This window comes from Pteropus medius, unplaced genomic scaffold, assembly GCF_902729225.1.
Source record: "Pteropus medius unplaced genomic scaffold, Ma_sr-lr_union100, whole genome shotgun sequence".
Lineage (NCBI taxonomy): Eukaryota > Metazoa > Chordata > Mammalia > Chiroptera > Pteropodidae > Pteropus > Pteropus medius.
Window position 1 is genome coordinate 1,502,074 of NW_024340849.1, and position 142,614 is coordinate 1,644,687.

The 142,614-nt window shown below is 54.7% G+C and overlaps 2 protein-coding genes across 9 annotated transcripts in view; one reads left to right on the forward strand and one right to left on the reverse strand.

The window, feature by feature from the left end:
- MBP (myelin basic protein) overlaps window positions 1-2,264 on the forward strand; it is a 78,772-nt gene extending 76,508 nt beyond the window's left edge. For all 8 annotated transcript variants that reach the window (XM_039839400.1, XM_039839410.1, XM_039839417.1 and 5 more), the window contains one exon: window positions 864-2,264. In XM_039839400.1, coding sequence (XP_039695334.1) covers window positions 864-908 — 45 coding nt within the window. In that variant the 3' untranslated portion in view covers window positions 909-2,264. The remainder of the gene's footprint in view (window positions 1-863) is intronic.
- A 3,300-nt stretch (window positions 2,265-5,564) lies between these two features.
- On the reverse strand, window positions 5,565-85,931 carry ZNF236 (zinc finger protein 236). Its single transcript, XM_039839483.1, has 32 exons — window positions 85,775-85,931; window positions 74,297-74,439; window positions 72,890-73,054; window positions 60,992-61,170; window positions 58,636-58,760; window positions 58,262-58,434; window positions 57,315-57,458; window positions 54,492-54,695; window positions 53,402-53,639; window positions 43,674-43,943; window positions 42,077-42,280; window positions 35,909-36,050; window positions 34,999-35,259; window positions 32,704-32,957; window positions 31,782-31,883; window positions 31,171-31,322; window positions 30,119-30,222; window positions 27,617-27,768; window positions 25,681-25,896; window positions 22,812-23,094; window positions 20,466-20,569; window positions 18,494-18,859; window positions 17,988-18,133; window positions 17,666-17,906; window positions 17,128-17,304; window positions 16,466-16,621; window positions 14,469-14,653; window positions 12,438-12,569; window positions 11,899-12,096; window positions 10,141-10,270; window positions 8,328-8,504; window positions 5,565-7,875 (listed from the first exon to the last, which is right to left on the reverse strand). Exons 1-32 carry the CDS (start codon window positions 85,827-85,829, stop codon window positions 7,751-7,753), a joined length of 5,703 nt encoding a protein of 1,900 aa, XP_039695417.1. The 5' UTR covers window positions 85,830-85,931; the 3' UTR covers window positions 5,565-7,750.
- Between the last annotated feature and the right edge of the window lie 56,683 nt (window positions 85,932-142,614).

The following is a 142,614-nucleotide window of genomic DNA, read 5'->3' on the forward strand; positions in this document are numbered from 1 at the left end:
GGGACAGGACATCCTCAGTGAGCAGGCCCCGCCTGCAGGTGCGGGAGCCCGGGAGGGACTGACTCGGTGGGGGTCGCAGAACGAGGGCCGCCTCAGTGCCATGGGGAAAAGGCAGGAAGGCGGAAGAGTTAGGTGTGCCCCGTGTGTCCGAGTGGCGGTTCCCACTCCAGGGAGGGTGGCCAGAGAAGGTGTCCCTGAGCAGGTGGCATTTGCTAGTCACACGCTGGGGACAGTGCTCCAGGCTGAAAGACAACAGAAGAGGCCTCAGCAGGTTCCGGGAGGAGGGAGGTGGCGAGAGTGAGTGACACGGAGTGACCTGCAGGGTCTGAAAGGGGACAGAGGACCGAGCATCGAGCATCGGCGTGGTAGGGAAAGGCCCGCCCCTCAGAGGCCTGTGACCCTCCCAAAAGCTTCGACCTTGACTCTGAGCGGGGGAGTCCCCGGCGTTCCTGGGGAGCGTGACGGGGGGCCGCGTGTGCCTCGTGGCGACACCGGCCGTGTGCCCCCGGCAGGGATCAGCACGGGGGGCTGGATTTGAATGCCCGGGCTGGCCAGGACGGGGGAGACCCTCGGAGTCTGCGGCCCCCCATCTGGGGACTTGGTGACAAGGCCTGTGTTCCCACAACACGCAAGCTTGTCCGGGTCACCCCGGAACCTGCAGCCGAAGCCGTCCAGGGCTCCCTGGGAGTGCGGACCAGCAGAGACTGGGCTTCAGCCCCAGAAGCACAGGGCTGTGTCCTGCGGTCGCCCCCGGGGAGGCGACTTCACAGGCGCCGTGTCTGGGGACAGACCTGAGTGGACTGCGGCTGGGGCTCCAGGCAGGGGACACGTGGGCAGCAGCTAACGCTGTTCCCTCTCTGCAGGGGGGACGTGACGGCCGCTCCGGATCGCCGATGGCTAGACGCTGAGGCGGCTTCCTGCTGCACGACCCACCCTCAGCTCCTTAACCTTAACCCGAGGTTCTAACTGTCCCCGTCAGCCCCGTCCTAGCAACAACCTCTGGCCTAACGCCCCGCACGTGTGCGCACAGTAGGGCCAGGCGCACCGCATCCGACCCGCGACATCTGGCCAAAGCTACGCGGAGAAATCACAAACACAAACGGCAAAGGTTACACTGTCAATGCTCTGTGCTTGGAGACGAGGCGTCCGGGGTCTCAGCCCCCGGCGGCCCCTCCAGGGCACCCTCGTCCTTGCCCTTGCTTAGCCCGCCGACGGCCCTCGCGCGCGGTGGGGGGCCGTGGCGGCTGTACTCCCCCCGCTTCTAACCCAGCCTGACTCGCCCTGTGTCATCCCACGGCGCCCCGACCCCCCCAGGACCAGGCAGCAGGAATGGCTTCACCCCGCAGGGGCTTCGGTACGTGAGAGGCGGGCGGGCAGCTGAGACGGAGCGACGGTGGGCGCACGGGCTGCTGGGCTGTGCCCACACCCGACTGGCTGAGCTGGAGCGTGGCAGAGGGGACAGGAGGCAGAAGGGCCGGGTGGTGGCCTCGAGCAGGACACGGGATCTCGTCGGAAACCAGGTGACAGCGCAGCAGGAGCCGGAGCGAGCTCCGCACGCCACCTGTTTCCTCTCCCTGGAGCTGCCGAGCTCGGGGGGGCTGCACGGACAGCGGGACTGGAGGGGTCTTCTGGGTGGCCACGCAGTGTCACACTGGTCCCGGTGGGAGCCGAGGGTGACCGGCAGCACACTCATCACGGCAGTGCACATTGCCAACACTAACCTCCGTCTGCCCCCTCCCTAAGTAACCGCTGAGTGACTAGGCTTAGTTAGGGGCCTGCCGTGGCCCCTCCCTGTCCCCCTCCTGTCCTCGTCCCCGCCCCTGACCTAGAGCGTGGCTGGGCCTGGCCAGCCCGGAGGAGAGACTGCTGTCCTTAGCAAAGTCCCCCCTAACACGAACTGACACCCCCGTGCCCCTCCATAACGTACTGACCGCACCTTGAGTCCAGCGTCCTTCGGTCCTTATCACCGTCCAAAGAGCCCGCACGGGCAGGTGCTCCCGAGGACGAGGACGAGGACGAGGAGCAGCCCACGTAACCCCGCGCGCCCGCTAACCCCTCTAACTCCGAACGCCGAGCGTGGGCTTCACACGTTAATGCGCACGCAGCCTCGGCGATGAGGCTGTTAGGGACATTTCGGAAACGAAGCCCCCGAGCTGCTGCCGCGGATCCCGGGAGCTCTACGGGGGCTCTGCGACCACGGGGCTCGCGGACAGCACCCCCAGTTCTGGAACAGTGAATAAACAATAAACTTTTGGCGACACGTGCACGCGTCTCACTATTACTCCGGCCCGCGTTTTGGGGCTGGCGGGGGAGGCGGACGGGGTCGGCTCAGGGCCGATGCTACCTCGCGGGGAAAGGTGCTCCCGGTACCTTTCCGCGGTTTCAAAGGACACACGCCCTGCCGAGGGGGGCGGAAGGGTCTCTGAAGTTGCCTTCGGCCACGTTTCATCTGGCGGAGACAGTGACGAGTGATTTGGGAAAATTTTGTTCCCAAACAAAATGTTGGCTTTTAGCTGCTTTTGGTTATAAAAATTCTCTTTCAAAAAGATCAAAGGACATCATTTTGTTTCACGTTGTCTCCGTTCCAGCTGTGACAAACTGGCTGAGTCGGTGAAACGTCACAGGGGCAGGCCCGTCTGGGACAATGGTAGGATGACACCAGCCCGCTGCCGCAGGGCCCCAGACCCCAGGGTGCCGCGTGCCCGTCCGACAGCACAGGAGCTGGCCACGCTCGGCAGCAGGCGGCCGCACCAGTGGGCCAGTGGCCCCCGAGCCGATGCCAACCCCCGCTCCCTCTTCGCTTCTCCACCCAAAACCCTTCGGGCTGAGGAGTCAGGAAAACCATGCTGAGATGATGACACGTTACAAACGGTTGGGGCCAGGGCTAAGCTGACCCGACGCCCCCAGGCACCCCAAGTCTCAGCTTTGCAATGCACCAGACGCTAGGCAAACTGACAGCTTTGTGTTTAAACCCGAACACTCACATCGTAAGAGAGCTGGGCGTCCTGGGAAAATCCATCCTGGGAAGCATTTTTAATATTCGAGGCTATCATCTGAAAATTAAAAAACAAACAAAACAAACCAACCCTTCTTCAACCCACCACGTTTAAAAAGATTCAAGCAGTATGCCCGCTACGAACAAACCGGCCGCGAGACGGGGAACCGGCTGACCGCTCCCGGAAAAGCCAAATCGCTTTAGCTCTTTCAGCCCAAAAGTGCATGGAGCTCCGAGGCTGTGACAGAGACAAAAGTAGACTAAGAAAGAAGGTGTCCTTCGTCTGTTATTTCGACAGGATGACGACTCTCTAAACTACCAACTTGTGAAAGGTGGAAAATATAAACTCACTCCGTTGCATTTCTGGGAAAGCCAATGCCCCACAAATCTCGTGAACAGATAAATGGGTTTTGTGATTGGCCTTCATTTCAAGTCACTCTCGAATACCTTACAAACGAGAGCAAGTGTAAAATCTGCTCAAGGGTAGAAAATAAGAAATCCTCACACTATCCACACCCTGTGGATCTGAATTTATTGCAAACGCAGCACCACCGTGTGCTAACCCATGCTGAAACGTCACCTAGAAAAAATGTCTATCTTTGAGCGGTTGTAACACACCCAAAGCCCAAATAGACAAATATACGGGAGCTTTAAAAGAATACAGAAACTGTTTTTTATTATTCTTAAAGCCAGCAGTGGCTTTTAGCATAACTATCCGTTTCGAATACAAAACTGGATGAAATAAATATCATCCAATGTAGAAACAGAACATGAAACGGTTTTAAAGATTCAAAAAAAAGATCTTCTGTAAATAAAAAAATTAAAAATTTTCTTTAGTGGCAAATCAAGAATGAACGGCTGTCATTTTAGAATTTGTCAGATGTCAGATCTTGGTTTCACGTACACGTCTCCACGCTGCAGGCATCGCGGGGGAGATAACAGCGGAATCTGCTGTTCACCGCCCACCGCGGCATTCGTGCGGCCAGCCCTCACTTTTTAGTGCTTGAATATTTCAGCAGTCGCCGTGCAGGGAGTGACCGTGGCACCTCGGTGTGCAGGCTGTGAGTGTGTGAGGGGGTGAGTGGTGTGGCCCCGTCGGTGCCTGTGTGTGGCTGAGCAGGGGGCCGAGTTCCGAGCAGATGGAGTTGCCCTTACTGGGGACATGCGGGATTCTAACCCCACAAGCGTCTCGACTGCTCCCGCTTTTTAAACGACGGAGAGGCAACTAGACTTGTAAATGTTAAGTTTCACGGCAATACGGTAAAGACACAGAGCCCCCAAAGCTGTCCGTAGGCACTTCTGAAATTCTGAGAACCCCCGCGACACCTACAGCCCGCAGACAGAGACTGGGCGACGAGAGGGCACCCAGATTCAGGGGCGTCAACTGTGCGACTTCGTCTCCGCCTGACTTTGGACAACAGGGACTTAGAAAAAGCATCCGTTAATCAGCAACGACCAACCTTCGCATTGACTTATTGTTGGGGGTGGGGAGGGTGCACAGCATTGACTTGGAAATAAACTTCTGCGGGAAAAATATGCAAAGAGCACATAGCGGAGATGCCCACAGGAAAGCGGTTCTCCGTCTTAGCGCATTCTCTTAAAAGCGTGTCGCTCAGCTACATCTGACCGATCACCGTGTCGCACGCGTGCGCACGAGCTACAGACGCTGCCCCGCACAGCGGGGAGGCACGTGAAGGACGGAAATCTGCTTCCCCTGCGTGGGGCCTGCACGGGTGCCACCGTGAGCTCCGCCCGCGCGCGAGACGTGAGGGTGCGGAGGTCAGGGACGCTGGTCCAACTATGACACTCAAACCCAGGAAAAAGGTCTTTGCAGATCCTCGTCCTCTCAAGGAATGTTTTGCAAAGCGCAGTATTTTATAATTAAGAAGTAAATCAATGTAATTTTCTTAAAATGACACGTTTGGGGGGGGGCGGTGTACAGAGCACTGTCCTAGAGAAACCCGCCCTGGTTGAATGCCCAGCGGAGAAACTGAAATCTCTCCACAGGAACAAGGGAAGGTCCTCACGGGCACGGGTCGCCACGTCCCCTCGGGAACACGAGGTCGGAGCACAGGGGCCATCTGAGGAGCTGGACCGCCAGGCCGCCGGCAGGTCCCCCGCGTGAGGTCTGCTACCTACACCTGCAGCAGCACCCGTGTGCAGGGCGAGGCATGTGGGGTGCCATCTCTGGAGAGACACTGGCCTGGCCCACGCCGCCCCAGGACACGCCCGTGCCCACTCTGCCCAAGGGCTGGTGTCCCCGCCACCCAAGCCACCAGACCCGGCCCCGTGCACAGGGAGCTCCAGCCGCGGTGCTGCAGCCACCTCATCCCGGAAGGGGCCCAAAGGCGGAGCCTTTCGAAGGCACCAAACGGCCAGGGCGCTGTGTGACCCAGCCCCCAAGGGAGACAGCTGGCGGCCAACCGCGCTGTCACAGGGTCACGTCCTGAGTTTCGAGGTTCGAAGCTCTTCGAACAGACTCTGCGTTAACGTCCTCAACTCGAAGTTGTTCATGTGCCAAACTGTCTTATAGTAAATATTTTCAAAGAAAAAAAAAAAATCACACTTCCTAACTTCATTTTTTATTTATTGTTATTCCAAAACAGATAGGCTAAGATATTTCTAAAAATACAGTTATCTATCCTCAAAATCCTGGTTATGCAGAAGGCTAGAAATCTCTCGTCACGAGACTGTTGACCAGCCACTGAAATACAGAGCGCGGCCTGTCCTCCCCTTGAGGGCCAAGAGGGGCCACGTCCTCACGGGCCACGGCTTGTCACCAAACACCAGCAAAGCAGCAGTTTTTACAACTAGGAAGTAAATCCAAATAATACAGTGACATCTCCTGTTTGCCTGCTGATAAATTGAGAAAGCTCACAAAGCGGATTATCGGTAAGATTTCTTCTTCCATAACCAAAATAAAAGTGGGCTTTCGGGTCCCCTGCGAAGGCCTGGCCTTGCTCCAGCAGGAGCTCACCAACGTGGCTCAGTGACTACGCGTTCTGTACAACTAGGAATTAAACAAACCCCGTTTCGAGACTGTCCTGAGATGGCATTTAATGCTGACACCAAAATAAATAAACTAGCAAGAATAAAATTTTTAAAATTCCAATAATGGCAACTTTGGGGATATCTGTTCACCAAAATTAATCAACATTTCTAAAATATTTTAATACAAAATTATAAAAGAAAGTGCATTAAAAGCAGAACCTTTAAAACTCTGGCAAAATTACAATTAATCTGAGTACACTGACGACAGCCAGGTATACATGCTGACATTCAGGAAAACCTCAGGATATAGTAAGTCCAGCATCACAAGAATGAGTCAAATAAGGCTTTTTTTCCCTTAAAAAAATATACAATACACAAAGCAGTTTGAAAAAAAGTAATATTATTTAACAGTTTTCTGACTTAAATATTTTCACATAACAAAAGTTTTTATGTCACCATCAATATTACTTATATACATATCCAAAAGGGGACAGGAACAAAAAAGTCAAAAGATGCCCTTGCGAAATATAACAGTGAAATGTCTCTTTGTTCAGGAATCCGAAATGAGTCCCTCTTAATATACAAGTCCATACAATATTTATAATAAATCTGCTCCTGACGGAACCAGGGAGGCGATGAGAGAAAATAAAGGCAATTATTTTTCAAGAAACGAAAACAGAAACGAAAACCCAGCTTTATGTTACAATGAAAGAGATACCCATTTATTAGTAAAATGAACACAACACTGATCGGAAGCGCTGCCAGGGCGGTGAGGGCCCTGCCGCTCTCTCTGTGATCCGGACGGGCGCCCGTATTTACAAAATATACTGATCAGCCACACAGAGGCCCATAAATCTGTGTATGTACATACGCACTTATATATAGAACATATAAATAACTTCGAGGGGGGTTCGCATGGACAGAGAACTTTCCATCTTTGGAATGCTGCGGGACACACGTGCCCGCCGGCTCGGGGCGGGCCGGTTTGGGACGCTGAACGTGGCACCATTGATGATCCTAGAGAACTCCCTGAAATAAAGCTCACGCCCCCATGCACGAGGAGGGGGTCCCGGGGCCCGGAGGGGCTCCTGTCCCTCAGCCACAGCCACCGCTCTGACCGGCCGGCCGGGCCGCGGGGCCTCTGCAGCACGTGGCTTGTGCTCCCTGCCGTGAGCGTGTCGCCCCGTCCCCGTCCCCGTCAGTCCCCTCGGTCCCCGTGTCTGCGCCCCAGACGCGCGGCCTTCCAACGAATGATTAGGTCTTTGCGACGGGGAGAGAATCGGTCCAGCCATCTCTCAAGGTTTTCGTCCTCCTAACTTACTGCAGACTAAAGAGTCAATTTGTACTCGTTTCGAAACGCGCAGAGGGAAACGTGGCAAAGACTTCCCTGCGTGTTCTAACCCTCGTCTGAACCTCGTGCTGTCTCGTGTTCGTTTCGTGCGCTGCCCGTCTCATGACAGAGCTGAAGGAAGCCGACGTGACTCGCTGCATGTCACCTCTGCCTCCGCTAACACGAAGGACCCACTGTGAGGACAGGGAGAGCCAGCGGCCTGTCTACCCGAGGTGCTGCCCGCGGGCGACGGGCCGAGGCAGGTGCACTCCCCAGGTCGCTCCTGGAAGCCTCTGAAAGACAGTGATTCTTCAGATGGTTTTATAGCTAAGAACTACTGTGGTAACATTTCAACGCCTGAAACTTAAAAGCAGGAGTTCCCAGTGCTTTGTCCCGCGTGACAGTCAACTTCAGAGACACCCGCGGGTCGCGCGTCAGAACACGTTGGCCAGCGCCTGCCACTCGCTGGCGGTGTCCTGTACCACCTCCTCCAGGTGCAGCGTGTGGCTCAGCTCCTCCCCCACCTGCTCCTGCTGGCCAGCGGCCTCCTGCAGCGTCCCTGCGGTGCAGACATGAGAGCAGGGGCTCAGACACCCGCGGCGCGAAACCACGCACATGTAAACAGAGACGAGAGACTAAACCGACATGCTCTGCCCCAATGGGAAAGGGTGACTCGAGCGGCGGTTCACAGTTCTGTGGGGGAGGACTGTGCCCTCGCATCCTCACTCCTGCCACGGCTGGCACACCTGCCGGCGACGGGGGGCTGACACCAACCCTGAGAACAACCCGCCGGCTTCCTACAGAAGGGGCAGCAGGCAGCGCGGGAGCAGAGACGTTGCGACAGCCTTCCTCTTCCTCAGAAAGCCCATGACCCCGACCAGCACCCCTTCCTCCTGACGACCGTTCTTCCCAGTGTGCGCGAGGCAGCAGTGGGCCACTCGGGGAAGCAGGGTGCGGAGAGCCGGGGACCCCGGGCACCGACCACCCGGGCAGGCCGCGCGCCGCGCTCACCGGCGTAGCTGTGCGCCCGCTTCACGTGCAGCTTCATGTTGCTCTTCTGCGTGAAGCCCATGGCGCAGTGCTCACAGCGGTAGGGCCGCTCGCCCGTGTGCTTCTTCACGTGCACCTGCAGTGCGCTCTTCTGGTTGAAGGCCTTCTCGCACAGCGTGCAGGGGAACGGCCGCTCCCCTGGGGGCAGGCCGCACATACGGGCAAGGTAAGGGGGCGCCCAGCGTGGGAGCTGCCCGGGGCCCCTGCCGCCCACAGACCGCCGGCCCGCAGGCCCTGGGAGCGCCCACCGCACCCCGACTTCTGGACCTGGCTGCAGTGGCACCGTCCTCTGCAGTCCCCTCCCGGCCCTCGATCCCCTGTGCCTTGCTGCCACTCACGGCTGCCGAGCCCCAGGGCCCCGCCCTCCCCTGCCCCGGGCCTGGAAGGCTCCCCCGCGCTCCGCTCGGCCCCCGCCATGAGCCCCACTGGCCAGTGCCAGCCAGCACCAGGCCTCCATGCCACCTCCGAGGGCCCTGCTCCCCACTCCAACCCCGGTGTCAGCCAGCTCCATGCTAAGTCTGTCCCTCCACCCAGTCAGTGGCCACAAGCCCCAGGACTGTGGACACGAGGTCATCACGCCTGCGACCGCATTCCTTGCATGGAGAAAGGGCTGTCACCAACGTGATCAAAGTCACGACTGGAGGACCTGGACGAGCACAGAGGGCGCCTGTGCAGGTGGGCTGTGGGGACGAGCAGCCTTTTGCTGGTGGGGACAGGTGCCCACGGGAGCTGGGGTGGAGCATGGACAGCAGTGAGGTCACAGCAACGTGTGCTTAGTGGTGTCCCCAAACCCTTCGCGCACATCCATCTACTTATCATAAACGACCAACGGCATCACTACTCCTTAAAACTTTGTTCTGAGCGACCACGTCACGAAGTGACAGTGTGGCAGTTGGTTTTCTGCTCAAAAGCTCTTCCTGAACACCTAGCGTGCCGGGACCCACTGCCCAACAGCGACGGTGCTGAAAACACGGGAGCGCGCGGCGGGAAGGCCCGTGACCAGAAGAGCTTTGCTGGCCACACAGGCGCTTTGCGTTGGCCGCGGTCACCAGAAGGGACAGAGGCCTCTTGGTGGGGGTGTCCACGCTGACACCTGGCCAGTCAGCGATGGCCAGCCAAAGAGGCAGCAGGCCTGGGAGAGGATGACCAGCCACTGGGAACTGTGAGAAGGCCTGGGTGACAATGAGGTGAGCCTGAGAGCCTGGGACTTCCCGAGGGCCGAGGACGTGCATCCTGAGGGTCGGAGGGGTCACAGGGGGACACAGGCCTCCACCCGGACGTACTCAGGAGGGGACGGGCGGCCCCTCCTCTCTCGAGGTTCCAGCCTGGCTGCTGTAGGGACGCAGGGCTGGAGAAGCGGGGAAACTGGCCAGGAGGCAGGATGAGGGGCAGGGCCACGGGGCCAGAGCAGAGGGCGTGGGAGTGGGGAGTGGGCGCCTGAGTCGGCGGGGCCAGAGGGGCACGGGGTGGCCTCACTGCCAGAGCGCGGGAGATGGGGGCTGGCTTCTGGGTTTTGTTCGTTTTTCTGAGACACACTTGGACAGATTTAGGAGGCTGAGCAGGCGGTCAGGGCGCCGGGGCACCCCCGCAGGGCCCGTGCCCAGTGCTCGCCTGCACACGGCACCCCTCTCGCTTGGAAGGGGGGCGGTGAGGAGAGAGCTAGGACAAGGCGGCCTGAGCAGGGAGACGGCCACCGTGCCGGCCCTGCTCTCTCTCACCACCTGCGCTGGCCCCAGGCCCCGCCCCCGAGGGAAGCCAGCCCCGCCAGCGTTACCTGTGTGGATGCGGCTGTGTCGCTCCAGCTGGCTCGGTTTGGCAAACGCCTTCTCACACGTGTCGCATTTAAACACCCTCGGCTTCTGGGAGCTCAAGGAAGGGCCTGCTTGGTGCGTCTGCATGTGCTCCTGTCAGAGACACCCACCCGCACAGAGAACAGGTGCCTCAGGCCTGAAGAGCTGCAGGGGCCTGAGCGGCACGGAGGACAACGGGGCAGGGGCGGGGCTGGCCACGCTCCACGGGGCCTCGAGGTCAGCATCCAGGGCTCCACTCCCCCAGTGGCAGGGGCGGTGTCTCAGACCCCCTGCTATGGGTGACCTTGACGGCTGCCAGGCAGACGGCCGGCTGTGCTGCAGGCCGTCCCTCAATGAGACTCGTCTGCTGATTCTTCTGTCAGACCAGGGTCGTGGGCCTGGGGAGGCCGCGTGCCTTTTCCACCCCACAATGACAAGGACCTGCCCCACAGGCTTTGTGGCCACCGGCTGTGACCTGGCCACCCGGCTAAAGCCATGTGCAGCCAGTGTGCTCACCCCTTGCCCCGGGCAGGGGTGGGGGTACGGGTCCTCAAGGGCACAGCCTGCAGAAACCGGGACTCTGCCTCTTCCTCCTTATTCTTCCTCCTTATTCTTCATCGTTTTGATCAGTCATGTCTCTACCAGTGAGGGCCCACGAGTATTTACTTCGCCTTGTGGGTTATGACTCAATTCTACTTGGTTTTCTTGCTCCAATTGTTCTAGCTTTGGCCACCAGGAGCTTTCCAATCAGCTCCTGTGTCCCTCTAAGTCCCTGTCACTGTGTGTGTGTGTGTGTGTGTGTGCGCACGCGCGCGCATGCACACACTTCCTTATTTTCTGGCACAATGTAATTTGTTTTAAATCCCCCCTTTCTGAAGGTCATCAAGAGAAAGTAACTCATAGGTATTTAAATGCCAAATTGAGTCCTTCAGATTGAGTGTCACCACTTCAAAACGTTTACGGAAAAGCTATGTTTTCGGTATAGTAACTGTATTTAAAACAACGAATTTTCTGTAACTATTTTTAATCTCTTGCCTCTTCAAGAAGATCTTCTCTCTCAGACACCAGCACCGTGGCCGTAACTTCCGTGCTCCCTACTGCGAGCTGAGCGTGATGCTAACTTACAGTCCTTGAAAGAGCCGTGACGTGTAAGTCACCGTTCTCACTACAGTGCGGGAGCCGGCGTGCTGCCGTTACGTGGCCTGGCCATGGCGTGGGGTCCTCAGCAGCAGCACCAAAGTGGAGAAGAGGCCGGGTATGGGGGACGCTGCGGTCCCAGGTGCACCCCGGGCTTATGGCTGCAACTCTCTCGAGTTCATTCCACGTTTGGTGTTTCAGAAGCGAGGGTGGGGCCCTCTTTTGGAAACGTGTTGGTACTGGGTGGGGCTCCTCCACTCGGGAGCCGTGGCAGGAGAGGCGGGTGCTGGCCTCTGAGGGCTGGACAGCAGGTGGCCTGGCCCACTGCCCAGGGGGCTCCTTAAGGCTCCGAGGAACAGCGGCTCGGGACTCGTGTGCTAAGTGGCTACGGGGCCGTGATGCCCTCAGGAATGAAGAGGCAGGGGTGCGGGAGCCCGGCCTAGAGCCACGAGGCCTGGCCACGCACTCCCAGCGGGGATTTCAGCCGGCCGGGCCTGGGGAGCCGTCCCGGGGCTCGCGCCCGCTCCTCTCCTCTGGGTGGAAGCGGCTGGGTCGAGCCCCCTGCCGTGTGGGCCCGCGGGGAGGCCAGGGCGCAGGGCACGTACCTTGAGGTGGGTGGCGCGCTTGAAGGCCTTCCGGCACACGGGGCAGACGTGGATGCGCTCCCGGCCGTGGGCCTCCTTGCTGTGCTGCAGCAGCAAGGCCGAGGACGCGAACGTGCGGCCGCACTCCACGCACTGCTGCAGCCGGCCCTCCTTCTCGGGCTGGCCGCCCTGGGCCAGGCTCGCAGAGATGTCGGTCACCTGGAGCGGGTCAGAATCCCGGGACTTACTCGACTCGGGCAGTTTGCCACCGCCGCGTGACAAATGACAACAGAGACACACTGAGGCGGGCGTGGCGTGTCATCTCGAGGAAGGGCAGCGTGCGGCCCAGCACAGCACCTGCGCCCTGTGCTGCCTGAGGAACAGACTGGGCACGGGTCAGAGGACAGGATGCTGCCACCGTGGGGGACCGCTGCTGCCCGGGCCACTGCGGTTAGGACTCTCCCTGGCACCAGGCGAGGCGTCACCGCACAGGCCGCCCCCCGCCCCCGGGGTCTGTGTGCAAGGAACTGTGCGGCCGAGAAGGCACGCGCCTGCGGTACCTGGTAGGTGATCTCCTCGCAGGTCGCAGACGATGGCTGTGACGCGTGGCTCACCAAGATGACCTGCGGCGAGCCCACGCCTCCTTGGCCCGAGAGAGAGGGGTCCGTGAGCAAGGCTGGGAACTGCTGACCCTGCAAAGGTCGTCACGATTTCAGAGGCAGGCTAAGATCTTTTAAGGTGCGGTCACTCGGGAAACAGGTGGTGAGTCCTCAAAGTTAACCCCAAGACCCCATGACTCAGCAAGTCCACCCCAGGTACCTGCCCCCGAGATGAGAGCCTATGCCACCTGACGCCTTGTCCCCACTGCCCAGCGCAGCTGCAAGGGGGACCCAACCCCTTCGTCCGCCAGCTGGGAACGAAGCGCTGCTCGGGAGTAAGGAGAACCGGAGCGTGATGCACGCCGCACGGCGAGCCCGGAGGGTGTTATGCTGAGCGGAGCCGAGCACGAAACACCGGTTGTTTCGGTGTCACCCGATTATGTGACGTGTCCCGAGCAGGCAAATCCAGAGAGACGGGAAGTGGGGAGACGTGGAGGTGGCGTGGGCCGGGCCGAGAGACATGAGAGTGGCTGCTCTCTGCCAACAGTAAAAGTTTCTTTCTAGGGTCACAGAATGTTCTAGAATCAGACGTGGTGATGGTCCCTCAACTCTGCAGCTACATCAGAGACCAGTAAAGTGCACACTTTAAATAAACTTCACAGTCTGTAAACTGCACCTCAGTAAAGCGATCGCACGTCTACATAAAGCACGTCTGCTTATTTAAAGCCACACACAGTCTGCTACACGACACAAGACCACTGTGAGTCTAATGACCGCTGCGGCACACCCTCACCTACTGACCGTGACCCCGGGACAAAGAGAGAATGGACGTGCTCGGGCGGGACGCGGGGCGGGCGCAGAGGGGGCGCAGGACACGCGGGCCGAGTGCGTCTAAGCTGCGCAGCACGGCGCCGACCGGCGGAAGGGAAGCCGGGCCAGGACGGGCCCCGCACCGACGCCCAGCGCTGGGGTGGGGGCGGCAGAACATGGGGGCCCCGAGGAGGGCGTGGCCGCCTGGTGCCCTGCAGCCAGAGGAGGGGCCGACTCTCGATGTCTCGGAGGAAGACCAGGCCGAGTTCCCGCAGGGAAGACAAAGATGGAGCAGGGGAGAGGAGGCTAAAAACGGGGTGGAGATGGCTTTGAAAAATCATCAGGTCCACTTCCTGTGGCAGATGTGGCAGATGGCGGGTGGACACGGGCAGACGTGCATCACGGGTCACCCACCCAGACTTGGACGAGGACAGCTTCTCGTGTGGACTGGGACTCTTTATACCCACACGTACCTTCAAAAAGTGACGTATTTTAGGTGTCACTATATAACTCATTTTTTTGCCCAAACATAGGACAGACTGAAAAGTTTCCACATATCCTGATAAAACTTCATGGTCACAAGCCTGCTAACACGAGGAAGCAAGATGAATCTGCTCTTTCGAATGCCAGCCACCTCTGCACGTCTCACGCGTCTGGGGCTGGCCTCAGCCACTACTCATCATATCGCCCGATTTTGAAAAATGACCTCAATCGAAATGGATAAATTTGCATTTCCTCATTTTATTAATCAAAGACAAATACAACCGTGGGCCACGAGAACCTGTATTGGCTCATGAACGTGTCAATTCCAACCCAAAGCTAAGATATGTGAGAAAGAGTTGACCTCGGGCACCACGATCCCTCGTGGGGATCGTCACAGAAGGATGCGAGGGGGACGCTCACTGTGCATGACACACACGTGAGCGCCTCCCTGTAAAAGCTGGAGACAGCCCAGCGCGTGCGCACACAGGGTCTGGGAGGGCGCACACGCCCGGGCCTGCTGACCTCGGTTCCGTCTGTTCCACCTGAGATTTTCCTGTTTTCCCCCTTCCGCATTTAACATGCGACACTTTCGAATCAGAAAAAACCTCCAATTTTGAAAGAAAATGTTCAGAATTCCCTTTTGGGGGGGCATCACTAGTTTCCAGATCACTGCAGGACAGAGTGTGTGACTGCACCTACCTGAGAAGCGATGTTGAGTGTGACCGTGTCCAGCGCTCCCGAGAGCAAGCCCTGGGTGTCCGCCAGAGTCAGGGTGACGCTGGCCTCGCCCCCCACACCTGACGAGGACATGAGCAGGTTCTGAGCGGAGACTGCAGACGGAGACATCGGCGTGGTGGAGAGGCCCCCGGCGGCCACGTTAAGCTCTGCAAACAGGCGAAATGAGAGGCGGGCGGGGAGGCTGGCTGAGTCCAACCCGGAGCCACACCCGGAACACGGCTGCAGGAAGGAGGCGCCTGCCGCAGCTGGCGTTTCCGCTGCCCGCGCCTCTGAGCTGCGTCGAGGACATCACAGAACCTCTGATCCCACGCTCGTGGCTTTCAGATTCTAAATATCTTTGTACTTAAACATACGCCGCTTCCCGAGTATAATTAGAGAAAAAGCAGTGACAGGAAATGAAACCTGTGACCCTACGGCCACTGCCACTGCTGCAGATGCCGAGGGAAGCTCAGACAAGAGCTCCCGGGACACACACGGTGGAGAGAGCGCTCGGCAGGAGTCGGGGGTCGCAGCTGGACACACCATCTCGTCCTTGGCAGAAAGACACAGGGGATGACCTCTCACAAGAAGTTTGTAGAAAGAGTCTGCTCTGTGACTTTAATCGTACATGACACATTTCTGATGTCTTAGTCACCGCAGACTAAATTAAAACCAAAGCCAAAGCCCATGAAAATGTAAAACAAAATTCCCCTTAACTGAAAAACAAAAAAAGTCTCTCGCTTCAAATTAATAAGGAAAAGAACCAAGGTGTGCGATACCTTTTCCGAGGCCAGAGCTCGACATGCGGGAACGGACGAGGGAGGAAGAGGAAGACCGAGCGCTCGGCCAGGGGGCAGAAGTCCGGGGTGGGGCCTGCCGACCTGCCACTCAGACTCGGCTCCCAACCACACGAGCCTTTGTCCACCCCTCCACAGGTGAAGGAGGGGACGACGTTCCTCTAAGGTCCTGAGAGGCCCGTGCCTCCCTCGTGTTTCCAGCCCGCCCTGCCGCCTGGCCTCAGCCCAGGCCCCCGGCCCCGCAGCACCATGCCCCTCGCTGGGCAAGCGCTCCCCACAGGCCTGGGCGTCACCCGCACGTCCCGCTGGGTCAAATCTCATGACCCAGGCACCACTGTCCCCCTCTGTGCCACCCCGAGACTTCACGCTTCAGTGCACATCGGTGCTGGCAGTTTCTGGGCCCCACATGCGAGGGGCCCGGGCCTGCTCCGCACACCACGACAGCTCAGACCTGGCACGGTTCTGACCACGTAGCACATGCAACAGTCTCTTATGCATGAATGAACGACTAGGTGAGAACGTATTTCAGCTGAGCACGAACAAACCCAGCTGTGGGTGCAACTCTGCCTATGTTTTTCTCAAAAAAAAATAATACACAGAGGTGGAAAATAAGAGGACTAAGAAATTCCTGACATCCCTACGAAGTAAGGAAGACAGGGCTGGCCGGCACCCAGACTGTCCCAGTCGCCCACAAAGCCGCTCGGACTCACAGGCTTGTTCGCTTTTACTTTGTGTTCATTTATTTCTATTTTTCATAAAAGTCTGTAATTTCAAAACCTCAAAAAGATGCTTTCTAGTTTGTCATCCTACTGTCGGCTGGTGCCAGAAAATCCACAGTGCAGGGCACAGAAGCTTCCGGTTGGCAAGAAGAGCCAGCTTTGTCGTGGAGTCACCAAAATGCTAGCTTGCATAAATACACAGAGCCTTCTACATTTACATGGGATTACTCACCTTTACTCTCAAAAAGGTAGGACTACCAATTGACTGATAACTTTAGAAAGAATTCTGTACCCTAGAGTCCTATGTAAGCCACTACCAACTGCTATGGGATCACAGCCCCTGGGACAGATCAGGCAGTGGCATCTGTCAGTGGACAGAGGGCTTCCTTCACCCCACCGGCCGGGCGCACAGACCTTTCGGTGTCTCATGATGTCTCCCCCGGCGGGCTGGTCGGCGGCTTACCTGAAGCGTTCAGCGCTGCGCTCTGCGAGAGAAGCTGACCGCTGCTTATCGCTAAGGCGGCATCTGCAGACTGGCTGCCGATCGCAGGTGCCGACAGCCTTATGCTCCCGTTCAGCTCGCTGCTTCCATTAGAGCTGTGTTGGATGAGGTCTTGACCTAAATGAAAATTAATACTGTGATGTCTGAAAGCAACGTGTTCACTTACGTACTGGCACGTGTGTTAAACAGATCACGCTATTCCATGTTTAAAGGTCGTTTTAGAAAAAAAAAGAAAATGACGACATCCACTTCCCTAACTGAAAGCATGCACCTGCTCACACTTCCCAAGCTATAACGTATTTTTACGTGCTTCTTCAGAGTTCCGCTCTGACTCACTATTCAGGCACTTGACGCAGCACGAGAAAGAGCTGTGAAGCTATGGTTTTCCGCTCTTTGCCGAACGAAAATCCGTGTGAAAAACTGCTGACTCAAAGGGGAAGTGACGTGAGGGACTGCCACTTTTAACGTTAGTACGGGGTTTGCTCAGCCACGTTATTTTCACCACCCCCAAGCTGTCGCCTGAATGACAGGGCACCAGCTTCACGCAGCGCTCAGCGTGCACAAAGGACGAGTGAGACACACGCAAGTGCAGGTGCGAGGCCGCGAGACCACGAGCGACTCACCGGAGATGGTCAGGGTGATCTCCTGCGGGGACCCCGAGGGTGACGCGGTGGGCCCGGCGGCCTGCGCCAAGACCTGGCTCAGGCTGGAATTGTTGATGGTCACAGTGATCTCGTGGGGGCCAGTGGAGGTGGACACCAAGCCTTGCGACGTCATCACCTGAGAAAGGTCTTGAGTCCCTGATCATCACGACAAAACAACAAAAGCTGGGCTTAAAAAAACAACCATTTTCTCCTTTCTACGTTAAAAGTATTTTGGTGAAACTATTATTTCAAAAAGAGAAACACCGAAAATAGAGTATCGGTCATCTCTAACTCCTCCGCCTAGATAAGGAGGCCTGCCGGTGAACGAGGAGGCCAGCGGGACAAAGTTCCACGAATGCTGCCATCTCCGTGACTCAACGTCACTTCATCCTTAGGACGTCTGTGTGGTGAGCTTTATAGAGAGAAAACGGCATCGCGTTTCCTAAACTCAAACACACAACTACAAGCACGACTCTGAGCCCCAGCTGTCGGAACCGCCCAAGGACGTGGCCCTCACCGCTGCCGCCAGCGGCCAGAACGGAGTCCTGCTCAGACAGCGGGCCGATGGTCAGGTTGGCAGGCGTCGCCGTGGGCTGCAGGGACAGGCCTGCGATGGGCTGGATGACGACACTGGCCGGGACCGCGGTGTCTGGTGTGTGCAGGGGGCTGCTCTGCGGGGCCAGGCCCGGCTCCCCGGACAGCGGCTGAGCGACCAGGCTGGTCTGCTGGAGCGTCTGCTGCAGCACGCCTGGGTCGATCTGGAAGTGACAGGGACACGCGTGAGGGGACTGCCACAGGAACGCGTGACCCGACCACGGCAAGCACGGCCAGCGTCCCACCTGCAGGGTGATGTTGTTGATGCTGGACGCATCGATGCCAGAAATCTGCACGTTAGGCCCAACCAGGTTGGCGGCCAGCTGTAACTGGATGCCTTCCAGGGCGGCCAGGCTCCCCTCCGTCAGAGACACTGTCCAGTCGCCACCAGCTGCACGGGACGCAAACAGGAATGAGCGGACGCCAGGAAAACTTCCAAAAAAAAACTCACTTATGCGGGGATTCTTAAACACACGAGTTCTGTACACGTCTATTGATCTGATCTGATTGATAAACGTTAATATATCACACACCCCCCTCGTCTAATTTAATCCTCACTAAACAAACCCTGTTATACGAATATTACCCACTTTAAACGTAACAGAACACTAGGCTCAAAGAGATTACACTAATTGGGCCGAGGTTTAAAACAACTACCACGCCCCGGGCCGGAAGCAGCCAGAGCAGTGGCCACAGGGACGACGTGGACTGTCCAGCAGGCCTGCCCCTCCCCTCGGGACACTCGGCTCACCTGACACGGAGGCGGGGAGCACGGTCTGGCTCACCAGCCCCTGAGGGAGCAAACCCTGATCGAACTGGCCGGTCAGCACCGAGTTGTTCACGATGAACACGTTCGAGTCGCTGGGCGTCGGGCTGAGGAGGCCGGCCGGCTGCACGGCCTCGGGCGGGCTGCGGCTCACGGGCTTCCTGGCTTTCTTGGGGTCCGGTTTGTAGTGAAACTGCATGTGGGTCTTCCTCCGCCCCGACGTCCGGAAACGCAACTCACAGTGGGGACACTTGAACGGCTTGGCCCCCGTGTGCAGGCGCATGTGGACCTTCAGGCTCCCCTTCGTGGAGAAGGCGTTGCTGCAGACGTGGCAGCTGAAGAGCTTCTGACCTGTGGGTGCCAAGAGTCAGTGGCACGTCCAGAGGTGGGCGTGCAGCCAGTGGGCATGGGCACGTGCTGACCCAGCGCCCACATGCCCCCGTGGGCCACAGCGGCCAGCACAGGGAGCTGCCCCAGGACCCGAAGGGGCCAGTGTAGTCCACAGGTGGCGTCCGGCAGCTCCCCAGCACCTCCCGTCCACAGCGACTCCGGCCCAGGGTGCCACATGGAGGCCCAGCGGGGGCAGTGGCAGTGTGGCGGGAGCGGGGACAATGTAGTGACAACGTGGCTCTCGCCACTACCCTCTGATCTCACACAGGCTGCGTGCATTCAAGTCTCGTCTCCTCGTTCTTTGGGCCCGCGGCCCCACAAGTCCGGCGGCAGCTGCCCAGCTCCGGGAGCACAATCTGCCCCACGTGCACAGGGCACCACGGAGCCCTCGCGAGCACAGAGCTGCCCAGGACGGTCCCGGGAGCAGAGGACGTCCTGGTCCTCTGTGCCCCCCGCCGCCGCAGACACCAACTCAGACTTCTGCACAGACGGGCCGGCTGCGACAAGAGGGCCGGCCAGAGGGGCCCGAGCCCCAGCACTGACGGCCTCCGCGACTACCTGCTGCTGGCAGACTGCAAAGGGCCCCGCAGAGCTGTCCTGCAGAGACTCCGCCTTCCGTCCTGTTTCTACCCTGTTCTATCCCGGTCCTCGTGGGCCCAGGGGGCGGTCACCAGGCACCCTGTGGAGCCAGCACGCTCGACCTGGGGTCGCGGGGGCGCTGGGCTGGCCCCTCCGGACCCTCAGCAGTTCATGGCGCCACCCAAGGAGGACAAACACCCAGAACCTAACGGGAAAGGAGAGGCTCGCGGGGTAAGTTCACATATCTGCTGCCTCAGTTCCGAGCACCAACCCATCAGGAAAGGATCACAGGGCCTCCGACATGAAGAGTCACCACCCTGTGACCCACAATACCGCCTCCGACGTCTACTGCAGGTTCCCTGGCCACGTGTCTAAGTGACGCGGCTCCCAGGGAGGTCCTGCCATCGGCCCACTTCCCACGCGAGGAGCCGTGGGTCCAGGAAAGCAACTCGAGTGGCATCCAGGGTCCAGGCCAGCGGAGGCACAGAGCCAGCCCCGGACCATGGGGACACAATGCAGAGCCAAGAAACGAAAGCTGCCTTTATTAGAACAGTGAACCTTCTCCAGTCTCTCAAACGAGATGAGAAGAAAATGGCCTTGGAAATGGTGCATCACATTTCCCTTTACGAGACGCCCTCCCCATGAAGAGAACTAACACCTCACTGCAGTCAGATCTATTAAGTCCCAGTTTTTACAAAACCTCAACGAACCAACCCTCTTTGGCCTAGGTGAGACTAAGAGGTGACGTTCTCCACAGCATTTGTCCTGAGTGAGAACGCAGCTCTCAGCCCCGACCTGGGGCCCAGCCCCTTCTCCGCAGCACTTGTGGACCGCTTTGCCCTGGCAGGAAGCAAAAATCTCTCGTGTCCGTTTCTCATGGTTCCTAACTTTTACAATTTCTATAACTTCAAAAGTATTTACGTGCGAAATACAAAGGAACTAACACAGGATGCTGCCGTGAGGCTCCCGTGCAGGTGTGGGGCCTCACCTGTGTGCGTCTTCACGTGGCAGTCGAGGGTGGACTTGACCGTGAAGCTCTTCCCACACTCGTCACATTTATACGGCTTCTCTCCGGTGTGGATCCGAACGTGCCTAACCGGAAAGCGTGTGCAAGTAAGTGTGCTGCATTTCAAACTCGGTACACGTTTACAAACAGCTTCATGGTTTTCAACTTATAAGTATCTACATAAATGAAAATCATGTGTTACTATGTGCTGAATAAGTTGGGCCAAACAAAACGTTTAAGCCTCACTTTATACAAAAAAAAACCATAAATAAATCCGAATGACAACAAAAAACCTCTGCAAGACCAAAGAAAGTAGGGCTGGCCTCCTTAACAATCAAAGAGCTCTCACAAATCAGCAGTAAGACAAAAACCCCCCCGTCAGGAAAGTGGGCCGCGCAGGGGCAGCGTAGAGAAGAAACGCACAGAGCCACAGCGGGGGAAAAGCCACAGAACGTACACCGAGCAAACCGAAGTGACAAGGCATCTGTCCTGCCTATCAGTCTGACCAGACCGTGCGGCCGGTGGTCTGGGAGCCGGCGTTCAGAGAGCGAGGACACTGATGGCTCGGCCCGCCTGGAGGCCGACACTCGCACAGGTGCCCACACGAGCCTGGCAACTACGCCGGAAATCCCACGGTCACTCGGAACCTGGCGACACATGTTTCGGGGTGCCCACGCAGAACACTCCGTATCCACAGCACCACGGAGACGAGACGGCGGGGAGGGGGGAGGCACTGCTGAAGACAGACGCCTCGGGCTCAGTGACACGCACGACTCAGAGACAAACGTCAGAGCTGAGTGTGACATGTGGACGCTTCTGAAGGGCGCTGGCCGTGGCTCCCTCTGGGGAGCAGTGGACCCCCCTGCAGCCTGCGGCCGGAGCTTTGCTCTGTTTCCCTGCACCGCGATGGTGGCCCGAGGCACGACGAGGAGGCTGGGCCTCTGAGGGTTATCAGACGCAAGACAGAACGAGACGAGTCACCGCGAGGCTGCCCCGCTCCCTGTCCTCGTCCCCCGTGACACCGACAGCATCGCACAGACCGAGGACCTTGCGGAGACTTGACACCTCCATCGCGTCACTCCGGCTACCCTCCCGCCCCCACAGGCCCACAGCCTCCCAGGCTGTCCCCGGCACCTCACCTCCACACGCACCCTGGCCCGGCGTGCCTCTCGTCCAGGATCCCACCTCGCCTCCCGCCGCTGACCTGACCCTGCCTGCCAGCTGTCCTGCGTTCCCCGTGGCCACACCGCCTGCTGGCCGGGCTGGACTCCTGCGTCCAGGGCAGCCGCTCCCGCCTCATGGCTCACCCACCACCCGCATCCTACACTCCATTGCTGCAGTCCTCAGACCTGGGGTCGCTCTGCGACCTCTTAAGTCTCCTCCTCCTGACTGGCCGAGGGATGCTGCCTGGCCCAGCTCTCTGGGCTCTGATTCCCGCTCCCGCCTCACTGTCACGGTCCCCCCCCCCACACACTACTCGTCCCCCTGGGGAGAAGTGTGCAGCCAGCAGTCACCTCCTGCACTCACCAGACAGGCACGTCCAACCCAGCAGCGAGCCGCCAGCCCGCCCGTGCTCACCTGCACTGCGCCCGCCTCCCGTGGAGCACCATAGACTGAGAGGAACAGGGACAGCTGCTCCGCCAGGGCCACCGTAAAAGCCTGACCTCCCCCTTGTAGGAAGTCGCCCCGCAACTGTCACCATTAGTTCTACCCCCAAAAAGCAAAGCTCGCGTGTCCCCTACTGTGGGCAGCGCCCTTGGACGCTCTGAGACAGGCGGCGCTTTGGCTCTTCCGGTCAGCGTGGTCCGGGCCCTTCCTCCCCCGCCACATGTCCTGGTTTCTACTTTGTCACCTTCTGCAAGACTCCACCTCACGTCAATCACTGACGTTTGGCCGGTCTGCCTCGTGCCACCTGCTGTCACTCGACTGGTCCCATGCGTGTGCCCTTGCCTCCCGCACAGACTCACAGCCCGGTGGGGCAGGAAGGGACCCACTGCCGCTCTGCGGCTTGCGAAGCCTGGCGCCTGTCTTCCTCAACGAGTCACCCCGCCCAGGTGCTTTACTAACACCACGCAGGTGAGGACGGGAGAGCTGGCCACGGCCTAGTGACCAAGCACGCTCAGCTGGTGGGCACAGAAGCAAGCACACGCAGCCTGCAGACCGGACGCAGCCCCCAGACCAGACGCAGCCCGATCGGCTATCCGAATGGGCGGAAAGGAAGCCTCGAAACTGGCACCAGCTTGAAGCTGCAACTCCAGGACACCGCCGCCACCTGGCCCAGCCTCCCCGATGACACGCCACCAGCAGGGGGGCCGGCGGCCAGCCTACCTGACCAGGTCGCTGGGCTTCTTGAAGCTCTTGGGGCAGTAGGAGCAGCAGTTGGCATACTTGGGCTCGGCCTCCAGCTCCGCCTGCCGGTCCTTCAGCTCGCTGACGCGGTCCTTCTCCGCGGCCGACTGCACCAGCACCTGCTCGGACACGGTGGCGCTGTCCCGCGGCTGCGTCCGCGCCAGCCGCGCCGTCTCCTCCTCGCTAAACGTGATGACCTCGGTGCGGGCCCGTCGAGAGGCGTCTCGCTCGGGGTTCTCCTCCTCCCCCTCCAGACACACGTCTAAGGGAAATGTGGGCAGGGGGTCGGATCCTAATAAAAAACCAGGTTCAACAAAACAGGGAAGTTAAAACAGACAGGTCTGCGAGGTAAGGACGAGCTCGCGGAGCTGTGTCTGAGACGGTCAGGGCCTTTTCCTGCCGCTGCTCTTTCTACGAGACGCTGGGCAGCCCCCGGCAGGGATGCAGCCCAGGGAAGGCTGGTGAGCCTCGGAGTCGTCACCGACGGCGGACGCCGGGACCGCTACGCACGGCTCTCAGCCGGCAGTGAGGTCTGAGGTGTCAGTGTCCACACCGGCCACCAGTGTTCATAAACACAGGCCTCTGTTTACGGACATGGGCAAGAACTGAATTACCGAACAAGAACGTCGGCGGCCCAGAAGAACGGACCAAGTCAATACATTAGCAAACAGCCCCCAGCTAAAAAGATGTAAAGGAAAAACATTTTTTACACGTCTGTGTTTACGTGTTCGGTCGGTAGAGTGCATGGATGTGTTTACATTGACCGAAAACAAGAGAGCGTTGCTATGAAACGTAGCGGAAAGTAAGCGTGGCTGGACGGAGTGGCCATCACGGCACAGATGGCTAAAGTGAAACACTAAACAGCGGAACGGACAGCGGCTAAAACCAAATGAGCGAATTAAAAAGTATCTGGATGATTTCTCTGATAAAAAGGGAAAAGGCAGAGACGGGAGGGTGGGAGCAGGCGGCCGGGAGGATGGCGGTGTGCGTGCAATTCCAGAACGGAATGAACTAAAATCCCACACTGCGTCCATAAGACTTTTAGAAAGATTGAGGGGCAGCAGATGACAGATGGCCTTGCAACACTGATAAATACGGAGATAACTGTATTAACAATCTGAAAGCAACCAAAACCACAATACAGCAAGTCAGTGAGGACAACGGGCAGCAAAACGAAGCATAGTGAGCAGAAGACAAAACGAGAGAGCAGTGTGAGGTCGAACGGGCCGCCACTGTCACGGCGAACGAGAAGGAACTACACCTCTGCTACGAGACTCCAGCTCTGGGTCAAAGTCACAGTTTTTACAAGAGGCTTTTCTTCATGGACCAGAGAGAGCACGTGTGGACTTTTTCTCAACGATCAAAGCAGGAACCCACGAGCTGTGCAGGTGTGTGGGGCACCGTGGGGAAGCCGCAGCAGAGGCCCCCACACCCACCTGGCAGCTCCGCTCACGGCAGCAGACGCCTCGATCACTGACGGGAAGGAGCACACGCACTAGGCTTACTGGTTACTTTCCCTGGCTGGTTACACCCTCCAAACTGTAGGATTTTAGAAATAATATGTGGATGGCCTGTATTTTTTTAATTTGTTGTAAGAAAAAGAATTATTTTCTTTTTCTAAAATAACACTAAGTCACATGACAATAAGAACATGGAAATAAACAAGAGGTTCGACTTTGAGAAGTGAACACACTGCAGTACACAGATGACACATTACAGAACTATACACGTAAAACCCGTATGACTTTATTAACCAACGTCATCCCAGTAAACTTAATAAACCTAAATTTTTTAACGGAAATCCAGATCCCGTCAGACTGAAAACTCGGCGCTGTCCGTCTGCCGGTGACAGGTCGGACACGTCAGGATCCGGAACCGCCTGCTGAGGGAAGGAGAGCAGCAGGGGCCCTGCCATGGAGAAGCTGGCTCTGCCACCTTGAGGCCGGTCAGGCATTTTTAAACACGTATTCCCCAAAATGCAAGAGGAGGTTACGCGGCATCGATGCAGCACAGCGCGTGGGGACAGCCGGGCCGTGAGGCCAGGTGGACACCTGTGGGGGGAGTGGCGCCGGCACGCCGACCGACCCCTCGGCACCGTGAGCGCTGCGTGCAGGCCCCAGGCCCACGCTGTCCGGCCGCAGACACGGTGTGAGACGCAGGCGCTGCCACGGCCCTGAGCGGGTGTGGGCCCGCGACGCGCGTCCAAAGCAGCACCCAGGGCTGTGCGCGGACGCCACGTGTGAGCACACACAACGAGCACACCCTCGGCCTCTGACGCCCCTCGTGGAACGCGCTCAACAGACATCAGAAGGGAGGTAAAAGGGGAGCACCAGGCAAGGCTCCCGGGCCGGCTGCACGCGCTGGGGCTGGGCACGCGGCGAGACCACACCGCGTTCCACGCCAACGAAACGAGACGCTGTGCGTGGGAGCACGCGACAGTCACGGCACCCCAGGGACGTGGCCGCTCCCATGAGGAGAACGGGAAGGGCCCACGTCCCTCGGGAGGGAACTGCGCAGGAAAGAGAACAGGACGCGTGCACTCCGCCCGTGTCTACTGACCAGAAACGCGCCTGCGGCAAACGGCAGGGAGGGACAGCTCGGGGCCTGCAGCGCCGTGTGAGCGACCGGGCCGATCTGCCCGTGGACAACCGAGACCTCTGGCGGCTCACGGGGACAGGAGCGGGGGCGGCCACCGGGATGGGGCTGACTTCCGGGCGCAGCGTCAGTGCGGGGATGGGATCGGGTTTTCACAGCAGAGGGGAAAACGGATTAAAGGGGATTTCTGTACTAATTTACACTAGTTCTCGTCCGGTCAACGAGCCTCGACGCGACAGACGGGGAGTAATACCTCCTCCTCCCTCTGCCTCTCCCGGCGATGGTGCGACCGAGGGGACCGCCTGGTGCCGCTTCATGTGCTTCTTGCAGTGCACCGTCGTCCGGAAGCCCTGCTCACAGAACGGGCACTTGTAGGGCTTCATGCTCGTATGCGTTGCCATGTGCCTGGTGAGGCTGCCGTTGGTCGTGAACGAAGCGTTGCAAACACTGCAGCTGAACGCCTTCACTCCTACGGCAAGAATCAAGACAAAACCATTCTGTTACCTTAACATCCTGAGAGGTCAAAGGAAACAGATGTTCGACAAGCCACAAAATTAAAACCTGCTTATTTGCTGCGGTCCCCTATTTTTACAAACCGGACACTGTAAGATCATGAAAACTGACACAGCATGCCTCACCACATGTGTGTGTGAGATGACAGGTTCCAGCAGACCCCTGAACAAATGCCGAGGCCCCTCCGACTGTCATGCTGAACCTGGCAACATGTCTGTGGAGTCTACACTGCAAGTGTGCTCTCAAATCCACCTATACACCTTCTCCTAGCAAGTGACAGGTCAGTTCCTAAGCAACAACCTGTAATGCCGCTAAACGAGCGGTCCCCAGGGCCCAGTGCTCCTGTGAGAATCTAAGGCCTGATGGTCTGAGGTGGAGCTGAGGCGGTGATGCTGATGCTCGCCCACTGCTCACCTCCTGCTGTGCGGCCTGGTTCCTGACAGGCCTTGGAACAGTACCAGTCCGTGGCCTGCGGGCTGGGCACCCCTGCTATAAATAGCTTTATTTTCAAGTGAAGTCTGCTACAAAACACCTTCTCTCCGCTGGCCCGATGACACAGCAGCCAGCTGAGAAGGGTATTTTCCTCCAACCTCTACCTTTTCTTCACACAGTGGCCACCCTGACTTTCTGAATGAAATGCCGATCAAACTGCTGATCCCTGTAGAAGTCGCACACAGCCCTCTGCCAAGGCCAACGCTGCCTCTCGGGCCGGGCCTTCGAAGCACCACAAGACCTGCTCTCACCTGTTAGACCCGTCCCCAAACACCAGCTTATGGACTAGTCCATACAGCCCTTCCTCGTCTCGTTTGTATGCTTTTAAGCAGGACACCTTTATTTTCAAATAAAGCCTTATATAAAATATATATCAATATCAGATAATATTAACATGTTTATAATATATATGTATGTTAAATAAACGTATTTAACAGATAAAAGTGACATTTAAAATTAACTGCAAGTTACATATCTGATAAATATGTTAAAGAACTCTTACAAATAAATATAATCTGATTCTAAAATGCCATTGGGTTAGAATAGACTCTTCTCCATAAGCCCAGGAAAAGACAGTCGGCATCACTGCTCATTAGAGAAACACCAATCAAATCAACGACTAGATACCACTAGACACTCATAAGGACGGTCCCGATAGACGAGGGTAACCACTGACAAGACTCTGAAATCGGAACCTTCATACACTGCTGGACAAGTAAAAATGATGCGGCCACTCTGGAAAATAGTTTAGTAAACTCCAAAGTTCCAACAGCGTTATTGTAGGACCAAGCAAGCCCACCCAAAACAGAAATGAAGGCACACATCAGCACGCAAACACGTGCACATGTTCGTAGCGGGTTATCCTAAGAGCCCACTAATGGAAGGGACGCAAGTGTCCAACGACTGAATGGCCGAGGAAGTGTGGCCTGTGCACGTGGCAGGCACCACCGGGCTGTAAAATCGGCGGCGTGCTGGCCCGCGCTACAGCGTGGAGGAATCCTGAACAGCCAGCGACAAAGGCCACAAGTGTGAGAGTCCAGAACAGGCCCACCCTCAGAGACAGAGGGCAGGTCAGGGGCGCCTGGGGCTGGGGCACCAGGGGAAATGGGGGAGGGGCGCTGACAGGCTCGGAGCTCCTCCGGGATGACGGCCGCAGGACCCCGTGCGAGTGGACGAGGAATGACCTGTGTGTGTCTTCTCGTGGGACTTGAGGACGCCGGAGGAGACGAAGCCGCGCCCGCAGAGCCTGCACTTGTAGGGCTTCTCCCCGGTGTGCGACCGCACGTGCTGCTTCAGGTGGCTGGACTTCTTAAAGCCCTTATTGCAATAGTCACACCTGTCAACACAGCAGGAAGGGCACAGACCACGTGAATGCACAGCACGACTGCAGCAGCGACATCTGAGGACGGAAGGAAAGCAGCCTTCACCCACAATCATTCGACAATCGGGCAGGGCTGTTCCAGAAACAAGAACAGTCATGTGCTGTACGACATTCAAAAGATGAGAACGTTAGCGATAATAATCAGTTACATCAATTCTGCTCAGAGCACTTGTAGTGTTAAAGACACTCCATTATTTCAAAACTAGTTAATCTTATAATAATTTCCCAGCAGGCATAACATTTGATTAGCTAGAAACTTTCTTTAAACACAAGAACCACGATTTTTAAGTGCTACTTTCTCTGCTAAGTCGGTAAGATACCGTGAAACCTTTCTTTAGGGTCAGAATCCCTCCTGAGTCTAGACTCTTGGAAATGCCAACCCATATTCTCTTTTGGTTTATAAAATATTTCACAAAACAGATTTTACTGGCGCTATTTTAAATCTATGAGTAAGCGGTATTGTTTTTCCCTCAATTGTTACAAAATATATTAAAATTATTTTAAAGATAAAAATAATTACAAATTTCAAAATTCCTATTCACATATTAAAACTTGTTTAAAGGTTAAGAAAGCTTATTCCATCACATTTCCCCATTTTTCCCATTCCGTATCTGACCTGCGGCAGGAAGTGGGTGAGGCCCAAGCTAGAACCCCGGTCCAAGCCCACACGGCCCGGACGGAGTGGGCGCTCCTCGGTGTCCGAAACGTGGACACACTTTGGGGTCTCACTCTAACGTGCAGGTGGGCTTTGCGGGGATCGCTACTCGTACAGAGAAGCAAGCGAAAGCCCCACCAGTGGGCTGTCGAGAGACAGCTCTGCAAATGAAATCGGGCTTGATTCTGGCCCACACGTCAGTGAAGAAAACCTATTTGCAGAACTGAGTTCCACTACGACATTCGATATTTGCTGAGAAAGGTTCTCCAATTAGGAGAACAAACGTTTCGAAATGGTCACAGGTGTTAACTGGCCAGCCCGAGCAGAGCGGCGCTGGCAGTGCCGGGAGCAACCGCCACCATCGGCGACGGGCCTGAAGGCTGAGCTCCCCTCACCTCCGGCCACCTGCCCACGAGGACCACACTCCGTCCACACAGCAACGGGACCTGTCTGCCCATAGAACGTGGCTTCCTCGCTCCCCAGGGACCACCCTGCTTACTCTGCTGACCACGAAGTTACTCTCCCACACAGTCCCGTGGCAGCCCTGACCAGGCGCTCAGGCGGCAAGCGCAGGGCGGACGACTTCCCGCCAGGAGGCGTGGTTGCCAAAGGGGACCGAGCTCCTGGACAGGGCGCTGCTGAAGCCAGTTTGCCGGGGCCCACTTTTACCATATTCATGGGACAAAAAGTAACTGTGCTCTAATGAGCCCTATTGTTTTGTTAAATGGCTCTGGAAAAAATTACTAAAGTTTAACAAAGTATTTTAAATAAATAATAAAATTTTAAAAATATTATAAATCCAAGACTCTCTCTGTAAAGATAACATTCTTTAATTTTTTTACTACATACTTAACTGTATAAAAATACACGTTTTATTTAGTGTAAACGGCTGTGTCAAGCACAGCCTGGGGCAGGAGCCTCATCTGTTCTTCTCACCAGGGGACTCCAAACCTCCAGAGCAGCGTGGTCCACGGAAGGTGCTAGTGCACACTGCCCAGGGTGGGGGGTGAGGGGGTTGGGGAGGAGGGAAGGGGAGATGGAGGATGGAGGAAGGAGGGAAGGAGATAGAGAGATGAAAAGGATGGGAGGGGAGGGAGGGAGAGAAGGAGGGAGGGGAGGAAGAGGGAGGATTGGAAGGATGAATGGGGGGATAAAGGGAGGATGAAGGGAGGAAGGGAGGGGATGGAGAGAGGGATGGGTGGTGGACGGGATAAATGGATGGACAGTGAATGAGTGGATGAATGAGTTTAAAAACTGTTGCTGCAATCATGTTGTACCCTGGCACACGAGTTGATTTATATCAAGCATAGACGAGCCTTGGACAAAAAGGCACGACATAAACTTAAGTCATTTCTGAAAACGTAACCATGGCTCATCGTGGCGATGGGAAGTGACAACAGAGCAGTCCCGTGTACAGGCCGAGGGCTGCTGTGAGGATCTCGGCGGTCACCCCGCCCATTAGCTGCGGAAATGTCAGCAAGTTAATCTTTTTTGTCTCCGACCCTTTATTCATAAAAAGGGGGATGCTAACGGAACCGATTTCCCGTTTCTTGAGAAAGTTACGCAGCGAAGTCCCTGGCCAGGGAAGGCGCACCAGGCTGGCAGCAGCCGTGAGCCAGTGCTCGTCAAGCGGCCTGCGCCGGTGTCTACCTGTAAGAACGCCTGCTCTGGTCTTGGCTGTCCTCCAGGAACTGGGGACGTTGCGTCTGCAGGTCCAGTTCCTCTTGGGATGACTCCTGAATCAGAGGAGCTGTCTGAAATATAACAGAAGCATAAAGCCGACCACCTGAGTACCTGTAAATAAATATGGAACAACTAACAACCGGGAACGCTTACAAATGTGGACTTAAGAGGGAGAGCCCAGGTAGCTCACTGCAGTCACTTGGGCCCAGTAAACAACGTTTACAGTGGTTTTATTAAATAAGTGCTTATTTTATTTCCTACTGACTGACTTTAACACAAGGCTTAACCGGACACGAAACAGATCTTTCCATATTCTTTTACACATCTTAAGAAGAGGTAACTCTGCCATCTGTTCTGCTCCTACTGGGGGTGAATAAGTCCTACTTCCTGAAAACATGGAGTCGCCCTGCTTGTCACAGAAGCACGCGGGGAGGACGCGTGTTCTTGTGCTGGGAGCAGCAGCGTGCCCAGGAGAGCGTCTCACAGCCCCGGGCCCGCCAGGGACAAAGCCACCAACAGTGCCTGTTAAAGCGCAAGATCTGATAGGACAATCATTGTCATAACTACTGAAAATTTCCAAAAATCAAAAAACCAAACCTTAAATGTCTTTGAGTTGACTAAGAAGAAACTTTGTTGCGCATTTAAATATTTATTTATAATATGTCAGCATTCATTATATTTTCACGTTAATGCACTTTTAATAAGATTCCACACGTAAAATGTTTGGTTTTGTGACTAAAGCAACATGACATCGTTCAGATGTTTTCACACGACACTGCTGACCGACCTGATGTTTAAACCTCAAAGGTACGCCACGTCGTGGCAACGACGTCCTTAAGTAAAATTAAAACGTTTTTAGGGGAAACGAAAACCCCGTGTGCCGAACACTGAAGTTTTCACAGGTGACGCAATAACCGTAAAGTTATGAGAAGTCAGCAAGGCCCCTCCCGTGGGCAAGTCCTGAGCAATGACAGTCAGGCATGGGCGTCTAAGGGCTAGTGCCACCCGTAAACACCCACCACGTCCACCGGCTCGGAGCTGGCAACCGGCAGCAGGCTCTGCTGGTGGAAGCTGGTGGACAGGGCTTGCGACTCCAGGCTGCTAGAATCTTGTAGCTGCTGGACAGGTGGAAACTGAGTCTGCTGGTTGTAAGTATCTGTCACTGAAAAACCTGAACCGAATTGGAGAATATGAGTGTGACCAAAAATATTACAGTTACACACACACACACACACACACACACACACACACACACACAGAGTTGTAAAGAAAGAAGTTTAAAGAGAGCTCCGTTTTCTGACTTAGAATCGGGGTCCATCCGCGTCGGCAGGCTCTGCACAAGTCTGCTCACAGCAGGAGGCCGCGCTCGGCGCACGTCCTCGTAGTGTGGCCTGCGGGCCAGCACACACGCCGGTCCCGAGTCCCTGTTTCCACTCGGCCGGAAAGCATGCATAGAACGGCCGTTAAAGTTGCCTTCCAGAAAATGTGAGCACAGCAAAAAACAGCGCACGTGCACGCGCACACACACGACGCATGCAAAACGTCACTCGGATGGGACCCGTAACCCAGGGGACCTGCTAGCAGCACCTGAGGTGCAGCCAGGACGACCCACCCGGGAGCCGACACTGACCCTGTGACAAGCCGGCCGGGCCGAAGGGCTGCTGCGCGGGCGCCTGCTCGTCAAACTGGCCCATGTGCTCCTGCAGCGCGTGCCTTGGGGCCCCGAACCTGTCTGGAGACAAGAGCGCAGAGAGGGGATCCCCGAGTCGAGAGGCTTCTTCCCACTGCCTGTCGGCCCAGCAGGACACCTCGAGGAGTGTGACAGTCGGTCTCCTCGTCTCGAAAGGACAGCAGGAAGGCGATTTTCACAGACGCGAACCTGGTTAAGGCATTATCTCTGTACTTCCAGAATAACTCCGTTTACCCTCAAACTCGGACAACATTCTTCTACAAAGCGATGTCTGAACACAGTGGCACCCAACCCACTGAGCCTTTTGGAGGTGGTGCTCCAGGCAACAGGCCACCGTTTGTCGTGCGAAGGCCTGTCCACAGACTAACAACACACTGGGGCATCCGCGAACGACACAGTAAACGGCCGGCGATCGGCATGCTGCCCGTACTGACGAGAGACGCTGTGCCAGATGCAAATTAACTAGGTCGCCAAGCTCCCCGCCTGCAGCTGAGCTGACATTTTTGTAGCAAGATGCCGCTGACGAAGGAAGCGAGGCCTTGGGGCGGGAGCCTGGGCTCGGCGCACACCGGTAACCGTTTGCAGGCCTGCAGCAGCCTGTACGCCTGGCTCCGAGTGCGCTGTGACAGACAGCAGTGGTCGCACCAAGAACGAGAGACGTTCTCAGCGCACTAAGTGATAACAGCAGGTTCCAGAAACCATGTATGTGGACAGTCCTATCTCTATGTATACTACCACACACCGAAGTCTCCCTCTCGCACGTGAACCAGCCACTGTGACTGACGGTCAGAGGCGGAGGCACAGTGCGAGCCGGAGCGAGTGTGAAGGGCCTTGTGCAAGTTGAAGCTCCTGAAGTACGCACCTTCGTCTGCTTCCAGAGGCGGGTCTGCCAGCTGCTGACCAAGCCCCGTGTCCTCGGGGCCCACGACGTGCTGCGGCTCCAGCTCCAGCATAGCTTCGGGGTTTGCGGCGACGGCCTCCGCGGTCTGCGGCAGCCCGTGGCCCTCGATGTCCACCTGCACCTGGGCCGACACCTGCACGCTCTGCTGGTCCACGGCGCCGTCATCTATGGGGGCCGCCGGCCGGTGCTGCTGGAGCTGCTGAGCAAGCTCGTATCTTCAAAACAATCAGTGACAATTCATAAAGTGAGACGCCATCGCCCTTACTCGCACAGACTGCCACTGTGCACGATGTAATTCTTTAATTAAATCATAACATTATTACTATAGAATGACAATAAATTAAGTGACGGACTTAAGTTTTTTTTTCATTTTGATTTCGCGATGAAAATCTAGTTGAAAACTAAACACTATTAATGATTCTGAAGGAAACGAGCTGCCTCAGTGCTTTCACGGGTCACGGGGACACACAGGCAGCACAGGAAGATGAAGCGCGACGTACGTCAGAGTCCTTAAGTTAAAAAAAATAAATGCGCGCAGTATGTTCTCACCGAGATCAACAATTCCTCGTTCAAAAAAAAAAAAAAGAACCATGAATTCAGCGACCCATTGAAGGACTTAAACAAACAGCTCAGGCCAACAGGCCGCACAGCATCTGAGGCGTGGACGACCGGTCCCCACGCGCCACAGCGTCCATGCACCTCCCCGCCACCCCGCGGGTGGACCGCGAGGCCCGTGTCCGGTCAGTTTGCATGGTGGTCCTCTCCCCCGACTTGAACCGCCGCGACCCTTTGCATCTGTTTTTAACCAAGTGCATGTTAAGGGCTCCAAACACCGGACGAGCGGGGGGACCCCAGAGCTGCCCCGCCTGGCACATAGGGTCAGTCTGAGAAGCCCCAGCTCTGCGATACACAGACCTCCTGGTCGTTAGACTGTCACCTCAGAGTCACAAGTCACCTCCTAAAGTAACCGGGCGCCCGTCCCTGACCGCGACAAGTGGTGGCCAATGCAACACTGCACCACACAGAGGGGACCCAGCCAAAAGCAGCGAACTGCCTCCCAGAGTCAGACCACCTGCCACTCGCTGCACAAACAGGGCCTGACCCCGCCACGACCACGAAGCCTGCACTGTCAAGGCCTGGCATCATGACGGAGAAGGATGGCACGGACCGTGGCGCCAAGCGAGACGGTGCCGAGTCCCACGCCCAGCACGGGACTGCTCTCGGGTACCTCCCCCAGCGAGCAGGGACACAGCACCCCGAGCATCTGTGCGCCCAAGACGTCCCTAGCTCCCGAATGCACACGAGGTGCGTAACCCTCCACGAAACACAGTGAAGGGACACTGGACACAGAGCGGGGACACCGCCAGCACCCTTCCCGAGACGGCTCCACAGCGGTACACTTCTGGGCCAGGGAGTCGCCTGTGCCCAAGCCCAGGAGTCGGCTCTACCAAGTGTGCCCAGGCACCAGGAGGGTGCCACCAAGACAGCTGTTCCTCACGGTGACCTCACTCTAACAGCTGGGGCTTCGTCTGGGAGGTGGATCCGGGCAGACACCTGGGTTAAAGTGCCGTCCGAAGACAAATGTTCCCGGGCAGAGGTGTCACACTCTTTAGGGTAGACCCAGGGACTCTAATTTTCAACGTCTCTGAGGACGGGTCACCCTACTGTCCCGCAGGCTTGCCTCACAACACACAGCTCTGCGGCTTCAGAGAGCTCCCCGCTGCATGAGCTCCAGATGGCATCAGAAATGCGTGTCTGCCAGGCTGTGTAGGGACGAGGGCCCTCTAGTCAAGGAAAAGTGTCCGTCGGTCTTAACAGTGGATTTCTGTGACAGCTCAAATGTACGCTCTTTTCACGTGGGCTACAGAGAATAACCACCGTCCGGACACACTAGTGACATGTCTAGAAACCACAGGGTCGACTTTCTTTCTTGAAATCTTCACCACCCGATGATACTGCACACCGTCCAGCACTTCACCTGTTGTTGACTATCGGTTTCAAAAGAGAGCCCACAAAACATCCGGCCCCCAGAGACCACTGCAGTGTCACATCCAAAATAAAAACAAAAACAAAGAGTCAGCGGTTCTCGGCAGGTCCTTGGACACGGCACCCAGGTTTCTTCAGCCCGCACACCTCGAGCCAGAAGGAATCAAACAGGAAGCAGAGACGGCCGTCTCCTGAGAACGCCACCCCCCACCCGCCACGTGGGCGTCATAGGCCTACCTACTGCCCAGTGGCCGTCAGGACGGCTCCTACCTGTGGGTTTTCATGTGCTTTCTGCAGCTCAGCGAGGTCTTAAATGTCTTCTGGCAGTAGGGACACATGTAGGGACGGAGGTCATTGTGGGTGCCCATGTGCCGCCGCAGGCTCCCGCCAGTGGTGAAAGCCCCATTACAGACCAGACACTTGAACGACTTGAGGCCGGTGTGCGTTCGGACGTGTGCCTTGAGCACTCCTGCGGATACGAAGCCTCGTCCACACTGAGAACATTTGAAAGGCTTCTCGCCTGTGTGCGACCTGAAAAGAACAAACGCTTTAATGCAGGAGCAGCTTCGGGCTCTGTCACCATCTTCCAATTCAGAATGCACGCTCGTGCGTCGCTGCCACGGCCACTAAGCTAGAAAGCAGAGACGCGGCTCTCCACACGGTACCGACGAGACCACTGAGACGCACGGTGCCCGAGTGACCCGCCTGGAGTCACAGAGCCGCGAGGCAGCCGAGGCGGGGCCGAGCCCCTGGCTTCTCCACGTCCTACCCTGTCTCATGGCATGGCGCCGTCCCTCACGGTCAAGCGTCTACTTCCTCTTTCCACTGTCGCCAGCACCAAGAATTAACCTAAACCCTGATAAACAGACCTGAAAAACTGTTAGAGGACATAACTCCAACGAAACAAACCAAATACTTCTTTGCTACGTCCTAGAAATTGCAAATACTGAATTATAACAGATAGGAGTGCAAATAAAATTCGGTGCCAATTTCTGGGTAAAATATTTGAGTCAAGATACTAAAGAATAAAAATAAAAGTTAACAATAAATACTTTGGGAGTCAGAGATGACACTTTAAATACCGAAGGCTAACTCTACCACCCGCTAGAGCTCCACAGCCATCAGATGAGCGATCACTGTACCTGCACTAGACCCCACACCTGCGTGCCTGCAGCCTTACCTGATGTGCTGTTTCAGGTGGCAAGACTTTTTGTACGCGCGGTGACAGTAAAAGCACTTGTAGGGTCTGTCTGCTTCGTTCACAAGATTGCTATTAAAGTAGCTCTGAAGAAACTGGTTCCTTGGAATGGGCTGGATGAGGCCTACAAACCGGAATAAAAGCAGGAATAATTCACCGTCAGTGCCGCTGAGAAGGTGAGTGTCAAAAGGCACTGTCGCACGCGGAGAATGAAAATTCTGAGGAGCTGAAGTACAGATTCCAATGTGGCAACTAGATGCTGTTTCAAGTGCGCTGAGAACGGGCTCTTAGAGAACACCTGTTTCCCACACTTATAAAGTTGATACGGTTTTCTCAACATGAGGAATACCTACATAGTCAGTTACTTCCCTTGGTTCTAGAACCAATTTTTAACGGATTTGTACATTTACTTTTTCTATGAGGATTTGTTGGCATGGAATTTACTTTATCCAAAATTTAGGTTAACTGGGATTTCGAGTCTCGTACTGAGTCCGTATGGAGACTGTATACCAGGCCCCATAATAAACTAAAAACAGAAACAACTCCAGTGTGACCTTTCTATCCAAGAAAGTGTTTCCACAGAAACTGTATTAAAGGGATATCTGCAAATAGCAAAGTTATTAACTTAAACAACTTAAATAACTTGAATGATTCAGGTTTTACGTGTAAGTTTCAATAAATAAAGAATTGTTAGGCTGGCCATGGAGCAAACACGTCTTGACCAAGCGACCGAGCTGCCCATGCGATCCGGACAGCTGTGCAGGCGGAGCGTCCGGATGACTTGGCATTTGCCTGGAACGTCACGGAGACCGTGTCCATCCACCCTGGCGGATCCCCCCACCCCGGGACAATGCAGTCACCTGTCAAGAGTCGGGACCCGCCTACATTCTGCCACTGGAGCTGTGCCGCTTGCACTTCCGTGCAGAAGACTACTAGCGGGCACCATTTCCCTGACTTCTCTGACAGTCCAGGCTGGAGCCAAGTCTCTGCCTAAAGCGACGTTGTCCTCCGCAGAAGCACCATTCTCCCGGGCCGGGCCAGGGGCGGGCGTTTCGGAACCTCTGAGAAGCCGCTTCCCCACCCCTCGACCCTCCCATGTGCCAGTCCTGGGGACCGCGGCTCTCCAACGTCTCCTACACTTGCTCCCTAAATCCTATTTCCACGGCCACCGACCTCCAACGAGGGAGGGAAAACTGCCGAGGTGGCGAGAACGCGACAGCTCTGCGAAGTCGCGCTCCTGCGGGGGGCTGAAGGCAGCCGGCCAACCGGCCCTTCCTGCTGCTCGCTTCGGAAGCGCGCTCATCTTCCAAAGAGAACCACAGCGCTCCCTGTGACGCGTGTGTGAGCCACGCAGCACACACCCCGAGTCCGCCCGCCGCCTGCCTGACACCGTACTGAATCTGATGGAGACAGTGACGTGGCGGAGCTCAGAGCGCACGGCGTGGAAGGGGCGGTCCGGAACCCGCGCTCTCTCCCGCGTGGCTCTGTGACAGGCACCTGGGCGCCGCCAGCCCCCAGTGACTGTCCCGCTCTGCCTCCTCGTATCACCCACAGAAAAGCGCTGGGCTAAAGCAGGCTGTGGCCCTGACAGCAACCGGCTCAAAGGCCCACAGCGGCCCGTCCCAGGAACCCAGGCACGGCCGCCCAGCCGGCTCGCGGGCACTGCATCTGCGTCTCCCCCGCCCGCCCGTGCGAGCAGCGTCCCCACGTCCCTCCGCGTCCTCGCACGCTCACTGTTCCTGAACAACGCGCCCTCACATCGCCGCTCGGCGACTCACTTCTGTTTCAGACCTGTCACTGCTTGATCTCTCGTCTCCTCCGCCCACCCCGCTGGTACAGCTTCTTGAGACTGGGAACTGTCCCCCGGTCACAGACAGGCCTGAGCCAGCACAGCACCTGCCAAGCAGGACACGCAAGTATGACGGAATAAATGAATGACCTGCTCTCAGTGTCTGGAACACCAGGGATGAAGGTGTCTGGAACCCGGGCTCACGGACACCCTGCAGTGGACATCGCTGAGCCTGGGGAGTCACACGACATTCTCTGACGAGAACAGACACTGAACGTGAAGACTCTCCAAAATGGCAACTAAAAGAGTGATGATTCTGAGCTTCTGAAACCAAAACGGGAAGGCTCACTGCAGAGGCCCCGGTGACGCACCACGGCAACGTTGGCAGTTCAGTTACTTGACTGCTTGACATTTTATGCAAATAGGTTCAACAATGGTTAACATAAAAGTGCCACTTAATTAAAATTGTGAAATCCAAACAACCCCTGATAAGCCACGTGGCTGCTCCCTACTGAACTAAATGGAAAAATGATTTCTAAGGAAAAACTAATTTAAAAAATTTAAAAACTCTCCTTTCACAACTAAAATGAAATGTATAAATAAACTGATGCGAGAAATTTATCTGCTTTATCAGACAAGCGACGCATGAAAAAGCAACAGAAGGAGAAACATAGGAAACTGAAATGATGTTCAGCAATAAGTTATATGAATTCCAGAAATTCACGGACGGACGTAAAACAAAATTCACAAGACAACTTTGAGAAAGCGAAAGCCTTCGCATGGCTGTCTTCTGTTTCACGGGGAAACAAGGCACTTCGCAAGTCAGAAAAGACGGTACTGCTCTTGCCACGTCCCACACCACAAAGGAATGCTTGTCGTAAGGGGCCCGGGCTGCGGGGGTGCTCAAAGCTCACCAACCGCCAGACCGGAAGCCGCCCGATCCCACGAGGGCGCCAGGCGCAACTGCCCAAGTCCTGCGACCAGATGCCGACTTCAGGGATGGCTCCGCGGGTGGCTGTGCACTCCCCCAGGCCGCACTAGACCTCACACGGCAGGGAGGCCAGTCCCGCCAGCCCCGCCAGCCCCACACCTCGCCTCGGCCAAGGCGGCCCGACCGCAGTGTACGTAGAGACTGCGGCCTGGCCGTCTGCACCAGGCCCCGCAGCGCTGGACCCCGTAAGGCCCAGGGACGTCACCCCCACCCGGGTGCCGGTTCCCCTCTCACCACCTGCCTCTGCAATACCCCCAGCCCCCACTGTCCTCCTCCCAGCTCCTCCTCCTGGGGCTTCCGGAACCTGCGTTCCGTGGTACACAGATGCTCCGTTACAAACATCAGGAAACGCCGAGGCCGCTTCTCTTCCCTGTCAGAACGTCTCCAGCCGCGCTGTTCCTGGAGCTCTCGCTCTCTGTCCCGAGGGCCCACTCTTCCGGGCAGACGAGCCCGAGCCTCGCACACTGGCCCGACCCCGTCTCCAGCCTGTCCTCACCTCCTTCCCGCCCTGCCTGCACCCCGTGAGCACACCCCGTTCATCCGATCCCCTGCCAAGCCATGCTTGGCCTGCACGTCCCTTGGTCCCTTCTGAAACGATGCGGATCACGTAAACAGAGGACCTGCACGGCGATGCTGCTCAGAGAAAACCGGAAGGAATAGTCTGTGCACGGACATGAGCGGGTCAGCCCCACACACTTCTCACCCGTCTGTCACTCGTCTGGACACTCAACACCTTTCCACGTCAGCGCCCCTGACGCTCTCCCGCCCTCCCGGGACATCCCCGCACCCAGGCCACTTCGGACACTGTGGCGGGCAGTTCCACTGCTCCTGACTACAACGGCCACCACGCTGCCGTGAACAACCTAGCACACGCACACCGTTCCCTGCGTGTCCCGACACGGAACCAAAGTCCCGGGCCGCCGTCCAGGCACATGGCTTTGGAACATGGCCCAGAGGCTTCTGAGCCCTGTGCAACGGGGTGTCCCAGCTTTTCCTTATTGAAGGAAGTGAAAATAACAGGCCTCATTTCTTAGGCGCTTCATTTTTTACCTCTAATAATTTTACAAACGTAAAGTTCTGTTAAAAAATTAGGCTAATTATAAGCTCTCAATCTTTGAAGAGAAAAATCAAGGATAAATCAAACACATGTAAAAGTCCTAAGGTCTTAGCTTTATTATGTCACTTCTACTAGACTATCGATGCTTTAGTGTTTTTTTTAAGGAAATTACTAATCTCAAAAAAAAGCATGAGTGGTTTCAGTTAATTAATGTGCTTCAAAAACAAACCAAAAATGTCCTTAAAACGTCCTAAAATTCCTTCTATAATAACAGGAAAGCTTTATTCCGTTATGGTGCTTGGGGGGGAAACAACCCGGTCTTGTAAGAGTTGTCGTATATTGTAAGTAGCAAGAGAATGCAAATATTGCAAAACGACAAACATAATGTGTATATGACAGATAACATACATAAAATAAAATCGACGTCCTAGGTCAGACAAATGCGTTAAAGAAAAGCAAGAGAAAGCCTTGATCGTGATTAAAGCATAAACGCGAACCTGGAGGATCAATCATTACTGCCCTGACGTTTAAGAGTAGATAACCAAAGCCTGGCTCGCTTCAAAGAAAAGACATTTCAAACATGGACGTTACCCAGAATGATATTATACTTACACACACAAGTAATCGTATATAAAGACAGTGATTTGTAAAGAACGGACATATCATATACATGCGCGTTTGAAATCTCAGAAGCAGCTACAGACAAGAATGTTACGATCCCCCCGACGCTACCATTTCCCAGTCTGCATGTCATTCTATTTAAAATTTAGTTCTTAAATTAGAAAAAAAGCATTTAGAGAAAAACAGGCGGCACATCTAGTGAAATACGGACCCCCAAGTGCACGCAGCCGCACAGCCATCACGGTGAGCACAGTCCTGGCGCAGGCACCGCCACACAGCGACGGAAAACCGAGGCGTGGGGGGCGACGGGCTCTGCGGAGCACAGCCTGGCCTAGAGCGCAGAAGACACCGCCTCCGGCCCGTCCACCCACGGGCACGCCCCGGCTGTGTGGTGATAAGTCCCCCTGGCGCCCAGTTTTCACGTCTGCAGACGAAGGGAAGTTCTGGAAAGATGCCTTCGCAGCTCCTGTGCAGCTCTAAAAGCTTCTGAAACTGCATGACCGTCCAACACTGCTTCCTTAATATGCAGCCATCAAATTTCTTGGTATAGTATGTCTGAGGCGTTCTAATACTTTCCAAAGCAACGATCTTAGTATAAAACATTGTGTTTTAAGTAATCTCCCAATTAAGTCAAACGACTTTAAAAAAACAACGCGAAAACCCTCTCTGTCATTTACCAAGCTGTCCTCAAGGTTACAGTCACACCTTTTCTCACAGGACTCACGGAGCTCAGAGTCCGAGAGCAGAGACACACGAGCACACACGACAATGAAGCACGAGAATATGTATGGCATTTTACATTGTGAAGCCACCTCTAAGAGTCACCTCCCTCCTGCGTCTGGCTGGGCCCAGAGCAAAGGAGACGCCCGCTCCACTAATTCAGTCTAAGATGCGGGCGTCCAAGGCCAGCGAGCAAAACAGGTCCCGTCCTAACCTTGGCAAAGCAGCCTGGAGAATCCGAACCCCACTTCCACACAATTAAGCATCTATACACTTCAAGGCCAGAAGCCCACAGGGGTCTAACTTGACTCATGGCAACTCTCAATATCTGGCAAAGTGAGGGTACGTTTCAAGCGTGAAGGATAACTCTAGGGCCACTAAAAAAATGTTGAGTCTGTCCTGACTTTCACAGATCATCCTGCATGTCAGGAACAACACGAGCCGCTGGGAACCCACGGGCTGCGGTGAAGTGTAATCATGCTAAGTGAAACTGGCCCTTCGCTCTGTGAACTGCCCAAGCCAGGCAAGGGTGCCCAGGGCTCTAACCCACCACATGCCGATCTGGCTGCGCCCTGAACGATGAGAGCCCCTGAGGGTCGCGGCTCCAGGACTGAAGCAGCCCCCAAGCAGCACTGGACAGCAGACGCGGGTTTTCAGATCAACAGCAGCGTCACCTTGCGGTCCATGGGGCGGACACCGCCGTTCCCTGAGCTCCATCCAGGCAGCTTCCCCTGGGAGAACTCGTGCACTAGGACCGTCCCCCACGCGCCGTCTCTCTTTTAGCTCAGCGTGTAGGGAGCGGGAGCTCAGTCGGAACCAGGACTCACACTCGAACTCTGACGGTGGAGCAAGCTCGCGGCCCGCTGCAGCACAGCACGCCTGGAGGGAACTTCGTCACCGTCACACCGCAGGCTGCCTGGGCAGGCCACTCGATGCCCCCACGAGGGACAGACGGACGGAAGAGCGTCTCACCTACGTCCGTGATGAGGATGGGCTCTTGCAGCGGGATGTCAGGAACTGGGGTGCTGGCCTTGCCGACGCGCACCTTGGCAGGTTTGCGCTGGTGCCTCATCTTTCTCAGCTCCGTGTGTTTGAAGTGGGAAGCGATGTGCGTCTTCCTGTGGCCTGAGGTTCGGAATTTTTTGTCACAGTGAGGACAAGCGAAAGGTCTGACTCCTAATGCAAATGAAAGCACATCGGAGAGTTACTTCAAGGAAATACAGCTCCACGATTAATGCCAACATAAAATTCCAATACTGATCTGAACATTCGAGTTGTCATTTCATGCTTATTATTTCAGGGCTATGATAAATTTGTCATTTTCCCTTGTTTGCATACAGTTCACATTATAGATGTTAAGACATGGGATGAGAGCATTTGAAGTAAAAAGATTTCCTCTTCAGAAGAGACACACGGATTTCCTAGCAGCAGCAGTCTTGAAGATTATCAAAGCGTGTGAGACTGCTCTCTGTCTCAGGTCGTCACCTGTAACCTGGAGTCACACACCTGCCAGCTGCTGGGGTCCTGAGCGGTAAAGTGTAAACAGCACCTTAAACAGCACCGAGTGGTACTGGGCACTCAGGACTCAAGCAGGAAATGGCGGCTGCTACTGGTTGTAAATAACAACGCCTCTGCTGATGGGGCAGCAACAGCCTCTGAACAGCCCTGCGCTATCACCTTCCTCCTCTGGAGGGAATCTCCCTCAGCTACCACTTTATGGGTGATTGAAAATGCAGATTCCAGGACATACAAAATTGACTAATTTCAGCTTTCTAAAAGTCCCCCACGGGTCAGCGGTCAGCTCGGCCCAGGAACCCCGCGGGGGTCGCCGCTAACCTGGAGGGAGGGCTCCTCTCCGGTGAGAAGCGCGAAGCGAGACCGCCGTGCGCGCTGCGCACCGCTCACGCGCAGTTTACAACAGCGAGCTCAGCGCGCTGCGCGCTCTCCCGCCGAGCGGCGGGTCTCAACGACCCTGGCGCCGCAGCCCCGACGCGCTGGGGCCGCGACTACGACGGCACAGCTGAAGGGCAGGGCAGGCGAGAGGTCCCCTGTCCCTCAAGCCGCAGGGCCACGGTCCCGAGGCCAATGGCGGCCAGGGCCACGGGGCTTCCCACGTGGGCGACCTGCCCTCGCACTGGCCTAAAGCGACGCCAGGCGGCCGCAGGTCGCCTCCGGGCCCCTCTAACTCGCCCCTACGAGGCGCTGTCCGCCGTGGCGCGCGCCAAGTCCCCGCGCCCCTGGCCAGCAGGGCGGCCTGCAGGAGACCCCGCGCGGTGGTGTGGAAGGGGCGCGGGGAGTGTGGGGCGCGGGTCGGGGACAAGGGGGGCGGCGGAGGAGGGGCTGAGGGGCAGAGCTGAGGGGGGTGCGCGAGAGGGTGCAGAGCGAGGGGCGGGACGCTGCAGTGGAGTACGCCGAGGATGCAGAGCGAGGGGGGCTGCCGAGGGGGCAGAGCCGCCAGGGGGCCGAGGGGGCCGGGCAGATGCGTGAGGGGGCGGGGACGCCGTGGGCGCGGGCTGCCGAGGGGGACGCCGGAGGTGGGTGGTGGGGCTGGGCTTGAGGGGCTGGGCACCCGCGCAGTCAAAGACGTACTTTGAGTGGCCACCGATGGAGAAGCCCTTCATGCAGTGCGGGCACTTGAAGGCCTTGATGCCCGTGTGCGTCTTGATGTGCGCGGTCAGCGTGCTCTTGACCGCGAAGGCGCGGAAGCACTGCGGGCACTTGAAGGGCTTCTCGTGCGTGTGGATGCGGATGTGGCGCACCAGGTCGCTGGGCTTCCGGAACTCCTTGGTGCAGTAGGGACACACGTGCCACCGGACGCCGTTCTCCTCGCGGATGGAGCCTGGGCAAACGAAAACACGAGCTGTCCCGCGGGGCCGGCCTGCCCGCGCCCCCCGCGCCCCCCGGCGCCCACGTCCTCCCGGGCCGCTGCGTCGTCGCTGCGGCGCCCGCCGGCCCGGAAGAGCGAGCGCGCCAGGCGCCGGAGTCGCGGAGGCCTGCCGCTTAGCCCAGCACGAGGCGCCAACAGCCCCCTGAGGGAATAAATCGCAGCCTGTGAGAGATCAGCGGTCTGAGGGGACGGGATGTGACACAGGGCCACGTGAGCGGAACAGACTCCGCCCACTGCGCACGCGAATGGAAAACCGGGCATCGAAGGACGACACCCAAAGGAACGCACGGACGTGAGAAGGAGCGACGCTGCAGGACAGCGTGAGTCTGACCACCAGCGAAAAATACTGCAAACGTAAATACTGACGAAATGGTAGCTTCTCATGCTACAAAAGGGAATTTATAAAGAGTTAAGACCAAAAAAAGCTAGTATGTATGACACGAACAAATTCAGGATCAAACATTAAAGATTCTTGTATAACTCTAATTATTATTATTCAACTCTGAATCATTCGTATCAAAAAAAATCACAAGCAAAATTTATGAAAATACAATAAGTAAAATGATTTTTAAAATATCAAAATTTTTAAAAACAAAACTCAGATAACTCTTTATTAAACTGTGTCTGTCCAGGAAGTCCTCCCTCAGTGTGACAGGTTCTCAGAAACAGAAACTGCGACTCCACCGAAGCCACGTGTACGGAAACCAGCGACCAGAGGCTGAGGGGACAGGCGGGCTGGGTGTCCACGGCACGTTCTGGGCACAGAACCACCACCGCACTCTGAGTGACCCTCGAAACACTTCCAGTACCAAACGGTGAAGGAAGCGTGAGCTGTCCGTGCATTTAAGAGAAACGAACAGCAACGAGCAGCAGGATTTTCCAGCCCACGCCTTCCAGCCGCAGCTCGTGCGTGGTGGAGCCCCTGGCAGCACAGGGCAGCGGGCGGGACCCACGGTGGACAGGACACCCTCACGCACTCCCTGGGACAACGCGGACGCACCGGGTCACTGACTGCACCTCACTGGGACGGGGAAGGACCCCAGAGAAAAGCAGCAGACCTGGCGGAGGGTGCGGGCCCCCCACACAGACACCGGCCCGGCCGGAAGCGATTCCTTTTTTTCTCATCAACAGCGTAATGAAATGACGTTACTGGAGGATCTGCTGTACAGAGGTGGTTTTAGCACAAAAACAGAAAATCTCCCTTCTCTTTGTTACCAGTAAATACAAGGGATCCTGCATATGTGCAAGTGACTCTGAAAGGGCAGCGCTGTGTTTTCCTGAATAGGATGCTCTTTGCAAGACTAATTAATAATTAACACAGGGAAGGAGGTTAGGAAAAAGGAGGAAAACACATTAAAAAAAAAAAAAAGTGAAATAGTGGAAACAAGAACAGAGAGGAACATAAACCATGAGGGAAAAATAGTAGGAAACAAGGAGAATGGCTTTCAAAGTGAGAGAAAGACATTTAGTCTACAGTCATAAAGCTTATGTCAAGGAAGTCTACAACTTAAGACTGCTTAAAGTTAACAAGGAAAAATTAATTCAGGCAAGTGCCATAATTTTGTCATGATGGATCAAAAAAAGCAAAGTATAAAAATATCTATTAGCTAAAATTAGGAAATCATCCTCAAAATGAAAACGAAAATTTATCTTAAATTACGTATGACATAATACACAACTGTCACCAGGTTCTACTTATTTCTGGAAACAGATGAAGCGGAGATTGCACACTGGTAGCCTGAGGCCGCCTCCAAGTCTGGCCTGCATGTGTTTTGTTTGGCCCACACAGTATGACAAACGGCCCTTTAAAAAATGGAAAGATCTGGAAAACTAGACCTGCATTCCCCATGGCAACCATCTCTGGTGCTGGCCGCTTTCCTCTTCAAACATATTAATAAATTTAAAAACAAAAAACATAAATCACCTGTAAGATAGAAAGGCTTTTACTAAAATTCAACATCTAGTCTTAATCGGAAAACTAAAACCAGAAGGAGGTGAATAAAACATATCTCATCACACCTGACTTAACAAAAAAGTACTAAAATCAACCCTCTTAAAGTAAGGGAAAAGTCCACTGTCATTGCATTAATTTATCGTGTTTAGAGATACTAGCCAATGAAATCAGGTAAGATAGAGAAACATACAATATAAACTATAAAGGAAAAAGTAAAATCATTCATTACAAATGACTATATACCTAAAAAAATTAAAATTCAGAGGCCCACATTTTAATACATGAGAATCAATATCCTTCATATCTACGAACTTCAGAAGAAAAACTTAAACTACTACTAAAATATAGGGGGAAAAAAAATCTGAATAAATGGAAACGCAGAACCTATTTTTTGGTACAAAGACTAAAAATTATAAAGACGTCAATTCTCCAGTTACATCACGTACGTGCAAATGCCAGTAGGAGTTTTGCAGAACTAGAGTTGGGGAAGTTTTACAGACGATTCTAAAATACGTATGAAAAAATAAATATGTGAAAGTGGTCAAAAATACACTTTCTGAAAAGTGTAACAAGAGAGGACTAGGCCCCTTACTTACAAAAGCATACTCTAAAGCTAAAACTGTTTGGTACCAGAACACAAAATAAAAGGACAGATTGATGGAGTGGAATAGGGTCCAAAAAAGACCTCCACTGGTCTGTGAGTGCAGTGTATAGGGCCCTGCGTGTCAGAGGTAGGGCACTATTCAGTCAGCGGCATTTGGACAGCCAGGTGTCCATCTGGAAACGGAATGAAATTGAGTCAAAAAAGGTTGTTTTTCAAAACTATCGATCTTGAAATCTAAGCACTATACAAGTCCAAAAGTCGTAAAACAAACTTACGACAGAGAAACAAAGCATCTCTCCCTGTTAACTCGAAAAGGCAAATGCACCAGAAGAGGACATGTGCCGCAAATGCAGCTCACCCGGTGCCACGCCTTTGATGTATCACAGCAAATAAAAACCAGGTCCCTCTCGTGGGAAACAGGCAGGTGCTCAGCGTGAGAAGCCGCTCGACCGTACTTCTCCTGAGAGAAGAGATGAGAGCTGTAGCAAGAAGCCACTCCGATCCTACCAGATGAGGGAAAAGGACCTGACACTCCAGTGACAACTATCCCAAAGGCCACGAGGTGACAGACACTCCAACTCAAGTTGCAGCATGGCAATCCATAAGACTCCACAGGAAAAAATCAGCAACATTCACCGAAATTTTTAAAGTATGAATGAATTTTTTTTTTTGCCTTCAAGCACATTAATGACATAAATAATGAAGGAGATCTGCAGGCTGGGTCGATTTCAGCACCCTGACATTGGTGACTGTCATACAGTTGTGTGGGGTGGTGTCCTTGGCCGCAGGAGACATCTGCTGGAGTATTTAGTAACAGGGCATTACATCTGCAAGTCAGTCTCAGAAAACCCAGGGAACACGCAGTTAAGGAGAAAGCAACAGTAAGAAAATGCTAACACTTGGGGAACCTATACGAAAGAAAGGTGAGAATTCTTTGTATTGTTTTTGCAACATTTCTGTTAAGCCTGAAATTATTTTAAAATTAAAACTTTAAAACAATCTTCACAGAGCTTAACCTTTGAAACCTGACACTTCCAGAGACGTACGCTACAGATAAATTTACAAGTGTGAAATGACATAACTCTAAACGTACCCACTGGAGCACTGTACGTATTAGCGAAAACTACGAATGACCTTAACATTTACGCAAACACGGGGCGCTACCGGCACTGTGTAAAATAAGTGTCAGGTGGGCAACAGTGAACTGCAGAACGTGCACAGTGTGCCACTGTCCTGCTCAAAGTGGTGACATGTGTAACACGTGATGTGCCGTCTGTTTAAAAGACACAGGAACAGACCCTGACATGGCGGCTGCCCTGGGCAGGGGCGCGGAGGGCGACGGCTGGGGGGCCTCGCACCTCTCCCTGTCTGCCATTTTGTATCTTCTGAACAGTGTGACACGAGCAAATTTTACCCACTCAATAAGTATTTTTAATGGACTCATTAAGCACTTGCACGTGTCAGGCACTGGTCTACACACTGTATGGGGACTTCCTCATCAGTTCTCTGCTCAGTCCACAGATGAGGAAGCTGACACTTCAAGGGCAACTGACTCGGCCGAGGCCAGATGTCACCCCATGGGAAAGCTACGGTGCATGTGCGGCCCGTGTGCCTGACTCAGCTCTGTCCTCCCAGCTTTGCTTCGAGGATGGCACCGAGGACGCGCCTGCCACGTGCCAAGGACCCCTGCAGGCACGTGCCCCCCCGAAGGAACCAGGGAGTGGCACAGGGCGAGAGGCGGGCTGCGGCAGTGCCTGCACTCGAGCACGTGGCGTGCAAAGGCAGCGTGAGCCATCCCAGGGGAGGACACTCGGAATCGTCTGCGTGAAGGTGACCCTCCTGGGAAGCGCCGAAAGGCAGCGCTGGACCGCGAGAAGGCCCTGCTCTGAGGCGCGTCTGAAAGGCAAAGCCAGGTGTGGATTCCAGAGCCTTAGCGTTCAAGTGGCCGGACAGCGCGGCGTCCGCTGGGAGTTGGCACGTCGGAGCCTGCGGGGCAGCCGGGCGAGGTGACGGGGAGCCTCCAGGCCGCAGACGGTGCTCGGAGAGCAAGAAAGCTTGACGTGTCCCCCTCACTCCACAGTCAGGCTCCACGTGCGAGAGAGCGCCAGAGACACAGCCAGCTCCGTCCATGGTGTCAGGAGACGAGGGGGACGAGGTGACAAGGACCTGGGCAGTGCAGGGGGTGGGACGGAGTGAGGGGGGGCTGCTGTGGGCCAGGGGACCTGCCTCGTGCAGCCAGAACACTCCCAGGACAGCGGGAAAGACAGACTGGACCCTCGGGGGCCAAAATGCTGATTCAGACTTCAGACCGCGGGGCCCGGCCAGCCTCGAGCAGGTCAGGACCTCCCCAGACGCCTGGCAGGTGCGCGTGGAAGGCCGAGCCCAGAGGACACACGGCGAGGCACACGAAGCTGTCCGCCTTCACGCGCGGCTCCACCCAGCGAAACACCCTCAGAACCACCTCCGCTCAGCGGTTCGTCAGGGAGACGCGCATGCCCAGGCCCGGGGCAGCTGCCCGCCGCCCTCCAGGGACGACATGCACAGGACGCAGAGCAGCCGGGCCTTCGCCTGGCTCCGTTACCGAGCAGCTCCCCCAAGGCCGAGCTGCTGCCATTCCCTCACCAGTGGCTAAACCCAGGGCAGGGTGGAGACCGAGCGTGCTCGGGGCTCCCGAGGCGGGGGTGGACGGCGAGGTGGCCATCAGAGGCCGTGGGAGTCACTCTGGTCGGACACCACGTGGGAACCGTGTGCCACAGCCACGGGAGCCGTGGCATTGAGCCGAACTAAATCCTGACGTCGCTCTTGAAGGTGACGTGTCAGCTGAGGAAGGCGGGCCCCCGTTTCCGGTGTGGGCGTCTGACAGCCATGATAGGCTCGCACGCCTGCTGTCAGGTCCCACGCGGCCAGCTGTGCTGTGCGGGAGAAGCACGTGACCCTCTACCTGACAATGTACGTGGAGGAATAAACTCTGCTGATGAAATGAAACCAGCAGGGTCTTTGTGCCAAGTGTCCCTGTCCACCCGGCTGTTGGCATTCACCGGGAGGTGAGGCCGACTTCCTGGCCCCGTTGTCTAAGCTGAAATGGAACGGGACGGTCACTGGGAGTTAGCTGGACTAAATTAACTCAGGATGGGACATCAAGGATGCTCGAGAGGCACTGCCGAGTACTGAAGCAAAAGCAGGCTGTGCCGTAGCCACTAACTCGCAAGGACAATGGCATCCCGTCAGGCCGCCGGGCTCTGTCATGCCCACAGCGCTCTCAGACAGCACGAGCCACTGTCATGCCGGCCGCCACGAGGACCTGACTTACAAAGGACGTAACTCGAAACGGGGTGAAGATGAGGCCGTGCTCGCAGAAAACACAAAAGAACTGAAGGCGCTGGAGGCCGTGCCCGCCCGGCCCCATCGGTCGCTGCGGGTCATGCCCGCCCGGCCCCATCGGTCGCTGCGGGCGTCTGCCAGCAGAGTTTTCAGTCGTCCAGGCATTGCTGGCACCACGCAGTTTAAAGCAGCTGGCGTGGCAACGAAATCGCAGTTCGCGCTGGGCGCTCTCCCGGGTCTCGTGGGGCTCGTGACTCGGGCGCCGTGTCAGAAGCAGGGGCTCTGCAGACTCGAGCACTGCAAGCAGCAGGACCCGGCGCCCACCGTGTGCCGGCGTCACCGGAGTCTGCGAGGCCGCCCCTAGGTGCAGCGTGCTCTCACGTGAGGCCCTGCTCAGGCCTGCCAGCCAACAGCCACCCTGGATCCCGGGTCTGCGGCACTTCGGTGCACAGGCTTGGAGCAGAACCGCTCACCTGTTCTCTGGACTTGTCGCATCTCTGAAAAACCACAGCTACCCTTCCACGGAGGACATCCTGGAGAGAAGCCGATTCATTAGCATCTTCCCCGGGCCTGTGAAGCAGCCAGGACCCACCGCTCAGCCAGGAGACAGCCGCAGCGCTGGCCGCCAACAGGGGCCCGGGCAGGACAGAAGCCGGCGCCCACGGAGCCTCGGAGCCCCCGCCAGGGAAGGCGACACACGGAGCACGCGGGCCCAGCGAACTTGGGGCAGCAAGCGGACTGCGAAGCAAGCGGCAGTGCCCACCATCTGCGCGTGCACGGACCTCGTCACCGGCCCCGCCGCCCCTCACCAGTGTGTCCACACCGCTGCTCGCCGCGTGACCTTCATCCGCCCGTCTAGGGACTGTACTCAGACCGCGGCCCCACGACCTGCTGGAGCCAGTGCCCTCAGCAGCCAGAAGGCTGGACTGGAGGTGCAAGGCCGGCGCCCAGGCCTCTGCCCCACGCAGCGTGGGGAGCGGTGTGCCAGGAGCAGGAGACAGGAGGGGACAGGGAGCGGCAGGCCTGCTGCCACGGAGAGGAGCCGCGCTTCCTGCAAACTGTCACAGGCGGTGGAGGGAGCGAAGCCGAGTAGCACGAGGTCCAGAGAACGTCGCTGTCACCGAGGGACAATCACAGACCGAGCCGGGAGAGCTCTGGGGAGGCGGGGCGGACGGTGGGAACTGCTGACTTGCGGTCAGGCTCGGAGCCCCTGCACCTCCTCTAGCCCCCTCGGGACATGCCTGTGACCGGCAGGCCTGCACACAGCACCCTTCACCCAGGGCGTGCTCAGTGTCTCCCACGGGAACACCGCCCTGGTGCAGGCAGCTCAGAGGTAAGTCGGGTTCGGGCGGCCGGCCAGGAGCCGGATGCTGAAGTCCTTAAAAACGACTCCAAGGTGCTCTCCCGGCCACCGGCCCAAGGCACCAGCTCTCTCCACGCCCACGTCGCCACTGGGACTCCAGGTGACATTTCCTGGGCCACTCACACTGCCCTGCTACACACTGCTTGGAGCGGGGTTTTCTGTAAACGGGGCGTCGTTTTCCCTAAGTGCAGGGACAGCAACGGGAGAAGCTGCCTGCCGCCGGCCAAAGTCACACGGCGTAAAACGCCACGGACACAGCGGAGACGCTCTGCGCCTTGATCTGTTTTAGTCGAAACCTGAAGTCCAGACCTTCGAGACCACAGGTATGGAAAACGGTGGTTCTAATTGCTGAATATAAAGTGTTAAAAATGTTTGATTTTCTTTTATGTGCGCAGACACAGAGCATGAAGGAAATACAGTAATCAAACTAACTTACTGTCACTAGCAATTACATTTCTTTAAATTGTTTCAACACCAATGTGTAACCTACAAAATTAACTTACTTAAAAGTAAGCGCCTATATATTTTTCTTAAAAAATGTATTTTTCATACTGAAATAATAAAAACATTAGCCAAGTAAGTTCAAAAATACGCCATAAAGAAAAAATAAAGGGGGAAAAGAGTGAAAGAAAAAAGTAATTTAATCGAAAATTCACTAGAACTGCCAAAACTTGCTCAGTGTTCTGTATATGTATTTAACTTACTCAAATATTTCAGAAATTAATGTGCATGCTTTTTACAAACTCTGTGAGCCCAACACTCCACGTTACAATACCGCACGATAAGGCTAATGAGCACTTCATTCTGACACCTCTGCTCACTGCACGGAGAAGCTCCTGAGTCCTCGGGAGGTTGGCCCTCCTGCTACCTGGCAGAGGGCGTGAGGCTGGCAGCCATGCCAGAGCCCCTGCACCTGAGTGGCTTCGGTGCCAGGCGGCAGCCACAGGCCGCAGTACCCGTGGGAGGGCCTCGCAGAGCCGGTGGGTTTCCTGCTGCTGGACAGGCACGCGGGTCGGCGCTCCAAGGCGCCAGGCTGCCCTGTGCCTGCTCAACGGCCCCTTTTCTCCGTCTTGCCTCCCCAGAGACCACAACAACCCTGGTGATAAAGTGCTTCCTTTCCATCGTCCTATTTTCACTCGGAGGGGGGCAGGCCCGGGGCAGAGGAGAGCAAGACCAGGGACTGAGAAACGGTGTCACAACCGCACGCTAACGATGAGGAAACACTCAGAAAGCAGCGCTGACGGAGGCAAGAGGTCGTCCGGTCTGTGCAGCGAGAAAGCCCTCGCTCCCCAGACACCTGGGCGAGGCTGGATAGCTGCATTTGTGAGAAAGTATTTTTGTAGGTCATTTTTGCCCACAAGAGGAGAATCTACTTCATTTGAGAAAGATGCAAGGATGCCTGCCCTGTGCAAAGAGCCACGCCGAGCACGTGGGCACCCAGAAGCACCAGAATACGTTCCCGCTGTCCAGCCAGTGACGCAGAGACTGCAGGCTGATGGGGGTGGGGGGCAGCCGTCTTCAGGGGACATGCCCCAGGGGCCGCTCTGGGCTGGCCCACCGAGAGGAGGGGGAGAAAGAGCGCCCCCTGGATGTAGCACAGCTTGTGGGGAAGCCAGGCGGCCAGAGGTGGCGAGAAGGTTAGGAACGGCAGACACCCCACGTTTTGGTCGTGAGTTTGCACCAGAAAAGCAGGGGCAGGGGCTGGAAGTGCCTGCGGGCAGGTGCCAGGCTCACAGGCCAAGGACCAGACGGGGTCGTAGGGAACATGAGGGTTTCAAGCAGAGGGGCTGCACTGTACAGGCCATCAAGGGCAGAGGGGAGGGGACCGGCCCGGGGGGGCGACAGCAATGCAGCCAAGATGGAGGCAAGGGGGCCTGCAGCAGGGGAGAGGGACACAGCTGGTGCGGGACGACTGTCAAACCGCCCGGTGTCAAGGCCCCGGGACACATCTGGAGGAGCAGGAGTCACGGGGAAGAAGGCCGCCAAGCAAAGGAGCTAGTTAGGCAAACCGTCTTGTGGATTTTCACTTTAAATATCAAACAAATGCTGCTAGGTGGACGCCATCGGAACGCTGAGCAAACGCCCCCTCGGAATCAAACAGGGCACGTTTCTCCGCAGCGCGCAACGCGCCCTCCAAAACGACCCGACGCCAGGCACGTGGGACCTACCTGGCAGGAACGGCGACTTCTTCTTTACGATTTTCTTCTCCTTTCTGTCCAGCTTCTCCGTGCCGTCCTGCTCCTGCTCCTGCTCCGTGCCGGGAGGCGCCGGCCGCTCGCGGGGCACGTCGGGGCGGTCGGGGCGGTCGGGAGCCCGCCCGTGCGTGGCGCAGGCCTGGGGGAGGCTGGCGTCGCTCGGGTGTGCTGCAACTGGAATTGAAGACAGCCCACTGTTGTCTAAGGCTTGCTGAGACAGAACAAAACTAGGAGGTTAGGAGGGCTGGCGGCCCGGCCCCGCCTGCCAGACCGCCGCCAGAGCCCGAGCGCCACCCCGGAAGCACAGTCTGCGCGGCCCGGCCGCCATCCGCACCGACACTTCCAACTCTGAGGCTCACATCTCGCCTCCACCCGCCACGGCACGAGCACTGACGTTTCTAAGCAAAGGGAAGTGCACTGGCGGATTCTGATTCCGAGGCATCCTCCTGCAGACAACTCTGGGTGTCTCGGGGCGGACTGGGGGTCACGGTTTACATGACACTGGATTTACCCGTAAGCCAAAGGCTGCCGTGACGCCCACCAACGGGGCATCACATGGGCGGAGGAGAGAGGCCAGTTTTTAAATCATAAACAGAGAGAGGCCGCCGAGGCCGGCTGTCTGCACGTGGAGACTGCGTGCAGACTGGGCAGAGACGGGAGCGCACCCCGCCCGCCCACCCCGGGCGCGGGGAGCGCGCGTGGCCACGAGGGGGCGGTGCTCCCAGGGGGCAGTGCCCGTCTCCCAGCAGCTGTGCCAGGAGCTCGAGGGAGAGGAGGCGCGTCCTGTGCCTCTGTCGGCAGGGGCAGATACGAGCCCGTGCTTTTCAAGTAAATTCGCTTACAGAGAAAAGGGTTCTGAACGATTTTAAAACGTGTGTGTGAATAAACCATTTAGCACTCTGCACTGCCCACAAGTAACTCAATAAGCATGTTACATTTTGCTGTAACCTCTTCAGTGGGGACATGTTTGTGAACAGTCCTCATTCTCACAGGCCCCGCACAGTTCTTTCGGTCACGACACCGGGCTCTGACCGACACAGACAAGAGCAGGGACGCGCCTCACCTGTAAAATGTCCTGGCTGACCCCCACGGTGATGCTCAGCTGCCGGCCAGGCTGAGTGGCCTGGTTGGCTTCCACCGGCCCCGGGTCCGAGAGCTCCAGGAGCTGCTGGATGACATCGGTCACTGCCTGTGAAGTCTGCTGACCCGATGCTGACGTCACTTGGACGTCTGTCTGCTGAAGAGGTAAAGTCTGGAACAGCGTGGCCTGAAACAGCAACATTTTCATTAAAAATATAAACGATTACATTAATTGGTACTTCAATTTTTTTTTTTTTTTAACAAAAGGAAAGAAACGGGTATATCTCCAGTACGAGCGTTAAAATCTAGCAATATCCCAAATTTTAAATGTGATGCCTCACTGATTTTTATGTTTGGCACAATACTGGCTCTTAAAACAACATATTCAATGAATTTTGCTACCACGATTTTTTTTAAGTTTTTTAAGTGGTAGTAGATGCTATCAATTCAAGATGGGGAGCTGAGCACAGAAACCTGTTAGCCCATTACAATGAAGTTAGGAAATAAATAAAGAAAATAAAAAGAAATCTGTGGTGAAAACATTCCAAGGTTTTCTGGAAAACGGGCGCTGGGGGTAGACTCCGTGAAGTTGCAGCTGACGTGTGTGTGGGGGAGGGGGGCGGATCTGATTTCTCAGAAACGTAGGAATCTGGACATCCTGTCAGGGACGGGGGAGAGCAGAGCCATGACTCTGCATGACATTACGCTGGGGGCGCAGGACACCACGCGCCTAACAAACCCACAGAGTGCACGGCGCGGAGACGCACCCTAACAAACTGCGCTTCAGTCAATGGCAGACTGCTGGCGTCCGCTCATCGGCCGGAACGGACACACCATTGAGCAAGGCGTTCCCACGGGAACCATAGAGTCGGGGGCCACGCGTGGGGTTCTGTGTGCTTTCCGCTCATTTCCTATAAACCTAAAACTGCTCTAAAAGATAAAGTCATTAATTAAAGAAAATAAAGACTCTCTGTGGAAAAATACGTAGGACTGACAATTAGCCCCTTGTCTTCCTCCGTAGGACAGATGGCAGTTAGACGCTTACCTTCAGACCAAAAAAAAAATGAGGGTTACCTTAAAAAGAGATAAAAATAAACTTTCTGAGGAGAACTCAGGCACCTTTTGTGGCACTTAACTCTCCAGACTAAATAAAAAGCCTTCTGTGTTCTGCCACCAGGGACCCCAAGTTTAAGGGCTGGTCCCTGGCCAATCACAAGTAAAGTGACCCTGGAGGTGATCCAGCTCCACCCTGCACGAAAAGCTCACACACAGGTGTGCTGCTGCCTCACTCTGAAACACCAAGAGGCACCAAGAGCTATAAGCTCTCTGATGAGACCCGTGGGGGGCGATGCGGGGGACTCGGAGAAGAAAGCCTTTAACCGGAAGAGGCTGACCAGGTTTCAGCAGGAAGTGCACCCAACCAGAAGAGAATGCCTTGAAAAAGAAAGAATCAGACCACAGAAGAGAGCCCCCAGAAATTAAAGACCCAGCTAGCTAAAAATAATTCAATGAAAGAATCACAATGAAAAATAATTCAATGAAAGCGCCCAGAAATTAAAAATCAATGAAAGAATCATGAGACCGAGCTGAAGAAACCTTTAAAAGTAGAGCAAAAAGGCCAAGAGTTAGAAAAAGTACAAGGAAAAGTAAGAGACACAGAACCACTCGGGAGGCAAACAGGGCCTCCCGCCAGCCCTGGGGACAGTGCACACGGCGGCGTGGACAGGCCCCCCGCAGCAGTCCGGGGGGGGGGGGGGCAGGTCTCCAGACACCTCGACTGCATTTCCAGATTTTTATCCAGAATGTAAGTTTTAAAAATTATCTGGACTGTCGCTCCAGGTTATTCACTATATCCATGTATTTGATTTGCATACTGCCAAAGGAAAGAGTGAAAACTCTTAACGTTTGGCTGATTACACCGAAAGTTATACTAAAAGTATACTCAGCCCAAAACAGAATTTTTAAGATTTCATTACTGGGCTCTAATTACTCTTCGGTCTTGGAACTTATTCACAACATCTCCCTGAGGAGTGTAAGCTAAGGGACCACCCCCAGATGCAAACATCATGAGAAAAGAAAAGAAAGACAGACACTAACCGTGACCCTGAAGCTCAGGGACAAATGCTAGTGGGCCCGTTTGTCTACCGGCAGGGAGCAGGCGGTTGCTGGCGCAACGCGAACCGCCAGCCTCCTGCCTTCCCAGCGGCACTAACTCCTGAGACCGTCCCAGCTCTGCCGCTGCGAAGACACCTGCTCTACGCTTACAGTTTGCCTCTCACTATCAACGGAAAGGGTGGAAGTAACCGGCCCAGGCTGAGCTACAAAAAAAGAAGAAACGTGTGTGTGTGTGTGTGTGTGTGTGTGTTTTTGAGCCATTCGATTTTAAACACGTGTACTGGAAAATACAATTTAGTTTCCTGGAAGTCCAACGTCTCAGGAAAAATTATCACATTAGACGTGAAAACATATCTTGAAAGGGTAATTGATTTCCAAATTATAACAATGATACAGAATATTCAATAATAATTGTCAATAACGCTGTAGGAATTATAGTTACATTTGTCTTATTTTTACCGGTTCAGGTGACAGTTCATGAAGCAGGATCATGTAACATTATCCTGAAATTTAAAACATTGATTTTTCCCTACTCATTGGAAAAAAGGAGCACGTTACCGTACACATAAACCTTTCACGGCACCTTTACAACCCTCGGTGTTCTAAATAACATGCAATCTCACGGGTCACCATTAAGATGGCAGATTTTGGTAAAAGGAGATCCTTCTCTGAGCCTGCTCACTCCACTCACCGTCAGGATGTGAGCCGTCTCTGCAGAGCCTGCGGGGTTCTGCGGGCCCCCCATATGCATCTTGCTGATGTGAGTGTTCAGGCTGCCTAGACTCTTAAACATGCAGCTACACTCTGCACAATTATAGGTAGGGCCGCTCTTGACCTTGAAGAACAAATGAGAAAAAACAACATTTTATGACTAATTACTTAAACTATGACAAACACTTAAACTATGACAAATCGTGATGGATCATTGCACGAGAAATGACAGCAAAACCTAGCCCTCCAACATCACTTTGAGTTGTAAGGGAGACGGCTCTCGACTGAGCGGCCCGGGTCTCTGTGCCAGTACAGCGCAAGAGCAACTGAAAGCCACGGTGCTTTCTGGGCCTGAACTGGCTCCCGGGAGAAACCAGCTTTCAGATCCCTGACTTGGTAGGAAGCAGCCGTCTGACGGGGCTGAGCGCGCCGTCAGCAACGGAGGCCGGAGTTAGACAGCGGCTCGGCTGTGGCTCGGCCTCCTCCCAGCCGGCGGCAGTGACGGGCGGTGAGGGGCAGTGACGGGCACGGAGGGGCGGTTGTGAGAGGAGGTGACAGGCGGTGAGGGGCGGTGACAGGCACGGAGGAGCAGTGAGGGGCGGTGATAGGCACTGAGGGGCGGTGAGGGGAGGTGACAGGCAGTGAGGAGTGGTGACAGGGTGCACGTTCTCCGTGGAGCCAGTGCTCCCTACGGGCGGCTCCTTGCGAACGCACGCCCAGCCCCAGCACCAGGCTGTCCTCGTGTCACCAGGCCACCTGCACTCGTGACTGCAGCTAGGGCGGCGGGCCTCCAAGGGACCGGCCACGCTACACCTGGACAAGACGTGCAGAACCGCAGGCCGGGCGTCATCACTGGGCCGGATCGTGTCCAGCAGCCGCCCCCACAGGGCCCTCGGTACCCAAGCGCCTGGGCCGGGCCGGGCTCACCTCTGAGTGGACCCTCTGCACGTGGGACTGCAGGTTCCCCTTCTGCGAGAAGGCGGCGGGGCAGAAGGCGCAGGCGTGGGGCTTCTCGCCCGTGTGCTTGACCATGTGCGTCTGCAGCGCCCCCTTCTGGTTGAAGGCCTTGCCGCACTCACTGCACTTGAAGGGCCTCTCACCTGCAGGTGAGAGAGGGCATGAGGACAGTGACAGTCACCAAGGCACATGCAGGCCGCCCGCGCAGATCCCACCGCCCCCGGCCGCCTCCCCCAAGTGCCCGATGCCCACAGAGCCGGGGTGCGCATGGGCCAGCCGGCCCGAGGCAGCGCCTTGCTCCGTGTGCGTGAGCTCGGCACGGTCCCACGGGCAGGCACACGCACCTGTGTGTATCCGGACGTGCCGCGTCAGCTGGCTTGGCTTCTGGAAGGTCTTCCCACAGTGCGGGCAGGAATACGAGAACCCACTCCGGTCCACGTTGCGGTTGTAGGGCCTCGTGCCGGACACCCTAGTGCGACATGGTGCCCACTGAGTTCCTGGTGCCACCCCTCCAGAGGGCCCCTCCACACAAGCAGCTGGCTTGCCGTGAGGGCCGGCTCCAGTGAGAACCCGCCCCCCCAGGTTGTGAGTGTGCGTCTGTGTCCCCTACACACGCACACACATACTAGTTTTACGTACACAGTATCACAAAAATCCACTTTTTCCCTATCTAATGAAAAGACAGACGTAGTCTGTTTTAGTTTGTGTTTTGGGGGCGGTTGGCACGTCCCTCCCTGCGGCGCCAAACACCAAGGCCTCTGCCGCTCCGATGCCACACTGCCGTGAGCCGTGCCGCACCCCGCCCCTGCTCACAACCACCGCGACGCCACTGGTCGCTGCGGTCTGACCCCCGCGCACCAGCCCAGGCCCGACTCCACTCCTGCTCTGCTGGCCAGTGCAGTGGCGGCTGTAACCAAGCGTGTGGCACGAGCGGAACCCTGCCTTTTCCCCGCCCGCGACAGGAGACAGTGACGCCAGCGTGCACGCCTCAAGCCAAGGCTCCAGCGGGCTCTCCCCTCCCCGCCCTGACCTCAAGTCCACCTGCAAGAGTGGCCGGGTCACTCCGAACACCTCCGAAGACGCCTGTCTCGCCTCTCCCACCTCCTCGTCCCGCCACGCTGACTCAGGCCTGTCGGCTGCCACCCCGGCCCACGGCAGCATGGCCACCCCTGACGTCTGGGCAGCCCGCTCCAGGCGTAAAACCCTCCGACGGCTCCCACTGCACCTGGAATGAATCCTCATTCCCACAGTGGCTCCTGAGGCCCGACAGCCCGGCCGGCCTCCTGCCCTCAGCCGCAGCACCCACTCCCGCAGGCCAGCGTGATTTTACTTCCGTTTCCACAGGACCGCCAGGTGACACAGGCGCACTGCCTGACCCGTTCTGGGACACTGTCTGTCATCCTTACTAAATGATATCCATGGCAACGAGGCTGTCGGTGAGGACCCAGAGCCTGTGCGGTCTAGGGCATGATGGCCACATAAACATCTAGGCACCTCTGCTCCCTAGAACCTTTAGGGACACGTCAAACGTGCCTGTATTAAAACGTCATTAAAATAAAATTCTACTGTGTACTGCACACGCATCACATCCTGGGGCTGAAAATTCACTGAAGTAGCCGAGTATGCGGTGGACACCGCACCAGTCCACCACAGGCACACGAAGGAGCTGGGGAGACAAGAGAGCGTGACCAAAAGGGATGCTCGTCCGCATTTCTGAGACGCGGTGCCTGGCAGGACGGCTAGATGGCTCACAGTCTGCGGACACACCATCAACTGTACCAGCTGCTGTGGCCCCTGCTGTTCTGGTCGTTGCTGCTGAAAGGTTCTGACACATCCTGGACACTGGGACTTGGAGAGACGGCACGCTAAGATGGGCAGCAGGCGCGAGACCGTTGACACTGGCTCTCACGGGTTGGTGGAGAAACTAGCTCGGTACATGACAACCGACCACCCCACGAGCCACCCTGAGCACAAAGTGCTAGAAGGAACTTGTATTTAATTTTATTAAGAAAATGGAATATCAGTAAAAATATATAATTGGGAATAGGTCAGATATGAAAATGTGAAAGACATGTTACGTTTTACTAGGAATAAATGTATAAATGTTTGTAAACACAGGCACGGTTGATAACATCACAAGCTCTAAAATGAGACCATTAGGATTCAAACCCCTAACACTGTCAAACCTTGGGAAAGTTGCTTGGTCTCTCTTTTATACTCAGATTTTCTCATCCACAAAGGGGGGACATAAAAGCATCCTGGCCTGATGAGGTCGTCGTAAGTATCTCGTAAGTATCTATGTGCCCGCTCAGCAGTGCCCGGCACGCATGGCTGCTAATCAGTTAGGCAGCACAAATAAACCAGTTCATTGACAGGGGGCTAATTTGGTCCTCGTGAATCCACTGCACGCACGGTTACCTGCCCGTGAATATGTGTCCCCAGCAGTGCCTTGCTCTACAGTGTTTAGCATTAAAAGGCGAGCTAGAACAGCCCGCCTGTGCCACCTGACGCAGGTCGACCTGTGGAGCTCATCCTCCCTGCGGCACGCGTGAAGCACAGGTTAGAACGTCCTGACACCACCCTGGGCTGGCGGCCCCGCTCGTGGCTAAAGCAGCCAGCACTTCTAACCAGTCACGGCGAAGCTCGCCGGTCTTTATGATGTCGCGCAGGTTTCCTTCATGCCCGAGTAAAGGCTCGTACCTGATTTTGTAATGAGTCTTCATGTGCTCCTTCAGCTGGGACGACGTCTCCAGCTCTTTCCCGCAGGCCTTGCAGGTGTGGACCCGGTTGGCGGCCAGCTCCTGGCGGTGCTCCTCCATGTGGACGGCCAGCTGGCTCTGCAGAGTGAACTCATCCCCGCACTCGGAGCAGATGAGGTTCTGCGGAGGGCCAGGAGCAGAGCGCACGCATCAGCACACACCTCGAGTCTCAGAGAGCGAGCACTGCACACGGTCACACGCAGAGTCACACTTCCCCCGGGACACTTCCTCACTCCCCAAAACACACATCCAAATACGACCACGTAAAACCATTTCATTGCGGATAGAACAAGGGATGAGGGAACAAGGCGATTCCTGAGCAAGGTGAACTGTTACAAACTGGCTGTCAGGTGACTGCATTTTGTCCATCTGTGCTGTAAAAATTTTAGAGAAGCACAATGACTTCACTACCACAAAAGGGTCGGCAAAGTTAAGATTACAGTTTGGTAAACTACCTCAAAGGAAAATGACAGCCGATAAATTTTCAAATAAATGCCTAAGTGTACCACACACAAAGGATTTCAAAGTCTTACTGCAAAAAGAAAGAACGTAAAAGAGCTCAAAAACTTTTAACATTTGAACTATAATATTTTGGACATATTTTCATAAATAAATAAAATATATTAAAATAAAATTTATTTCATCTGCTTTTTAAAAACTTGTTTAATACGGCGACTATAACATTTAAATTACTCCTGTTTCATGCAGCGGGACTGGTCCAGGTGTTCCGGACGGCGGAGAATCAAGAGATTCTCCGGGCAGCTGTCCACTACGAGCCGCGTGCGTCTGAGCAGGTTGCCCACGTACAAGTGACGAAGGGGCGTCAGTAACACCTGCCCTCACCCATGCCAGGCGATGCGTCACGAAGCTGAGCAGCGCGTGGCACGGAGGGAGCTCAGCAACAGCTCCGAGCAGGGGAAGCGCCGACTCGGCACAGCCCAGCACGCGCGCTTCCTCGGAACCCCAGGACCCGACCTTTACCTAGACGGCCCCCCAAACAACTGTCCAAACACTAAAAAAGGCCAGTGCAGCCCGCCAGTGAGCACAGCCCCGGAGCTCCAAACGGCGAGATACACTGCTATTTCTGTCCACTAGAATCTCTTCCAGTTACTGCATGAAACAGTCCTGGGAATGTATTAAATGAGAATGAGGTTGTTCATGGACACTGCTCGGCATCCTTTGCAGAAAAAGATGAGGGTGAATGGAATATTTTGATTAATCCAATAATGACTTCAACTTAAGTAATTTTCAGTTAGTATTATTATATCATAATTTAAGGAAATAACAAACGACTAGATTGTCAGTATCTCGTTGATAATACAGAAAATTCTTCCCAGGGAAGCGTTAAAAAGAAGAAAATACCTAATATAATTTGCTGCATGTCTTTAAAAAAAATGACCTCCACACTCCTGAATTTTTATGGCGAAAGGTGTTTTCACTAACACCCCATCAAGTCTCCCATTTTATAGCTATGAAGCGAAACTTGACTTGTCACCCTCCCGTCCTCACCCTTATTCTCCGCTGCTCTGGCTCAGACTTACTGCTCAACCCCATGCACGTTTTACTCATTTTTTTACCAATAATCAGATTAGTGTATTTCAGGAAATATCTGCATAAATGCCACTTAGAAATTTGTCAGAATTCTCTGAGTGAAGACCCTGGTGGACGCACACCTGACTCTCACGGTGAAGGCGCAGTGAAGTATGCCCTGGGCCAGAAGGTCTTGACACGGTCACTCTGTCCACGTCCAGCGGCCGAGAAGCTAGGGGTGCCCCCCACCCTCCACGGCCTGGCAGTGTCTGGGGAGGTCCTGGGTGAGAGGCGCGATACCCCACGGCAGCCAACGAACTTCCCACGTGAGGGAGGCATCCTCCGTGCTCAGGGCTAATGTCGGGTCCTCTCGCTGGAGTGCCAGCTAGCCTGCCCCAAGGACTGTCAGTGACCGTAAGTAGGAGGCAGACATCATCCAGGGAGACGCGGAGCTCTCACCAGATGCCATCGTGCTGAAGGTGCGACGCCCTCGACAAGTCAGGGTACGCGACACGAGAGGACTGGCACCCTGAGGCCCTCCCGCAGCGCCTGCCCTATCACCGCCCGCCCCAGGGCCCAGGCTGACCCCTCCCTCGGCCCCACTGAGTCCCACTTGCCCACCCCGCCCCAGCTCCAGTGACTATACTGCCCTGCCCTCTGCCCCAGGCTTGTGGGGAGCCGTGCCTCCTTTCCCACCGGACTTTGCCTCCGCTGACCTCAAAACAGCGCTCAAGGCGCAAGGCCGACCTGAAGCCCGCAGACGGTGGCACCCACGGCCCCCGGCCCCGGGCACCAGGCCCGGTACACGGACAGCCGCCTTCTGTGGGCAGCGCGTCGGCGTGGGGGTGCCTGCGCCGTTTCCCCGGACGTCCTGTGTCACCCCTCCTCAGTCAGTGACCTACTCAATGAAAGATGGGAACTTCCATAGTCACGTGCATTCTAAGAAAATATCCCTAAATGATTTAAAAACTACAGTAACTTTTTGGGCTTACTTCTCTGGTTTTGAGATTTAATTTTATAAAGTAGTGACCACTACGGATTTTAGATTATTAATCTCAAATCAGTTTAGTGTTCTAGAAATAAAAATTCAAAAATGGGACACCTTAAACTACAACAGTAATTCCGGTTTATGAGTACATATAAGAAAATATGCTCATAAATAATTTTTAAATCAATGTTATTGAAGCATACGCCACACGTGACAAAATGGGGCCCTCTAACTGTGACTTTTCACCTCTCTGACCCGTCGTGTCACCTCAGAGTTTAACCCCCAGAAGGCAACCTTACTCCTGCTTCTGCAGTTCCAGGGGACACTGCACTGGTGGCCCCAACCCACTGCCAGGAGCCTCAGCTGCTCATGTCTTGAGTGGCCCTCGACCTCCATGGGCCTACGGCACCTCATCAGACGCCAAAGCTTTGCACGTCCCACCAGCTGGAGCCCAGGGTCTTCCGGCCAGACCGGAAACGGTGAACACGTTCGGCGGCTGCCACACACCTGCCTTTGCGTTAGTGCACTTGGAGCTGCAGGTGGTCACTGGACACTGGGTTAGTGCACTCGGAGTGTCACATGGTCACCGGACACTGGGTTAGTGCACTCGGAGTGTCACGCGGGTCGGACACTGGGTTAGTGCACTCAGAGCGCACGGGTCACCGGACATCAGGTTAGTGCACTCGGAGTGTCACGCGGTCACTGGACACTGGGTTAGTGCACCCGGAGTGCCACGTGGTCACCAGACACTGGTGCGCATCGGAGCCTCACGTGGTCACTGGACACTGAGTTAGTGCACTCGGAGCCTCACGTGGTCACCAAGGACACTCTTGAGCTTCAGCTCTGCTGGCCGCTCGCTGCTTCTTGTTCCCCTGCTTCTCTTTTCTTGCTTCCCAGGGTTTGCTCTTAGGCTCCTCCAGAATTTCCCTCGGACTTACTCGTACCATTTTTGAGTACGCTGCTCTGTTGGTTTCCTTGGCAGCTGCTCTGCGTGCCACACCTGTGTAACCATCTGCTGGCATCGCTTCTCACTTTCCGGCGATGCGGAGATCCTGCCTCCACGCCGGTCCTGGGTCCCGCCCCTTTTAATACGACTGTCCTCAGCATTTCCTCCAGGGACACTGAGCACACCGGAGGATCATTTTTGCTTCAATCATCAAGAGGGACTTGGGAATCCAAGGGGAAGACGATGTATTATATTCACCCCAGTTTTTATTTTATCCGTCTCAAAAGTCCGTTATCAGGCAGGGTTCTCCAGGGAGACAGAGCCAACGGGATGTGTGTGTGCAGACAGCAAGTGTCATCTTGGGGACCAGCTCACACAAGTGTCCCACTGTCTGTGGTGTGGGCTGGCGGGCGGGGGACCCCAGAAGGCAGTCAGCTGGAGAAGCACATCTTGCTTTGGGAAATCAGTCGTTCTGTTCTATCAAGGCCTCCAACTGATTGGGTTAAGGGCCACCCACATCCCAGAGAGAAGTGTTTGCTTCACATTCACTGGTCTAAACGTTAACCTCACCCCAAACCACCTCCCAAGCTGACCAGAGAACTGACCACCACGCTGCCGTCTGCTTCCGGGGTCCCGGGCCTCCTTGGGTCAGCAAGGACGGGCCCCTCCAGCCATCGCTGAGGGCAGGCCTGCTCGCAGCAGGTTCTGAGCGCACCCCTTCAGCGGAGTCTTCACCGACCCCCCTCCCCTCCCCCCTGGGCGTCTCCACCACATACAGAACCCATGCCTGATGGTGCCTTCCCCTCAACGACTGAAGTGTGCCGCTTGCTTCTGGAGCCCACAGATCCAGATGTCACCGAATCGGTGAGGCGCCGAGATGACAGATGCTCTCCCTGTGCCCTCTTCAGGGTCACTTCCTGTCCTTGCTTTTCGGAAGTTCGATCACGATGTATCTTGGTGCATGTCCCTTGCGCTTACCCTGCTATGGTGGGTTCGCTCAGCTTCTCGAACGTGTGCGTTACACCTGCCACCAAATCTGGGTCTCCTTCTGCAAGCACAGTCTCGGCCGCTCTCCCTCCCCATCCTTCTGCAAGTCCTCTGACACACATGCGGGGTCTTCGATCACTGTCCCAACGTTCCCTGAGGCTCTGGGAACTGCTTTAATCGACTTTTTCCTGTTGTTCAGCTCAAGTAATTTCTACTGATCTGTCTTCAAGGTCACTGATTCTTTCTTCTGTCTTTTCTGGTCTACTGTTGAGACCTTCGACTGAGTCCTTTATTTCAATCACCGGCTTTCTCAGTTCGATAAATTCCCTTTGGTTCTTCCAGTCTCCATTTATGCCATGTCTTCATCTCCATTTCATCCATGTTTCAAGACAATTCATGAGGCATTTGGAGGATGGTTGCTTGAAAAATGCTTGCCAGGTGATTCCAACATCTAGGTCTTCTGCCGTCTCTCCCCACTGGACTGGGACTGCCCTGCTTCTTAGCACCACGAGTGGTTTTCGATTGCACCCTGGACATCTGGGGTATTACGCTGTCAGTCTGGATCTTAGCTTGCCTTGTAGCAGCAGCCGCCTGCTTAGATGTGGCACCGGACCAGGCAGGGGTGGAGGGCCCACTGGAAGCAGGGGGTGGGCGGGACATCGCGCACCGCCTGGTTAAGTCTCTTCGCTGCTGGCGGGTGAGATGCCCTGACAGGACTCTGGCCGGGCATCAGCACACAGCCCGCTTCTGCCGGGCGCAGGATGGAAGCTCGGCGTCTGGCACAGCTCTGCTATCACCACCAGGTGGGGGAATCTGGTGTTTGGCTAGGGGTAGGGGAACAGCATCAAAAAGGTTTCCTATCGTCAGACTGTGTTTCTGCCCCTTGGGACTGAGGGAACCCAACTGTCCTTGGAGCGCTTTCCCCTATGCCTGTTGGCAGAAGGCCACAGGATTCTCCGGCCCGCTGTCCAGGTGTCCAGGGGAAGCACAGAAGCCCGGGGACTCCCCAGCATGGTGGCCCTCCGTCCTGAAACCCTCGGCTGCAGCCCCCTTCCCGCCTCTCGGAGTCTGTCTGGGCAGCTGGCTGCTCTCCCTAAGTGTTCTTATTTGTGTGTGCAGGGGGGGGGCTGGCAGGGGCGGAGATGGGACCTGGGATAAAGGGGACACTCTATCTTATCTGGAGTCTTACAGGCTATTTTCAAATGCAACTAAAGGCCAGTAACTACTCCTATGGTTATTACTAATATGCCATATTCAAATCATCTGAGAAACGAAAGCACAAGAAACACACGGACTGTAGAACTTGCTCTGCTAATTCACGTGGGAGAGACAGACAACCGCGTGTCAACACCAACCTCCTCTACACGGTGGTGGATTTCTCAGCGAGCACGTGGCTACCCGACTAAAAGCCCCACTGCCCAGCCTTTCTGACGGCAAGCTCGCCCCATGTGACACCTGTGTTCTGCCCAGTGGGACGTTCGCAGACGGGACATTCAACTTCTGCATCAAGCCTCTGAAGAGCAGAAGTGTGTCCTCTTGGCCCTGTCATCGTGAACCAGACACAGCGGGGCGGTGGGCGTCCCAGGCGACCCCGTGGGCAGCGCCGCCCTGCCAGCTCCGCACCGCACAGCGCCAGACTGCGGGGGCGGGAAGCCCGCACAGAGAGCACCCCGCCTCCACGCCGCCTGCACATCTGCACAGCCGCAGCAGGCACCGCACGGACTTCTGGGTTCTGCTCGTGTGGAGCCCCTAGTCCTGAGCCCCTGTTCCGCATAGGGTCACAAAGGTCAGACTGCCGAACACCGCTTCTCAGCCTCCGGAACCTGCTCCCCGTGACGGCAGGAGGATGAAGCGTCCGCACAGCCCCCGGCAGCGTCTGCGCACTGCGGCTGTGCCGAGCCTCTCCCGACCGCCCTGGCCTCCCCTTCTCGTGGTCACACGCGGACCTGAGAAGCTGCTCTGGCCCAAGGGAGGAAATGCAGGAGGGCTGAGTCGCGGCAGAAAAGTAAAGGCGCCTGGCTTCGGGAAACACGCATCTCGCCACGGCCTCCGGGGAGAGGATCGGTCCCAACTCGAGGGCTGATTCCACTCTGGGATCCACAACGGTGAGGGGCCGAGGCGGCTGGAGGCCGAGGGCGGGCTGCGCAGGCTCCCCCTCGCCTGTGGGGCGACCCCCCGTCTCAGGAGACCACGTCACAGCAGCGCTAAGCACCAGCAACACCTGAGCAGACAGAGTGAATGCAGTGACGAGCAGGGGGCATCGCAGGCAGAAGGACCATGAGCTCCCCGTGGGGAACCAACTGGGAAACAACTTGGACAAAGCATATGGAAAAGAAAATACAACGCAGGGAAACTCTGAAAATAACGTACAAAAACCTCAGAACTTCTGGAGGGGATACGTTACTGTTCTCTCTCTTTTCAGCTACGGAAGAAGTCGGAGTGGAGTTTGCAAGGCCTGCGTGAAGAAGCATTGACAGTGGAAGCCATGACTCTCAGTGTCCTGGTGGCCTGTGCGGAGGGCCCGCGGGGACGATCGTGTGCCGGCCTGGCCTGGGAGCCACACCGGGCCCCCACCACGCCGAGGGCCGGGCCCACCCAGACGGGCAGCGCACGCACACACACACGCACACACACGTGCGCACGCTGCCCGCCCGGCCTGGACCATGCGCTACAGCGTTTCAACACTCCCGCCGACGTCCCTCCGTCCTGCCTCCTTTGCTGTTCCACGGCACGCTCCCCACGCGTCCTGACCCCGACACAGGCGGACGGACAAAGTAAGGCCACCAAGCACCACCCCCCACCAACACGGGTCAGTTCTCAGCAGCGAACTGTATGTGTCACACACTCGCTGTGGGAACAAGCAGGGGCCGGGTGAACATCAGCGTGGAACAGAAGCTCCAGGACTCAGAGGCTACGCGGTGACCACATCGTGCACAGCAGCCTCTCCCGACACCAGGCCGCCTGGCCTCCGCCTGACACGCGGCGCGGCCGGGCCAGGCCTCGGTGCGAAACCCCTGGCACCCGGGACCCGCGGAGCTGTGCAGCGAGACGCCCAGAACGGTCCAGGGGAGCAGGAGGCGCCTGCCGCAGGAACCCCTTCTCCCAGGGTCAAAGGGACAGCTGGCCCTAGTGCTCAAAGCTCACTTCTCCACCACACACTGTCGGTCACTGTCACTCCTGCCCTCCAGACGGGGACCTCTGAAGATGGGTCACTCCAGGCTGTGGGGACCGCTCTGTGATGACGACGGAAGAGTCTCCGTCCCTCGGGAAAGTGCGCGACGGCACTGGAGGGGACGAGTAAGACGATGTGCACGCCTCACTTCAACACTGTTCAGAAAAGGTGTGTGGGGTGAGAGCTGGGAGATTGTAAAGGCGGCGGATCCGGGCACAGGAGCCATCGCCTGCCAGGGGCGCTGCTCTCTCAAGCATGACGCTTTCAGAATAAGGAGGTTGGGGGTGGGGGGCTGCTGCAGCATATTATGGGGACGACAATCACAAGGTGGCTTTAAACCACTCGTGGTCGTTGAAACTAGAGCAAAACAAAAAACCAAATCTTATTGCCCAATTACGATGTATAGATGAAGCTGTACACCTGAAAACACAAAGAAAATCTCGTGCGATGCAGGGCTGCGGAGCTCAGCCCTGCACTCCCACAGACAAATAAACACTCCCCCCAGAACGGCGTTAAGAAAAACCTGAAAACGTTCAAGAGTAAGTGTAAATAACGTACTGAATTATGAACAAAACATTACTGAGCGATGTTTGACGATAAAGATTCAATTTTGTAATGTTCGATTCTCAGGAACAATCTAAAAATCTAATGCAATGAAAATGGAAACACCAACCGACTTTGAAGTAAGCCAAATTCTGACGTTCATATTAATAATAAACCAGAAAGGGAAAGTAAGAAGCATACAAATATTCGCGTATCATTCCAAAGAAAAACACAGCAAAGACAAACCAAAGAAACAAGACAGCGGCGCCCTGGCCAGGCGCAGAGGAGCGGGCTGGGGCACCCTCCTAGTGCTCCCCATTCTCATTGCTTTGCCTTCTAAGAGTCAACAAACATGCAAACATGCGTAGCCCTCGACCCCCCAACCCAATCCCAGCTGAGGGCAGTCAGCTGAGGGCTGCAGCTCAGAAGAGTGTGGCGGGCAGCGTGGGACAAAACAGAGACTGAATCCAGTGACCCTGGGCTCGCTCCAAACCCCGACCGCCCCTGGCACGTGTCCTGCAGTCGTGTGGGCCTCGCAGCCACCAAACTATGTCAGCGAAACGCAGGCCTGAGCAAGCGCGTGGAGAGCTAGGGTCCTCAGTGTGCAGGGGGGACACGCAAATACAAGCTGGGGGTCCACAGGGGGGCTGGGCAGGGGCTGAGCTGGGGTATCTACGGGAGGTCATGATTTCCAAAATTGTGTGTGCTGCACTGCACATGTGCCTGCCCTGGGAGTCACGTCACCATCGTGTGTCCTGCCTGGGGTCACTGTCACCATCTGTGTGCCTGTCCTGGGAGTCACCATCACCATGCATGTGCCTGCCCTGGGGGGCACTGTCACCATGTGTGTCATGCCCTGGGAGTCACCGTCACCATACGTGTGCCTGCCCTGGGAGACACAGTGGTATTTAAAAAAAAAAAAAGTCACTGTAGATTTGGAAAATATTTCTAAGCAAGTCACAAGAGCTAGAATCTGTAAATGAAAAAATACACTGAAAATTTGAATACCTGACAATTAAAAAATGTATGCCAGTGGTGGTGGCAGGAGCGGGGAGCGGGGGGTGAGTCAGAAACTGAGAAAGAATCATCACGTGGGGCCAAAAAAGTTAACTTCCTATGTATGTAAACAGCTGTCACGAATCCGTAAGAACAGACCAATAATCTCCACCCACATCCCAAGATAAGGTAAGAAAATTAGAAGACAGAAAAAATACTACTAATAAACATTGAAAGATGCTAAACTTCACTTATAATGAAGAAAATACAAATTAAAACAACAAAAACATACCATCTTACAATTACTGGATAGGAAGAGACAAGTTTTAAAGCACAGATAGCGGAAATGGCACGAAGAAATGGCCCTTTCACACACTATGGTGGGCTGGGGCCGACACCGGTTAAACCTCCATGGACAGCAAGTTGACAATCTCCGTCAGAATTCTAAATCCACGTATGTGACTCCGTAAATTCACACAGCGACTCCATTCCGAGGCGCCAGCTCACTGTGCGTCTGGAGGGGCGCTGGGCGCTGGGCGCTGCCCGGGTTCCAGAGCATCCCTGGCCTCCAGTCACCAGGTGCCTGCAGCACCTCAACTCCTTTCCCGCACTAGTGACAGCCAACATGTCCTCTGCGGCAGAGGCCCCGACCCCCGCACCGCGGACGGGAACCGGTCCGTGGCCTGTCAGGAACCGGGCACAGCAGGAGGTGAGCGGCGGGAGGGCAGCGAAGCTTCATCTGTATCTGTATCTACAGTCACTCCCCAGCGCCGGCGTCACTGCCTCAGCACCCCCTCACATCACCAGGCGCTAGGTTCTCAGGAGCGCTGGTCCCTGGTGCCGGGAAGGTTGGGGACCGCTGCTCTGCAGTACCAAATCGTCTCCGTGAGAAGCACTGTACAGCAATGCGCCCACACACGTAAGAACATCTGCTCATTGTGGCTTTACACGACAGCGGAAGACAACCTACGCGTCTAACTACAGTGACCTGCCGACCCTGACACGACACCATGTGGCAGCTGAGAAGAACCGGAGTCCTCTCTGACGCACAGCTGTGTAACAACACCCGAGGCACAGCTAGCTGAGGCACGGAGGCACGGGGTGACAAGGGGGCCCCGACATGGCACCAAAGGGATGGCTACTAGAAGTTGCTCTGGGAGTCCTGGACTTGGGGGCTGACGGAGACGCGACTTTCCACCCTCTGCAGGCTTGTCTGCTGGGTGTCTGATGGTGTGCAGACAGTACTTATTCCAAAACATTTTAACGTGCCATTGTTTAATACAAACATTTCTGTTTTAAAAACAAAACCACGGCCATTGCTGGAGAGTGCCATAGTCCAGGGAGCAGGGGCAGCGTTTTGGGACACGATCGGCGTCTACAGAGAACTCGAAAAAGTCTTGGAGTCCAGAAATCCAACTGTAGCTGGGAGAGATCTACCCTGATGAAGTCATTTAGGATATACACAAAGATGTAGTATTTATAACGCTGAAAAAGTATAAACAACTTAAACGTTAAATAATAAAGGAAACGATTACATATCATCATGCTACTTCTTTAATAAAGTAATTTAAAATACTGACAAGTGGGAAGACTCAGGATACAGTACACGAAAAGGAAAAGAAAATATTCACAGTATATTAAGGGACAAGGGCAGGTCACCAAACAGTCTGTCTAGTGGCATAACTATTTATGCATTAAAAAAAAAACAAACTATTTTTTAAACACAAACTATTATGGAAAGCACGTATAGCAAAAAGAAGTTTGAAACACTACATGCATTTTCTACAACTGATGTGATTATTCTTTTACTATTACTTCTGTTTACTTTCTAACTTTTCCCAAAAGAAACATACATTACTTACATAATGACATTAAAAGATAAATGATTTTATATTAAAAATTAAAGCCATATGTAAAAATACGCAAACCCATATAGAAAGTACAAACACAATCTTTAGGATGCGAGTTTTACACGTGCAACTTGAACACTGTCTTTGTTTTTCTGTCTCAGCAGGAAAACGTGCCAAACAGTTACCTGCAATGAGCCCTGGAAGGGACAGCTGCAAGTGACTTTCATGCTCTCCTTCCTACTTTTTGTATCTTCCTAATTTCCTACAGTATTTTTAAGGTAACAGTCATTTCCACTATAAAGTAGGCCCTCGAAGCCCAGCACCAGGGAGCTGTCTTTCCCCAGTCACCCGTAAAGCTGTCCCCGGACTATGCCTGTGGCCCCCAGGGATGTTCACCTGGTGTATAAACTGCTTCGTGTCGTCGTGAGTCTCTCTCCTCCCAAACCCCCACACGTCAGGGGGTCCAGGAGCCGAGCAAGGAGACTCTCCCATCTTCAGAGGCAGAAAATTTACTTTTGGCCACTACAGATTCCTATAAAAGTTATTTTCAGCTTTAAATATATGTGTGTGGGGGACCCCTTCTAGCCAACGTAGACATATGTTGACCCTCCAAATATACTACACGTTAAAACGTCTCCAACCAAATTAACAGGTACAGAAAATAAATGTATCATCTGTGAAATGGAGGTCAGCTAAGGCACACTTAATGAAGGTTAAGTCCTGGAAATCCACACGAAAGGCTTTTTAAACTAGTTTATACCTAAAATCCTCCTAAGGGTTAGATGCATTTAAAAACCAGTTAACAAAGTATAGGCCGAAATAATTACCTCTTCCTTTTCATGCAGCATGATATGCGCTTTGAGACTAGCCACTCTGGAGAATTTCTTGTTACACACAGGACAGGTGGGGTCCTCCCCATTGTGGGTACACTTATGAAGTGTCAGGTTGAATTCAACATTAAACGTTTGGGGGCACTGGTCACATCGGTGTGGCTATTTGGAGAGAAAAGGCAAGAAGCCACTGAAACACAGTCTTTCCACAACAAAGCCATGCGAACATCGACAGGTACCACGGTCCAGACGGCCTTTCCAGCCTCTCTGACGCCTCGACCGGTCCAAACTGACACATAAAGCTGCTCCCAGAGTGTCTCAAAGGACTGCAGGACAGCCACACACCTACGCAGACTAGACTCCTACCAGCAAAGGCTGCCTGTCCGCGTGTCAGGATGCAGGATGCAGTCTCCATGGCAACGAATGTGAGCCCTGCACTGCTGCCATTCATCCCTTCCTTTCTGGCCAGCTCCCCGGCTGTAAACTACACCGCTTTAAGCAAAACAGGTAATCAAAAATTTTCCCAGGTTTTAACAGAGCTGCTTATGTCGGTCTAAAATTTTCCCCAAAGGGAAGGTATTCTGCCACTTACTTGCAGAAAGATAGTGTAACCACTGGACCACTTCTGTCTGGGATGCCCAGACCGGTGGCGGGGAGCCAGCGCTTTCGGGCTGTGGCTTTTGGGGGGACGCCAGAGGGCGCCGTGTTAGCAGCACGCAAACCCCGCTGCAGGCCGTCACTCACGCTGGAAGCTGAGCGGGGCTGGTCACATCCTGGTCCCAGAGAAGAGACCCTGGTATTGTCGGCCCTCCCATGGCTCACTAGCTCACGCTCTCCCACCGGGAGAAAAGCCGGGGCCACTTTTTCAGTTGTCGTTTAACTGCCACTTCCCGTGTATCGGGCAAGCCATTCCATCGGGACACTAAGGGTCCTGACTCAGGCCGCAGGGCGCACTGCAGAGGGGGTGCGGATCTCTAAGATGGGGCTGCGCCTGCGGGAAGGCCAGCCACTGCCGGAAGCGCCTGTCAAGTGCGAGGCCCCTTAAGGGGCAGCACGCCCTGCGGGGGAAACACACACCACACGCACCACGGTGCGCCAGCTCCCTGCTGACTCAGGCAGGAAATCAAACTCCCCGAGAAAAGTCACGTTTTAAGAATATTTCTTTCTCCACTCGTACGTAATTTTGACACACACTCATCAGACGAGCCCTCGCTCTCTCCTGTCACCTAATAATAGCTAGGAATGCAACTACGACAGAAAACAACATGTCAGAACACGTCTCACATGCTGTGAAATGCTCCACAGTCGAGGACTCTAAATTATCGGACAAGTTCTATCTCGCGTGTGGATTTCTGCACCTCCAGTTCCAACGCTCACGTCTCGACGCCCCTTGTAAATACATACCTTGTCGTTTCGCTCGTGATCCCTCATGTGGCGTTGAAACTGGGACTCTTTTGGAAAAGATAGCAGACAGATTTCACATTTATGGAAGTTTGGGACTTGACAGGCATAATTAGTGCTCTCCGCATTCAATGTTAAAACTCCATCTATAAAATCGCATAAGTATAGTCAATAAACACCAGGTGTTATTCTCATCACAGAAATAAAACTAAATCGTTTGGTTACTGTTCAGAAACCAAATTATGTCACAGATTTATGAGAGGTTTTAGATGAAATTAATGGTATCTTAACTTTTCAATGGGCATGCCTTTTAAGTTGGAAATGAGAAGCGTTGAGATGATGGACACGCAGGAAGCGATTCTAAATTCCTCTTCACGGGACTTTTAAAAATCTGAAACTCAGCTCCTGGGGCTTCACGGCCACACTCGCCAGCTCACACGAAAGCCATAATGTGCTTAGCCTGGCCTGCCCGCTGCGTGTGGTTTCAAAGTCACTACGAATCCTGGAGGCACGTCACCTCTAAGTCGCTCTCAGGGGTCACCAGTAATCCACACCGTTCCTAACTCACTCAGTCAACAGAACTCTGGTCAAGAGATAGAAGCTGCTTCACTCATTCAATCGACCTCAGAAAACTGCTGCCAAGAGAGATTAAGTCAGGTGGCACGGTCTGGGGAGGGGAGGGCTGCGAACTGCACGGCCCTTGGGTTTCACGGTGGGCCTCTGCAAGCCCCCTTAGGTAAACGGCCGCACGCCGCAAAGCATTCTCAAACCAGAATGACTACGTGATAACCACAAACATGTGTCAAGGATGCCATAAAGATGTTCTTAATCTCTGCAATTCCTTAAAATAAGTGAATATACTCCAGGTCTTAGAATCTGGGCATAAATATACAATACATATTAACTGCACGAAGACTAGAAACGTGTCACATACGAATCTCTATATCAAATCTGACCCCAAAATATTAGAATCTAAAATTTCGAAGGCAGGGTAGGGGGCTGGTTTTAAGACTTGAGAAATCTATTTCCCGAGCACGCATGCACTAAGTGGGCCTGCCCTCTTTCTCAGAGCTGAGTCCGTCTGAGAAAGCAGCCTGCACTTCCAACTCCATCCAGCAGTAGAACCTGCCTTAAAGCAGGAACCGTGACAGCCCACGGGCCGGAGGTGGGGTGCACAGCTGCGGTGCACAGGGACAGGGTCTGGAGAAAGCAGGAAACAGCTTCAAAAATCCTTCTGACAGATTCGCGAGTAAAGCAAACTCCAGTTTCAAGAAATAGTAATGTAATTCAAAAGACTTCAACTTCATTTGTAAGTAAGATGGCTCTACTAACGAAAAGACATAACCCGTTTTTATTCTATTTATTTTTAACTATAACCACATTCTAGTCGAAGAGCACACTTTTTAAATTTCTGCACTACACTAATAATGAAACATTTATGACTCCCTAGGCTCAAAAGAAATGACTGTTGGGACCACAACAACCCATCCATTATTATTCCCTTTGAAAAAGTTTTTACCGTGGGAAGCAGTTTGTAAGTTAGGAAGGTACAAGTAAAATATCTGTTGAAAACTGTGTTTTAAGAAGTAAATAGCAAGTGTTTTAAGCTAAAGGTTGAACACAGAAATAAAAGACCACCTCAGATGAACCTCTAACATGCAAAATTAGAAACATTTCAGCATGCAGAATGAAACAAGTCTATATGTCGAAACTACTTAATATGTTACTCAAAAATGAGGAAGGGTTTAATTAACTGCAAATGATAGGCAAAACGCTAAAAGAAACTATAAAATTTATAACTGAAAAATGACATTGTTTTGCTTATGAATTAAGATTTTTCCAAAAAAGTTTTCTATTTTAAGCAAGATTTCTCTCCTTAACAAAGCTCAAACATAATAAATAAAATCAAATCATTTTTCAGTAATAGTATGACATGCTGTTAAAGCAAACTTAAAACAACAATAATTCAAATTAGCTAGCGGGGGAAAACAGCATTTTACTTTTCGCATGGAGCATGAGTTTAAAATCCACGCAGCTCTGGGCTGTCACTCTGCTTGGCAGATGTGGCTCTTGCTCTTCACAGGAGGAAGCAGGAAGCCTTTCCCCCAGGGCCAGGCGGGCCTCTGTCATCCAACTTTCTTTCTGTTCAGGGCTGGCCCTTGCTGGGCAGCCTCCTAGGCCTCAAAATAATCCCTTGTGTCTATCCTGGAGCATCTGTTGCTCAGAAAGAGGCCTATGAAAGAGCGTACCCGGAGGCCACAGGTGGGACCCGCACCCACGAGTCCCACGAGGCTCACGCCAACGCCCCACGTCTGTGCGTGTCCACTGTTTGGGGCCATAGGGTTCTCAAGGAGGTGGGTGTGCTCAAATGCACGTGGCCTGCTAACGGCCAGCCCGGCTGAGGCGGCTGCCAGTGCCCGAGATCCGGGGCAGCACACATCTAACGTCCCGCAGACCGGAGCGAGTGTCCTGCACGTGGCTCCCGCCTTCACGCGCGCGGGCAACAAAGCGACTGCACTTGGCAGAGTTCACGCCCACGGCATCCGGCCCATGCCTCCCACTACCCGTTTCTGCTCCCAGAGGACGGGGTGGTGGGGTCAGGGGGTGGCGGTGTCTTCGCATGAGTCCGCTGCTGTAAGCGAGACTCTGTCTACAGGGTCCCAGGCAGTCGCCTTACCCAGAGACAGGACATTCTCTGTGATCCTTCCTGCCACCAAGAACTCAAATTGTCAAAATTAAACAAACACTGAGTGCGTGAAGGTCAGAAGGTGATGGAGCAGCTTTGCTTGCCTTGAGAAAAATCTAGAGACTTGTTTCAAAGTCGGTTTAACTCTATGTAACTAGAGATCCTAAGTAACACCAAGAGCCGTCTGTCTGCCACACCGCAGAATGATAAAGCCGGTCCCAGAGCCAGGCAGAAGAGTCAGAAGACGCCTCCTGCCCCCGCGGGGCCCCGGGCCTCCAGGACGGAGGGGACCTGCCGGCCCCACGGTCTGCAATGGCCGGGGCCAGACGCACTGTCTGCTGGCACCAGGTCGGTCGGCTGGACCTTACAGGCAAAGGTCTGTCCTTACCCCCAGCCCGAAAACCTAAGTTGACCTTTTGCGCGAAATACCCCTTCTGACGTGACACCCGGCTCCAACAAAACCTTCCGCACCGGCAGCATTCCGTGGATCTCTCGCGTGCGCCTCTCCGGCCTTAAACGCTCCGTGTCGTGTGAGCTCGCGGCTCTCCCTAAGTCCTGGCGAGGCTTTTTAACGTTAAAGCGAGGCGCATCGGTTTCACTGTCGAAAGCGACTGAGCTAACTCCGAACTGCTCTGATTTTATTTTAGGGCTTGAATAAAAATCATTTCCGAGTACAGCTGGCCCCACCACGTGCTGCTCTCCCCGGCGCCACCCCCAGCTGCCTCCTCCAGCACCCCTAAGCTCCTCCGAGAGCCCAGCTCTCAACCACGTAACCGTTCTGCTCCCACTTTTCATCCTCGGACTCCATACCGCTCCCGGAAGTCCCCTTTGGGACGCCTGACGCCACCGCCCGACTTCGACTCGGCAGCGCTTTGGCTCACCGCCACGATTCCGTCTCCTTCCCACTTGGTCCCCTCCTTCCTGCCTTCTCCCGCTTTCCCCTGCTCTGCCACACGCGTCGGCACTCAGGGTCCGGCACAACTGGACCTTCTCGGGAAAGCTCTGAGGTGTCTGGGCCCAAGAACCCTGTCCGCCTCATCTCTGTACCCCTAAAGCCTTGCACAAAGTCTGACACGTAATGTGTGCCTGAAAAATATCTGCTAACTGTCTGGAGAGCAGATAAAAGCTAACGATTTTGGGGGTCTCTTCCCAGTCGTCTGAAGCTCTCACGACCAACACAGCTAATTCCCACTTAATTGTGGCATTGACTCACACCCTCCACCTCAAAGCTACATACGTTAAAGAGTTGCCCAGCTCGTCACATCTGCACTAACTAGTCTCCTTTTGTACATATCGCTGTAGCCGTCTGGTGGCTCCTAACAGCTAGCTGACGTGCACATCATTTTCTTGGTACAATCTCCGTCAGAATTCTAAATGCCCTGCGCGCACAGCGCCGGCCACGGCACCTGCTCTCGAGGAAGCAACCAACGTGTCAACTCACAGTGCCGGCGCCGGGGGCGCTGGACCCGGGGGACGCGCTTACGCGTTTGGCCCGTTATCAGACAGAACGTATTCTCTACAGAAGGACTCGTGTGGCGATAAAACATCCTCATACAGAAAAGGCATCCTCAAAATGGAGCCAGTGGAAGGAGCAGGACGTTCTAGATGCTGTCGTTTCCTTAGGAGCGTGGAAGGGCGGGGACACACCGCGCACTCGCGTGTGCGTGTGCTGGCGGCCGGCGTGACAGGCAGCTGGCTGACTGGGGAGCAGGGCTCGGGAAGGGCCCGTCCACACTTCAAAACTCCTAACTACGATAAGGCATCAGCTAGTCGAACAGATTTAAATGAAAAGGTAAGAAATAAAGTTTGCGTGGGGAAGTGGTGGGTCCTACGCGCCACGGCCTGCAGAACGGCCGAGAAACCCAACATCCCAGAGGAACTGAGCCACTCAGTCAAAACCACACCGCTCGCCGCGGCAGAACCAGGAGTTCCTCAACTCCCGTCGATCGGCGCCCCAATCTCCAGGTCATGGCTTCTGAGACGAGAGCCCAGTTTCCGCCTTGGCCTCGTGTGAGAACAGCACCTGAGCCGGGCCCCCGCCAGCAGCGTCCACCCCAGCTGCAAGCCTAAGATTGTCACGGTCTCAGCATAAGATGCCTTCGGCGGAGGGCCAAGCCGAGCGCCCTGGCTAGCAAAAGCGTGAGCCGTTTCAACGAGAAAATGACAGTCCAGAGCGACGTGACCCGGGGACCTGCTGGACCACGACGTGAGAATGGACGGCCTACTGCTACACAGTGACACAATGAACCTCTCACGCTGACCAAAAGATGTCCACCATCAGGGAACATCCATACGATCTCATCGTACAACGTTCAATGAGTGGGCAGAGCTCACCGAGGCTGTCACACATCGGGACAGCGGTTGGTCCCATGGGAGTCCTGACTGGACAGAGCACGGTGGGGACTCCTGGGGTGCTGTTCATGGCCTATTTCTTAATACAAGAAGTTATGTATATGTTTACATGGACCGTTATTATAACCGTGTCCTCTGGATGCTGATTCTATGAGAAAAAGTCTCGTGGAAATTCACAAACATTGGTATAGGTAGCACAATGAACGACATGGAACAAACCCATGACAGAGTTAAGATACATACCCCGTCAGAAACTCATTAAACGGTCCCTAACCGGGTCAGGCCGCTCATAGCTACATTCGCCTTCTCCCAGGGGTGTGTCGAAGCCCGTCTTGTCAGGTTTGACTCTGTGTGTCCGTCCCCGTCAGGCCCGCACTGCTCTGACGTAAGCGTCACGTATACACAGCCATCACAACTGTAAGTTGTCCTTGTACTGGCGAAGCCACCGCACGGACTGCCGGTGGCACACCGTCACGCTTAGAGAGCACGGCCACACGTCCGCAGGAAGCACGTCCCTGGTCGTCACTGGGCAGCAACCCTAGGGCTCAGCGTGGCTGTCACCAACTTGACAGTGCTTGGCAGAGGGCGTCAGCGGCCGGGGCAAAAAGCTGCACAGTGAGTGCGAAGGCACCGGGCAGAGAGGCGGAAGGCCGACAGCTGCCTGACTGCACCCATTTTCTGGGGATCACTGTTTAGGGGGGTGCCCAGGCTTTCCACCCCGTGACTAAGACAAAGGCCCTCACCAGCCTTAAAGAGATTAGGCTTAGGCAAACAGTAAGGCTGCTTACTGCAGAACACGGCGTGTGGAGCGGATACGCCCTGCATGCCCGCGTCGCCCGGGGGCCTGCCCTGGGGGGCCTGAGGCACAGGAGGTAACAGGAGCTCCAAGATGGCAGCGTGGTGGCGCCTGGCACGGGGTCACGGTGTACTGCGAGGGCGGGACTTGGCAAACGGCTTCCGTGAGTGGCCAGGCGGTAAATGTTTAGACTTTGTGGGTCGGGAGGTCTCTGTCCTAGCGACTCGACTCGGATCTGCTGCTGTAGCCTGACGGCTGCCACAGGCAACGGGCAAACGGCTGTGTTCCGGTGACGCTGTCTGCCAGAAAGGCTAGGCCGCAGGGGACCGACCTCAGCCTAGAAGACAAGACAGGAACACGACTGAAAGGTGTACGTTACAGCACTCGACGTCTAGGTAAACTCTATCCCGATACGGGACATACGGAGAAGGGATCGACAAAAAATTATTCTCCTCTATGTAGAGAAGATCGCTTTTTTGCTTTGTCAAAGGAAGAATGTGCTCGCAACACCCACGAGGCCTGTAACTTCCAGCCTTGAGCCTAGGACTCTGTTTCAGCTGGAAGGCGAGGCTCTGGATACGGAAGGTTGTATTCTGTCATAATTTTAACATACCGTAGTTCTGTTAAATTTGAGTGTGTGCGTAGTGTCTGAATATACAAGTACCTGAGTTTAAAGTCTTTCTTTAGAAACGAAAAAGTATGGGTGATAAAAGTAAATATTTGAAAAAAAATTCCACCCAGTAAAAAAAATGGGAGGACATTTAAACAAGAGCTTCACACAAAGAAATGGCTAATGGGCATAAAAACCTTATTAGCACAAACCGGAAATTAAAAGTCGGGGATGACAGTACTCAGACCAGAACGGCTAGCGTGCGACAAGGACAGATGACACTAAGCATTGTTGGGACTACAGCGCCTCAGTGCGGGAGGGAGAGGCCGCCGGCAGCGTCCACTGGACCCGGACGCGCAGGGGCGTGGGCGGCAGCGCCTGGCCGCAGTGGCCCCAGCCTGGACGCTCCCCAGACGTCTGTATTAGAAGGGAAAACTGAGGGCGAAGGAAACGACACGCTGCGAATGGGACGCGCCGCTGCCACGCGGCACCGGCGACGAGCCCATCAAGCACACGCCGGGGGACTCAGCCCCAGCGAAGGCGCGGCGCGCGGAGGGGCAACGCTGGGCAGGGACAGCGTCCGGGGCGGCCGCAGCGAGGGCTCGGGCAGCTCCTCAGCACGGCCCGGGCTTTCCCACCGACACGCGGACACCGGACACCGGACACCGGCCTGGCCGCCCTGACGACCCCTACGCCACGGCCACGCTGAGGCGGGCGGGAGGGGCGCCCGCGCCAGCTGCGACCTGTCACTCGCGCCCGGGAGCGCCGCCCACAGCCGCCGCGCCACTCATGGGTGACACAAGCTCCTCCCCTGCACCCACTGCGGGGACCCCTCCAACTCCAGAGGGCGCTGTCGGGGCGGCCCCGCGCATCGGGCTCCCCGGGAACCCCCGCCCCCGTCACCCACAGGGAGACAGCCCCGCTGCTTGTGTCCTCCGCACAGGATGGGCATCCGGGAGCCTCAGGGGCACTCACAGCCAGATCCCCCTCAGTGCCCGGATGTCAGCCGACCCAGAGCGGCCTGGTCACGGGGCCCTGTAAGGGCCCCCAGGGGAGTCCCTGCCGAGCTGCGGTAACACTCGCTGAAGGTCTCAGCACCACAGACTGGTTTGCAGGCACCGCTGGCTCCTGACACGCAGGGACAGCGTCCTTGTCACAGAGACAGTGGGAAGACCCTGGGACATAATGCGCTTACAAAAAACTGCTCAGTTCACGTAAGGAAGACCCATGGCTTAGTGTGGTTTTCCAAGCCTAGTTTTGTGTCGAAGATCAAGACTTTGAACCGATGTTCGCTCACTACTGCTCCCAGGATCAGAAAAGTTTCAGAACTTAAGTGTTACCCAATCACACCTCCCTCGAGGTAACCAGTATGCTGACTTCCTGCCTGCCTGCCAAAGTTCAACCGTGGAGAAGGAAGGTCGTGCCTTTATGAAGCTTTTTCATGCGGGACCCCTGACTGCCTGCCCTGAATCGCCGCCCACCAACAGCACCTGGGTTAACCAGAGGCCACCACACGCTGCTGCTTTGTGAAAAGTGACATTCCACCACACAGCCTGTCCCAGTCGTCACCTCTCCTGAGGGTACAGTGTAGCGTTCCTGAATTCATCCACAAACTCTACAAGGCCCAAACTGGTCATCTGCACAAGAAAGAACCTGCTTGTTCCTCGGCTCCAGGTCTGCCTGTGTCAGCTCTCTGGAAATGCAGCATGACAAACCTCTCCAACAAAACAGACTCCGCAGGCAGCCAGCTAAAGGTGCGGCTGGGAGGAAAAGTCCTGCATCCGTCTGCTGAGAGAACAGATGGAAGCCACGAGATCCTAAAACACAGTGGCCCTCGAGGTCACGTTACTGCTTCTTAAGAGTAAACTGAGAAAACTGTGATAAAGAACAAAATCCTGCCGCACTCACCTTCACATCCCAGGATGGTGCCAGGCACGAAGCAGGCGCTCTGGCCCACCCCGCAGACTTACAGACAACGCAGGCTACCACCTCTCGACCCCCGCCCCGCGCCAGTCACCACTGCGAGAAATGCTCCTGGGGTCTGTTTGGACAGTCTTCTCTGGAAAGCCTAGAATCTGAGCACCTGTTATCTGAGGCCACAAGCTGCTCCTGCCACCATGGGACAGACACACTGTCGTGAAGCGCCAAGGCAGAGGCCACGGCTCTGACCTGGAACTTTGAGCCCCTAGCGGAGAGCCCACCTATGCCAAGAACTGCTTTAACGTATGTGTCGAATACATGAATTAACCCATCCGTAGAGCTTTCCATTCATCAAGGCTGAGCAATAAAATGCACACTTTGGACTCAAATGTAGATTCGAATCTCAACTCTGCCACTTACTAGCTGAGTGGACCTGCCAAATCACTTACGCTGTTTCTCATTTCCTCTATCTGTAAAAATCCCCACCTACCTCCCAGGTTTTTCTTAAAAATAAAATTGATAATGGGCAACACAAAAAATAATAGTAATTGCAGATTATGAGAAACATCACTGAGAGTAAACTAATAGCACAAGGGTCCTCAAACGTTTTCGTTTCAGGACCACTCTACATTCTTAAATATTACTGAAGACCCCAAAGACAGGTCTACATGGCTTATATCTATTAATATTTGCCCTATTATAAATTAAAACTAGGACTTTACAAATACTCATTTAAAAATAAATCTATCATTTAACATTTTTTTATGAAAAATATCTTCTCAAAAGAATACTAAGTTTTCACTTTCTAAATCTTTTTAACATCTGGCTTAAGAGGCAACAGGTAGACCCTCGCATCTGCTCTGCATTCTCTGCTGCATTTGCAGTATGGGGTTTCTGAGTGGGACACATGGCGATAACGCAGCCACCACCACCTTGATCTGCGCTGAGGCCTCGGGAGTTTTACCCCTAACTGCTTTTGTATGATCAGTGCAAATGTTAACCAAGTGAAAAGGCCACATGTGCCTTGCGGACCCCTAGAAGAGTGTGGGATCCCCAGGGCCCCACGACCCACACTGTGGGAACCTCGGCGGTAGAGAAAGACAGGCGTAGAGCGGGAAGTTCGTCTTAGACAGGTTTAGGAAGCTGAAGCGCTGGGACCTAGAGAATGAGCAGCGCGGGGAGCAGCAAAGGCCCCGACACATGGACACACGCGGCATCGAGGAGCAGAGGACTCGATGCTAGAGCGACGGGAGAAACGGGAGTAGGACTAAGGAGTAAGACCCACAGGAACCCGCAGGCCTGCGGATTCCACAGGGACGCGGAATCCACTCACGTTTTAATCAGGGCCAGCACCACCTGATTTACATTTAAGAGGCCCTTCCGGCTGACAGGTGACACATTCATAGGACAAGACTAGCAGGAGACCAGTCAGAAGGCTCCTACAGAAGTCCACCTGAGAGATGCAACGACGGCAGGGCCAGGGGGGTGACATTTCAGTTGGACAGATCAGGGCCTGATGGAAATCCACTTCTGAGGCAGAAGCCACAAGACTTAATTATGAAATGCTCGGGGAACAAGAGAAAAAGTATTATTTCTAAGTTCGGGATTTGAAAGATCAGGTGACAGGGAAGCCATTTGGTAAGATAAGTTAAGACTGGCAGAATAGGTTCCCAGCGTCATGTCAACGCAAATTTCCTATTTTTTCTCTATCCTAAGCCATCTTCCAAGTTATGAGACACTGCCCCATACGTTATTTTTGACAGAGGCAAAAGCAGTGAGACAGGCCTTGAAGACCTTCCAGAAACTGTCGCCACTCATCAAAATTCTGTGCAGTTGTTATCCAACTGTGATTCTGCACACCTGGATCACTGGTCAGCCAACACTTCTCCGGCTCCCTAAAGGCCACTCGAAGACTAAGTTCTTGCTGAAATTCACACGCAGTTGCAGCTACGTCATAACGTCTCCCTAATTTACATGTCTAACTTCATCCATTCCAACCAGAAAAATGCTGCCTCGTTCGGTGTGTCCATTTAACGAGTTTATACTAATTCCTAGTCTTTACCTCTTTCTTCCTAAATGCTTTAGATGACAAAGTTTAAAGGTCCAGAACTGACCATCCTGCTCTGAAAATCAGTGCATTGGCCCGCACCAGCCTGCATCTTTGTTCTTTAATCGCCAGCTCTTTAATGTCAGTTTACTCATCGTGGAGGAAAGGGTGACACTGAGTCACCGAGGTGGGCGACCAGCTAGACACACAACTCAATGGAGGCAGGGCAGAGCGCCCTGCACCCCTGCGCATGCGGTTCCCAGCTCCAGGGGCCTGCGGCCCGGGCCGGCGTCCCGGTGGCCACCAAGGGCCGGGGCGCTGGGGCTGGGCGAGACGGGGACCCCGCCCGGTCCAGGGGTGCGCTCGCCGTCCCCCGTGCGGCCCGCAGGCCGGGGACGAACGCCTGGAGTCCCGGCCTGCGGGCCGGCGGCGTGGGCTGCAGTTGTCACCGGGGCGCCGCGGTCACTCGGGCCACACCCCGCCCCGCCCGGCGCCCCGCACGCCTCTCAGGCCGCGGCCCCGGGCCCAAGGCCGCCACCCCGCGGCGGGCGGCCCGCCACGCACGACCCGTCAGCGGCTCGGCCGGGCGGGCACCTGCGCCGCCGGCCGCGCTTCCTGCCTCCCGCGGGGCCTCCCCTGGCCGGCAGCGCGGGCGGGGGACGCGGGGGACGCGGGCGGCGGGCGGAGGGAGGCGGGCGGAGGGCGGAGGGAGCAGGCTGGCGGCGCGCACCTCGCCCCCGGCCCGCCGCGCCGCCCGGCCCAGGAAAGTAGGCCCAGCCGGCGGAGGGCCGCGCCGTATCATTCCGCCCGCGCCCTGCGGCCCGGCAGTCGGGCGGCGGCAGCGGCGGCGGCAGCGGCGGCGGCAGCGGCTGTGGCGACGCGCCGGGCCTGGGGGCCTCCCCGGCCCGGCCCGCTCCGCCCCGGCCCGCTCGGCCGCCCCGGCGCGGCCCGCCGCCTCGGCCCGCTCGCCGCCCCCGCCCGCCGGCCGCTCCCGGCGCCCTCCGCGCCGCATCCGGGGACTATATCGCGCGGAGCGGCACAGCGCGGCGGGCCGGGCCGGGGCCGCTTACCGGTGTCGCCGCGCGCCTGGCTCTCCCTGGGCTTCGGGGGGCGGCCCCGCGGCATCGTCGGCGGCGGCGGCCCACCCCTCGGCCGCACACACACTCACACACATACGCCCGGCGGGGCGCGCACGCGCAGGGACCGGCCGTGGGGGCGCGGCGCGCGCCCGGACGAGCGGGGAGGCGGGCGGAGCGGCCCGGGCGGGCGCCCGAGGGCCTCACGGGGGGAAGGCGCCCGAGCGGCCGAGCGGGCGTGCTGGGGCCGCGCCGGCCGCGGTGGGGTCCATGGCCCGGCGGCCGCGGTGGGGGCGTTGGGCGCGGGCGCGCGGTGGGGGCGGGGAGCGGCGCCCTGCGCATGCGCGCCCCGCTGCTCGGGCCCGGGGCGGGCGCCGCGCGGGCCGGCCGCGCTCACCTGGCGGCGGGCTTGGGGACGGGCGGCCGGCCGGCGTCGCCTGACGGTCCCTGTGTGCTGACGTGTGGCCGTGACGGCCGTCCGGGAAATGAGGAAGAAAGGTGCCCTTACAATGGGCGGGTGGTGATGGTTTTCCAGGTGGGGCGACGGTAACGACGGGACAGCTCAACCGAGGGTCCTTTGCGCGCCGGGTGTGGAGGGCGCGCTGACCTGTGTTCCTTCGGTTCCGGGCAGCGTTCCCGGGCACGTCGTCTTCCCGCACTGTTTGAGGACGGCCTTTGAGAGCGTCGCCGCGCGCTGTCGTTACAGTGGCGACGAGCCCGGGAACCTACGTGTGCCCAGCACACCGGTCTCCGGCTGAGGAACACAATCCAGAAGTATCTAGTGTCCCTGTCGTCCGATGTAGTACATTAAAATTTCACTTTCAAATGTGTTGGTGGTTTTGTTTTGCTGCCCATACTAACTGCGCAGATTTCTCGCAACAGGACGGCAGAGTGTCCGGTGAGGTTGAGAGAGGCCAAGTTATCAGAAAAGGAATGATCACTTGCTCAAGTAAGCCTAAAGAAAGAAGTCTAACGGTATCCTCAGAAAAATTAACTCAAAGCGATTAGTAGCGATTACTGAACAATTGCAAGGTATTGTGAGGGAATACAAAGATAAAAGAATCTGTTGCTCCCCCTCCCCCCGCCAAAAAAAACTTGGAACGATGGGGCAGGAACGACACAACACTAGTCAAAATATTATAATGGAGGGTTAGAAAATCCAGAGAAACCTTGAGCCGGACAAGATTAATGCAGTTAGAAAAATAAACAGGAAGTCCCTCTCCTTGCAGTCCAATATGACAAAACGCCTTCAAGATGGAGGCAACAGGTAAAGAAAGGAAAAAGCTAAAATTAGGAATCATCTGGTAGGTGCTTTATATACGTTCACTTATATTTACGTATATTCATCTAATGCCGGAAAATATTAGGCAGATAATGATTTTAAAAGCAAGTTCAGAGAGCTTTTCTAACCGAAGTCAGCCTGCTAGTGAATGGCCAATGGGATTAAAAAATTAAATCTTAAACTGCTTATGTTTTAGTGCTTTACATGAAACATCTTTACAGTTCTGTAAGGTACCATTTTACAGATGATACTGAGGTTCAAAGGGGTTAAGTAATTTGGTTCAGGCTACATAGGCTGTAGGCAAAGCCAGGACTCAAACCAAATCTGCTTACTTATTAATCCTGAGTACCTAGTTGCATCACTGCAGAAATCCACATAGTACGTTTAGAGAAAATATGACTTTCCATACGTGTTTTAGGACTGAAGTAGGACATAAGGCTACAAAAGATTGGAGGCAGATCACAAGAATCCTTGGCCATTTACAAATCAATTTGTATCATGATGATGATGTATGTATAAAGTATATTGTTCCAAAAAGAATTTGAAGCAATTTATATCAGTGAAATGAGGTATAAGGATGAAACGAGTAAAAAATCAAAAAGAGTACCTAAAGCTTATCAAAGTCCTATGTAGTTATAAAAGGCACATAGAAAATCAAGTCCAGGTTTCTTAATCTATGTAAAGAAGTAGACGTGATCAGTTACAAGATTCTCACCCATAAAACAGCAGTATCCTCATCACTGCATCCCTATGCAGTTTCATAGGGTTCTTTTTTTAACCATACATACATACAGAATACGTAGTATCTGTGAACAATTTTACTTCCCTTCTGATACAGATACCTTTTCTCTCTTTTTCTTGCCTGATTGCTCTGGTTAGGGCTCCGGTTCGAGCTGACTAGGAGTGGGCATCCTGTCTCTTGTTCCTGATCTTAGCAGGAAAGCTTTGAACATTTCACCATTGAGTACATTAGCCATGAGTTTGTCATATGAGGCTTTTATTATGTCGAGGTGCATTTTTACTATACCCGATTGGCTGACAGTTTTTCTTTTGAAAGGATGTTGAATTTTGTAAATGCATTTTCTGAATCTATTGAGATAAAAATATAACTTCTATCAATCATTCTCTGAATGTAGCATATCACATTTATTGATTTGCATTGCTTTCCAGGGATGATCCATTTGATCATAGTGGCTTGCTAGGTTTTTTTTGGTTTTGGTTTTGGGGTTTTTTTGGGGGGGGGTGGTTTTTTGAGATTTTTTTGCATATATATTCATCAGGCCTATAGTTTCAATGTCCTTATCTGACTTTGGTATCTGGGTAATGCTGGCCTTAAGTGAGTTTGGGAGTGTTCTCTCTCTTCGATTTTTTGGAAGAGTTTGAGAAGGATTAGTGTTGATTCTTTTAATATTTGGTAGAATTCACTGGTGAAACCACGTGGTTCTTGGGCTTTCCTTTGGGAGGAGGTGTGTGATGATAGTTGCAATCTCCTTTCTCATTATCGGTCTGTTCAAGTTTTCTATTTATGATTCAGTCTTGGGAGGTTGTAAGTAGGCTGGTTTTCGGGATTTACTCTCCGAGATGTCTCAGAGTTCCCTGGGGGGCTTGTCTCCTTTTTTGATTTGATCGATAACTATATCAGACATAAAAAAAGAGGCATAAAACATATGTCACCCAGAACCACCACACAGGATACAGCTAGAGAACAGGGCCTACAGCCTGGAAGCCTGTAAGTGCTCCTCCAGGAGCACGTCTTCCTCCCTGAATGACCCACTGATGGACGTACAAATGCTCCTCCTGCTATGCTCCTCCCTGAGCACCTCCTACTGCCAGAAGGACCTACTCTGACAAGTTCTTCTACCGTAACCATCCCATAGGTTGTACTACAGTGAGAGCTTTTTAAACAAAGCATGGGCCAATCGGTCCAACTTCTGAACCTTTTCTTAAAGATCTTTGAAATTCTTGTTTTACGTATTTGCTCAATATCGTGCTTGTGAGATTCATTGATGCTGATGCATATAATACAGTCAGAGTTCATTTACTTCATTGTTGTATTTTATTGTAAGACTATGCTAGAGTTTATTCATTCAAGCCATTGTTGATGGACTTTGGGTTATGCGAGGTTTGTTTTAATGAACATACTATGCATATTCTCATACTTCTGGTGTTGATTTAATATAAATGAAAACCAAATCTATTATCTCATTTTTTGTTTTTGATTTGTCCCAAATCATCTAAGTTTACTTTTCTCTACTTTCTTGCCTTTTGGATTTTTTTCTCATTCTACTTTTCCCCTTTACTAGTTTGAAAATTATGTACTCCATTAAGGGCACCATAGGAACTTCAAGATGACACATATGAAAATAGGGAATTAATCAGTATCTGGACCTTTCTCCGAATTCACATACTTTGTTCTGTGTTTTAATTCTACCTTTAAACTGGAAAAGACATTATACTATTTTATTTAATCTAACTTGTCTAGATATACCTACTTATGGTTTTTGTTTGTTTGTTTTTGACCTCTGCATTCCTTCTGGCATCTTGGACCTTCCGTTTATATGCCATGGAGCAGAACATTTCCATTAGCATTTTGAGTGTGGAGTGTGGTGGCACCAAGCACATTCCAGTGGGAAACTTTCTTGCTCGTGATTCATGGAAAATAAAGTGGGGCTGTTCTCCAGAGACCCTCGGACCTGCAGCCCATAAATGTCCCCATGTGGTGTCTGCGCAGAGCAGCTCCACCCCACCGGCTGTGTTTACACGCAGATCCCGCACCAGCACCTTCCAGCCCTCCGGCGTTTTTGACTATGTAGATACATTTGTCTGCGTTCCCTGCACCGAGGACTGAGGCGGAAGCACCTGAGCATTACAGCAACGCCTCCATGTCCCACTCACAACGCAGTGGAAAGAACAGGCCCGCCCGTCACAGGAGGCCGCGTGGCCAGGGACCAGCGAGTCCACGGGGCGCTCCATTTCCTGCCTAGGGCTTCTCGCTGGCGGGAAGGCGATAGGCCACGAAAGGAACCGCCGGTGTGCGCACTCCGTGGCCCAGACTCACGAGCAGTGCATTCCGGGACAAGGTGACATAACTAGGAAGGGACAGCTAACTACATCCCTCCTGACTCGGCTGCAGGGACTCCTGTCCACGCTCTGCCGCCATCACCCGTCTAGTGGAGGTTTATGTTCTCAGCAAATCTTTTCCATTCCCATTTCCAGAAACCGTCGCAGCCCAGTCTGCCATGTGAATCTTGGACAAACGACACCGCAGCACGTGTGCGGGGACTCCGTGGGAAGGCCACCACGGCAGTGTTCCCGGCCTGGGGGCCTCGAGGATGAGCAGCTTCGGTTCATCCTCCCGGGAAACTGGAGGCACTGTTTGCAGTCTGGGGGACAGCGATCACGTGCCTCCTGCGTGGGCAAAACATAGAAACGCTCTTCGCTCTTCGCCGTGGCTCATGGTGGAGGCAGCAGCACTCACCTGCTCAACTGCTCCCTGAAACGGGGTGGGGGGGGGCTTGACTTACGCTGAGCCTTTGCGCCACCCCGTTCACCGCGCTGACCCCTCCGGGCCCTCCTGCCCCTCCCCCCGGGGGGCCATAAACCACACGCCGTAGGCGCAGCCCACGCAGCTGGCCAGCATGTTTCGGGTCCACGCTTGCGCTTTTGCTTTTGGAGGGGCGACAGTTGCCACGTGAAGCTTATCAACACGCTTTCTCCTATAGGTTCCTCACGGCTGCAAACAGAAAGCGTCCCCTGTCCCAGAAACACGGGCGTCAGGCTGCGCCACCCCAGGAAGTCACCGGACGGCTCTAGGTGCCAAGCGCTCACGTGAACGGTCGCACGGGCAGCTGTCTGCGCGCCCCGCGCTCTCCGCGGGGACCACGCGGCAGCACACGCGCGCTCGTCGCCTGCAGGAAGGGTCTCGGCCACCGCCGGCCGTCGGCCCCCACGCGCACTTCCGGGGCGGGGCGTCCCCGCGGCCACAGGTGGGCGCTGCGCCGGGGCGCACGGGGCGGGAACGCCACCCTCCCCCCGGTCCCCTCTGCGGCGCGCTGGCGCCTGTGGCCCTCCCGCCACCCGCAGCCACGCACGAGGGGACGGCGGGGCCCCGCCTGCCCCTCCATCCGGGGCGGCCCCGCCCGCGTCGCCGCGCGGTCACCATTTTCCCTGCTGGTGCCACGGCGCCAAAAGGCCGGGAAGCGCTGCTCTGGGCCAGTGCCAGAGCCAGCGCGCCTGAGCTGCTGCGACCAGCCCCCGGCGGCTGGGGACACTCGTCTGAAGAAGCGAGCTGGCTCCCTCTTTCGGCTACTGGATCCAGGGGCGGATCCGGGCGGCGGCGGCGGAGGGACGGGGAGCGATGTGGCAGCGCCACCTGGTGGCACGTCACGCTACCAGCACTCTCTCCCGAGCAAAGCAGACCGTGCCCTTTATGACACGGGCCTGACCTCCAGTGCTGAAATAGTGCCTGGCGCGTCCCGGCGGCTCATGACAGGCAACGTCTACTTATTGGGCAAAGACTCTGAGGTCTTTTATAATTAATAGACTTTTTTAGATGAACAGAAAAATTGGGGAGCTGGTACAGAGTTCCCATGAACCCTCCCAGTAATACACGCCCTGTTCGTCCTGTTAATAACGTCTTCCGTTTGTGGGGTAACTTTGTTACATTTAATGAACCAGTATTGTTACGTGAGGACTAACCAAGTTCCACTCGTACTAAGCTTCACTCTTGGCCTGCATCCTATGGGATTTGCCAGACGCATGTCGTGTATCCACCATAGTGCCACCACGTTCAGATTTCCCTGCCTCTAGGGGTTCACTCTTCCCGGACTCGAAGCCCTGGCAACCTCTGGTTTCCTGGCGGTCTCCATAGTGCTGCCTTTTCGAATGCCACGTCACTGGAATCGCATAGTCGGCAGACTTTTCAGATCGTCTTCTTTCACTTAGTGATATGCATTTAAAATTCCTCCCTGTCTTTTTTGTGGCACGATAGCTCATTTCTTCTTAGCACCGAATGAGGTTCCATGGGCCTGGCGCACCACAGGTTACGCACCCGTCCACCTGCCGAAGGGCGTCCCGGCTGCTTCCGGTCGTTGGCAGTTACGGCTATAAACGCCCGTGTGCAGGTTTTGTGTGGACACAAGTTGTCACCTCCTTTGGGCGAATACCAAGAAGCGCAGCCGCTGGGTCACAGGGCGAATGTGTCTGGCTCTGCAGGAACTGGCCGCACTGTCCCGAGCAGCTGCACCATTTCGCTGGCACAGTCCCTGTGGCTTCACACCCTCGCCGGCGGGTGGCAACCTCGGGGTTCCAGGTTCTAGCCATTCTGGTGGGTACGTAGCGGCAACTCATAGTTGCTTTAATTTGCATTTCCCTGACGACATATGATTCGGAGCATCTTTTCATGTGCTTATTTGCCATCTGTGTATCTCCTTTGGTGGGAAGGCTATGCAGATCTTTGCCCATTTTTTTTTTCAATTGGGTTGTTTACTTGTTGTTGAATTTTAACTTTGTATATTTGTATATCAAATGTGTGTTTTGTAATATATTTTAATATTTATGAAATATACAGATATTTAAATAACACATATTTGTTGAGATGTCACCTAAAATAATTTTCTATACCATCTGTGGCATGTGTACGACATTTGGGGAAGTATTATTTAAATCTTCCAATTAAAAAGAAAATAGCAATAGCACAGACTCGTTTCTGTGGACATACAGTTAAAGCGAAATCACCATATAACACCCATGGAAACTCACTTTCCGTAGGCTGCAGCCTTGACAGACAGCTCTTTTTAAAATGAATGAACTAGTCCGACCCACGGGGCAGGAGGCTTCGCACAGCCAACATCCATGCACCACTGTTTTCCTCGGGAACTCATCTGCATGTAGATTTAAATTATATTTCTTCATAATTTTCTTAGTCCATTGGGGCTGCCATAACAACGTACTATAGACTGTGTGACTTATGAACAACAGAAATTTATTACTCACAGTCCTGGAGGCTGGACATCCGAGGTCAGCTGCCAGCACGGCCAGGTTCTGGTGAGAACTCTCTGAGATGCAAAGGGCCATCTGCTCGTCTTCGTGCTGTGTCCTCATGTGGCGAAAGGCGAGGGAGCTCTCTGGGGTCTTTTGTAAGGACACTAATCACATTCACGAGGGCTCTGCCCGCATCAGCTCATCAGCCCCCTCCCGGAGACCCCACGTCCCAAAACCATCACATTGGGGGGAGGTGTCAGCACATGAATTTGGAGGACAGACATTCAATCTGTAACGACTTAAAGTAACCGCTGCTCCTCCCAGAGGTAATCTTGGTAATAGCCTAGTTTTAGACATGCTGCCCACATCAAGTGAGTTTTAATTTCAAATGATATCTAGCAAAGGTTCCCAACCCGCCGAGCTGCAGATCTGTAACAGCCTGGCCGGGCTGCACGACAGGAAGTGAGTGGTGGGCGAGCGAAGCTTCATCTGCGTTTGCAGCCCCTCCCCAGAGCTAGCATCAGGGCCTCAGCTCCACCTCAGATTATCAGGTGTTAGATTCTCATAGGAGCACGGGTCCCTGATGCCAAAAAGGTTGGGGATCGCTGATATATAGCAAAGACTACGTAACTTTCTATTGCACGCCAGATCTTTCCCAGAAATACTCTGTATAGTGACACCACAGAAAAAGAACTGGATAAGACACAGGAGTTAGTGTGGTGATTTGTTACTTACTGGTGTGTTAAGTCACTTACCTTCTCTGAGGCTCCGTTCATTAGTCTAAAGTAAGCGCTCGCTAATGTTCTTTCTAGTTCTGACACTTTTATGATTCAATGATTTTTTTAAGCTTAAAGACACAGGAAATCGCTACATAAAAATCTCTGCAAAAGTGGCAGGATATGTCTGACGTTTAGCCATTGAAGCTTTTACATTATTCTCAGCTGAGGTCTGAACCAAACAACAAAGTTGTAAGTGGAAAAGCACAAGTCCATCTGAGATCATTGTGACAACCACGGCCGAACACAGTGCGTGCTGATATGCTGGGCTATGCACATTCAGCAACAGAAATGAATATGAATAAAACAGAGTGAAAAATATTCAGTGGAAACTTCAGACTGAGTGAGACGATGCCATCATTCTGGACACCCACAGCCCAAAGTTAAGCTGAGAGCCAGCCCGGAGCGTGATCCACCAGCTCTGGGCGCTAGGAAGCCAAGGGTCTAAAAGATCTCCCTCACTTTGTGTGCGTCCCTCGGAGCTTGTTATGAATTGCAAGTGGTGTATGTAAAATACAACAGCGAAGCGCGCCCACGGCCCTCAGTCAAGGTCAGCCGCCATTACGCCTGACAGGCACAGTTCTGAGCACAGGAGTCAAGTGGCTCCTCCCGGGCTGCTGTGCAGAGCTCCACGGCAGACCCGGCTCCCCAGTCCCAGCTTTCTGAATGTGGCCCTGCTCCGCCTTCCAACCCTCCTCCCTGCCCGCCCCAGCTCCCTGCCCTCCCCATTCCCCACCTCCAGCCCCATCCCCATCCTTCATCCCCAACCTCATCCCTTCCTCGGAAGCTGATGCTCCTCAGCTCTCCAAGGACCTCATCCACTCAGCGATTGGCCACTCCTCTGGAGGCAAAAGGAGGTCGGAAAGTCGGCGGGCACATAGTATTTCGTGTGCCATCCAGAACCATGTTCCAGGCTGATGGGATGAAAGCTCATGGGGGCATTACCACCCTGCACTCCAGGTGGCACGTGCCCGAGGGCAGAGTGGGCTCCTCGGAAGCCCCAGGGTGGCACTCTCTGGAATAGGGGTCCGTTCCAGGAAGGACAGACTGCTGTCCCCTAGGGTAAGAAGGCATCTGGTATACCCAGCTTCCACACTCAGCTACAGGCTTCCTTGCAGGACGATTCCTCATCGAGGGCTCGGTGTGTATCTTGTGATTGGCAGGTATTCAGCAGTGGCAGGAACTAGCTGAGCCTTGGTGAGAGGGAGCCCTCGCTGTCCTTCCCTGTCACTATGGCTATTCTGTCTGTGACTCACTGCTGAGGGAAGGCCAGTCACAAAACGATCACTGTATCCACTTGCCGAAGTTTACACTCGTCCACCAGCATTCACCCCAATACGTGCAGGATTTTGCAGAAGCTGGACAGACGACTCAGGCAGGGATGTGGCAGGGACCACGTGCCTGCACCCTATCCTCGGCGGTGCCCTCGTCTCACACAGTGCTTACTGGGACGTGGTGTCACTCCGGATTTGCTTGGCTGGGGCTGCAGGGGAGTGGGTCAGTTCCAGGGACTCCTGCTTGGCCTCCCTTCCTAAGTGTCTCTGACTCCGTAGGACAAAGAGTCACCGTTGAGAACCAGGAATCAGGTCCACCAGACGGACGTGAGAACCCGGTGTGGGTCTCCGCAGCCCACACAGCTGGACAGTGAGTGCGCGGGGTGCGTCCAGCCCCGAGGCGGCGAGCCGTCTGACTGCAGCTCTGCGGAGCCCATCAAAGCTCGCGTGGGGCCCAGTGCGGGGCCCAGCAGCTGCACAGTGACCGGAAGTGGGGCCAAGAGAACCGTAAGGGGAGAAGCGGCGCCCCTACGAGAGGCGCCTCGAGGTCGTGAACGTGTCGATGCCGTGAAGAAGGTTAGAAACACTACGAGCACTCGGCTGCGGGGCACCACGGAGCAGAGCTATGAGACGAGGCCACTGGCACAGAGTGGGATCTGGTTCCCCTGGTCTGGCTCAGGTGCCAGGTGACCAGGCAGAGCCAGAGGCTGGAAGCCGGGGTGAGGGTTCAGGGAGGGCACAGGCCAGCACCTAGAACCCGGGAGGCCCGGGCACCAGGGGATGGTCAGGCTACATGGCTGCAAACTCACTGGAACCAGGAAGGCTCGGCCCGAGAGGACGGAGCGAGGGGGCCGGGAAGCCAGGAAGCGTCAGGGCGGAGACCGCGCTGGCCGGCATCGCCCCCCTCGCCAGGTCCTGTGTGCCTGCGCCTCGGCACAGACCGCGGTCAGCCGCGGCGTTCCACGTCAACCCGGGAAAGCGGCACGGCCCGAACTCTGACACGGGAAGCGCGACTCTGCCTCTGTGGCCGGTGGCGTCTGAAGCGGCATCTGAAGCAGCATCTGAAGCGGGGCCTCAAGCCCAGAAATAGAAACAAATCCCGCTGAAGCGGGGCCTCCGAGCATCTAGCGGTTGTCACCCAAAAGCTGCGGCTTTTCACGAGGGCGGGGGGGCGGGCATGTGCTCCCTTACACGGCAATCCCACGGAAGAGGACGAGGAGCGGGGCAGAGACGAGGCGGGCGGTGCAGAGCAGCTGGCCTCGGTGCCGGGGACCGCGAGGGGCAGCGTGGTGGCTTGGGGCCGCCGGGGGCAGCACGGGCCGCAGAGAGTGGAGAGCAGCAGCTTGAGGCGGTGGCCAGGGTGGCTCGCCAGCATGGCAAGGCATTCATTATCTCTGCATGGGCTGGGCCCCTGAGCTGTGTGATCTGGGGCCAGATGGATGGCCGCGGTAAGATGGAGTTCCTCAGCTGTGAATCTGCGTTTACGGTCTGGGCTCGTGCAGCTGAGGTGACCAGTGTGGTCATCTGTGGGAAGTGCCACACAGCCAGGGACACAGAAGGCAGACGGCGTGTTCCCACTCTGCCCAATGAAGTGCTGGCTTCCAGTCACACATCCTGCCTGGCCCTGGGCCACCCCAGAAGCCCAGGTGTCCCTGAGTCACCACTGGACTGGGATCAGGTAAACCTGAAGGACCCCTGGCTCATGGCTTTGACTGGCCCAGGGACCCTGGACACCAAGAGGGACTGCAGACCCCTAAACTGTACCCTCCAGACGCAGGGACGGTGCACGACAGGGGTGGAGCAGCGCAAGCCCCCGGGGAGTGTGGTCCCAGCCGCCGCCGAGGCCCATGCAGACCGCAGTCGGGGGCTGCCCGCGGTGCGCCACACTGTGTAACACACGGAGAACAGACAGGAAGCGCAAAGTCACAATCGCACGCGCACACCAGAAGGAAAGTAACTGAAATGAAGTTTATGCTCATTTCCAACTGCAATGGGAAAATCCAGCTGGATGGCTTGTCCCCGAATCTGGAGGGTATATTTGGCTCTATGGCATCTACTTGAAATTCGGGGATCCTTGGGGGTGGGGGAACCTCACCTAGTTGGGGAGCTTTCCTCTTACGCAGCTGACCCTGCGGGACAGTGGCAGGCCTGTCATTGTAACGTAGAGAGAAACAGCAGACATACTCACGTGTGGTGGCAGAACGTGAAGCCCTAGGGGACAGTCGTAGAGCAGGTGGCCCTCACGCCAAGTACTGACGTCCGGTCCCCGCTGCTTGGTAATGAGGCGTCAGGCGTCATCGCAGCGTTCGGGAGGGGCCACGAGATTCGCTTATGTGTTGATTTGCCTGCATACTTAGCATCAATGGCAAACAATTCTTCCAAAAAGGCATAAACAAATGTGGGGTAAGCAAGTTTGCTTTTTAATCCTAACGCTAACATTCTGCAAAATGAGAGTGCAGTATCACGACCAGAATGCAATGCGCCAGCCTCACGCAGATTCCCACGTTCCTGCCCGTCCTGTGTGTGGGCGTGCTCAGTCCCACGCGATGTTATCACAGTAGTCTGTGTGTCCCCCAAGCACGGCCGAGACACCGATTGGCCCCAACACCATGAAGGCCCCTCTTGCAGCCCAGCCCCCTCCCTCCCACAGCTCTAACCCCTGACAACCACTAGTGTGTTCTCTGCTTCTAGAGTCGTGTCATCTCGAAACTGTCACACAATGGAATCCGAGATCACCAGGAACCACCAGAAGCGGGGAGGGACAAGGACAGACCTCCCCCAAAGCACGGCCCTGCTGATGCCTCGATTTCGGACTTCCATCCTCCAGATGGTGAGGGAATAAATCTGTCACTGCTTTCCCAGGTCAAAGTAAAATAAATTTGACACCACCTAGTTTGTGGCACTTCATCGTGACAGTCCCAGGCGACGAATACGATAGAGAAAAATTGCAAACGTGCCCCAGCAGGCGTAGACGGGAATGCCGGCAAGACACATGGCGGTATTTCACATCCCCTGGAACACGGATTAGTGAATTAGGGTACCGTCAGAAATGGGGCGTCCCTATTATCTTCCATGTGGGGCATTTCTAAGTTTTTATCTTGTGCGCAGCCCCACGTGCTTAGAGGGCCGCAAGTCCTCCTGGTAAAGAAGCCACTGTGCTCCTCCGACCTCACTGGAGCTACGCCCCTGTCCACACAGGCGAGCATGCGACAGGCGAGCATGTAACAGGTGTGTGTGACACAGGCAAGCGTGCAACAGGCGTGCATGACACGGCGAGCGTGCGGCAGGCGAGCGTGCAACAGGCATGCATGACACAAGCGAGCGTGCGGCAGGCGAGCGTGACACAGGCGAGTGTGCGCGACGCCCCAGAAACAGCGCCCACGCCTGCTCCCGCGGCAGCACGCAGATGCGCTGCTCCCCAAATCCTCACTGCCGCCGCGCGTCCCCGTTCCGGGCAGAATCCTCGCCCCCCGTGAAGCCCGGAGCGAGGAGGTCGCCGTCTGTTCGCTTTCCTTGGCTTGGCAGCTGGTGAGGTTGGACACCTGCTCATTCACTGGCCTCTTCCACTTTTCCTCCCGGGAGTGCTCGTTTGGAGCTGTGACCATTTCCTGACCGGAGTGGAGCCACTGGGTCCCCTCCTTCCTGTTGCGCCGCGAGGCCTTTGCTGTATTAGCTGCGGGGGACACTGCGACATCGATTGAGTAGGAGCTCACCCGGACCAGTTCACGGTGCGCGTCGCCGCCCCAGACCGCCCCAGGCCCTCGGCGACGCCGGGCCAGCGGCCTGCACTCGCCGCTGCTCTGGGGACGCGTGCGGGTGCCGGCCGGTCCCAGGCCCGCGCGCCAGGCGGGGGCCGCGGGCGAATGTGGCCTCTCGCCCCCGCCCCCGCTCCAGTGTCCTGTCTTCGCCACACAAAGGCCACTGAGACGTCGCAGGGGGTGACAAGCCGTACATTGTGCTTCGGGAATTATGTGACATTTCCGTTGCCCGGACTGTGAAAGGGTCCGTTGTGCACAGACCCAAGCGCATCACGAGCTCCCACGATGTCCTGGTCGGAAGCCGGCTTCATTTCCATCTCCGCGTCACAGCGGTCCCCTCCCGGAGCCTGGAGACAGTGATTCAGTCACTCACCGGAGAAGAGCGATCCGCGCGGGCGCTCACGGCGACCAGGCATTCGTTCCCCAGCGGAGCGCGGCGCCGGCGCGAGGGTCCTCGACGCTCCCCCTGCGGGCACAGCGCGGGAGCCCCGTGTGACCCCGGCAGGACGTGTGGCGGTGACCCCGGCAGGACGAAGGGCCGCTGGCAGTGCAGGGGACGCGCCTCCCGCCGGGAGGCCAGAGACGACCCTTTCAAAAGAGAAAGCCATGCATCTTCATTTCTCCCCAAACCGTTTCATAACATCCTCTGAAAAAAAATTATTTGGTTAAAACACTTGTTACTGTTCAAGTCCGACTGCGGCGTGAGTATAAATAGGGGCGCTCGTCCCAGCTGCTGAGGCGGTGAAGGGGCGACCCTCACCCTTCACCCTCGCCGTCAGCACGCGCTGTGTCCAGGCCTGTGGGCGGCGCCAGGCAGGGACCTCGTCTGCTCTGGGCTCGTCCCCTCCGCACTCGCCACTCCTCTCGGCTTCTTACTGACCAGTTCACGGGACAAGAGAGCACAGGGACCTGCGCGCTCCATTTCGCCAGCCCGGCCCCGGGCGAGCCGGCGGGTGCAGAAGACACCCGAGGCGCTGGTGGGACAGACGACGTGCGGGAGGAGCCGGTGGCGCCGAGGGAGGCCGGGGGCCGGCCCTGGGCAGCGAGGGCAGCACTCTGAGTCCCCGCCGCCACGTCTGCCCAGTGCGCCACAGTCAAGCCAGGGCACAGTGACGTGTGCCTGCGCTCCTGGGCACGCAGCGACAGTAACTGGACTTGGAGACGACCCAAGATTCAAAACAAGGTCACCCTCCAGGGGGGCCATCACGACTGGCGCCGACCTTCCGGACTCAGCATCAGCACCGTGCAGAAGGCCTGGCTTCCTGCCGCCACCACGAACTCAGCTCTGGCAGGATATCGTGTGCTTCGGCATCTTCGTGGGTCCAGAGGTGTTTGTGCATTTAACCTTGTCGTCTACGCAAGATTCCATCAGAGCAGAGCGGGTCAGAAACCGGCCGTCGACCGAAGTGGCTCTCACTGACCTGCTGCAGCCCCTCCGAAGGGTGAAATCAGCCGCCCCGCCCGACTTCGCGGAGCTCCCCGGTCTCCAGCGCAGCTCCACTTCCGGGGGGCAGAATAAACCTCTGCTTCTCCAGCCTTTGATGTCCCACCATATCTGGCCCCTGCTTCGCTGCTAACGCATATACTGCTGGGTTATTCGGCTTCACGTTAGCAGATTCGGGTCTAGGTATGTCCCCACCTGAAACTTCAGTGTCAGCCACACCATGCACACTCAGGCCCCGGTGCCAGCCCCTTCGATGGCTTGTTCTATTGCTGCCCACACCCTACCTGACTAGAGGCTGAGTCTGGAACACTCTATTCCGAGTGGCCGAGTCACTGAGCGAAAAGAGCATGTGGCTGTTTGCCATTCAAACAGCAGGAGGATGGAGAACAGGGAAGGACCATGTCCAGGTAGCAACGGCCGCCAGCCGCAGGACAGGATGCTTTGGTTAGAGCCTCTGGACTCGAGTAAGCTCACCTTCCCAGAGGGATTACAGACTAGAAGGAGGAAAAGACACTCTGCACTTCATTTGGCTTTCAGTAGTATCAATGGGTTGATGGATAACACACGATTTAGAACATAATGGAAAGGTCGACATGTATTAACAATTAGGTGCCTCTCATGCATTCTTAACAACTGTGAAAATCAATCTCACTCACCTTTCTCACAGTCGGTGCTTGAAGGTGCACTCACGTTTAATGGGCCCAGGGCCCTACGAGAGAGAAAGGCTTGTCTACAGAGTGCCAGCGCATCAGGAACAAAAGTCCCACCATCGTCATTTCCCGTGAGAAAAAGCACCATTCCAGCTCTGCTCCCTGGCACACCCCTTTATTCCCCGAGCCAGTTTTCATTTATTCATTCACTCATCATTGCAAACGTTCATTAGGTATCTGCTAGGTGCCAGCATGATTCCGGATGCTGAGATGAAGCAGTGAACAAACAGGCATGATTCTGCGATCGAGTGCTTGTATTCTGGTGACAGAGACTGGGTAGAAGCAGCTAACCACACGAGTCCATGAGAACAGGACGGGCTGGTGCTAAGAGCTGCGTGTGGAGTCCTTCTATCCCAAAGCGAAGCCTTGGAGAGTGACTTTCATGGGTCCTTCTTGGGTCGGGGCCCAGGCGGGGCCCAGGCCTGGCCCACCGGCTGTTGCCTGAGGGCTCAGTGAGTGAGGATGCTGCTCTCTGAGAAGGAGGCTGCTGAGGTCCGGGCAGGTCGCCATGCAGAGGGGTACTGCAGTCGCCAAGGATCTACTGAGCTCCTATTCCGCGTGGGACATGTGCCGTGGTGGCAGAAAGGGAACGACAAATCTCTTCAGGCACGGCCTATCTTTGCAGTGAGGGACAGAGGTGCTGTCACCCAGGTCCCCAAAGTTCTCTCCTGGTTCCTGGGAGGCTCAGTCCCACGCCCCACCCTTGGGAGCACATTCCCCAGTGTTTCACTCCCAACAAAACTTACAATGTCACCTCCTGCTGTTCCCCAAGAGCTAACAGATTGGAAAGCGATTTACTCACCAAGTCATTCAAAGGGCACCACGATGAGCCCTTTTAAAGACAATTGCCATGCCCCACGGGAAGGGCTGCGAATGAGACCCGAGACTCCCCAGGGAGGTGTTCCCTGTCAATGTTCTGGCTGCTCCTAAGTCACTTGAACACCACGCACGCAGCCCCTCAGAGTCAGAACCAGCTGCTTACAAACCTCCTGCTAAGCAAGCTCTAAAAGCATTTTCAATCCTGACTTAAAATTAGAAAAGGGGAATGAAAATTTTTAAAATTATTTTTGAGGTTGTTACTCATGTTCATATAGCAACCGACCTGGCAAAAACACCTAATTTATTCGAAAGATTATAATTGCTTGTGATTCTGTTGGCCTCTTCTCCTTCCTACTAATTTTGCCCAACCTTCCCATCTGCCTCGTCATGAGAAGTCTGCAAATTCGGCTATTCTAAGTTCCCTTGGTCCCTGATGCTGCCACACTAGGGACATCGGTAGTCACCGCGTTGCCTATAAAAGGACAGGACTGGAACTATTCAATTAGCAGAGCTGGAAGCAAACCAGTGCAGATCCATACTGGGAAGCTGGGCGTGGAGCATACTGAGGAAAGCAGATCTGAGGTCGGAGGGCCGTTGTGTAGTAACTGATCCACTGCCAAAGAAGCTCCAAGCAGATAGTTCAATGAGGCGGCAAACTACCTGCTGTGTAGGTAGCTCCTGATAGGAGCGCTACCCTCCCAGCAACGAGTGGTCCCAGTGGAGCCATGCTACCTAATGATGCAGGTCCCGCAGGTGGAGCTAACCCGGCGGTACACGGTAGCATGCAGTATTCTGCACGTTTAGGGATTGGAGTTCATATAAAGTTAAACCCTTTTCCAAATACAGATGAACGCCTGTTTAAAGAATCTGCAAAATTCATAACAAAATACATAATGATCACCTGCAGTAAGCTAGGTTAGCAAACATTTTGAGATTTTTTGGTGTTGTCTATAACATGTTCCAGTGGGGAAGAAACAGAATCTATGAAACGCTGTGCTGGGAACGAACTTACCACAGAGCACAATTCACAGATGTGGTCCTGGGACAGAGAGCCTCAGATGTCATTATGTGTTTGAATCTCTGACTATAGCTCCAGACAGAGGGCTGTGCCCCCAATAGTGAGCTCTGCCCACAGATGACCCTGATAGGTCACTTTAAATCGTCTCTGGAATGCTTACGGTACCTAATACCATGTAAGTGCTACGTAAATAGTTGCTCTACTGTATCGTTTAGGGAATAACAAGAAAAAAATGTCTGTTTACATTCAGTGCAGATACACCATCCTGGGCCTTGCTATGTAGCACACGTCAGCGATAACCTAACATTTTTTTCCCAAATATTTTCGGGTACAGAACATGTGGCTATGGAGGGCCGGCTGTACTGAAGAACAGCTTGTCAACCTAGAATTCTGTACCCAGCAGAACTATCTTCCAAAAATGATGGCAAAATATTTTTTCAGATAGGTAAAAGCTGAAAAAATTCACCACCAGTAAACCAGTACCACGAGAACTGTCAAAGGACACCCTGCAGACAGAGGTAACACCAGATCGGGACCTATGCGGAGCAAGGAGGAGCATCAGAAATGGTAAGCACATGATCCACAGGAGACTTTCTTTCTGACTTTAGAAATCTCTTTAAATTAACAAGGATACTTGCTTGAGAATTTGATTCCTCAAAGAGTTGTTACAGGCTTCGCTCTACGCTGATCGATAACCAGTTCTGAAACTCCCAAAGCTGGTTTGCCAGTTGAAGTCCTTCCACGGAAGTGAGGAATTACCTCATCATTTTCAAGCACCCCGACCCCAGGGCTTCAATAAATAGACTATTCCAATAGAACACAAAGTCACAACTGGCCTTGGGTTCGGTCATGCCTCTTCCTTACGTCACGGAAAAGTCAATAAATTTCAGTTTTGCTATTTGTAAACTAGAGACGGTAACATCACATTGCTTGGTCATGATAAGAGTCAACAAAGACAACTTTTGTGTAGGTGGGCGGTATAAAGGTTGACTGTTATTATTGGCCATGCAGCAAGATCAGGTTAAATTTAATATAAATTTGTCATAAATCAGTCTGGAAGGGACTAGAAATGACAAACCTCCAGCCACAGTGGTGTAAGGAAGGAGAGCAGAAATCCCGAGTGTTTGCCTTGTCAATGGTGGGGTGAGGACCACGTGGAGCCTGGGTGACAGACTCCACACTATGTGCACAGAGGGACCGTTTGGTGAAGCAGGGCAAAGCCAGCCGTCTCTCCTGTTCCCAGCCTGCAAGTGGTGTCCACCGCACCCAACGCAGGCTCCCCAACTCCCCCGGCCCCTAGAGGCAGCTCTGGTGTAATCGTATTTTTAGAGTGATTTTCACGTTGCATACAGCACATAGTCTCCAACGAGAGTGGGGGCTGAAATAGGTAGTTTCCTAAGAAGGAAGCATTGTAAGCAAAAACATGGAACGTAAAAATGTTAGGTCAAGGTGCAGCCTGTGAGTCGGTGGTGTCTGCAAAGCAACTTGCACTTTCCATTTTGAAATTTTCTTGAATGGAGATACGTGTCCCGGGTCCATGTAACCAGAGCCCCAGAAGCCATGCAGCTTTGTGAGACGTGCCGCCATCGCTACAGTTCCTTCCGACCCGCGGGAATTGCTCATACAGCCGTGGGTTCTGTCACTAACGTTTTAGCCACTCCTGTGATTGGCTCCATCAATTAGCGAGAAAACGTGCAGCTTGCGAGTCCGGCCAGCACAGTGGAAGTGTTTCCTTCCTACTGCTCTCGCTCGCCACTTCACCAGCCCATTCAGCGAATCTGTCTCTCACACGGGAACCTGGCACCACGGGTGCCCCATCCAGGTGTCGCTGCAGTTGATGCAGACAGACTCGCTTTGATGCGTCCGCGCTTTCTCACCAAGCTTCTTGAAGGAAGGTGGGCCACACCCTTTTTCAGCAACATTCATCCTTAGGCAAGATTTCCAAGAACAAAAGGAAACTTGTGGCCTGACGAACTTGAACATATTTATTAAAACAACAAAATAGAATATCTGAAATTACGACTGTCCCCCAAAATATGGGACCGTCATAGCACCCATAAGAAAATTCCGCCTGGGACCTGGCCTCGTGAGCGTCCAGTCCTAAGAAGCCAAAGGGCCATTTGTCATGACTTCCTTTTCATCTCGAACGTTTCTTCGGCAGCAATCCCGAAGAGCCTAGATTTACGATCGGAATCGTGATGGGACGACCAAAAACAACAAGTATTGGCATTTGTTTGATAACCGCTTATAAACTGCATCAACCAAAATATGGTGACTATGAAGAAGTCCTCGGGCAGAGAAAGATAAGACGCGGCATTGCACTGAAAGTGATCGCGCCTCCAGACAGATTGCTCCGCACTGCCAGAGTTTAAGTGTGGCTCTATCACCCCACCTTGGGACACCCCAGGCCACAGATGCTGCCAGAGTCTGGACCCGACGCCCAAGGAGCCAGGCTTCTGAGGATGCAATTCGGGTAGCAAGAAGGTGGTCCCGGAAGTGAGCCAGTGACACCTCGCGCTGGAGTCTGCGTCCATCCCTTGCCGTTCATTGTACACGCCCTCCTTGGCAACAGGAAAGTGGCTTTTCCAACCTCCCTGTTCCCTAAGTGACAGTAGCATGAATCACGGTGGGTGGTCTGCATTCAGATAGAGACTCTTGATCCTAATGCACAAAACATCCTTTTACTTCTCAAGAGATGCTTTAAACACCTGGCAGGCAGTTCGTTTGGATGTTTGTTGGTACGAGAAGAGCCATCCTTCTAAGAGATGTCCCCAGTCAGAAGGGATCACAGAATGGTTAAAACACAGCGACAGAATGTGCATGTGCAGAGCCCACCAATCGCTGGCACGTGAGAGCTTGGAACACTCTGGGGTCCCCATCTCAAGGCTGCTGGAGACCTTATCTCTTGACTGGCATGGCACCTCCTTGCCAGGTCATCTGTTGGTTCCCACCTTGAAGAGAAGCAAAACCAGCCAGAATGCTCCTTGTCAGCTTCAGGGAGGCCCATGCTCTCAGGCCCACGCCCTGCAAGTCCTACACCCCACCTCCTGGCCCCAGCCACACACACACACCTCCCAGTTCTAGGACTTTGGCCCCCCGCTCCCGCCACCTCTTCGGTGACTTCTCCACGTTCAAGGGCAATGGAAAGCACTGAACGTCAGAGGGGGCTGGGGATCTCACCAAGAAATCTGTCTTTGCTCCGTGTGGTCCACGTACAAGGGGCTAGTCAAGAATGCAGGTTCTCAGGCTCACCTCAGACCTACTGAGATGAAATCTGCATTTTCAGGACTCCCGGGTCATTTGTGGGCACGCTGACTTCTGAGAAGTGCTGGGCTAGGCGACTCCCTAGCCTGGAGTTACCACTGGACCCAGGTATGTATATAACTAGGAGGGGAGGGGGGAGGGAGAGAGAAACAAAGGATGATGAGAAGGGAGATAGAAAAGACAGATGGAGAGAAAAATCTATATGAGTATGATTTATATGAATTTGATTCATTGATATGAATAGAATTCTGAATGACCAACGAGACTTCATGTCTAATCAAGATACACTTAGCATTCACGTGTTTCCTGGCTATCCCATCCAACAAGGAGCTAAGCATGAAGAGCTTAATAATTGGAAGAATTTCTGTTGACACGCATTTCCCTCCTGCCTCTTTGCAAGAATCTATGGTATTACCCAAACGATGGGCCATTGCCCTAAACTTCTTAGTGCTATTTTCAGAGCCTGTATTTCCCCTATTGTGACTTCAGGTTGGTAACCTTGTCTTTCCTTTCTATTTGAACGAAAAGGAGGGGCATGGCATCTCAAAACGCTGCGCTGGGCTTAGGAGCCCTGCTTCCGCCACCAGCTACTCCAAACGCTCTCAGGTGAAGGAGCCAGGAAGGAATTGGCCATGCTCTGCCTTTCACCCTCAGGACCGCCATTTCGCCAGGCCCAGTGCCAAAGAAACATATTTACAGCTCCAAAGCTATGAATTGATATTTCCTAAAAATTATTAGCATGGGGAAAATTTTTGTGGCCGTGTGACCAACCACGAGGGTTAGTAATTGGAAGAACGGTCAAAGAAGGCCTCCACCACTGCCAGCTTTACTCCCACCAGCAGAGTGGTTCATTCATTCATTCAATATTTATCAGGTCTTTACCTTATTCCAGGCACTATCCTAAATGCTTCAATGATTTTTTCAAACTGAGAAATATTAGTTGAGAACTTAGCTGTGTCCGCAACGGAAAAGTTACAGTTACAGACACCGAAGTTACAGGGATGAGAGAGAACGAGACAGGGCCAGCTGTCCTTGAACCGAGAGCGACCGATGACCTGAGACCTGGGTGGGGGAACTAGCAGAGACCCTCCACGGACCTGCGGCCCACTGCTTCGTGGGGTAGTATTCGCAAGGTACCAGGCATCCGAGGATCACCTTCCTACTTCCTCTGTGAACGTGATGACCATAGGTACCTCGTATAAGTAGAATCGTACAAGATTTGTCCTTTTGTGACTAGCTAGCTTCTTTCACTCAGCAGAATGTCTTAACGGTTCATCCACGTTAAAGCATGAGTCAGGATTTCACTCCTCTTAAGGCTGAATACTAGTCCATCGTCTGGATAGACCATATTTGGTTTATCCATTCGTCCATCAAAGACCTTTGGATTGTTTCCAGTTTGAATCCCTGTTTTTAATTATTTTGGGTACAGGGTCACACACCTCCTAACGACAGAGATATGTTCTGATAAATGGGTCATCAGGTGGTCTCCTCGTGCCACAGAGGCACGTGCACAAACCTAGATGGCACAGCCTACCGCGGTCCGCTGTTGACCGAAACCTCGTTATGTGGCCCATGGCTGTATACCCAGAACTGGAACTGCTCGGTCATATTGTATCTCTTTTTTTACTTTTCTGAGGATTCGCTATACTGTTTTTCACAGGGGCTGCACTATTTCATATTCCCACTAGCAATATACATCGGTTCCAATTTCTCTACCTCTCTACCAACGCTTCATCTTTTTTTAGTGACGGCCATCATAATGAGTACGAAGTGTACCTCACTGTGCTTTTGAGTTTCATTTTCCTGATGCCTAATGATTTTGAGCATCTTTTCATGTGCTTACTGGACATTTGTATATTTTCTTTGGAGAAATGTCTATTCAAGTCCTTTTACCATTTTTAATCAGCTTATCTTGTTGTTGGATTGTAAGAATTCTTTATATATTCTGGATATTAATCCCTTATCATATATATGATTTTCAAATATTTTCTCTCATTTTGCATGTTTTAAAATTCTTGGCAATGCACTTTGTGCTGGACAACTTTTTAATTTTAATCAAGTCCAGTTTACCTATTTTTTTGTTTTTGTTGCTCATGCTTTTTGGTGTCATATCTAAGACTCCACTGCCAAATCCAAGGTCATAAAGATGTACTCCTATATTTTCTAAGAATTTTATAATTTAAATCTCACAGCTAGAACATTGACTCGTTCTGCATTAATGTTTGTACGTTAGGGTGAGGTAGGGGTCCAATTCTTTTGCAGGATCGTTCATTTCTTTTGTGAGTATGTAGCTGTCCTAGCGCCATTTGTTGAAGAGATCATTCTTCCTCCATTGAAGGATCCTGGCACCGTTGTCGAAATTCACTTGGTTTATCTTTATGTGGATTTATTTCTGGACTTCCAAGCCTATTCTTTTGATCTATATATCTGTCCTTATTCTAGTACCACACTGTTGCGATCGCTGCAGCTTTGTAGTAAGCTGTGAAACCGGAAGTGTGAGTCTTCCAACTTTACTCTCCTTTTTCAGGATTGTTTCGGCTATTGAGTCCCTTGTATGCTACTAGAATTTTGTTAGGGATTGAATTTGAATTTGTAGATCGCTTTGTCATCTTAACAATATTAAGTTTTTCATTCCGTGAATATGCAGTGTCTTTTGCATTCATGTAAGTCTTCTAAAATTTCAGCAATGTTTTGCAGTTTTCAGTTGACAAGTCTGTCACTTTCTTGATTAAATTTATTCCTAAGTATTGTACTCTTTTTGATGCTATTGTAAGAATTGTTTCCTTAATTTCCTTTTCCAATTGTTCACTCGTAGTATATAGAGACACAACTGGTTTTGTATGTGATCTTGTACCTGCAACTTTGCTGAATTTGTTTATTAGCTCTTGTAGGATTTGTTTTTGTGGATTCTTTAGAATTTTATGTATAGGATCAGGTACTCTGCTGTGGAAATAGTTTTAATTCTTCTTTTCCAATTTGGATGTCTTTCCTTTTTACTTGCTCAATCGCTGCGGTTAGAACTTTCACTACGAAGCTGAAGAGCAGAAGTGAAAGTGGGCACCTCGTCTTCTTCATCCCAGGGGTGAAGTTTTCATTCTTTTTAGCTACATTTTTTAAAAACCTTATTCATTCTTTTTCTAACTATGTACAACTTTCATGAGCTCCTGGAAACCAGTTCCACACAGCTTTAGTTATCCCTGGAACAGCTTTTTCATTTAGCAAAGACATAGCTTTTGATAGAAAGATAGCATTATAGTCATCTTCTTATTCTAGTTAGAAATATTTATAAACAATGTTTGTAATTGTCCCATCTCTATTTCCTGAGTTTTGCAGTATTTGAAGTCACGTGCCCAATACAGCTCCTCCCCATCTCATATTGTTAACGTGTCCTGACGGAGACTCAAGCAGCAGCTTGGCCCAGTTCATGCTCTAAAGAACTGAATGCTGACTGGTGTCACAGTTAAGGGTTCTGCTCATCTGATCTCAATTTGTTCCATCCACAGTCTCATTTCTCTCATCAGTGACATCTTCCAAACACAGATATTTTAGTGAAAAGCTGGACCGTAAATTTAGTCAGTTCCGTTTCAGTTATCCACACCTTCCAAATTTTCTGCCACAAACTGCCAAAACTGCAGCGTCTAGAACATGCAGGGATCTTTTATTGCTTGGCTCTCCTGTCATATTTCTGCCCAAAAATATGCTTACGAAGGGCATTCCCATAGAGCAAATTAATGGCGCTCTAGCCCTCCCTAGATTTCATGCATCTGTTTTGGATTCTGTCATAATTATAAAATGTTGGGGTCAGCAACGTTCTGGTGTGAATCGCCAGGGGACTCCGCGCAGCCCCGCGTGCTGACGGGCACTCTGAAAGAACACGCCAGTGAGCTTGCAAAGACCTGCTTTTAGAATACAAACGCAATGCAAGACACTTCGTTCGCTCTGAGTCAGGTCCAACAAATGAGGCAGAAGATGCTCATCAAGGACAGAGGGCGACGGAGCACTGGAGTGTTCTGCTGACGAGCCTTCTGTGCGTCGTGCGTGTGCTCTGTGCCGTGCAGTGTGCGGGACTCTGCACACATTACTGCAACTCTGCGAGGTAAATTTATTAATCCCTTTCACTAATGATGAAACGAGCTCAGACATAATTTGCCTAAGGTCACAGATCTGGTGCACGGCAGAGTAGGAATTAGATTTTGAGTCTTATGACAACATCTCTGCTCCTTCTCCCTCCACAGGGGTCAGCAAACTGAGCACAAGGGCTGAGTCTCGCCCATCACGTCATTTCTGTAAGTAAAGTTTTACCGGACGCAGCCCACTCATTCAGGCTGGTGCGTGGCAACCTCTGTGCCACGGGCCAGCTGAGTCGTCGGAACAGGCTGTGTAGTTCGCAAAGCCTAAAACGATTCTCATCTGGCCCTTTTCAGAAAATATTTGCTGGTCGCTCCCCTACCCAGTAAGCCTTTTCCTACTCCTCAGGCTCTCCTCCACGTACCTTGTCCCCACCCAAGAGACCCCGGCAAGGTTGCGGCAGGTCCCGAGCAGGGCGCTCGCACACTCCCGGAGCGACACAGACTGAGAGGGCCGTTCCTCACGTGATTTAACTCCCATCACTGAGGGGCAAGCGCCGGGCACACAGCCAATCTTCCACTCCCCATGAGCCTGCTGCCCAGACACCTGCCCTCACCACGGCCACCCTCAGACGACCTGCGGTCAGGGCCGCCGATCCGTGGACGCGTCTAGGCCGAGGGTAGACGTGCAGCACTGCGCGGTGCTGTCCCACCGGGCCTCCCTTCCCGCCCAGAACGCCGGGACCAGAAAGCACGGCCACTGCCCCCAAGGCCCAGGGCCGTTCCTGCGTGTGGAGGGACAGTGGGCTTAAACAGCCGAGGGCTAAACGTGCTCTTTATTTATGGAGTGCTGGGTCCCTGGCTTTGTTTAGGCAGCGACTCACTGCTGGCGTGCAGGACCGTTTACACGCGAGTGTGCAGAGAGAGAGCGGTCTGCAGGCTGATGGCACTCAGCAGTTAGAAGAGGAAGCTGCGAAGTGCCCGACAGAGCAGCCCTAAAAATTAAGATGTCCGCTTCCCGCATCTACAGGCTGGAAAGCCTTAAATCCCGCCACCCGGCTTAGCTTTCCCCGTCCCGCACTGCGCCTACTCCTGCGCGGCATGCAGAGGAAGGGCAGGGTGAATTTAACGCAGTCTCATCTGAGAACTTTGCTCACTCTCAGTTCCTGAGATGAAGTGGAACATTCCAGTTCCCTGGGAAGTTTATCACGAAACCATCTGAGAGGGAGAAGAGCAGGGAGCAGGAAAGGAGCCAGGCGCCCTGCCAGCAGCCCAGCGTCTTAGCAGGCTGGGGACATGCTCCATTAGCCTGCTCTCTGTGTCCAGGAGATGGAGGGCCGCATTCCATCCCGCCGCCTACTTGCTGTCCAGCGTGGCCATGTGTAAATTCTGTCCTGGTTTTTCACTTCGCGGCATTAAAACCAAAAGACTTTTGGTAAATCGTGGGGCACTGGCCCCGACCTACCACACACTTCTCTCTCTCTCTTTTCTTTTTCGCGCGCGCAAAGCGCGCGCGCGCGCAAGCGCGTGCCGCTACCCAGCAATGCCTTTATCGCCTTTACCGCCTCTCGCCTTTCGCCTCTGCATTTTTAAAAAAAAAAAAAAAGTGCCGCCTGTCGCCGCGCGCAAAAAAGCGCGCGCGCGTTGACGCCTGATCTGATCTCTCGTGCCGCCTCGCCCTGAACTGTTTGAGAGGAGGTCCATATTCTCCATAATCCAGGGAGGGAGAAACGATCCTGTGAGTGGATGACGGACGATAGGGATGGATATCTGGGGATCTCATCTACCACTTGTCTTCCTTAATCATCATCTAATCCGGTTTTCTGAAGCATGGATGACGCTGCACGGCCTGTTGTTCCCTAGAGTGGGAGGAAGTTATCATATTCTTTGCTGGGTTCTTTCTGATCAGAGTTGGGTTCGCTCTAGACTGTGCGGGACAAGGACTAGAATTCAAGGGTGGAAGCGTGAAATCAGGCCAGTGTCATCTGCATTTCAGTGTAGATATAATAAATGGGCTCGCTGAAAACAACTTGACAGTCAAATGGAGAGAAAGAGCAAAACGGGCAACCCCAAATGAGAGGTAATTGGCATATGTTACGGTTCTTCCATTCGGGGGCGTCTGCTGTGGGAATTCAAAACATTTCAAAGTGACCGTAGTGCTGTGAAGCCCAGAATCAGGAAGCCCTGAAATGTGCAACTTCCCCATCCTGCCCGGACACTCGCTGCTTCCTTTCTCCTGCCATGCATTCTGAAGCTTCCTAACTGCAGGCTCACATTTTCAACTTTTAGAGAGCAATTCCTTCAGCTTTCCAAAAAAAAAAAGCAGAAAAACCACCCCGGAGCTGTAATTCGGGGGCGTGGCCACCAGGTGGCAGTGGCGCCTAAACCACAGGCTCTGGCTTCTTCCCTAAATCCGACTGCGGGGAGAGTGGGCCCCATCCAGGGGTTTATCCTTCTGGACAGAGATTTCACAGAGACCCCACAGGGTCAGCCAGTTACTCAGTCACGTGGCTCCTCCGTAGCGACTCGGAAAGCGGACCTGGCACACGACTGTGGAGGGCTCAGGGAGGCAGGACAGCTCTGGTCCCGCCCGCCCCTCTCTGCGCGGCTCCTTGTGGGAGTTGTCACCGGATGGTTAGACGTGTGGTGACTCTGCAGTCGCTGGCTTACTCTTCCCTCTGCCCACGGGCCGACACGCGGCCCGCAGAAACGCAGTGCAGAGGACACCCCCGCCCTGTGGTCACCCCGCGCCGCTGGCCTTGCACGCGGGCTCCGGCTTCGGCACGTGGCAGTGGCACTTCCGTCGCAGCTCACACTAGACCAGGTCACAGATACACTTTCATGTCATCGGAACGACTTTGCAACACCTAGGAACGTTTCCTAGAGCCATTTTATACACAAATCCTTCCAAACTGCTGGCGGCCCGGCACGCCCGTCCACACCGCGGGCCGGCCCGAGGGATGACCGGCTCACTGAAACCCCGTGGGCGGCTCCAATCGCTCCTCCCTGTCGGGGACCAGGGCCCGGACCTCCGCGGCGCGTCCGGGGGAGCGCCCGCCTCGGGCCTGCACCGGCCTCGGGTCTGCGCCGCTGCCCAAAGGGACGCGGGACGGTCCGCGCGCGTCGCCTCTGATGGCTCGGCGGGCGCGTCGCCACCGGCACGTCCGCGGCTGGTCGCCTCGCGCTGACCTCCCCGCGCCGGCCGGCCAATGAGAGGGCGTAGACGGTCACGTGCCGGGAAGGCAGCCAGTCACGTGGTTGCAGCCAGCCAGTCAGCGGGCCGCGCGTGGAGTCACGTGGTGTAGACCGGTCGCGTGACAACGTGGCCGCATGTCGGCTGTCACGTGGCCGCCGGGAGCCGGGCGGGTGACCGAGGCGCCTGGCCCGCGCCCTGGGGAGCTGAGCGGCGCAGGTTCCTGCGTCAGAGACGCCCCGCAGGGCCCCCGGCACGGAGCCCGGCGCACAGGCTGCTGCTGCCCGGCAGGGTCGCCTGCGCCGCGGAGGCCGCGAACCGCGGGACGCGAGAGCCGCGCCGAACACCGAGCCTCGGCCCCGGGGCGCCGCCGCGGCCGCTGGGCAACGGATGCGAGTGTGGACGAAGCCGCGGTTCCGCCAGCCTCGCGGCGCCCGGGAGGAAGCCGTCTGCGAGCGGCTCTGGGCCGAGCCGGGAGGCCGGACCGGCGGCCAGGCCAGGCCTGTGGGGTGTCGCAAGGAGCCCCCGGAATGCTGACCGCCCCACAGAGGAAAGGGACGCGGGAATGACGGCTCCGAGAAAAGGGTGGAAAATCAGGCACGCTCCCGTGGCCCGGGGTGGCCCGAGACGGTCCAGGGTGATCCTGGCTGGCCCGGACTCAGAGAGCCGGTCCTCGCAGCGTGGCCTGGAAGCCGGTTCCCGGGTCACTTCCCGGACGCCAGAGCCTTCCCAGAAGTTCGGAGCACGTGGCGATGGTCCTGAGGCCCGCGTCCCTGCCGGGACCCACCCCCGCGTGCAAAGCAGGCGGACGCGGATCGCTCTCCCTGGCAGGCGGCGCTGGCGCCGTGTCACCTCTGGCCACAACTGTCTCCCACACTCAGAGAACAGAGAAATGGAAGACACGTCGGGCCGGCATGTGAGGACAGCGGCCTGGCGGCAGGCACTCCTGTCCGATGGGCACAGGTCGGAAAAGGAGGAGGGGAGGGAGTGGACTTGGAACTTGTTACAAATTCAATTTCTCGGGTATTCGCACTTTCTTCCACATTTGCGCCCACACTCGAGCCCTTCACTAAGCCTCGCTTCAAGTGCACGCATCCCCCACCCACCCGCAAACCCCGCATGTCAGTGTTCTCGGGGCCTAATATCCGCTATTGGCCACGGCCTTTTCTCAGATTTTCCTTTGCCATCTTACATCGAAAACAATGCCTTAAAAGGGAGACAGCTGAGATTTCTGCAAGACCAGTTTCATCTCAAATTTCTTGCCTGCAAGGAAGGAACAGGGGAAGGGGCCCCCCTTAATGGCAGGAGCGGACGGTGTGACTGACTTGAGTAAGTTCAGCCTGTTCTTTACCAGAGAGCTACACATCCTTCTCCAGCCGGGAGCGTGCTCTCCTGCAACCTCAGCTCGAGTTTGAGGAGGGAGAAGAGAAGCAGCCGCCGCGGTGGATGACTGTGATGCTGTGCAAACCTTTGCCTCCGCTGTCAGCACCAGACCTCCGTCTGCACTGTGCCGCATGGACTGTGCGTGGAACGGTTTAGCACAGGGGCAGCACTTTCTGAGAGGGAGGGCCGTTGAAGGGGACCCAACCAGGGAGGGAAATCGAAATTCCAGGCCACTAAGCAGCCTTTGGCAAAGGACGCTCCTTCCCCAGCTTGCTCCCTTTCAGGCGCAGCCTCTCCCAGCGAGGAGACCCCCACAGCCTGGGCTGGGCTCAAACCGTGCCTTCCCGGGATCACAGGGTTTGTAAAAGTTGCAAAAGTAAGTGGGGTTTTTTTTGTATTTTTCTTAAAGTTTCCTCTCCTCAGCTATTGTAACAGTCCCGAGTTCCATGAACCCTGGATCTGAGCCTGTTCTCATTTTAAATAGACACACAGATCAGCGAATGCACCGTGAAGATAATTCACCGGGGTGCAGGAAGAAGCCACTAGAACTTTTCTCTCTCTTTTTAATCCAATAAAAAACAAACTTTAGCACTGTACACTGATCCCCTCCCCCCTCCCCCAGCATTCCTGTCGGGTGGGGACAAATAGCCCTGAAGAGAGAGGCACTCTCTGGCTTTCTTTCAGCGTTTGGTGTATGTATGCAGTTTACATGTGAGAAGCACTTTATTCTTCCTCTGCACTCAAACACAAGTTGGAGCAAACAAAAAAAAAATATGTGTTTTTAAAGTTACGACAAAATAGTCTAAAATATTGTTTATTTTTATCACACCCTTTAAAATTGCATGTTTATAGTAAAAGCATATTAGTGCGGATATTGTGCATATATCTATGTGAAATCAATAAATTATTTGGGCTGCTGTTCATTTTTTCTTTGCTGGAAGTGCGCCAGCAAAAGTTTGCAAATTACAGCTCTATAGCATCAACGATACTGTCTCCATGCAGAAGAAGTAGCTAGCTACAGGCTACCGACCTGCCCGTGACCTGCCTACGTGGTATAATTCTTTAAAGGGGTGGAACTCTGGCCTTTAAATACCCTTCGGATTCACCTGACTCTTTTAGGTTGCGAAGTTGCCTGCGAGAAGGATCACAGGATGGGGCAGCAACAGACAATTCACACCTTAGTATAAATTATTTCAATCACTTCCTTGTCTACCATCAGTCGGGCACGATGGAAATCAAAAATGGAGAAAAGTGAAAGGTGTTGATTTTGGATGCTGGGGACTTGATCTGTAGGAAAAGCCAGTCCCCGTCCTTTCCTTAGAAGCAGGAACATACAAACTTTAATGTCCCCTATTTTTAACTTGCGCGTGTTTAAAGACTTTGGAATAAGAGACAAATGCATCCGAAGTGAGCCCTTTTAAGTCCCTGTGCTTATAAGGAAATGGAGCTTCCCATCGCTTGTAGAAAAGGCTGTGCCAGGGGCCGGGGAGGCCTGGGCCCTGTGTGCAGGGGCCGTCTCTGCACGCCAGCCGCAGTGCCCGTGAGGCTGCTGCAGTCCGCCCTCCAAGACGGAACCAACTGCAGTTGACGTAGACACCCACAGCCTGAGAATGTGGCCCAAGACTTCGTCTGCTGTTTCAGCAGAGTGATATTTATTTAGCTGTGACTCTTTTCGAATGTTATGATCTAACAGAATACTTGAGCAGCACACAAATACATGTCATCCATGTCACATTTGGTCGTGTCTTCTGGATATTATTTTTAAACATATGCTTTTTTTTTTCATTCTTATTTGAGACCTAAATTTCTCTTGTTTTTCCTAAAGTTTGTCATGTCTTCCAGGAACCCTTGCTCCTCTCATTGGAGACGGGTTGGAACTAGCTGTGCTCATTATTATTTTAATATGCGTTTCCTTGATCAGAGAATTCAAAATTGTTCGTATGTCTATTGATTTTTTCTCCTTCCTCCCCTATCTATTGTTGGTTATGTTATTTGCTTGTTTTTCTATTAAGATGTTTATTATTCTTAATTTGCATGGGATTCTTAAAATTTAATATTAATACTGACATAATTTTGATACATAGTTCTATTTGGTCATTGGCTCTTAGATTTTACCTATGTGTTTTTCTGGCATATAGAAGTTTAAAAGCTTCAGAAGTCAAATATCTTTACTTTCTATTGTATATTTTTATTTTACCATTATACCAAACACAGATACACATTCACCTATATATTTATTTCCTTGTCTTATTTCTTCCTTCGTTTTTCATTTTTTTCTCGTCAGGTTTATCTCTAATTATTCTTGAATTTGCTTTGTGAATCAGTCATTTGAGAAAAGAGACGGACTGTACTGGATTACAACTTTTCAATAACTTGAACTGTGCCTGCTGTATTTCTAACCAGATACAGGGGAGAAGGCTCCTCTCAGAGTGGCCGTGCAGGCAGTGACCACACACTCCAGGAGAATAAAGCAGGTGCCGGGGACGTACAGGAGGTGGGGCCGAGCCCGGCTGCAGGTGACTGAACAGTCTCCAGCCTTGAAAACAGAAGATTAGCTTCGCTGTGCAGGAGGCTGGAGTTTTTACTCTGCAAAGTGCTGTTCCGCTGCGGCCTCATCATCGTCTTGCACTAGCTCTGGGATACGTGTGTCTGCTGTGCTAAGAGAAAATAAGCGCCCAAAGAAAAAATACATCGAGTTGACAAACGGTTGTGCTAGAGAAACAGGAAACGGGATCCTTGACCTCGGACAGGAGCGGAGCCAATCACTTAAGCTCTTTCCTTTTATGCTGATCCAGTGATAATCTCCTCACCTAATTTTAGCCAAAAGGTTCAACTCCCCCCACCACCCCACCTTGCTCTAGAAATCCTTTCCTTCTTTTTCTCCCATTGACAGAGCCGTGCAGACACTAAGTAGAAGCAAAATTGCTGTAAGGCAGGCCACGGGAGGGAGCACAGCAGCCCGGGTCAGTGGGGTCACCTGTGCTGAAGGAGTCACCCTCCCGCCACCGACCTGCTGCTTTCCTCACAGGGGCGCACTTCTGGACAGCACGGACTCTCGCTCATACTCACGTACACACACACCACATCCGTACGCACGTAAGTACACTCGCGCTCACACGGGCACATGGCCTGACCACCCGCTCATGGGGCAGCCTCCTGCCTCCTCTGCCACTCGAGGCTGAACAAATGGGAGGGCTGTTATCCAGGTCCCACGACTGCCCCACTTTGCGTTTGCCAAGGTCAAGAGCTGAGCGGAGGAAGCAGTCCCCACGGACACCCGACCTGCAGAGGGAGACCCTGCACACCCACGTTCCCGGGCGCACGGCCCAGCGGTGGCCGTGTCTCCCTTTCACTCAACTGGGAAGCTGGATCCACATGTGCCACTGACCCTGGCCGCCTGTGGTGGGTCAGGACAGTTCAGCTGCCTTGAAGATGGACAGTGACCACTTCAGAAGGTGTCATCGGGCAGCAATTCACGTGATGGTTAAAATAGCCAGAATGACCAGACCCCCGATGCACAGCTGTGTCCCCTGCCCCATGCCCGACCTCGCTCTCGGAGTTAAAGTTCTAATCAAACTGATCATCCAGCAATGCAGCTGAAGTCCCTAACCCAGACTCTTGTCATATGGCTGTGTTGGTCACCAACTGCACACACATAACCTATAGTTTGGGATAAAGCAAAAATGTTACTTTAAGAACTAGAATTAAATCGGAAGTTCTTTGAGCGTAATCCCTCTATGTAAAACGCATGTTCTGTTTGAACCCACAAACCACTGTGGCATGAATGTAGATTCTTTTAATTTTGTGATTTAGAAAACGTTTCATTTGCAAGCGGCAAAACAGAATTATTGAGAAAGATAACTTGAGCTTCTTATTTACATTCAGGAACCAACTCAGCTAAAAGTGACCTTTTAAAAGGGCTTGAATAGGAGAATAACTCGGTATTGGTGTCAGTTTGTCTTATTTCAATGAGTCACTATGGAAACGAGTCGCTGACCTATTTCTTCTCATCCATCCAAGTAAACAACCGGTCGGCTTCTCCCTGCGCCCCGCTCCCTGCACGGCCCGTCTGGCACAGAGAGTCCCCGAAGCGCTTCTCGCTGGAATCAGTGGCTCTTCCTGGCGTGCTCAGGTGTGTCACCATAACCTCGGCCTCCCCAAGTCCCCATGGTGCACAGTGCAGGGCGCTTGTCCCCGCGCAGCCAAGTCCCCAGCACGTCGGCGAGAGCCCAGGGCCGGTGCGGATGCGAGGCCAGCGCGGGCTCAGATGCGCCGCGAGACGCCCCGGTGGAAGTCAGCGGAGTTCACCTGAGTTTGTCCCCGCTGCACGCTGATCTGTAATTATGGACCAACGGGGTTGTCACCGAAGGCCATTTTCCACGCTGAGCTGCTGACTCAGGAAAGAAGAAACAGCACGTGCGTGCTCCGTCTCTCACCCTCAGCCCACATCCCAAATCCATCCTCTGGTCGGCGAGGCCCGAAGGGTCTACATACAGGTGGTTCTCCCCCTGGCACGCCCCATGCCCCTGCGGGGTGTCTGTGCACCCACAGGCCACGGCACCCGCCTGTTAAACCGCCGAGGGGGCCCGGCGGCCCTGCTCCAACCCACCCTCGCCTCCCAGGACGCGCTCCGTGGAAATGCCAAAGGAAGTGTGCGTGTTCGACTTCATTTATTGCCCGCTGTGTTTATGGCCTGCAAAGCCCTCCTCTTCACTTGTTTCTCGTGTAAGATCGAGAATTAGAGACATATTACAAAAAAAGGACACAAACCCCAAACAGTGCTCCGTGCAGCGGCCATGGTCTCCCACAGAGCAGTAAAGCAGTAAACCAGCAACTGCCTACACGACGAGTCACTAATAGCGCGTTACGACGGCCGCGGTGGTTCATTTTTATCTGACAAATCTCTTTTTACAAGTGGGAAGAAGTCTGACCTAACATGGTGGTGCCCAAAATGTGCCTCAGGTATCTTGGGAGAACATTCTGAAATTTCGCTCCGAGTAGGACTTGTTCTCCTGCAGATTCGTGGTCTTCCAAACAGCAATGCCAAGCTGCCAGAGCGAGGGGACACTGGGGAGCTTCGGCCTACGGCTGTGGCTCCGACGGTGCACATCCGGCTTTGTCCGTGACCTTCGCAATGTGACTCTGCAGCTTCTCCCATCAAATGTAGCAGCACTGACAGCATCCCAGATCTGAGCCTAAGCTTCAGGAGGTCGTACACACTTCCACGCTCCCTGGGCCACTGCCGCGAGGACAAGCACAGGGGTGGCATCCTGCAGAATGAGGAGCACAGGAGACAGGCTGCAGCGTCCCCACTGACCCATGACTGACCGCGTGGACGAGGGAGCCCATCTCAGCAGGACGTCCCCCTAGCAGAGTCCAGCCTAGACTGCCGACCCATAGAACCATAACCAAAAACAGGGCTCTCGTTTTAAGTTACGAAGTTTTGGGGTTGTTTGTTACACACCAATAGCTAACTGACATTCCTTGCCTTTCTCTTTAGCAGCTCCCCTGCCCCAGTAAAAGCTGATTGTTATGTACAACGTCCCGGCCAAAGAATCAGGAGATGTAGGTCCTAGTCCTGACTCTGCAATATGTGGCCGAGTGACCTTGAACCAGTCTCACCGCTTTTCTAAGCACCAGTTTCCTGCGTCTACGTTTACGCACAAGATATTTCTGGCAAGAATATCTGCCTGAAAGGACCTGACAGAGCAGTCTGGATTCTTCTACACATTGGTCTGCGTGCCTTTAAGAGGTGCATCCGAGGAGTCTATGCCCGTCACAGACATGCGTTTGACTCCATCTTCACTCTTCCCTGTGGAAGTAAACACATGGATGTACTAGTACCTATGTCCAAGGATGTCAGGTGCGGGATTACTTGTAAGACAAATATCAAGAGATGACCTGAACGTCTGTCAAGCGAAATGGTTGGACAATTAGTGGCACCTTCACACTATGGAACATTACACAGCTACTTACAGAATTCTCTGGAAGCACTTTCATGATGTATTTTTTTTTTTTATAAGTGAGAAAAGTGGATTTCAGGGTGTAGTACCATTTTTGTAAAAGAAACAAAATAAAACCTCCATATGAGTATGTAGTTTTTACATAATTGTTTGGCCCCCGAGAATGGTTCAGAAGGCTAAGGACAGGCTGACTGCCCGGGGTGGATGAAGTTTACACCAGCAAAAAATGTTGAAACAGCCTCAGCGTTTGGGTATAAGGGTTTAGTTACTTTGATTATGGAACATTCATATAGTGAAATGATATTCAACTGTTAAGACTAACGATATACACGAAAATAATTACATGTAATATATTAAAATAATGATCTTAATGAACGTGATACAGTATTCAAGGGAATGATGCTCCCTGAGCCCATGCACCTAGGAAATCTCCAGAGAGAGGAACGCCAGACATCCACGGTGACTCTTAGTGATCACGAGGTTGCAGTGGCTCACCCTTAGTTTTATGTAACTACATTTTCATTTTCCAATTTTGCTAAATTAACGTGTTTACAAGGGGAAGACGTAGGTTAGCAATTCAAAGGTGGTGAGTAAAAGAGACAGAACCAAATGTGACTGCATCCTTCACAAACTCGGTGCCATCTCTGAGCGACAGGGAGGTGAGAACGTTTTGTGTTGGAGATGACAGCCGTGAAAGGTGGCCGAGATGTGTGGCCCAGGGAGTTGGGTGACCGGCCGCACGTAGTGTCCCTGGTTCATGCGGTGTGATGAGAATCAACGAGATAACTAACATTTACACAGCACTTGAATATCCTGCAGGAGAAGCTGCTGCATAAGATAAGACTGGCTTTCCCAGCTCGGTCCCGACGTCCTGTCTTCAGAGGGAACAAGCGATCTCCTTCTGCTACCCCTTGAAAGATCGCTTGGCTTACATCCCAGCGAGTAAGTGTGGTCTCTGCTTTTTTTGAAACCAGAAAACCTTGATTGGAGAAAAATATTACATTCCTCTTTACTATAATTTTCGTAAATCAAAACAAGACACTGTTGTTACCTTCCGAGACTACCTGTGTGTTTAGATGCTTTTCATCAAGACATCAGCGTTGAATAAACTCTCTGTCAGCCAAGTCTGAAGAACCTGGACACAGGAGGAATGTACGGTTGAGACGAAGGCGTCAGCGCGGTTCGGGGTCGAAGGCAACAGTGTGCACGCGAGAACGGAAGGCGACGAGGCCGAATCCACGATGTGGCTCCTGCTGCCCCAGGTCCCCGTGCCGCGCACCCCGCCTCCCCCCGAGCCTGGAACCCACGCCAAGGAAGGACCTGCCCTGGGAACGCATGACACTCTGGCTGAGTCCACTGCCGGGCGAGTTACGACGAAAGGGACATTTGTGACAGTGCCCAGACCTCCGGTGGAACACGTGGGGCACAGTCCCGCCCACCCCACAGTCCTCGGGGCTCTAAGGGCGTGTGAGGGGATAGCACGCCCCCTGCAGTTCGCCCCACTGCATTTTCATGCCTTTTCACTCTGGGAAAAGGAAAAATCATTGTCTCTTCCACTTAAACCCATCACAAGTCTTAGCGCGTTGAAACATTCCTGCTGCAAAACTGGTCATTTCAGGACATTTGGCCACTGGACTGGAAGTTTGGCACCTGTTTCCTTCCTCGCTCTTCCAGCCGATGGAAAGTCGCGGGTGCTGTGGGCGTCTGGAGGGTCCTCACGGCTGCACACGCCCCTCCTCAGGCATCATCGGGCGCAGTCCCCGGGGGCGGGGGGGAGGTTGCGGCTTTTGTCCTAACGTCGCGACTTGCCTCCCAGCCCCCCTCGCTCTCGCTCATTCAGTCCTTGACCCTGGCTCTCGTTTTACCATTTTATACGTACATTTTATCAGTGTGACCAGCCGGGCACCATGACATTTGCCCCACCGGCATGAATTCACATCACGAGAATACAGCCTCAAAACTACCCTGTGAGACGACACTTCCTTGAGAGCAGTGCCGGTGGTTGGGGCTGGTTTGTGGCCAGGACTAAAAATGCTTTCCCCCAGAAATTACATTCCGAAAGAAGACACTCATTATCCAAGGGAGCAGCTTCCCCACCAGGAGGCGAGTTTGAGAGCTGGGAGATCCCGAAGCGCCTAGTGTCGTCGTCTGCATGAAACACTTGTCGAATTAAAAAGTAGCCCCCCCGGACATCCTGATCCTGCGGAGCAGGACGGAGCGCGGATCTGCACGGGCGTGAACCTCGTGCAGATCCGTGCTCTGCGCCGTACCATACCTCGATACTAGCACTGTGCGTATACGAGGGACACTCTTTACGAAGCCAGACTTTCAGTGCCAGTGAGAAAATCATTGTCGACATCACTCGCTGAAAACCCCGTGCCTGGCGGCTGTGACAGCTGACTGGTCACAGCTGCCTGGGGGCTGTGGTCGACCTACCTATGAGTCAGACACAGGAAGCTCAAGGTCAAGTTAGAAGTAAATGACATAAGTCTATTTTGAGGCTAAACTACTGAAAAGAACCTGCTGACCAAACATTTACATTTGAAGCACAGAATCTTGTCATCAGAGCTGGGAGGTAGGACCGGCAGGGAACAGGGCTGCTCCACGTATGCGGCTGGCCCAATATGTCCCCGAGCCCCTCACCCAGGAGCACCTCCACGTGATATGTGTCATGTGGACAGAGGTGAGGAGAGAGAAGCCCCAGGGCTCACCGCCACACAGATCGCTGGCCTTCGAGTCCGAGCTGGGTGCTGTGAAGAGGCGACAGGGGCCCTGGGTCCCCCTGGGGGCGGGGTGCCGAGGAGGCCCTCTGGCCAGCGATGGGTGGACAGGACCTGTCCTTGGAGCTGTCCTTTGCCCACACTGGCACGTTCTATCTGCCCGTGCTTTCTTCTCGGAGGCTACATGTGGCCCGGTGACACTCGTCCTCAAACAGCTTCCTGCAGGTCACACTCGTGGGCCAGAGCACTTGGCCTTGGCCAGGTGTGATTCCAGGGCGGGCAGCTGATGGCCAAGGCTGGAAGCGGAGGCAAGATGTCCGTTTGCGTTTCCCAGGCATCACCAGGCCTTGCTGACAGTGCGGCTGGCACTGGGGACGCACAGCGTCCGGGGAGCGTTTGACGTGCTCCGCACAGGGGTTCGCCGGTGGACGGAAGCCCCATGACGGGCCGACTGACAAGGAGGAAGAAAGAGAGCTCTGAGCGCCTCCCTCGGCCCTTCCGCTTTGCTTCTCATTTTCCCCGACCTGCGTTTCCACCAAGCTCCCAGCTCACGGGTGTGCTCTAGGCAGTGACGGCAGGTGGCGCTTTTGGTGAGCGAGCAATTAATCCAGGGCTGGCATCAGAAGGTGGATCCCTTGCCACTGACGCCGAAACTGACCCAGCGCGTCCATGAGCTCCGATAAACCTCCATCCGCCTGGTGGTTGGGTGGCTCCAGCTTCCGCCATCCAAGCTCCAGCTTGTCAGCCAGCGCTCAAAAAAAGTGCATTTGTTTTGCAGTAAAAATGAATCAACACTTTTTCATCACTAAAGGATCAAGTATGACCCATGTGACAAATACAAAATCTGACATTTAGTTTAGCTTTTCACAGCTGAACACGTCTGCTTGTCTTAGGGGTTGGCCGTGCCGTCCTTTTTTCGTGGGTGACACGTTTAACCCAGACTCTTCGCGGTGGGCATCGGGGCATCGCCGGGAGCCCTCCAGTGATAGCACACGCATCCGGGGATAGCAGCGTCCCCCCAGATCGCACACACCTCTTTCCCATCTGCTGCAGTGGCCCGTGTTCTTGGTGACGTGGACACAGTTCACGGCACAGACCCAGCTCATCTCTGGCATGAAACAGCAGCACTCGCGTCCCCAGCTAGGGCCTTGGCACTGGGAGCAGAAGTGCCGAGGAGAGGCTGAGCCTTCGCTCGGAGGATGGACCCGGGGTAGGAGCCGGAGGTCCCCAGGGACGGGCTGCGGGGGCGGGGGCGGGGGCGGGGCATCCTCAACGGGCTGGTGGGACGGGCTTCCTCAGCCTGTCCCGCGGGGCAGGCAGGCCTCAAAGTGGGGAAATCCTGGGGCAGTAGGTGGGAGGGGTGAGGAGCTAAGGATGACACGTCACGCCCCCACACAGACACAAGCACCCAGGGAAGGGACCTCGGGCCTCCCGTGAGCCACCCAGCTCGCCAGCCCGGGGCCCACTCCCCAGCCTGGGTCCAGTAGGCCCAGCACATGGGCTACCTGGTCAGTCTGAGCACAGTGAAGTGGACTGACCAGGAGGGTGGCTGGGAGGGGAGGCGGCCAGCGGCCATCCCCTGCGTGGGTGTCTGTGGGAGCCCTGGGCACCTCCTGGGACATCCCCGTCAGACCATCAGGAACTCAGGCAGGTGGAACGGGCCTGTGATGCCCGATGCCACGAGGACGTCCCTGGGCCCCACGACGCTCCTGGCCTTCGAGGGACGAAACGCCAGTGATCTGCCTGGAACACGCGCCTTTTACCCGGAGGACACGGAGGAGCCAGGGGCCAGCTGAGTCGCTCCCGGTTCCCACAGCTCCTTCCCCGCCTGCCTGCTCCGCCTGTTCTGTCGTTATTCACCTCCGAACTCACGGGCGGTCTTCAGTCCCCTGCCCGACTCTGCCCTCTCTGGTCACCTGTTAAAAGTCATGCTGCTTCCGCTAATCCCACGGTGCTTACCAGGGCAATGGGTTGTACGATTTCATTTCAAGGACTTATTCTCCCCAAAGTGACTCTTTTATGTGAAAGGCCTGTTCAGGTGAGCAGTGGACCATCCCACCTGTGGTCTGTCCCTTTCACACTTGGTGGGCGGCGGGGATCACAAGAGAGCTGAGTGCTGGGTGGTGGCAGCTGGACGCGCTGTGTTTTAATGAACTTGACCTAAATTGAGTTTTTAAAAGTATCTTTTCCAGGACTTCTTGGTATTTCTATTTTTTTTAGGACAATGAAATCACAGTTGCGACATCCAGATCCTGGGGTTCATCGGCGAGGTCGACACCATCTGTGGCCGGTGGAACCTGCATCCTCGTAAGTCAGCAGCACATCGAGGCAGAGACCTGCCGACGTCAGCTCCTCGGACGGCTCTGACCTGCCGGCCCCAGCGGGCAGGCCTCTGTGTCACTGTGCTGTAAGCAGAGCATCTGGCTCAGTCCGACCTACAAATCAACAGGCGGCCCCGTAATTACCCGCCCGTTCTGAAGCAGCGGTGACTCGGGGCTTGCCGCCTCCGCCTGCACCGTGCACCCTCCCGGCACCCAGGAGATGGCGTCCTCGCTGGCCCTGCCTCCCCCTGCCTCCCCCTGCCCAGAGCGAGTGGCTTGCAAACGGGCCGGCCGTGGGGGAGCGGGAAGTAGGAATCCCTTGGGGCAGCCTTACCCTTGTGACAGCAGCATGTTGCCTAGTGACCCCCCTGGAGGTGCGACGATGACAGTCATGGCCGAGTGCGGAAGCAAAGAGCTCGTGAGGGCAGCACAGTCCGGCGAGAACCATGTGAGCTGAGATGCTGTCCTATCACATCATGGGACGCCCCCCCACAAAGTTCAACCCCTTCGGGATCATCCGGACTCTAAAGACAATACGTAACCCTTGCTTGCCCCCTAGAGAGTAGAACAAAACAACACCTCAAAGCGCCAGGCTCTCCAAACAAAACTGAAAAGGAGGGTCCCGGCCGTGGGTGCCTGGCCGTAGGCGAGGCCTGTGGGGGCGTGAGGACAGCGCGGCCACCGTCCAGTGATCCAGCTGGGCCCACGCGCTCGCCAGGTTCAATCTGCGTGTCGTGAGAATCGGGAAGGGCCTGTGCGCACAGGTGTCACCCTGCTTCGCCGCCACAGAAACGAAGACACAGGAAGCCGGCCGGCCAGGGGGAGCTGGGCATGGCCCCGCCGCGTGAGCACCCCCCGGCTCCTGTACGCGGCCCCCCAGCCAGGACGCCCCAAGGCGAACACCATCACTCTGCTGTCTCGGCACCAACCTTTTGGCAAATTAGCGAAACCGCGACGAGTTCTAAATGCCGCCTTCCCTGGTCCTCTTTCAAACAGCGGAAGGGGTCCGGGGTTGCATGTCCGAGTCCACAGGGGTGCGGATTCTCAGAACCCCTAACCCTGGACAGCAGGCTGGGCTGCCGTTTGCGATTCTCCCGCAGATCCCCGGTCACCTCCGCCCCTGGGACCGGCGCCCTGTACGGTTCCAGGTGGGACACACAGCAGGGCAAAGACGGCCATGCCATTTGGTCGTCACGGCAGGGGCTTTGCGGGTGTAGTGTGTGGAGGGGCCACGGGGAACCGAGTGAGCGGTGTGGGGTCTGTGGTGTGGGCCGGGCGGGCGTGTCCAGGACGGCGTGGCCGTGTCCATTTATTCGGGGCGGTCAGCGGCAGTTTGGGCAAAACCACGGACTGGAGAAAGACGAGCTGCCAGCCCAGCACGATGCCATCGTTTACTCACGTGTGAATCATCTTGGACACTACGAGGAGTCACGGCCTCTCCGAAATCAGTGCTGGTGGACACAGAGCACGTGCTTTCTCTCGGCGATGCTGTGACCTGGCACTCGTGGAATCAAGAACCAGCAAGTGGAGGCCTCCGACCCGTTAGCGAGCGGGGATCCCTTCTCGTTTCCTTCTCGGCCCCGCTTGAGAAGCGCTCACGGACTGTGTGTGACAGGAGGACACGGCGATGTGCAGACAGAAGGGCCACGGGGGCCCCTGAGAGGAGCGCCCCCTCCTTGCTGACTCGTCACAGCAGGCGGGGTGCCATCAGCCTGCTTGAAGAGGCAGGAATGATGGGGTGCCGAGACCCACCTGGGCAGTGACACGGGCCATCTCAGAGGACGCGCACGGAAGCCCAGCCTTTGCCACCTCGTCCGTGCTTCTCAAAGTGCGGCGGAGCCTGGGGTCCCCTGTGGACATGCTGGAGGCACCTGGGCTGCATTGTCCCCTCCCAAACCAGGACCCTGGGGCCTGCGCCCCTCGAAACGGGACCCCAGGGCCTGCATCCCTGATGCTCCACGCTCAGGCTTCGTTTCATTACTGGGTTCCAGAAATGTGTGACCATCAGAAGCCACCCGTACAATGGAGTAAACAGGTTTCAGGCAGATCCGCACGAGAGACTTGGAGGTGGGGTCCACAGACTTTGCTCTAGGGGAGAGATGGACTCCACGCGGGGGACAGCGGCCGGCAGGGAGGTGAGAGGCTGCTTGCTGAGGCTGGCGTCCCCCACCACGGCCCAGGAGGGGCGCTGACAGATCCTTAACCGGGGCAGCTCACGTGCCATGTCATGAAGCAGGCCCAGGGTCTGCAAACAGGGAACAAGTTTTAGAGGCCTCTGAGCGGTCGGATTAAAAATCGCAAAGTTCCGGTGCCACATCTGGCGCCTCTGCTGACGAGAGCCCCTGCGGCCCCTTCCAGCTGCCCACTTTCACAGACGGCCGGCACCGCGGTGTGTCCGACGTGAGAACCACAGCGACGTTGCCAGGGAGACGACAAGCTGCCGCCTGCTCCGCGAACCCCGTGCGGGCATCCGCCTCGCCGTGTACGGCCACCACCGAGGCGCTGGACCGGCCGACATGGACCCTCAGACCGGCCCGGTCCCCCCAGCCCAGCGCGCGCGTCAGGTTTGGGCCCGGAGCGCTGTGTCCGCAGAGGACAAGCAGGGAGAGGCCGCGCCCGCTGACGCCCGTGCCCCGCGCCCCGCGCCCCGCGCTGCCGGCCTCCGCTTCCGCGAGGCACGAAACGGCCGTTGCTCCTCGCCGGCCAGTCCACGCACCTTGTCACAGCGGCCGCGGGGGACAGAGGAGAAAACAGAAAACAGCGAGAAAGTCTCCCAGGCGTGTGGGATTACGAGCGCTTTTTAACTTTTCATCAAACCGAGTGTTTCCACAGCATCACGAAGAGTATTTAAAGAGAAGGCGTCGGGCAGCGCTCCCCAGAAAGGCCGTGGGCGCGGGGAGCGCGCACGCGAACGCGGGGCGGCCACACCCCAGGACACCTGGCCCCGCCCCCGGGGATGCTCCATTCTGCCTCCGGGTGCGGGGGGCGGGGACTGCCCTGGACCTAGACAGGACCGGGGCAAGATCTCGCTTAGGACACAAGGACACCAGCCACTCCGTGTGAGCTTCTGCCGCCAGAAGGGACAGCGCGCGCTGCTGCTGACCTGCGCCGTCCAGTGTTCCCCCCCGAGCTTCGGGGCCTGGGCCGTGCAGCTGGACGCCCTGGAGCTGCTCCGCCAGCCCCCGGGGTGCTGCGGTGAGCAGTGGAGTGGAACGTGGAGGTTCTCCGTCCCCATCCCCAGGCCAGGAGCCAGCTGCGCAGCCCCGGAACCCACCCTAAAACGCTAAAAGCGAAGCGAAGCGCTTTTGGGAATTCGCTTTTCCCGAGCAAGCTCATAGGTGTGACGTTTTAACGGGTTCCCGGCAGGTCGGCTGGGTGTGAGGCCTGCAGAGGCTCCAAGCACGGGTGTCACGGCGTCACGGGTGTCACAATGGTACTCAACGGCAAACGTAAATAGAAACCGAGGCGTTGAAGACCGAGGTTCGCTTTTGGACCTACGGCCCCTGCAGGAGACACCGCTTCATTTTAGCCACTGGCAGGATGGTGGTTTTTCTTTCAACGCGGATTCTTTGGGTATGTTTCAAAATATTTAAGTGGCATATTTTTCAACGTTAGTACAAAGATTTTACATCTCAGTTGAGAGCTGAGCAGTGCAAACATGCAGTTCCAAGCGCATCGGAAGATCTACGACGTCCCCACCCTTCCCAGGGGATGGGGTGGGAAAGAAGCTGTGGAAACCCGCTTGGCTTCCAGAACCACTCCAAGCACCGGGGAGAGGCCTCGGCATCCACAGGAATTTTGGCAAAACCAGTGGGAAACACACAGCGCTTCCTAGGACAGTGGCCCCTCCCTGCGTCCACCCACCCCGCCATTAGCATTAACCTTTTCATCATCGGAAATTCTGATGACGAACACAGTTTGTAAGGACACACAGAGGCCGGAGAAGCTGAGAATTCGGACAGAGCTTGAGCAGATGGATAATGGTGGCCCATCAATGCGTGTTGCTGTTTCATTAATGCGTGGAGAAGTGGCGGCTGAGGACGCATCATGGGAAAAGCGTTTTGTCTGGACAGGGGAGGGGCTGGCCAATGGCGGCTCCTTCTAGAACATGAGGAGTTGTCGTTAGAGCCACGGTCATCGCATCCACCCTGCACAGACAGGAGGGCAGCGATCGATGGCTGCGCTATCCCCCCACCCACGGCACAGATTCCCCAGAAACTCTCACCGGGTGGGATGGAGACCCCTTGACGCCTGGCAGGGCAGGGCAGCCGACCCCAGCGGCTCATTCCAGGGCCCGCGAGGCTTGTAAGTGTTTCCCATCAGCCCGTAACCAAGGCTGAGCCCCAGCGACACCTCAGGGCTGTGACACCTGCCTGCTCCGCCCGCCCACCTCGGAGCTGCTTCTCTCCAGAGATGGTCTGTTTTCTCCATGCCAGTTTCAGCTCACACTGGTGTTCAGTTTGTGTCACGGTAAAGGGGACAGCAAAGTCAGAGGTAGGAGTCAGGGAAAGACCTCCGTCCCCGGCAACCACCTGCCAGACACACCGGGCTGAGTCCAGACGCCCTCACGTCCTTAGCTCCCTGAGAGGTAAACAGGGCCAGGTCTGCTGTGTTTATTTTATGTGACAGACACTCCACAGTACTTGGCATGTGACAGCCGCTGTTCTCGGTACTGTTAACCTGTTTTCTGCTCTTATGACAAAGGCAAGTGCTGTCACTAACCCCACTCCTCAGATGAGGACACGGGGCACAGACAGAAGAGAGCTCACCGAGAACCCACAGCGGAAGGTGGACGAGGAGGTGGCAGGTCGCTCCGCCCTGCTCAGCGCATGTTGACGTGAAGTGTGATTAAGCACCCGCCCGGCAGGTCGCCCAGGCCTCTTGTGAATCTGTGCAGAACCGAATGGGGACAGGGCTGTCGGGTGACCTCAGTGCAGTCACCGCCTCCCCAGCCTAAACCAACCCCGCCTCTGCTTGCGCAGATGCCGCGTCATCGGCCTCGATAAACGCACACTTTTCTAAACCAGCAACGTTGACCCCTGCAGACGAAGCTGGCTCCGTTGGTGGCCCATCCGTCCACGCCCCTCACGTCCGCCCTCCCGGCCCTGCGGCCCGTCCTCACCAGGGCGCAGGAGGAGGCGTTTTTCTGGGGTTGGGGCGAAGGCTGGGCATTGGCTCGAACCCCCTGGTGGACATCGTGACTCGATCAGAGCGCTTCCTTACGGAGGGAGATGGCGGACGGAGCACACGCGGTGGGGTAGAAGCCGCCACAGACACCCGCCCGCGACTCCCCAGCCCTCCGCCGGCCTTGCAAACTCCCCGCGCGGAGAGAGCGAACCCCAGCATCCCCGGAGAGCTTTGCAATCACACGGTCACTTTTGCGTGGTGCGTGACGAAGCGGTGTGTTTCGATCAGCACGCACTAGAGAGCACCGTCACCGCGGGCATCGATCATTGCCATGGCGCGTGTAAAGACACGGTCACCTGTGCCCGCTCAGACAGTGGAGTTCCCCACCTCACTTATTTCTAAATAATTATGCGATGAAAGCGCGATTTGCTGACAAACATTTTGAACTGAGACACTGCGTGCTGCTTGGTTTCGGCTCGTCACACGTGCTACAAGGTAGGTGGGCGCTTAGCCTCTGCTGCCACAGCGAAGCCACACGGGCACAGTCACGGCCTGCTCGGAGCTTCTGCATGTCGTTCTTTAAAAACCAAGCAGTTTGTTTTTATATCATTTATGTTTTATGTGGCCACTAACTGTCGCACACATTAGTTCATATGCTCTTAGATATGCAACATTAGAATATTCTGTCTTAAATGGAAACTGTTTATATCATTGTTTCATTCTCTGATATAAAAAAATGAAATGTCAGTACCGCCGAGCAGTATGAACCCCTCGTGGGGGAGTTTCATCAGGAGGCATCTTAGGGTGTGGTTGTGGGGTGTATACTGTTAGGGGCTCACTTTTCTGTTTGTGTCTTTTCCTAAATTTGGGAGCGTTTCATCCACATCCTTTTGAATACTTTTGTACCCGGCCTTTCTCTCCGTCTTCTGGGACTCTAATGACAAACGCTCAGTCTTTTGTCCTAGGTCCGCGGGTCCGGAGGCTCCGTTTGTTTTTCTCTCGTCTGTGTTCCCCGTGTGGCTGAGACCAGGTCATCCCTCGAAATTGGCACTTAGGGTTATCAACGCTTTCCTCATGTTAGTGTCAAACTCCACATTTTACTATTAGGTCTCTAAAAAAAAAAAAGAGCGTATATACTATGTTCAAAGGACATTCTTTGAGATTCGGCCTCTCTAGTACCAATTTGACATGATGCAGCACCCACTGCGCCGCTGGTCCAGCCGCCTGCCCGTCCAGGCAGAGGGCCGGCCACAGGCAGCGATGCTACAGCAGGGTTTTAGCAGTGGACAATGGCGGGCATCTGCCTTCATCTAACTCTACCTATCCTGCGTGTTCCAGAAGCTTCCGTTTGTGACCAGAGCCTCGTGGAAGCATAACATTGGCCCAGGAGCGAGTGCCTTCTTCATTTTACATCAAGCTTTCTTATAAAATGTGACAAACGGAGAGAAGCAAAGTCTCGTCTGGCTGTGGTCTCTGGCTGTGGGTCTCAGAAAGTCGCCCGAGGGCGTCGTGTGCATCCACCAGCCCCCTGTCCAGCCTGGAGGACAGCCAGGCTCGCACCTGCAGACGGAAAGGGCCCTGCAGCCCTGAGGGGCGGCTCACCTACCCAGGCAGCTTAGAAACTCCAGCACAGGAGACCACACAGTGACATGCAGAGGACGCGGGGACCCTGGCAGGAGAGGCCGGGGAGGTGCTCCCAGCCCTCCTGACCTCTCCCTCGGGCGCTGCTTCGTCCTCGGCCGGCCGCTGCATTTCCTGCCGCCCGGCCGCCGGCACCTGCCCCGTAACCCCTCACGGGAGTCTCTGCGTCCAGGTTCAGGAAGCTCCCTCCCGGGCAGGCTGTCCTCCTCCTGAAGCTGCAGCTGCCTGCATCCTCCCACGGGCAGGAAAAAACAAGATTACAAAGGCCGAGGTTTCAATGTCTTAACTTTGTGTGTGTCTCCTATAAAAATGCCTTCCATTTTCTCCGATGCCGGTTACTTTTTTATGCTAGAAGTGAGTAAAAGCAAGTGTACTATTTGATCTAGCACAAAATGTTACTTTGAATTATATTTACTTGGATACGTGAACAGTTCACGTGATGAGAAATTCGAGAAACATTACAGAACAGAAAGGACACTGCATTCTTGAGTCCCAGCTAACGGCTTCCTGTCGGCTTCTCATTCGTGGTGTGATCCTGGACACGGCGTTTCAATTCTCAGGGCCTCGGGTTCCCCATTTGTAAAGTGGAGACAGTAAAACTCCCACCTTCAGAGGTTGTTACCCAGGTTATGTGAGTGAAAAGATTTAAGTGTTTAGAACTTTACTTGGTAGATGAAACTTTCAAGAAATGTTAGCCATTTTTTACTGTGATGAAACAGAATAATAAAAATACTCCAGGGCCGTCCTCACACACTTGCCTTCGTCTCTTGATTGCTGTGGCTGGATTTGGATTTTCAGGCATCTGGAAACGGTGCCCGTGGCTGCAGAGCCGTCTGCGCCAGCCATCCGGGCAGTCTTGCTGGATGTCGGAGCCTATCGCGTGTGTGCACCATTCACCCTCCGCACTGGGGAAGATTTGCTGGAATTGGCATTGTGTCTAAACGCACTATTTCCACAGACTTAAGGACGTATCACAATACTCCATGGTGGTTCTTGTCACAGTAGCAGAAGCCCTGGGACCCACAGTGCTTGCGCCCCCGGCCCGTCTCCAGCTCCCCCTGCACCCTCACGACTGGGAGTGGGCTCTGAATGGCGCCAATCACGTTTACCTGTTCAGAGGTGTGTGTCGGTTCCTCCCTGGTGCCTTCCGCCCTCTGGCCGATAGCAAGTCGATTATTCGATGACGTGTTCCAGTATCTTCCCACATGTTGATCCCAAGGTGGACAGTCTGGAATCAGGCCCTAGGTCATCTCTCTGAAAAGACGGCCAGACCCTCTCTTTTGAAAATTCTCAAGGGGCTCTGTACTCTGTGACTTCTCACACGATGGCTCCTGTCCCTCCGTGACATCTGCCAACACCTAACGTGGCCCAGAGGATACAACGCCAGACCAGACTCCCCTAAAGAAACAGCCCTTGCGAGGTGCCAGGTGAGTGTTCACCTTCTCCCAATCTGCCTTGTCATCCACGTGTGTCACACGGGGGGCGTGCGGGGTGTTCACGGAACACCAACGGGAAGAGTCCTCAGCAAAAATGGTAGACGGAAACCTTGAAAAAACGCATTGTTTTTTTTTTTCTTAACTTTCCACTTCAGGAGACAGGGTTCGCCTTTACTTTTCCCTTCCTGTAATATATTTGAAAAGTGTTAAAATGTGTCATTTCTCTGTAAGCTTGTCGCTGTACCACCGTGCTGTTTGCTGAGACCCCGTCCTTTTTGTCTGGTTTGGCTGTGACTTGGCGGGCGAGCACCTTTGCCATTTCGTCGTGTGTCGCTGTTCTGGACAGCAAGGGCAGGTGTCCACACAGGCTTCAGCGGCTGTCCCTGTGGGGCACAGCGTGAATCTTCGTGCACGCGGGCGGGTCGCACTGCTGCTGGTGCCCCTAAGAGGCAAGCCGACCCCAGCGTGGCCCGTCCCGGCTGCGTGGCCAGCCTCGCCCAGTGCCACACCCCCCGCCAGAGCCTGCACCCCCACAGCTCTGTCCACCAGCTGTTTCTTCATAGAAACCGTGTTTTATTTCAGTTCTGAGAGCTGTTCTTTACTCTTTGTCTGTATCCATGTCCATCCCGCTCCTGTTTCGCTTACCTCTCCAAGGATATTCGTGTTTATGTTTTTAAGTTTATTTCCGCTCCCTTCATTTTCATAGATGATTTCCTCTAAGTTAATTTTTTCTATTTGATTTTTTTTTTCCGTCAAATTTCTGGCGATGCTTGACTGTCCCTTCACAGCGACGACAGAGGTGTTATAACTGGACCCGCTGAGCATGTGGCGGGCTCTGTGGACTCTGAGCAGCATTCTTCACCCCTGCCGGGGAAGGTCGCCCGCACCTGGCTCCTGACTATGATGGAGCAGGTGATGGAGGGGTGCCACAGCGAAGGGATTTTCCAGGACCCCTGCCTGCAGCCCGCTCCCCGGGTAGTCATCGGTGGTGCCTGGGTCCCCACACCCAGAGCATCCGCAGTCTACTGCTCAGTTGCCGGGGCAGGGACCCTTCCCGGGGGGCCCCCTCACCCCTCAGCATCCCCACCTACAGTCCCACTCAGCCCTCACCAGCTCTTCACCTGCGCCCTGCCTTCCACGCACGTGCCGAAACGTCCTGCCCGCTCCTGCCGCTCCTCCTGTCCCCTGCGTTATCGTGAATAAAACCATTAAAATTCTTTCGCTGAGCTTTGGGCAAAAACCATAAATAAATACAGGCATCGGTTAATCCGCCGTGTTAAACAGGACGTGCGTTTGCTTTCCCACAGTTCTTTTTCTTTATTTGTCTCATTTCGCCCACTTCTTCCCATGATGATCCTGTGACTTGTCCCCCTCGACCTTCCACCACCAAGTGGGTCATCTCTAAACCTCCGCTCCGCTCCCCTCCCCATAGTCTGCCCTGTCTGACGCCTCCCGCTCTTCGAAAGAGGACGTGCTCTCCTTGGTGGCCCAAAGCGCCAGTTGGGGTCTGTGCTCGGCCGAAGTGTTTTCCAGAATCCACTGGGGTCAAACGCCCTGTCGTGACCAGAAGTAACAGGGCTTTGGCGAGTTGGCCGTGAAAGGTGCCCTTGGCCTCTCCTTCATGGGGACGCCCATAAGCAGACGGCCAGCGCCCTCCGTGTCAGCGGCCTGGCCTTCGCGCCGTCTGGTCAACGGCCGGGTCCCCGGAGGATTTTGCTCGGTGGGCCTCAGTTTCTCCAGGGTGACCCAAAGCCCGCCTGCCTGCCGGGATGCTGTGGGGACACACGGGGCCTTATCCCCAACAAGGAAAGGGCTGAACTGCTCATGAACTTGAAGACATTTTTACGATCATCACGTTGGGCGGGTCTGGTCTTTTCCGCAAGGTGCCGGAGGGAGTGGAAGAGGGAAAATGAAAACAAACGGTGAGTTCTCTCTAATAGTGGTTTGGGTGCAAGTTTTAAAATGGTCTTTTTTTTTCCCCTGGGGAACAGGGAGGACCCTGATGAAACCCAGAACACCTCATCTCTCCTGCACTTTTCCAGGCCATTTTGTCTTTCCATCCTTCCTCTGATGGGGCTGATTCGGGATTCAGATTTTCTCGGAGCACTTGGAACTCTCAGAGCCGGGGGAGAGACTGCTCGTTTCCTGTTTGAGCCCGCCTCCTCGGGGTCCTGGTGACCATGTTGACGGGTCCCGTTTTCTGAGCCAGAAGGCCACAGCCCCACCCTCTGAGCACCAGTAAAAGCCACGGTCAAACACACGATCTAGACCCAGGTACCTGCTCAGTCGGAACAGAGCGTTCCAGGCAGACGCTGATGACAATAAATGACAGCTAAATTTGGGCCAGAAAAAAATCTTAGGGCTGTTGAAAGGTGCAATAATAGAAAGACTTCAAAATTAAGTATGACTTCTACTACTTAAATGTGGATTGTATTCGAGAGAGCAACGGGCATATGTTTTTAGATAAATTTATTGATTCATATTCTCCTATTTGACCATAACGTTATTAGACTCTCACTCGCTTCATTTGAGAAGTGAGAACTGACTGTTTTTGAAACGAGCAAGGGCAGAAGTGAGAAGCAGCAGGGTCAAGAGCAGGCGGCTCGCAGACGGCCTCTGCTCTCCCTCTCCTGGCGGGAGACTGACCTGATCCACGAGCTCGCAGGCCCCTGCTTCGTCACATGTCCCAAGTGCTTGGCACCGCGGGAAAGCCATCGGAGCCGAAGGCGCTTGCCCCACAGCCGTCCTGACAATGATTCAGTCGCCCACGGATTTCCCCTTGCAGAAACGTTTCCGTAGGGGCGCATCTTCAGAGTTTTAGTAAATTTTCACTTTTAGGCTCCATGTATCATTGGTGGCTTCTGAAAAAATATATTATGAAGAAGTAGATGAGGAATTAGATGTTTGTTTTTCCCAAAGGAATGCAAGAGGCGCGACCGTATGTAGAAGGGGGAGCACAGGGTAACACGTGGCACCTTCTCGGCGCTGTGGACGTCGCTGTCACATCTGCGGTTTCTTTCTGTACGTCTGGGTATACATCGTCATCTAAATAAAAGCAACGCCTATTCAATGTCCAAACTTATTTTTCTCTTTTTTGAAACACAGGTATCTGTGTCTTGTCAATAAGAGAATATTGGGTGTCAAACTTATGGTCACACTCATTTCACATTGAGACTTTCCCAAGCCAGTGTGGGACAGTCCCAGGGCCCGCCTTAGGACACAAGGCAGAGAGCGGCACAGAGGACGATGCAGACTCCCCAGCGAAACGCCTCGGTTCAAGCCTTGGTCCCACCGTCTCGTGGGGCGTCACCGCATGCACGTGACGTCGGCCTCTGTCTCATATCGTGAAGTGGAGACAAGCGCAGCCCCCCGCCCCGCACTGGGTTGGCGTGAGGACTCAGAGTGACTGCGCATAAAACCACTCAGAACAGTGGCCGGTTGTCATCCTGACTTAAGGGGCAGTGCGGGCTTGCTCAGTGGCTCGCGACGGTTGTCCTTCCTGTTGGATCGGGCCGGACAGCCGGAACGCCTCCCATTTCAAAAGGCAGATGCGTTTCTTTCCTCATTCGGAACCTGAGCAAGCGGAGTGTTGTCTAAAATCCGCTTCATCCTCTCACAGGAATGACAGCATTTGTCCTCAGGAGATTATGCACTTGGCTAAGTTAACGGGCAGGGGTCTCGGAAAACCCAGTTCGTGGATCGGAAGCGACTGTGTCTTCTCAGGGGAAGTCTTTGACAGTCACTGACGGCATCGGTCAGGGATGAAATTCTTTTCCTTTTAAAGAAGTTTGAGACACCAGATGAAAGATATTAAGGAGTTATAAAACAGATTTAGCGCTGAGCCGATTCCAACATTCTCCATTAATTGGGTCGTTTCAAATAGCTCAGGTCCGCGTCTGCTCGAGACAACAACTTGAAAGAGGGTGGAGAGGAGGAAATGGGTCCCGGAGGGCATAGGACCGGGGACGGACATCCATCCACGAACAGGGCCCGTGGAAAGGGCGACCAGCCCATCTCCAAATCTCTCGCTTCCCATCGAGCCAGCTTCATCCCATCTGCTCACGGGGCAGAGGAGGAGGCAGGCGAGGGATGACAAGAAGGTGGCCGCTTTCTGCCCGTGCCGTGGGCGCCCCGTGTGCTCTCTGAAGACTGGCCCCTTTCCTGGACACGGAAAGGTACGTCACCTGGGATCACACATCTATTAGGAGGCAGCGTCCGGATTCGAACCTGCGCACTCCGGCTGCGGGGCCACCACCTCCGACCACCGTGCTGACTCTCGTGACGTGGAGCAAATGTGAGCGAAATTACATCAATGGGTCTATTTTCAGTGCCTCATAATTTTACCGTCATCGTCACCACAACCACCGCCATCGGCACAGCGGTCGAATCACTCGTTCTAACTCCCAGCCAAACACGTCCCGCATCCCGACACAGCTCGCCCTGCTTTTTAGCACAGAAATGGATGACTCTGGGAAATAGTGCCAGGAAGAGTGATTCTCACTTATCGAGTGCATAACACACTAACCCTTTACCCACCTCGTCTAATCCTCTCGACAAACCCACGAGAGCTTGACATCACGTCTTTCCCAGACACGAGAGGTGCAGTTAGGAGGAATTAAGTTACCCGCATGGCTCGTAAGGAAAAGATTTGCATCCAGACCTTTCGGGTCTGCTGCCTGGCCCTGTCCATGGCCCCCGACAGGGTGCTCTCTCCCCGAGTGGCCAGCCGGGTGAATGGCCTCGGATGGGCAAGAGAGACCGCCCCGGCCCTGGGCAGACGCTGACACTGCCCTGCATCTCAACTCCTTCTCACATTTCCATTGATTGGGGGAGGACACCTCAACATTTGTCATTTATAACGCAAACGTCCTTTACTTTGCTCCCTGCAAAACACTTAAATCAGCATTAGGATTGGCGGGCAGCACGCACAGCCGGCGGACACCCGCCTGTCTCACATGTGGCTAGGGTTAGGGAGCTCTGCAGATCTGGAGAACCGTGCAGCCACTATCCGGCGGCCAGTGTGCCCTCCTGATGCATTGTGGGGCAGGGAGAGCAGTGTTTTGTAACCATGGAAACAAATCGAGTTTGAGAAGCCCGAGAGCAAACCTCGGGCATCCAGATCACCCTTCCGAGATGGCAGAGGAAAGACCACTCGGTGCCCGGGAGCCAGCGCTCAGATACCTTAGAGAACCAAGGACCCTGGCTGAGTCGGGGGACAGGGAGAGCGGCGAACGGCCGGAGCGGGTGCCCTGAGGAAGGCTCCGCCCACCCCGCCCCTCCCCGCCCCGCCCCCAGCTCTCGCCCTCGCTCTTGGCGTCTCTTCCCGGAAAGGATGCGCCATTCGAGAATGCATGGGCAAGAGTCTGCGGTCCTGGACCACCCCCGCCATTGCAGGTGTCCCTCTAACTGGGCACCTCTAGCCACCTGACGCGTCCTCCCTCCAGCTGTGTCCGACCAACGGACATTCCCGGGAGGTGGGGTCCCTCCTCCTCGCCTGGGCGTCTCCCCGAGATCTCTGAGTGCTGTGCGTGGATGAAGCCAGCGTTCCCTGGGGCTCCTTTCTCGCCGCTGTGCCGTGGGGAGGGGGCTGGGGCCACATTGCCTCGCGTCCATCGCCGGGCATAACGGAGGAAGGGCACCTCTCGCGTGCGCCGTCACGGACTCCCTAGGGCCAAAGGCCGTGGCCCTCGGCGCTGCGTTCTCAGCTGTGGCGTGCGACGCGGACGGGCTGCCACCCGCTCACGGACCGTCTGCCGCACTGACCTCGGCTGTGCGTCCGCCAAGGTGGGACCTGCGGGGCAACAGGTGGTTTCTTCAGGGCTCACGGAGCAGTGGCGGCCCTCGGCGTCCCGCCCCACCGCTCCAGCCTCCGGTACTTTGGCGACTGGGCGCGGGGCGGGCGGGGCGGCGTGGACTCTGTTCTGACAGAGCCCGGATCTGGGGTGAACGACCTACGCCTTCGTTCTAAGTCTGTCATCGACAGTCTCCGTCGCCCACTGGCTAAGAGCCTCCTCCGTCTGCGGGACAGAGTGTCCCACTCTCTGGCCGCGCAGGTCAAAGTCCTGACCGGTTTCGGTGACGAACACGAGGGCTCATGAGCAAAGGGAGTTTGCTCCGCCCCAGCATGACAGGCGCCGGCGGGTGCTCGTCGGGGCCCCTCCTCCGAGCTCTTTCAATTCTCCCAGTCCCGTGACGTGCGAATCCTTCTATTGACACCTCCAGCGCCCGACTGTCCAGGCGAGAAGGGTATCGGGGTGTCCGGGGCAGGACACGAGAAACGGCGTGGGCCCGAGAAAGGCCTGCAGAGCGGAGCCGCGGTGTCGGGGGGCGGGGCGTGGAGGGGAGCATTCCCCGGGGACCGCACCCCGGCAGCCCCTAGGAGCTCTGTCCTGCTCTGCCCTTCCTCTGGGGACCAGCTGCTTTCACTCGGTGAGTCTGGTGACGGATCAGGACCTCGTCCCTTTATGGCCGAGCTACTCCGCTACACGGTGGGACCACATCTTATTCACCTACGTGTCAGCCCATGACCTTTGGGCGGCTTCCATTTCTTGGCTGTTGGGAATAACACCCCGGTGAACGCCTGCACGAGCTGTTGTACGGCCGCAGCCTCAGTGCCCTTAGGGGTTGGATGGCTGAGTCCTCCGTTTAACTCTCTGAGGACCTCCACGCTTCTCCAAAGTAGCCGCACAGTGTCAGATCCCCGCCAGCGATGCTGGCAGGTCCCAGGTCCCCCACGCCTTTGCCAACACGTGTCACCGTGCGGCTTTCTTACCCTGGTCGTCCTTGTGGATGTGAAGGGTAAACCACGGTGCTTGTGATGTCACCTCCCCTGGTGACAGGTGAGCTGAGCATCTTTCCAGGCGCTTGTCGACCATTTGTATGTTTCCTTGGAAAAAAAAAAAAACCCACCAGATTCTTCACTCATGTTTTACTTGGGTTCTGTGTCCTGTTTCGCTGTTGAGTCGTGAGAGTTCTCTGTGTGGTCTGGGTACTAGAACCTCATCAGATGCACAGTTTGTAAATGTTCTCTCATTCTTGGGATTTTCTTTTCAACTTCTGGCAAGTGCCCTTGAGGTACAAAAGGCTGTCATTTCGATGCAGGCCAATTTATGTCTTTTCCTTTGGTTACGTTCTGTGTCGTGCATCAGAAACCACTGTCTGATCCCGAGTCACGAGGATTGATACCTGTCTCCTTCCTAAAGTTTCATAGTTTCGTCTTCTGTATTGTGGGTCTTTGATTCATTTTGAGTTAATTTTTGTATACGGTAAGAGGTAGGGGTCCGAATTCATTCTTTCGGAGGTGTCCCAGCACCATTTGTTGAAAGGAATGTTCTTTCCTTGTCGAAAGTGCAGCTGGCCTTAGACGGAGGGGGCCGTGTCTGGACTCCCAAGTCCACTGTGCCGGCCATCGCCTGGATCACTGTAGGTTCGCAGTTTTGAAACTGGGACGCGTGAGTCCTCCAACTTTGTTGATCTTCGTCAGGATTGTTTTTGAGACCCTTCTGTATGAATTTTACGGATGCGTTTGGATGTGTTAAAATGGCAGAGGGACTCACGGGAGGCTGAAGAACAAGACTCTTGAGATGCACAGAAGCCAGGCTGTTCTGGGGAGTCAGAGAGAAGGGGCTCGAGCAGCCCCGGACGTGAACCTGACGGCCACTCTGCAGCATCGTGAACAAGTCCTGACACTTCCATACAGTGAGAGGTCGGGGGCCGAAATCACTCTTTCAGGGGTGTCCGAAGGAATGACTGTCACATCCCAGTCTGGTTTAAAGTCTGGGTGGGGACGTCCTGCTGCCCCGTCAGGCCCCGTGCAGTCTGGGAACTCAGAAGGAGGCTCACTTTCCCCTTTGACTTTCATATCACGGGATGGGGCTCTGCCCCAAGTGACAGATTTTCACTATATTTTGAAATGATATTCTCTACACCCGAATGGGGCTGTTTACTTTGCCTTTCCCTAGACTGTAAATTCCTCTAAAGCAAGGATTATGCTCTATCCAACCAACATTTTTATCTGCGGTTGTCTGTAAGAAGCATTTTTCCTTAAGCGGAGGGACAGTGTCTTCTATTTTTGTGTCCCCAGCCCCTGGAAAAGGTCCACGTAAACACGTAGTGAAGCAGAGAGGGGACTGACACCCCCACGGCCTGTGTGGCAGGTCGGTCATCGTCGTCCCCACCGTGCAAATGTGCGAGTGAGCCTTCCGGAGCGCGTCAGTCACCAAAGCTCACGTAAGAAGTCAGTCAACGCTGGCCGTGAACCAGGTTACCGGCCCCAGACCCACACCCCCGCATTCTGGTGACCATGTCGCAGTGGGGACGGGCGATTGGCCTTGAGAGTCGGTACCTACAGCTGTCGTGACAACACGCCACAAACCAGGGGGCATAAAACAACGGGAGCTCATGCTGTCACAGCCCCTGGGACCGAAAGCCGAGGCATCGGCAGAGCTGGTCGTGCGAAGAGCTGAGGGAGCCTGTCCTGTGCCCCGTCCCGGCTCTGCTCTTCCCGGCTCTGCTCTTCCCGGCAGCCTCGGTGTCCCTGGGCCAGCAGACGCATGTCCCCGTCCCCACTGTCGTCGTCACATGGCCCGAGTCCCTGGGATCCTTCCGCCGTTCTCGCGAGGATATCGGCCCTTGGCTGTAGAGCTCGCTCCAATCC

Bases quoted from the DNA above. Each gene is read 5' to 3' on its own strand.
- ZNF236 (XM_039839483.1), bottom strand. From the start codon at position 85,829: ATGCCGCGGGGCCGCCCCCCGAAGCCCAGGGAGAGCCAGGCGCGCGGC. The intron at 18,860-20,465 runs GTGAGGCCCCAC...TGGCACCCACAG, and splicing joins CCACGTGAAGACGCACACAG to GTCAGAAGCTCTTCAGCTGC. The intron at 18,134-18,493 runs GTGAGCCGAGTG...CGTCCCGTGCAG, and splicing joins GCTCCCCGCCTCCGTGTCAG to CTGGTGGCGACTGGACAGTG.